This window comes from Zootoca vivipara, chromosome 16, assembly GCF_965207765.1.
Source record: "Zootoca vivipara chromosome 16, rZooViv2.hap1.1, whole genome shotgun sequence".
In the NCBI taxonomy this organism is placed as follows: domain Eukaryota; kingdom Metazoa; phylum Chordata; class Lepidosauria; order Squamata; family Lacertidae; genus Zootoca; species Zootoca vivipara.
In genome coordinates, this window is record NC_142599.1 from 17,903,683 (window position 1) to 18,046,270 (window position 142,588).

Sequence of the window (142,588 nt, forward strand, 5' to 3'; positions counted from 1 at the left end):
ACAGCACGAGAAAAGCTATTTGGAAGCCGCCGCCTCTTCCCTGACACTCTAGCTTTCCGCTTGCGGAACACTTCCCACATGTCACTCAGGCCACGCAGCCAGCCACCCACTTCTGCAGCTCCTCCCAGGGCCCCAGCACCCTTCCTTGCTTCACAGGGGGAAAGTCTGACTCACAGAGGACAGCGCCCCCTGTTGAGAGACCCTCGCGTGACCCTGCTCAGCACGGAGAGCTCAGCAGAACCCTGCAATTCCGCCTGACTCACAGGCTCCCTGGCGGCTTTTTAATTTACCCACATTTGCCCGTGACTCATCCACTCTCTGCTTGCAAAGGCAGGAGACCGTCAGGGTTTATTATTATCCCCCGTTATTATTAGAAGCTTAGCATTCTTCCTCAATGAAGGCTGAGCAATATGCTTTTCTAGGCAGAGGAAAGAAGTTGCCAGCTTCTGGGTGTCAGAGGAACTATCCCCCACTTGGGCAAGGAACTATTCCGCATGGGGTCAAAATCCCGCCTCGTGGTGGCTCTGCTTGTGCCTCTTGCCCAGTGACTCTTAAGAGTCTTCCTGGGTCACAAGGTTCGTTACTGGGATGGATGGATAGAGCCCTGGCAGACCATAGCTCAGTGGATGGAGCATCGACTTGGCATGTAGAATGCCCCGGGTTCAATTCCTGCCATCGCCAGGTAGAGCTGGCCATGTCCCCTGTTTGAAACCCTGGAGAAGTTGCTGCCAGTCAGTGATTTCTTTGTGGGTGGGTGGGTTTCCCCCCCCTGGCAGGCCTCTTTACTAGCTATCTGCCAGGCAGAAATCCAACAGGTGCAGCTTTCCTTAACATGAAGGTGCAGTGATAGGTAGGTGTGAGTGGTGAGTAAAGGATGTAGATCTTGTTCATTTTCTTTCTCTACATCATCCATGCATAATTCTTTGCGCCTCTACCATTAGGGTTGCCAGACTCAATAGAGGACAGGACTTCTGTGCCTTTAATTGCCCTGCTCTCTTTTGAGTCTGGAAACCTTAAAGAGAAACCAACAGACCCTTTGTTTAATTTCCAACAGCAAAGGGTCTGCTGGTTTCTCTTTAAGGTTTCCAGACTCATAGAATCATAGAATCGTAGAGTTGGAAGAGACCACAAGGGCCATCCAGTCCAACCCCCTGCTGAGCAGGAAACACCATCAAAGCATTCTTGACATATGCCTGTCAAGCCTCTGCTTAAAGACCTCCAAAGAAGGAGACTCCACCACACTCCTTGGTAGCAAATTCCACTGCCGAACAGCTCTTACTGTCAGGAAGTTCTTCCTAATGTTTAGGTGGAATCTTCTTTCTCAAAAGAGTGGAATCTTCTTTCTCAAAAGACTCAAAAGAGAGCAGGGCAATTAAAGGCACAGAAGTCCTGTCCTCTATTGAGTCTGGCAACCCTATCTACCAGGGGCGTAGCCAGGATCAAAACTAGGGGGGGGCAAGCCATGGTCGTTCAGGGGCGGGGCCCCGAAGTGGGAATGTGGGCGGGGCTACAGGGCCAGCTGGCCTGATGATATCGTGGCGGCGGCAGCGGCAGTGGCCACCTTGTGCTTCTGGGGCTGGCAGCATCGGCGGCTACCCTGCTTGGCTGGAGAGGACGGGAGGGTCGGGCAGGCGAGAGGGGGTGACAGGGCGGGCGAGGGCGAGGCAAGGCACGGCCGCAGACACGACGGCTCCAAGGCGTTGCTGCATATCAGCATAATATTTCAACCATGTTGTGGGTTCAAGCCCCACCTTAGGAAAAAATTCCTGCATTGCAGGGGGTTGGACTAGATGACCCTTGTGGTCCCTTCCGACTACAATTCTATGATTCTATTGATATATAGCCATAGCATATGCATCATTCTGCTTTCTTGAATTGTCCTACTCCTAGGCATAGCAGCCAACTCCTAGAGGCCTAGGTGCATCTCCCCCCCCCCCAATTACTGGTAAATACAGTGGTACCTCGGGTTACGAACGTGATCCGTTCCGGGTCGCAGTTCGTAACCCGAAAAGTTCGTAACCCGAAAAGGGCCTGAACCGCCGCTTTGCGCATGCGCAAAGCGCTATTTCCGCTATTTTTGCACTTTGCACATGCGCAAAGGCGTGCGGCGCTTCTGCGCACGCGCGCACGGCGAGAATACTTCCGGGTTTGCGAAGTTCGTAACCCGGGTTGTTCGTAACCCGAGGTGTTCGCAACCCGAGGTACGACTGTACTGTATTTTAAAGAGTCACCCCCCCCCATGTTGATGGGATTTCTATGTGGGGCTTTTCTGCCCCCCCCCCGTATTTTATTAAGGATGGAAGAGGGAAGGAAGGAAGAAATAGAGAGAGGGATAACTCATATTTGTGGGTGCCTCTGGGTGATGCTGTGATGCTGGAACTCTGCAGTAAGAGGACGGGAGGGTCGGGCAGGCGAGAGGGGGTGGCAGGGCGGACGAGGGCGAGGGAAGGCACGGCCGCAGTCATGACAGCTCCGAGGTGTTCTTGCATATCAGCATAATATTTCAACCATGTCGTGGGTTCAAGCTCCACCTTGGGAAAAAGATCCTGCATTGCAGGGGGTTGGACTAGATGACCCTTGTGGTCCCTTCCGACTACAATTCCATGATTCTATTGATATATTACCATAGCATATGCATCAATCTGCTTTCTTGAATTGTCCTAGGCATAGCAGCCAACTCCTAGAGGCCTAGGTGCCGCCCCCCCCCCCAATTACTGGTAAATACTGTATTTTAAAGAGTCACCCCCCCATGTTGATGGGCTTTCTATGTGGGGCTTATCTGCCCCCCCCCCCGTATTTTATTAAGGACGGAAGAGGGAGGGAAGGAAGGAAGAAATAGAGAGAGGGATAACTCACATTTGTGGGTGCCTCTGGGTGACGCTGTGATGCTGGAACTCTGCAGCAAGAGGAAGATACTGGTATGCCTGTACAGGAGCCTTGCAAGCAGCTTTCTCTCTGCTTGATTTACAGCAGGCACGTCCAACAGGTAGATTGTGATCTACCAGTAGATCACTGGATGTCTGTGGTAGATCACTGCTAGATCACTGGCACCCCTAAAAAAAGCTCACCCAAAATTTTCCTCCTCCCTAAAAAAAGCTGAACTATGACCTGAAGCCCTAAACAAAAATGGGCCTCCCTTCCTCCTAAAAGAAGCTCAACAAGTTTGACCTAAACTCAAAAAAACAGGGCTTCCCTTCCTTAAAAAAACTCAACAGCTTTGACCTGAACCCCCCAAAAGGGGGTAGATCACTCCCGGTTTTTAACTCTGTGAGTAGATCAGAGTCTCTTGGGAGGTGGCCACCCCTGATTTACAGTATACAGATGCAGGAGGAGGGGCAGACTGGAACACCTCTGCTTTTTATAAACATCACTGTGTCTATCAAAAGCTACAGCCCCCCCTTTTCTTACTCATTTCCTTTTAGCCTTGCAGAGCCACCTTAGTCAATGCACCCTCATTAAATCGCCAATAGAACTCTTAATGCGATCCCTGAATGCTCATTAACAACTACCACTGAAGAACAATAGGGTGAATTGGTCAGCTATCAAACCTTGCCTGAAGGGATTTTCTGCTCCATTGTCTTAACTGCTTAAGTACCGGTAGCCACTTTGCTTTATTTATTTGATGTGTTTTTGTTACAGCTGTGTTCCCGCCCGCCCCCAGCAAGTGGAGAGCTGCTCTCGCTAAAGCAAAGCCCTTTCCACTTCAGTTTTTGGAGGGGAAAAGTGCTGGTTATGGTCTGTAAAATACAATAATTTTTTGCTTCTAGGGGGGGGCAGCTGCCCCCTCCTGCCCCCCCTGCCTACGCCCATGCTATCTACCATGTCCCCTCTTAGTCACCTTTTCTCTGAACTGCAAATGTCATAACCGTTCCTCTTCAGCTGGGAAGAGGGAACCTGCATTTTGCACGTGAAACTCAAGTCTGTAGCAGCTCTGTTTCTGAAGTCAATATTGTTGGGAAATCAACCCCTGGGAGGGGATCCGCTGGTCTACCTCAGGCCAGCCAGAGCAACAGCTGCCTGTGGCTATTTACTCTTCAGCAGTGCCTCCCTGATAATGGCAAGCAGGAGCCAAGCTGGAATCAACAGAGGCACGGGTGGGTCTTGTTAGCGCAACCAGCTGCGGCTGGCAGGCTCCCCTGAGCAATCCTGGAGGAGAGCAGCATCAGAAGGAGAGCCTGAGCAAATGATCAGGAGCTAGAGGTGAGCACTCGATTATTCAGGGTGGTTAAAACCAAAGTGGGGACCCAGGTGGCGCTGTGGGTTAAACCACAGAGTCTAGGGCTTGCTGATCAGAAGGTCGGCGGTTCGAATCCCTGCAACGGGGAGAGCTCCCGTTGCTCAGTCCCAGCTCCTGCCAACCTAGCAGTTCGAAAGCACATCAAAGTGCAAGTAGATAAATAGGTACCGCTCCAGCGGGAAGGTAAACGGTGTTTCTGTGCGCTGCTCTGGTTCGCCAGAAGCAGCTTTGTCATGCTGGCCACATGACCTGGAAGCTGTCTGCGGACAAATGCCAGCTCCCTCGGCCTATAGAGCGAGATGAGCGCCGCAACCCCAGAGTCAGACACGACTGGACCTGATGGTCAGGGGCCCCTTTACTTTTTTAAAAAAACCAAAGTGGGACCACAAGGAACTCCAAAAAGGGTCTCTCCAAAAACTGGGTGAATCGGCATTAAAACAGCACACGCAGTTCCATGTGAGCAAGTGTGAAATGATGCACATTGATGCAAAAAGGGAAATATTAAGAACGTAAGGCAGGTATGCTAATGGATCAGGCCAATAGCTTATCTCGTCCAGAATCCAGTTTCCAAAGCGGCCAGCCAATGCTCCAAGGGGAAGCCTGTATGCGCAAGGGCATTCTCCCCGTCCTGTGGTTTCCGGCAACTGGTATTCAGAAGCATAACTGCCTTTGTATACATACCCTCCAAATTTTGCATGAAAATAGGGACATTCTATTGCTTTAGAATAGAAGGTCCCTATTCTGTAACCCTACCTGCACTTAGGAGCAATCTGCACTGTGCTTAAAGCACGATACAGTGGTACCTTGGTTCCTGAATGGCTTAGTTGAGGAACAAATCGGCTCCCGGACGCCACAAAACCAGAAGTAAGTGTTTGAGAACATTTTTCAGAAGCCGAACGTCCGCTTCGACTGTCAGCATTGTTTCTGGGCCAATCGGCCAATCAGAAGCCACGCCTTGGTTTGTGAACGTTTTGGAAGTCGAACGGACTTCTGGAACAGATTAAGTTTGAGAATCAAGGTACCACTGTACCTCTTTAAAACAGTTATAGCATCCCTAGTATCTTGGGAGGTGTAGTTTGTTAAGGGTGTTGAGAATTGTCCGGAGCATTGCTTTCTTCTGAGGGGATGCGGGGGTTTGCATACCCCTAAACATTTTTTGAATCTAAGTTTGGCCTCATTGAGGGGCAGTATGTCAATATGAGTAGGAAAATGAGAGTACCCTTTAAACATATTTTTTAGAAAAAAAGCCCTGGTCAGGATGGACCCCTATTCCCTTCCCAGAATTACAATACCAAGAGTGGCTTAACAGTCGATCCCACTTCTCAGGGAACTCTGGGAATTGTAGATTTGTGAGGGGAAGAGGGGTTACTCCTAACAACCCTTAGTAAAGGTAAAGGTAAAGGGACCCCTGACCATTAGATCCAGTCGTGACCGACTCTGGGGTTGCGGCGCTCATCTCACATTACTCCAGGTCATGTGGCCAGCATGACAAAGCCGCTTCTGGCGAACCAGAGCAGCGCACGGAAACACTGTTTACCTTCCCGCTGTAGCGGTACATATTTATCTACTTGCACTTTGACGTGCTTTCGCACTGCTAGGTTGGCAGGAGCTGGGACCGAGCAACGGGAGCTCACCCCGTCATGGGGATTCGAACCACTGACCTTCTGATCAGCAAGCCCTAGGCTCTGTGGTTTAACCCACAGCACCACCCGCATCCCTTAGTACCTTTCACAAACTACACTTCCCAGGATCCTTTGGGGGCAAGCCATGACTGTCAAAGTGTTATCATCGTGTTTGAAATGAACAGTACAAATGTGAACTTATAGGTTTGGGTCTGAAATAGTGGTGACCCAACTGGGAAAGAGATCTTGGGGTTGTGACACACAGCACAACCCAATGTGAGTCCACATCCTGAATTGAGCTATTCTTAAGTCGCATAGAAATGGAGGTCGGAAGAAGGAAAAATAAAGGGTCCAGGTTTTTTTCTGGGGGAAATCGCTTGAAATGGAATTTTGAAATCTACCAGCTGTGATTGTGCTTTCCCAGTAGAAATTTCTGCAGGGGCAGATTCTTGTAGAATCTCAGAGATTTGTCAGAATTGTTTTTCTCACATCCTTGCAAAACTTACACCAAGTGTCACAAGACAGCTGCAACCTTCGCAAAGCCGCTGTTCTCCAGAGCCAGACTGGGTTCATGGGAGTTGTAGTCCAGAACGTCTGGAGGGCACCAGGTTGGTGAAGTCTGCTCTGTTTTCCCTTGATCTGTGAACCTTCCTCTTTGGCCTAAAAAAAACAATTCCTGCTTTGTTCCTCTTCAAGTGCTTTGATTATCATCCACGGAAAGATTCCTAGCAGGGTTCTTATTCTGAGAAATGGTGAATAATTTAGGGCATGCCTTGTCTTCATCGCTCCCTGATCAAAAGCTATGTGTGCTTGGCTGTTGTCAGCATTTGTTAGGGGGGAGTTGGTAGTACGTACTGTTTTTGTCTGTTTCATTCTGTCTGTTTTAAAATGATTCAAGTTTCCACACACAGAAAGAAAAAAGGATATAGATCTTCACGTGTAGACTTATAAATCATTAAATGTGCTAATACGAATAGAATTTATAAATATTGCAGCTGTTGTATAAGAGATTGCTATTATGAATGGAATGGAACTGAAATCAATAAGATTTTGGAATGCAGAAATAAAGTAAATGATCAAACCATCATTTCTAGCATGCGGGTGGGGGGGGCACCTAAATTATGTAATTGGATATTTGAATGATTGATATTGGGAATTGTTTTGTAATTTGGCATTGATATAACGATATATCAATCGTTATACATCAATTGAAGAATTGATGCTTTTGAATTATGGTGCTGGAGGAGACTCTTGAGAGTCCCATGGACTGCAAGAAGATCAAACCTATCCATTCTGAAGGAAATCAGCCCTGAGTGCTCACCGGAAGGACAGATCCTGAAGCTGAGGCTCCAATACTTTGGCCAACTCATGAGAAGACTCCCTGGAAAAGACCCTGAAGTTGGGAAAGATGGAGGGCACTAGGAGAAGGGGACGACAGAGGAAGAGATGGTTGGACAGTGTTCTCGAAGCTACGAACATGAGTTTGACCAAACTGCAGGAGGCAGTGGAAGACAGGAGTGCCTGGCGTGCTATGGTCCATGGGGTCACGAAGAGTCGGACACGACTAAACGACTAAGCAACAACAACAATAACGATATAATGATATATTTGATATATGATATAATATTTGGATTATTATAATAGAAAACTAAAAGAATTATTATCAAAAATAAAATGATGCAGATTTCAGAAGACTCCTGGTGTGGCAAAGGTGAAGCACGGCACTTCCCCCTTTTCTTTTCTTTTTTGAACTTGGGCCCTGCTCCTAAAATAAGGAAGAGCCTGATGGTTCAGGTCATTGACCCACCTAGTCCAGCCTCCTGTTCTCACAATGGCCAACCAGATGCTTGTGGGAAACTTGCAAGCAGCATCTGACTGTAGCAGCACTTTCCCCTCCTGTGGTTTTCAGCCACTGGTATTCAGAAAAATTACTACCTCTGACCATGGAAGAAGAGCAAAGCCATCATGGCTAGCAGACACCATTAGGTTATCTCCTCCATCAGTCTGTCCAGTCCTCTTTTAAAGCCATCAGAATGTTACCTGCTCAAAGACGTATAGCAGAAGGTGGAGATTCTAGCCCCAAAGAAGAAGGCCTTTTGATGTACTAGTTGCTTTTAAGCATGGAAACGGAGCACGTTCTGCCCTTATGCAATTTGTGTACATGCTGTTCTTGACATTGCCAGTCATTAAGCACTTAATAAACACATTTGCATACCACACCCACCACCAAACCCTTGTTCAAGCTGCACATTATCAGCTTTCCAACTGAACAGCTCCCCCCCCCAGTTCTCCGTTTTCTGCCCAACTGCAGCACACGCTATTTATTTGTTTATTGTGTTGATATCCCAGCTTTGTTTCTCCAGGGAGCTCAAGGTGGCCCCTTCCTCATTTACAACAACCACAACAACCCGGCGAGGTAGGTTAGGCTGAGAAGCAGAGACTGGTCCAAGGTCACAGCCAGCGAGCTTCATGATGGCCAAGTGGGGATTTGAACCCAGGTTAAACCACAGAGCCTAGGGCTTGCCGATCAGAAGGTTGGCGGTTCAAATCCCCGCGACGGTGAGCTACAGTGGGAAGGTAAATGGCGTTTCCGTGCGCTGCTCTGGTTCGCCAGAAGCAGCTTTGTCATGCTGGCTACATGACCTGGAAGCTGTACGCTGGCTCCTTCGGCCAATAACACGAGATGAGCGCCGCAACCCCAGAGTCGGTCACGACTCGACCTAATGGTCAGGGGTCCTTTTACCTTTACATTTACCTCCCAGTCTGAGCATGATATTCTAACTACTGCACCACACTCTCTCTCTTGTGGTGGGGAGGCAGGGAAACACCATTTCTCTACCACCAAGTTGCAGCCCCTTTTGGGGTGGGATGAAGAGTTTGCAGTGTGGAGGTGAAAGGACATTAAATAACGTTTTAGCAAAAGTGCTAACCCCAATATTACTGAGCAATGGGGTCTAACCCGGTGCTCCCAGCATTAGCTGGGAAGAGCAGGTATCGTGCAGCTCTGTGGTGAATGCCAGAGATGTACAAAACTGTCATAAAGAAGGAAGAAGACATCTGAGCATATACAAAGTATATTTCCTCCCACCCACCGAAAGCCCAAGGGTTATAAAGAACTTCAGCTCTGGATTATTATTTTTAAGTTGGAGTAATAAAGGAACATAGCTCAGTGTTATCTGCTTTGCATGTAGAAGATTCCTGGTTCAATTTGCAATCCCAGAGAGCCGCTGCCAGTCAGTGCAGACAATACTGAGCTAGATGGCTGAAGGCCTGATTCAGTAAAAGGCAGCTACATACCCTCCAACTTTTCTCCAATGAAAATAGGGATGTCCATTCCATAATAATAATTTTACTATTTATACCCCACACATCTTACTGGGTTGTCCCAGCCACTCTGGACAGCTTCCAACATACAGAAAAACATAATAAAACATTAAACAGTTATGTGGTAAACAAAATCTGCCCTATAATGGGGTACACAAGAGCCCTTATAGAGTCCTTTGTAGGTTCTCCATTGGTAGGTGGCGCTGTGGTTAAACCACTGAGCCTAGGGCTTGCTGATCAGAAGGTCGGCGGTTCGAATCCCTGTGACGGGGTGAGCTCCCGTTGCTTGGTCCCAGCTCCTGCCAACCTAGCAGTTCGAAAGCATGTCAAAATGCAAGTAGATAAATAGGAACCGCTACAGCGGGAAGGTAAACGGTGTTTCCGTGTGCTGCTCTGGTTCGCCAGAAGTGGCTTTGTCATGCTGGCCACATGACCTGGAAGCTATACGTCGGCTCCTTCGGCCACTAACGCGAGATGAGCGCCACAACCCCAGAGTCGGTCACAACTGGACCTAATGGTCAGGGGTCCCTTTACCTTTACCTAACCAGAGAATATTGAGAAGCAAAGCAGCTAGTAAGCCTGATCTTTATGAACTGTTGCAACAGGGTGCTCCCTCTCACGGAGGAGAAAGGAAGACCCAGAACAAAGGTGTGCCTGCCCTTAAGTAGAATTTTCAAATTGCCCACCCTCAAACTCCAGACCACCCCCAGAAACCTCATACATACATCACAGAAGGGGTGTAGCCCAGGACCACCTCCCCCAATACACCATACATACATACATCACAGAAAAGGCAGTCTGCAACAGAATCCTGAGCATGTTGTTTATTTCCTGTCTGGCAGGTTACCTGCTTGCATTATCTGGGGCCTGGCCACTCTTTTGATATTATAACTACTCAATTCCGGAATCCAGATCCCAGGTTCACCCCATTCACACCTTAAATGCACCCTTAAGGCAGGATCTGTGAGCACAGAGACAAACTGGATGTTTTTTCATTTCCTCCCTCCTTTCAGAGAAACATTTGGTCAGTCTGGGAGAGTCAAAATGGTTTCAGGACTTGTTGTACTTGTTTGCTTGGTACATTTATTATATGTATAAGACCTTAAATTTTATTATTACAGTTAACAAAAAAAATCCCCATACAGAATTGCATTCAGACAGCTCAGGAGTCAGATAACTCTACCCTCCAGGATAACTCCATACCCTCCAATGAAAATGTCCCCATTTTCACACCCTCCAACATTTCTCCAATGAAAACAGGGGCAGCCGAAGGAAAAGTGGGATCAAATCAGAAACCGGGAAGGCTTCTCTAAATCAGGGACGTCCCTGGAAAATAGGGACACTTGGAGGGTCTGCAACTGCCTGCGTTCCTAAGGGAGAGATGCAAAGTGGCGTAGTGGTTAAACTTTAAAGACTCGAATTGAGGCCAAATCCACACCACACCATTCAGAGCGCGTCCAGCATACATTTAAAGCACACTGCTCTCTCGCAATGTATATTGGGATCTGTAGTTTGTTAAGGGTCCTAGGAATTGTCATCTGCGAAGGGGCAACTACAGCTCCCAGGAAACCTCGGGGTAAGGCGTGTGGTTTCGTTGTGCGCGGAAGGCGCCTTCAATGTGCAGGATGGTCCATCATGAGACCAAAGGTATATAAAGAAAGCATCGGGCCTCTGAGCATGTGCAGAGAGTAAGCAGCGCTGGTAGCACTGTGCAAGCACCCGGGTAGGGGCCACGTCCGTCGCCAATCCGCCTTTCCCTTTGGAGAGCCACTAATCCCGAGCTCCGCCTTGCCCTGCCCAGATGATGCTCCTCCCTGGAGAGCCGGGCGGCGGGGCGAGGCTTGCCGGCCGAGGCTCCTCCGCCTTCCCTTCGCGGGGGCTCCTCCCGATCTGACGTGGCAGCAGCGGCTCCAGCAAGCGGGAGGCCGCCGCGTCCGGAGCGCAGAGCCAAGAGCGCAGCGCGCGTCGCTGGAGTGAAGGTGCCCGATGGCACGTCCGCGCTTCGTGCTGCTGGTGGCGCTGGTGGTGCTCTCGGGATCAGGGCTGCTCCGCGGCTACGAGCCGGACTGGCGCCGCCTGGAGGGCCTGGCGAGAGGGAAAGTGGAGGTGAGATCGAGCCTGGAGGGCGGAGGGAGCTGGGTGCCTTAGAGCATGTGCAGAGGGCCTGGTGCGCCGGGGCCCGCCAGCTCCCTGGATTGAAGTCCCCACCCCACCCCACCCCAAGCAAATGTGGTCTCCCCACCACTTGACAGATGAAGCATGAAATGCGCTGGGCAGCCTTGAGCGAAGCGCTGGCCCTCAGCGGAGCCTGGCCTCCCTCGCAGGGCTGTTGTGAGGCTCCGTGAACAGGTGGCAGTCACCGCCGCAAGCCTTTGAAATGCGGGCGGGACATTAGAAAGAATTAAGAATGTAGGGGTGTGTTGTTGTTGTTTTTAATGTTGCTGCTGTTGTTGAAAGGCAGTCTATGGGGGGAGGGTCGTAAACAAAAAGAGAAAAGTGAGATTTGCTTCACAACAGATCACGCCAAACAACTACCAAGCCTAGCATCAGACAGAGATTGCGCAGAGCTTAGCCGTTCTTTTGCTATTCAGAGGTATACTGCCCTGGCATATGATTTTTCTATTTTACCATCATTCAGAGGGATATATGGGGTTACCCTAGTTGAGGCTTAGACCAGGGCTTCCCACGTTATAGTCTGCAGGCCATTGGTGGGCCACTGAAGTTTCAGGCAAGTCTGTGGACCATAATTTACCATGTCTGCGAAGAACGCTTGCAGCTGGAATTCAGATTGCTGTACTGTGGTTGAACTCTGGGACTCCCTGCCACAAGAGGCAGTGATGACCACCAAGTTGGGTGGCTTACTAGGAAGACTAGACAAATTCATGGGGGGGGGGAGAGGGCTATTGATGGCTACTAGCCACGCTGGCTCTGCTCTGCTTCCACGGTCAGAGGCAGCGGTGCTACTGAATCCCAGTTGCTGGAAATCACAGGAGGGGAGAATTGCTCTTGTGCTCAGGTCCAGCTTGCAGGTTTTCTATTGAGGCATCTGGTTGGCCTCTTTAAGAAGCTGGACTAGATAGGCCCCTGGCCTGGTGCAGCAGGCTCTTCTTAGCGTTCCTAATGCTTCTGAATACCAGTTTGCATCTAGCACAGTGCAATAGAATTGTGGAAGCAGGCGGGGAAAGTCATCTTCTAAACCCCTCTGCAATTTTCAGGTGGTCTGGGGGCACGGAGTGGAGGGGGCAGTTTGAGAACCACGGACTTAGAGGACCAAGGAGAAATCTGGTGCTATTCCCACGTATTCCCAAGTCTGTCCTTGTAGCCATTTTATTTTAGAGGCGAGAGGGGATCTAACAAAGGCCAGTTATCCCATGGGGCTGCATTGGTGGGGGGGTTGTTTTTCAGTCTGCTAACAGGTGGCCTTGGGCACACCTGCCGCAGCAGGTTCTGACAAGCCCTCGGAAAGGATTGTCAAGGGAACAGGGGGCGGGGGAACAGCTGTTTTTTCATGGTGGAAGGGAAAAGCTGCAGAGGGCGAATGTATTTGTGGGGTTGTCAACAAGCGTCCTGGGTTGGCAGAGGTTTCTCCGTCATAGAAACATGGAATTGTAGGGTTGGAAGGGACCCTGAGGCGCATCTAGTCCCCTTGGTGTCCCATATGGGGATCAAACCTGCAAACTTGGCGTTACCAGCACCACGCTCTGACCTGAGCTGGACCCCCAACTCCCCATCAGACCCAGAAACCATCACAGTCAGTGGCCAAGGACAGTGGGAGTTGACTTGCCCATCCTTCAGTTTCCAGCCATTGCTGTCTCCAACTATGGAGGCAGAGCACAGTCATTATGCCTAGTAGCCGTTGTTGCAGAGATTTAATTATGTGTTCCATCAATAAGTGCTTTCTTTTATCTGTCCTGACTCTTCCAACTTTCACTTCATTCGATGCCCACCAGTTTCTCTAGCCACTTCCTCCCCACCAGGCATAGGCAAACTTGCCCCTCCAAATGTTTTGGGACTACAACTCCCATCAACCCTAGCTAACAGGACCAGTGGTCAGGGATGATGGGACTTGTTGTCCCAAAACATCTGGAGGGCCGAGTTTGCCTATGCCTGCTCCACACCATGAATTTTTTTAAATAAACTTTAATTGTGTCTTTCCATTTCTCTGAGCTAAAGAGCCCTAAAGCTGCAGGCTTTCCTCAAAGGGCAATCGCTCCATCCCCTTTATCGTTTTGAACTACTGCAATGCGCTCTACGTGGGGCTACCTTTGAAGGTGACCCGGAAACTACAACTAATCCAGAATGTGGCAGCTAGACTGGTGACTGGGAGTGGCCGCCAAGACCACATAACACCGGTCTTGAAAGATCTACATTGGCTCCCAGTACGTTTCTGAGCACAATTCAAAGTGTTGGTGCTGACCTTTAAAGCCCTAAATGGCCTCGGTCCAGTATACCTGAAGGAGCGTCTCCACCCCCATCGTTCTGCCCGGATACTGAGGTTCAGTACCAAGGGCCTTCTGGCGGTTCCCTCGTTGCGAGAAGCCAAGTTGCAGGGAACCAGGCAGAGGGCCTTCTCGGTGGTGGCCCCCGCCCCGTGGAACGCCCTCCCATCAGATGTCAAAGAGAAAAACAGCTACCAGATTTTTAGACATCTGAAGGCAGCCCTGTTTAGGGAGGCTTTTGATGTTTAATAGATTATTTTATTTTTCTGTTGGAAGCCGCCCAGAGTGGCTGGGGAAACCCAGCCAGATGGGCAGGTATAAATAATATATTATTATTATTATTATTATTATTATTATTATTATTATTATTATTATTTTATTATGGTTGCCCCCTGACCTGGGGTAGCTCAGTCGGTAGAGCAGGAGACTCTTAAATATCAGGGTCATGGGTTCGAGCCCCACATTGGGTAAAAGATTCTTGCACTGCAGGGGGTTGGACTAGATGACTCTTGCGGTCCCTTCCAACTCTACAATTCTATAAAGGAGGTGCTGGCTGGCTGATGAGCTGTTGGGAGTTGGGTATCGGACAACATCTGGAGGTCTGCAGGCTGGATTTCTTGGGAAGTGTGTTTGTGTTTGATGGCATATTCATGCTCTGTTTTCTCCCTTTCAAAGAGCTGTGGAGGATGACGGCTGAACCGCCTGCCAGAGGTAAGTGTCGCTTCGTTCCTGCTCGCCAACAGCTACCGTATCACTCACTTCCCCTGGGTGAAGAAGTGCTGCAACGGCTCATAAGACAGAAGGCAGGGAGCCCAACAGTAGGTGGCGCCAGAGAGCCAATGACAGGCGGAACCCAACACATTCTAGATTTCCCCCATCCTCCTCCCTGCCAGAACTGAGATGGAAGAGAAAGAAGCTGACGGGCACGGCCACCTCCTAGACTGACTGAAAGTAGGGAGGCGGGCAGGTGGGGACTGGCTGAAAGCAGTCTGGGGTTGGTGGGGCATGATAGGGAGGGCATTCCACAACCGGGGCGCCACCACCGGAAAGACCCTGTCATCGTTCTGCACCTCCAACAAAGCCTCACCTGCTGATTGTAGGTTCCGAGAATAAACTGGGCTGGTGGGGCAGGAGGAGCCGTCTTATTCCATGTGTAATATTTGCATCTCATTCATTTTTTTCCTCCCTAGGCGAAGGCCTTTATCAATGAGGACTTGCCTCTGTAGTATCCTTTTTGTATGTTCCTGCAGGGCCTAAGCATTGGAGGTGGGGGAGGTGAAGGGGGGACATTACCAGGGTCCCCAGGTAGCCAGCTTCAGCTGCAAGCCCATCGCCCCCAAATTATTTATTTATCCTCTCTGGCCCAGGAGCCCAAACTTGAGAAATTCTGAACTGTCGAACCTGATGCCCTTTAGGATGCTGGCTGGGGCTGATGAGTGTCATAATCCGAAACCTTAGGACAGGGCTGTCTTAAGCATATGTGGCGCCGGGGTGCAAAGATCCGCCCGGCCGCCCACCCCCCAGGTTGCCCACCCCCAGGCGTGCAGGAGGGCGAAGCTGGCCAGCCGCCTCAGCGTCTCACTGGCTCGGTCGCCCCCAAAGATGCAGCACAGAGCCGCCCACAGCAGAAGAGCACACCGCGGTGCTCCGAGCGATGGGCGGGCTCTTCCCCAGAGTCAACTCTCGGGCCCTGGACTCTCAGCCTGGCACCCCTGAGAGCCCAGCGCCCCACACCCCTAGCGCCTATGGGTAAGACGGCCCTGCCTCTGGAGGGCACCAGGTTGGCAGTCTAACCAGGGAGCTGATTTGCTAAACCGGCTGGCCAACGCAACAGAACTTGGGGGTCCTCACTCACCCTTGCCCCAAACGCCTGGAGAGATGCTGCCAGTCAGTGTAGACAATATTGAGCTAGATGAGCCAGTGGTCTGGCTCTTTTACGCAGCTTCCTTCGTCCATACCCTACCTCCTTAACTGCCTTTTCCAGCCACAACCTTGACATGAAGCACCTTGCTGGAGCAGACCCCGAACTCATCCTGTTGAACTCACAGTACAAAGAGCTGGAGGTGAGAGGGAGTTATGATCTCCCCACACTGGTGTGACCCACCAGAGGATTTTTAGCTTCAGGCAGAACTGGTAGAGGTGATGCTCTTCACACGGAATATGCAGTTGCAGGAATAGTTTTGCTTTTGCTTCTGAATCGAACCATCAGGGCCCGCAACAAACTGTTGCAGCGCAGCGGCAAGAATTCATCTCTCTTAAGAATCATGGGGGTTTCTTTTTAAATCTTATTTTTCAAGGAGGTTTCAATGGCATTGAAGGGATGCTTGAAAGTATATAGGGAGCAGGTTGGTAGATCACAGCCAGATTGGTTATTGTTGTCCAGCAAGCCAGCTAGTGGGACTTTTAATTCCTCCTCTGCTGGACTAGCAAGAGTTGTATAGCACTTTAAAAGCTCCAGAAATATTCAAAAGAAGAGGGATTGGGTGCAGCAGGCTTTGCCCGGGGCGGGGGGGGGGCTTCTCTTCTGGAATCCAACTGCCAGATTTCAGCCATCGGCAGGTAAGATGCAAATCTTGCTCTGTGATGCTTAACAGGCTAATTAATGTGCTGCTCACACAGCAGAGGAGCAAAGGACGGTCAAATATGGGTGTAGCCAGAATTTATGTTGAGGGGGGAGGCAGGACACCCACCTGTCATCATCCACTGCCTGGCTGTGTCTTAGCAGATTCTGAATGAAACGTCTCAACCACAAGTGTTCAAAAAAATCTGTCAAAATCTCCAGCCATTTGAAAACTAGGAAGTTAAATAAAACAATTAACTTCAGGGAGTACCTTTCATGCGGTTGAAGGTAAAGGGACCCCTGACCATTAGGTCCAGTCGTGACCGACTCTGGGGTTGCAGCGCTCATCTCGCGTTATTGGCCGAGGGAGCCGGCGTACAGCTTCCAGGTCATGTGGCCAGCATGACAAAGCCGCTTCTGGCGAACCAGAGCAGCACATGGAAACGCCGTTTACCTTCCCGCTGTAGCGGTTCCTATTTATCTACTTGCACTTTGACGTGCTTTTGAACTGCTAGGTTGGCAGGAGCTGGGACCGAGCAACGGGAGCTCACCCCGTCGCGGGGATTCGAACCGCCGACCTTCTGATCGGCAAGCCCTAGGCTCAGTGGTTTAACCCACAGCGCCACCCGCGTCCCACTTTCATGCGGTTAACAAGTATATTTTGCAAAATTACAAAGAGCATGCCTTTTAAATCTTTTTTTAAAATCGGCTATTCCTTCTCCAATTTCTTTTTCCCCAATGTAGTTTTTCTGCGCGCACTCAGTGAGCATAGGCAATTTCTACTTTTAAGTATTTTTATTTACTTACTTGATGGGGGGGGGCAGCCCTGGCTATGCCCATGGATCCAATACCATCTGCATTTGGAGATGCTGGCGCCTATCCAGGTGGGTCTCAGCATGTTGTTGCCACCTGGCGAAGGAGGACTGTGGCTCTGTGCCAGGGCATGTGCTTTGCTTGCAGAAGGTCCCTGTTTCAATTCTCACTAGTATCTCCAGGTAGGGCAGGGCAGGTCTTTGGTCTGAAGCCCTGGAGTGCTGCTGCCCATCAGTGTAGCTCAGGGGGTAGAGCATCTGCCAGCCCCACTGCCAGCCTGTGTAAGCAGCACTGAGCTAGGTAGACCAATGCTCTTGACTTGGCCTAAGTCAACGCCCTTTGCATTTACTTTGCAGAGAATTCCACTGAGTGATATGTCCCGCAAAGAAATCAACGAGCTGGTGCAGAAGCTGGGCTTCTACCGGAAGGAGAAACCCGATTCGCCGGTCCCCAAAGAGTTCCAGCTTGCTCCTGCCCGGCCGCTCCCTGGTTCAGAAGGTGCCAAGGGAGAGCATGTGGCAGAGAGCAAAGGGGCTGCGGGTGGAGAACTCTAGATCTGTTGTGCTCTTAAAAACCTCAGGGGTGTCTTGTGTGTGAGTGTGTGCAAGGGTTGAGAACGTGGCTCGTGTTTTAATACATGCACAAGCATAGCTGTACCGGTGGGTGTGCACGGCAGGCTATGTTGTTAGTATATGCAGGGTTGTGTGTGCACGCCCGCCAGGTGGAGAGCCGAGGAATGTGGTCCCTTTCAAATCTACAAATCTGCTCTTCAACCCCCACCAGCAAAAAACAGCAAGATACGTACATGCAAAAAAAACCCTGAATATGCCACATTGGCAGGATATGCAACCAAACGCAACGTTCCCTCGTTGCAGAAATTTGGCTTTCATGCTTTAATTTGTTCTAGAGTAAAGAGCATACACTGCCCTGTCTGTGGAACGTGAGTAAAAAGTGGTGTGGAAAAAGCTGTGATCTCGGCGGTGTGGATTCGGAGGAAAGTGTGCTCTCCCCGCTGCCTGGGGAAACAGAGACAGACCTGGACTAGATCGCCTCGATTCCCACCTTGGTCTGCACACCATTTCTGTCTAGATTCATTTGATCATGCATAGCCCAGTCGGAAATGTTGGCTCTTTGTATAGCTCAGACCGAGCACCTGTGGCCTTCCAGATGTTGCTGGATTCCTTGCCCCCCCCCAAAAAGTTTTAGTTATGCTGGCTGAGGGGAGCTGGAGACCACCAACATCCAGAGGGGGCCACAGGTTCTTCCCTCCTGCTTTCGGTTCCCTAGCTGCTGTTCCTTGCAAGCCTTCGTGTTCTTCTGCAGCTGTGCCCCGCCTGCATGAGACAGGATGATACCCTCGGCTGAAAGCTCTTGGTGCCCAGGGTGGATAGTCAGTGTCCCATCAGGCTTCGGAGCACAGTGCGCTAAGGAACACGAGCTCAGTCACCCACCCTGCAAAAACAAAACAAAACCCTCTTGCAGTTGTGCCTAGGAACAGTAAAGTCTTTTACATCCACTGTGCTGGTATCTGTGTGTCTGTTGCTGGATAATTAAAAGTCCCAGGCTGAACTCTTCAAGGTGTTCCCCTGGGTCCTTGCCCCACCCCACCCTCTGAAACTCTCTGTGTTGAAGTGGTGAGGTGACCTTTTTCTTCCTTGAAGAGCACGAGCTGAAGGAAGAAGTTGGAAATTGGACGCTCTTTCCTTGTTCTTCCTTCAACTCTATCCGCTCTGTCTGCAGAGTCGAAGGAGGAAGTTGGAAGAGTGATGCCGTGGCCCTCCAGGGACTGCAGTTGCCCTAGTAGCAAATATTTTTAGGGGCACGTCTCAGCAGCTGCCACGCTGGCTAGAGACTCTGCCCTGCCTCACCTGAGCGGCGTGCCGAGTTGCTGGGAGAGGATGTGTCGACCCATCCCTCTACTGTGCGGTGTCCCCTGCTAGTGGGGGAGGCAAGCAGATGGTGACTCAAGGTGGCGGCGGCGCCCAGGCTCGAGGCATGCACCCACCCGTGCCCTGCTGCTGTTCTGCAGTTCTGCGCCCCCGCAGCACCACATGGAGGTGCCGGTTAGGAAGCACAGTCCTTCCCTTAGGGGGCACAATGCTTTCCATGCCCGGGGTGTTGGCAACCCATGCTACGCCACTGCTACTAACCCACCTCACAGGGTTGTGAGGATAAAATGGTTTGTGTGCCGCCTCAAGCTCCTTGGAGGAAAATGGGGGGTGTAAATGCAATGACAGGAATACAAAATCCCTTAATCCCTGGCCACTGGGCCAAGTGTGACGGAAGCCGGGAATCCAGCAACATCTCAGTAGCTCGAGTTACCCAGATCCTGCTGCATACCAGCCTGTTGCTGGCATTATCAAACAGCTGGAAGGCACCAAGTTGGGGTAGGGGTATGCTAACCTTAAAAGGAGTGAGCCCCAGAGGTTGGAGAACAGTACAAAGCAGAAACGGCCGCCAAAACAGTCTATCCAAACTTTTATTGTCTTGCTGGTGTCTACATAAACATCCTTGTGCTAGTGCAAGAACCGTTACAATCGGGCGCGTGGCTGAGTGCTGAGAGCGGTGTCAGAGGAGCACATCCTGCTGTCCGTCCCTCGCTCCAGGCTCCAGTCGTTCTCAGCTGGCTCATCTGCCCAACCTTCCCGTATTAATTGGCCCTCAAAAGGGAAGGAGACTTGTGCAAAGGGGCTGGGGACACCCAGGAGCGGCGTGGACATTGCTAAATGATGCACGGGCAGGAAAGCTGTTCCATGCAGAGAGGTCACACCAGAATGAAACCCACGTAGGTTCCCCTCTCTCCTGCCATGTTTAAGCACCCAGAGTTGACCACAATCGCTCCTGGGCTGGCAGAGCCAAGGGTGAATGCACACACAGGGCACATGGATGGGCAAGACTTGATTTCAACAAACTGGTGGCCAAGAGATGGGAACTGGCATGCCCTGTGCTTGCAAGGGAGCCTCTGAGCTGGTGCAGAGTGTGCCCTTCACCACCACCATTCAGACAGGGGACATGGTTTGTTTCTCTTAAAAATAATAATCTGTCTTCTCTACCCCAAGCAGCAAAGAAAATCCACTTCTCTGTCCAGTTACCCCACAACTTCAAAGGCTGCACTTTCTAAATGAGCTGATTTCAGGAGCCCTTTCGGTCAGGATTCAGGGGTGGCCCTGAGGTCTCCTCCTATCCCTCGTCCAGCTTTCACCCCTTCTTGCCCAGGAAGGAAGCTGTTTCCCATCTGAAAACTTGGCTTTTCCTACCCACTGGTACCAGCAGGGTTCAATCCAGAAGAGGCACAGTCCCAGCCCAGTGGGGCTTGTACACTACATTTGTAATTGGGTTCCTCTTCTGGAAGTGTGGGGAGGGGGTCACGAGGAAAATGCAAGACCTCTGCCTCTAAGGGGGTGAAGGTAGAGGCCCTCTGCCATAGCTCAGCGGTAGAGAATCTGCTTTGCATGCAGAAAGTCCCAGGTTCAACTCCCCGAGGGGGAAGAGTCTCCCTATCAAAAATCCTAGAGAGCCACTGCCAGTCAGTGTAGACAATACTGAGCTAGATGGACCAACAGTCAGAAGCAATATAGTAAAAGGCTTCATTCAGCTTCATGGCAGAACATCTGCTTGGCATGCAGAAGGTCCCAGGTTCAAGTCCCGGCAGCATCTCCAGCTAGGGCTGGGAATGTCCCCTGAAAGCCTAGAAAGCCACTTGCGAGTCATGGTTGCCAATACGAAGATAGAATGGGCCAGCGGTTTGGCTTGACAGAAGGTAGCTACCTACGTTCCTAACGTCTGGTTTTTTTTGGGGGGGGGCACCACACCTGTCTATAACCTGCTGAGCAGGCTCTGCACTTGCAAGGATCATCGCAGTTCAAGGATTTGGGGGAGGTGGGAAGCAGGGACGAATTAAGATCTGCACACACAGACGGCAACACCCCCTGTCTTTTTAACATGCTCCAGCATTTAGCCGTTCAAAGGTACAGACAAGACGCATGGCCAGTCAATCACACCTGCACAGGTCTCTGCCCTTAATGCTGCTCGGCCGTGCACGATGCAAAAAAAGGGGAGTTTTGAAAAAGGAGGAAACGGGAATAACTTACAGTAAATAACGACAATGACGACAATAATATAAAAAGCACGTGCGGATGAGAAGGGTAGTCCCGGTTCTCTCCGTAGAGCAGTCTAAGCTCGGCCGGTCCCCTCCAAACCGGCCTGGATTGCCAAATGCCCAGCCTGCTGTAGCGGGGTGTGTGTGTGGGGGGGGGTGTTGGTTCCTCTTGCCTTTTTGCTGCTGCGGGTGGCTCCTGCCCATAGTAAGAGTTCTCTGGAAGCAGGGGGGAGGAGGTGGGGCTGCAGGAGCACGGATCAGGACCAGAGGAGCAAGTGAAGACATCTTCCTTTCCCCTGCTGCCGCACGCGGGGTGGGTGGGTGGGTTGGTGGGGGGCAGACAGGCTAGACGGGATGTTTCAGAGGGAAGGGGGAGTGAGGGGGGCGGGAGAGGAAGGCTAGAAGCGCTGCTGCTGTCTCATCCGGAGCTCGTGGCGCCGCAGGTGGTTGTAGAGGGACTGTACGTAGGTGAAGACGCACTTAGCGTCCGGACGTTTCCCCATGATCATCATGTCTTCCACGTCCACCAAGGGCACGCAGTCCACAAGCACCCTGCAAGGGGGAGAGAGAAAGGGGGGAAATAGGTGGTCAAGGAAAAGGTAAAAAGGTCAAGGACCCCTGGACGGTCAAGGACCCTATTCATGTACGGCATATATTTTTATCACAAATAGCTGACAGCATCTGCTTATTGCACATCATCCGTTTGAAGCACATGGCTTACTGCAAAGAATTCTGGGAAGAGCAGTTTATGGCTCACAGAACTACAAAATCTTAAGCAAGTGTGGGTGAGGGGGAGAACCACCGGCTTAGTATGGGAGTTATAAGGTCTGCATTGGTCAAAAGTTTCATTTTTGTTTCATAGGTCACATCCACACCATATATTTATAGCACTATGATACCACTTTAAACAGTCATGGCTTCCCCGGAAAGAATTGTGTGAACTTTAGTTTCTTATAAGTGGTTAGGAGGCACCCATTCCCCTTCACGGAGCTACAATTCCCAGATTGTTAAGCCACTCTTGAGCTCTGGTGTCTGGACATTGAGTAGGGATGGCTACCAGCTTAAATTCATGGGGGTAAAAACTATCAATGGCCATTAGCCACAATGGCAAGGCTCTGCCTCCACAATGGTTCCTGAATAGGTAAAGGTAAAGGCCCCCCTGGACTATTAGGTCCAGTCAAAGGCGACTCTGGGGTTGCGGCGCTCATCTCGCTTTCAGGCCGAGGGAGCCGGCGTTTGTCCACAGACAGCTTTCCGGGTCCTGTGGCCCGCAGGACCAGGGGCGGAGGGGGGGGCGGTAGTTGCGGTCTGCTCCGTGTGTCACCACTGACACTCTCCTCAGGGCCTGCAGCACACCCGAGCCACACGTCTGTCTTGGGAGCGATGTGGGGGCTTGGGCGCCCGCAGGCTCCGCACTGCCCAAATGGTCCGCCCGCTGCCTCTTCCCCCCCCCAGCTGTAGGGCGGCTGAGTGGGAGGAGGCAGGAAGACTCCAGAGGCCCTGCGGTGTGCCGCATGCCGGTCCAGGCGCGCAAGTGGATTCCTCCACCGCTGAGCATGACCAAACCGCTTCCGGTGCAACGGAACACCGTGACGGAAATCAGAGCGCACAGAAACACCGGTTACCTTCCCGTCGCGACAATACCTACCGTATATGCCGGCGTATAAGGCAACTGGGCATATAAGGCGACCCCCTACTTTTCCAGTCAAAGTAGAGAGTTTGGGATATACTCGCCATAACGAGTATATCCCAAACTTCCAATGCACACCAAATAAAAAATTTTCTGTATCTCTTCCAGGCACCGAGGCAAGTTAGGGGGGGGGGATAGAGAGAGAGTAAGTGGCTGCCGCTTTCTTTCCATGCAGGGAGGAGGGAGGAAAGCCCCACGTGTCCCCTCGTCCTGCACGGAAAGAAAGCGGAAGCCGCTTACACGGTCACCGCATACGGTGGGGATGCGGCCGCGGCCGTTTTTGTGCTCCCCCCACCGTATGTAGCGGCTGCAGATATTATACCTGGCGTATAAGACGACCCCCAACTTTGGAAAAGATTTTCCTGGGTTCAAAAGTCGTCTTATACGCCGGAATATACAGTATTTATCTACTTGCACTGGCGTGCTTTTGAACTGCTAGGTTGGCAGGAGCTGGGACAGAGCAACGGGAGCTCACTCCATCAAGGGGATTTGAACCGCCGACCTTCTGATCGGCAAGCCCAAGAGGCTCAGTGGTTTAGACTGATTCATCCCTCCGCCCCACAGACCCATTAACTAACCCCACGTTGTAATGCAGGCTGGCAACAACAACTACCAGCACTTATCCCCGCCCCCCGAGGCTTGGGTGCAAAATCCTAGGAAGTAACTACCCAGGTTTTCCACCGTTGTTCATTTCTGCAAGAACAGCCTTTGCACGGGTGGGGAGAATGCAGAGCCCCCAGCCCCAGCCCCGAGATAACCTGGGGAAGTCAAAGGAGCCATCGGTTATTGCAAACGGCAAGGAAACCTTTGATCCGGAAAAGAGAAAAGTTACCCCTTTGGGAGTCTAGCCAGAACAGCACTCGAGAGGGTTGCCAGTGTCTCGTTTTGAAAGTGCGAGCAGCCGCCCGGTGTTTATAACTTTGCCACTACTTTGCAAAACATCTTTCTTTTAGTGCAAGGGAGCATAAGGCTGCGCACCCCTATATTGGTGCTCCAAGAACAGTTCGCGTCTGTGAAGAAGCTGGTTTGGCCAGTGTGACGACAGGATGCTGGACTAGTTGGGCCCTGGCCCTGATCCAACACGTTTCCACTTATGCTCTTAATGGCCACCTTCAATGCCAAGACCCAGGATCCCTTTCGGCTAGTGGTCTTTGCATCAGCTTTGCACTGGTTTCCCGGCCTGCCTCCCCAGTCCTCAGCCTCGGGGTCAAGCATGTGCAGAGGGGGTGGGAGTGAGGGTGTGCAGGGAGGTAATCGCAAGGTTTAACGGGCTCCCTCCTCTCCGGCAGCCTCGGCGATGGAAAATCTCCTGAGCGAGCCAGTGTGCCCTTATAAAGCCTTTGTTTAGCCTCTGTGATGGGCTGTTGTACCCAGTGTCCCAGGAGAACGAGGCTCTGGGGAGGCAAAGATATTAACAAGGAGTGCCTGAGTCACTTTTTCCAAGGCTTTCAAGCTCCTCCGAGACATATATGGCCGGGGCAAAATAAATAAAAATAAAAACCCACCCCATCCCCTCCAAAAGAAGGAGAAAATAATAAGGAACCATCTCCATCACCTGTCTGTCTCTCTCTCTCTCTCTCTCTCTGCAGCTCGGCCCTGTGGAAGCAAAGGATTCTGGGAAAGGCAGGCACTGTCGCCACCGTTACCTGGTAGTTGTCAAAAATTATCCGCCCCTCCCGCAAAAGCGAGAGTTTAAAAATGTATTTTTACGACTGGTAATTAGATTTCTTCCCCAGCCTTGACCGTGAGCTCCCATTGTGGGTTAAAGCAATCTAAAAACACAACATGGAAGAGCTAGTAACACTGGGAACAAGTAATATCAGGAGCCAGTGTGGTGTAGTGGTTAGAGCGTTAGGCTGGAACCCGCAAGACCAAGATTCAAATCCCCCCACAGCCACAAAGTTCGTCGGGTGTGACGCTAGGCCAGTCGTTGCCTCTTGGCCTGACCTCCCTCGCAGGGTTGTTGTGGGGGTTAAACAAGGAGGGTGTCTGCCCCCTTGAGCTCCTTTTAGAAAAATGTGGAATACTGTTGAGGACTCTCCTTCCTTGGAGGTTTTGAAGCTGAGGTCAGGTGAACCTCTGTCATGGATACTTTAGCTGAGATTCCTGCATTGCAGGGGGGTTGGACTAGATGGCCCTTGGGGGTCCCTTCCAACTCCACAATTCTATGATTCTATGAGATGCGGTAAGGAAAGGAAACATTAATAAATATGGCAGCTTCAACTCCTTGTGAGGGAGCAGGGAAGGTGGCGTTTAAATGCAACCAGTCCATCAATAATAAACTATGCCAGGGTTGCAAGTTGAAATATCTCTAGTTTAGCACTATCGTACAATGGCAGATCCTCTCAGCACTAACTACAAAGAGCAGACTGGGTATTTTTTTTCTTATTGAAAAATGTATTGATAATAACCCGTCCTTCGCCAGCAGGTCTCCCAGAATTAAAAACAGCCGGGTTACACAGGCCCTAGGGTGGGTCTCGAAAACAGACACCTTAAGGGTAAAGGGGGAAGTCTTCCGCATTCACAGGAAAGGTGCCAGACGCATCGCGGTGGGGAGGGAATTCCACAACTTTGGGGCCACCACAGAGAAGGCCCTCTGCTGGGCTGTCACCACCAACACCGAGGGCTGAGGAACTATCAAGAGGTGCCCCGCCTGCCGATCCCAGCACCCACGGAGGTAGCCTTTCAGGTATTCGCCCCGCGCGCATGCGCAAAAGCATTCTGCGCGCTTCACGCAGAAGCACTCTATCACGTTTTTGGGCATGCGCAAAAGCGCCGCTCAGATTGCGGACTTTTTGGGGTGTGAAAGGCACCCCGGAACAGATCGGGTCCACAACCCGAGGTACCACTGTATATAAAACACAAAAATACATTTTAAAACTTCCCTTCAGGGCTGCCTTCAAATGCCCTTTAAAGGTTGCATAGCTGTTTATCTCCTTGACATCTGACAGGAGGGTGTTCCACAGGGCGGGTGCCACTACCGAGAAGGCCCTCTGCCTAGTTCCCTTTAACCTCGCTTCTCGCAGGGAGGGAACCGCCAGAAGGCCCTCGGAGCTGGACCTCAGTGTCCGGGCTGAACGACGGGGGTGGAGACACCCCTTCAGGTATACTGGACATTTAGGGCTTTAAAGGTCAGCACCAACACTTTGAATTGTGCCCGGAAACACACTGGGAGCCAATGTAGATCCTTTAGGACTGGTGTTATGTGGCCTCGGCAGCCACTCCCAGTCACCAATCTAGCTGGCACATTATAGATTAGTTGTAGTTTCAGAGTCACCTTTAAAAGGGGCTATTGGGGTTGGGGGGGGCTATTGGGTTCTTGTTTTTATTTTTACTATGTATTTTGTGGTTTTGTATCTTGATTTTATGATGTGAACCGCACTGAGACCCCTGGGTATAGGGCAGTATATAAATTTAAATAATAATAATAATAATCCTATATAATAAAGTCCCTGTGTCTCTGCGCCCAGTCCCTGTGTCCGCGCTAATGCACATGTGCCCCACAGACACAGTGACTGGACGAAGAGGCGGGACGTACACACACTCTCTCTCTCTCCCCCCCTCAACCCTCTGCCTCCCGTCCCCCTGCGGCGGCGGACCAAGATGCCGCCATCTTGGTCCGCCTCCTCCTCCTCCTGACAACCCTACCTGGCCCGTGGGAGGAGCGGCAGGGCCGCGGCCTTCCCTCCCTCTCTGCGCTAGGCCGCGGGACACGACGGGAGAGCGCTTTGTTTAATTGCGTTCCCGGCGCGCCCCGCGGCCGAGCGCAGAAAGGGAGGGAAGGCCGCGGCTCCATCACACCTCTGGCGCCCGTTTTCTTAATGGGCTGAATGAGACTAGTAATAATAATAATAGCCCCACGCACCGAAGGTTCCCAAGCAAGGTAGTTTCTGAGGGAACTACCAAGAGGGCTCCGTCTGCCTCTCTTACCCTCCGAATTTCCTTGTCCCCCAACGTGGAAATGTTTTGCAACTACAATGCACACATGCAGAGACACGTACCCCCCCTCACCCCTCTGCCCCCCCAAAAGGGATAAAGAAGGAGGAGGATATTTCTCACCATTGCTCCGCAGGTAGGGAGGTTAGGACTTTTTGGTTTTAACCAGCCCCTTCTGAACCAGGCACCGGTAGAACTCCTGGATGTACGTGTAAACGCACTTCCAATCGGGCTCCCTCATCCGGACCATGTCCTCCACATCCAGTAACTGGGGGCACTCCGCGTGCGTCCTGGGTGGGGGGGCAGGGTGGTGGGGTGCCAGGAAAGGGGAGGGAGAAGCCAGTGATCACAGCCCGGACAGATTTGGAAAGGGGGCAGGGAGGGGACGGAGAGAAAAAGAAGAGAGACAGAAGGAAAAAAACAGAAGAAATACATAAATCCATTTCACATTCCTCTGTGTGTGTGTCAAACTTACATACATGCTCTTGGGGGGTGTCTCTCTGGCGTGCAATGCAAACGGGGGTGGAAGGAGGGGGGTTCCATTGCACACGTGCACCTGGGAGTCATTCCTCATACGGGGGGGGGGGGAGAATAGGAAGGGAAGGGTGAGCGTGGCCAGAAGTGCTGTTGCTGGGGGCGGGTGCCACGAGCAGGTGTGGGGAACTCGAACCCGGATCTCGACAGCAAGGACAGTCCAACAGACCGAAAGGGGTTGGAGGGGCGAGAAAAGGAGACGGACGGGGCGGGTTGGGAGGAAAGGCGGTGCTGTGCTCCGGTGCCTATTCCAAGGTGGGGCCTTCCTTCTATATGGACGCATATAGAGAGGGCAGATGAGGGGGGCCGGAACACAGCCCGCTGCCTCATCCCATCCTACCCCAGCCTTGCAACAGCGCTGCGGCACAGCTGGGGTGCCTGAAGCCGGTAGAGGGGGGCGGGCGCAGGATGACAGCGACACAGGAGGGTAAGCCAAAGCAGCCCAGAAAAGCACCTCGAGTCCAGATGGTGGAAGGAGGGGGTCGGTCGGTCGCTCTCGTGGTCCACGGAGAGGAGAGGGGAGCGAGGAAGAGGCAAGTCTCTGGCAGGCGAAACCCTTTGCAGGCAAATGCCCCTTGCCCTCCTCTTGGGCCAGGACACTGCATTTGGCCCGCAGGGGAGGGACCTGGCTCAGAGAAGAGGAAATTCATCGTCCCGCCAGCCTGGGACATCAACAGAACAGCGGCGAGCAACTAGGAGTTCATTGCGCAGACCACCGGGCGGTTGCAGAAGGGCTTTGGCACTCATGAGGACGTCCTTTAAAAAGGGATTACCCTCAGGTCCACTAGTAAGGGAGGCAGCAACGAAGCAAATCAGGAGCAGGGGAAATGGAGGCCCTCAGTTTCACTCTCGGAAATCTCTGCAGGCCGCACTCTTGAGTGGTTTTGCCTGGCCGGGGCTTGGCCTTGAATGCAAATCATGCCTCTTGCTTTCACACAGGAAGCTAGTGTAGAAACCAGTCTACAGTGGTAACTTGGTTCTCAAACGCCTGATACTCAAACAACTTGGAACCCAAACACTGCAAATCCAGAAATAAATGTTCCGGTTTGCAAACTTTTTCCGGAAGTCGAACGTACTCCGCTTTGAGTGTTACACTTCCATTTTGAGTAGTGCACTTCCATTTTGAATGTTACGCTGAGGTCTGTCTGGTTTTGTTATTTATTTTGCATTTTTTATTTTGCGGCTCTTTTTTTTGTGATTGTGTGGAACCCAGTTCAGCAACCGATTGATTGATTGATTGTGTGACTGCAGTACACTGATTATTGCTTTCATTTTATGGTCTCGTTAGATAGTAAAATTCATGTTAAACTGCTGTTTTAGGGGTTGTTTTTAAAAGTCTGGAACGGATTAATCCATTTTGCATCACTTTCTATGGGAAAGCGTGCCTTGGTTTTGGAACGCTTCGGTTTTGGAAGGGACTTCCGGAACAGATTAAGTTTGAGAACCGAGGTACCACTGTACTGTAAAAAGCAAAAAATTGCACTGATTGCTCTGCACACTTTAGATCAGCCTCGCCCACTAGGGAATGCACCCCCTTGGGCGGAAAAAGCTTCTTGGGTTCAAAAAGGTACTAAAATGCCGGATTATTTTGTTGTGGTGGTTCCGTATATTTAGGGCAAGGCATGTTCAAAAACACTTATCCTGGGACCTGCAAATGTGGGTGAGCAGTCCTGACTTTCCTGGGTGCTGTGGTCTGCAGGATTAGCCCAAATCTCTCCAGAGTGCCAAATCTTGCAAGTGGCCTGCCTCCCTAAATTTGCATGTGGAGAGGTGGGAGGAGGAGTGGCTCAATGCTGCTCGGGGGGGGGGGGCTGCTGTCCACCTCTGGTGGGGAAGGGGACAAGCAGCCCACAGCTGTAAGGAGGAAGCATCAGGGGGAGAAAAAAGAGGAGAAAGCGAGATAGAGAGAGAACTCCCTTCCTTGTCTTTCTGCTCAGACCCGTTCCAGGCACAGCACCCAGAGGCGTCCAGGGTCAAGAAGCAGCAGCGGCGTGCCCAGCCAGGTCCCGAGGGCGTCCCCTGCCCCAAAGTCGCTCTCTCACCCTGCAACAGCGCACCCCACAACCCTACAAGAAAGACCTCGCAAAGAGGTCCAGGCACTCTCTCGCTCCTCCGCACCAGCTCACAGTGTCCCAAGTGCGCCACCGCCAAATCCAATTTTTCCAGAGGAACCAGAACGTCTTCCGGCGTGGAGGAGATCCTGCGCTCTGCGTAAACAGCTGAGACCCATTCCCTCCCTCCCTTGTGTGCGAGAAAGCAGCATGGATCGAGCCAGAGCCGGGAAAGGTCTGTCTGCAGGTTACGCGGCAAAATCCCAGCAACGCTTGTGGGGCCCCGGCATGAACGGTTAAGCTGGCTTGGGTGGTGCAAGAGCACAGTGAGGTGTAGTGGTTACAGCAGTGCTCCCAAAGTGGGCAATACTGCCGCCCTGGTGGGGGGCAGAAGGATTAACCGGGAGGGGCGCGATAAGAAGCAAGGGGGGGGCAGCAGGGGCACACTTGAGATGTAAATCAGACGTTGAAAAGTTGGAATTTCTGGTCCAAGCCCACCAGTTTTGCTGGATTAATTAAACCAAATAGTTTTAATTGGATTTTGAGGAAGTGTGTGATTAACCGTTACTGTTTTGAAACTCTTATTCTGCTCCTTAGCGGGTCATGCAAGCTGTTGTTCTGAATAATGCTTTTTCTAGGGTAGGTGGATTTATGGAACCAAGTCTGAAAAAGTTTGGGAACCACTGAGTTAGAGTGTCGGACTAAGACCTAGGAGACCAGGGTTCGAATCTCTGCTTGGCCATGTGAAGCTCACTGGATGTGACCTTGGCTGCCAGTCACCTCTCTCAGAACTAAACCTACCTTCAAGGGTTGTTGTGGGGATTAAAAGGAGGACAGAGGGAAGACCACATGTGCCGTCTCTGAGCTCCTCGGAGGAAGAAAGGTGGGTGACGAGTGCAATAAGATTAATAAATATTAAACAAACAGCCACCTGTGCCCTTACACGCCTCAAGAGGTGCCTTTCGCCAGAGCTGCGTGTTTGTTGCGATTCTGCAGCAGAGCCAGGTACAAAGGTTGTACAAATGGTCCAAAGGTACAATTGGGGCTTCAAGCTTCCTAAGAACCCCAAGCTTGCATTAAAAAAAGAGAAAGAAACCGAACAAGCATGTTTCTAGACCTCATGGTTGCAAAAGTACTCTGATTTTCACAGTAGACAGCCGAGACACGATAGAAGTCAGAGAGGGATGGCTGGGCAGAATTTGTGTCCTCTCCCTCCCCCAGGACTAGCAAAAATGAAATAAACTGTAAGCATTCCAGAACCCTGCAAAAAATAAATAAATCAGATTTTGCTTTTTCCAGGCCCAGGTATTTTTTTCCCTTCAGCCTTCTTCAACCTGGTGCCCTCCGGATAGCGTTGGGCAGACAACGTGGGCCAATGGTCAGAGGTTTGTGGGCTAGCAACGTCTGGAGGTTGCGAAAGGCTGTGGGTCTCTGCACACAGGGAGCGCTGCTTTCTGTCTAGACGACACAGCTTAGGAAGAAGAAGAACAGGGGACGAGAGGCAGGCCTTATTCCCCACCTTGGGGCTTTACTGGGAGGTCTCTCCTCCCCCTCCCCAGCCGCCTGCCTAGTGAGACATTTTCTAGTTGAGAACCTTCCAGCTAGAAGCAGCACAGGCTTGTGAGCAGCTGAGCAGGAAACAGCCAGAGCCCTGCAGAGAGGTGTCTGGTTAACTCATTGCCACAGGATAGTTAGGCCAACCTTCCTCACAAAGTGATTGCTTTAGATGCTAAAACTCCCATCATCCCCTGCCAATACAGCCATTTTGGACTACAACTCCCACTGGCCTTAGTCAGCACAGACGGTTTGGACTACAACTCCCATCGTCCGCTGCTATAACAGTCCTTTTGGACTCCTAGCTCCCCTCACAGCTGTAGCACAAAGCCCATAGAGAACACCAGATTGGCCAAGGCTGCGTTAGGCAGAGAGGGAGGGAGAGGGAGAGAGCAGGTATGCCAATAACCCGGGAAAGGCGCTAGTCCTCTTGAAGGAAAAACAGACCCTGCGCCCGCGCTTCTCTCCCACGCCTGGCGGGGGCAGGAGCAGCCAAGGGGTACGTACTCAGCAGACGAGAACGCCATCTCGAAGTTGCGCCGCCGGTCCTGAGGCGAAAGCTGGGCATAATCGAAGGCCTCTGGGAAGAAGTTGTGGACAAGGGCGCAGAAGGCCATGCCGTCGCTCCAGCTGGAGGAAAAGTTCTGGATGTCGACGTGCTGCCAAGTAAAATAAAGACAAAATTTGGAAATTTTTGTTTTATTTTCTAAAATTTGATTTAAAAACAAAAAACCCTCAAAGCGGGGGTTTGCCAAAAAAGAGAGACATAACATTACCAGTGAGAAGAACGAGCAACACTAACTTAAAAATTTCAAAAAGAGAACAAGAAGAATGCACATTTAAAGAAGACTGGGAAATGTTTGCTGAATATATGGGTGAAAATTGTGTTCATTTAAAAAGGCTGGTAGTCATTAAGATAAATCCAACAGCGTAAATAGGTTTTGAGGGATGTAACAATGGATTACTGTTTAGCTCATGTAAAATATGCAGGGATTGTAAAATGAACCACGGAAAGAGAAGAAGGGAAGTGATTTAAGGTTATTTAAATGAATATTTTGAAATGTAGTTTAGAAAATTATACACACGCAGAAAATTAAAGACAACCATAATTTTTTTAAAAAAAGAGATGAAAACACACATATACTTCTGCTTTAGGCTTGTCTAAACGAGAATATTTCTGGAAAAAGTACAGCGAAGGCACCTGCCTGATATCAAGAGGCAGGGAGTTCCAAAGTGTAGGCGGTGCAACACGGAAAGATCTTACAATTGTGGAGCAGGCAGCCTCTGAAAAAGGGCCAGTTCCGCCAATCAAAGCTGTCAACTGGGGCATGTCAGGTAAGGCGATCTCTCAATCTGGGGAAGCCCAGGCAAAAAGAGGCAGGAAAGCGGGCACAGGCAAATGGCAAACTAAGTCGTTGGAGTATGCCAAAATGGCAAAACTGACCGGAAAGCTCAGAAACCAGGAAGACCAAAACTTTAATAAGGAATGGGGGCGGGGAACTATAATTTACCTACTGTGTTTCTCCGAAAATAAGACACCGTCTTATATTTATTTTTCCTAAAAAAAACAACACTATGGCTTATTTTCAGGGGGTGTATTATTTTTCTCCTCCTCCTGCCGCGGCCGGCATTGCTGCTGCGCCTATCACTATGTCTTATTTTCGGGGTATGGCTTATATTCCTTGAATGCTTAAAAATCCTGCTACGTCTTATTTTATGGCTATGTCTTATTTTCGGAGAAAGAGGGTAGAAGACCACTGTTAGCAGTTGAAAAGACTACTGGGATTGCAATAACACTTGTAAAGTAAGGAGAACTATGGACATAATGGCAAAAAAAATGGACTATTGCATAAACATGCAGTAGAAAAGGGTTAACAACACAACCCACAGAGGGGAAGGTGGGAAGTCCAGAGATTCGGAGGAATCTTTTAACTGTGGGTCTGCCATGGTACAATTATAACTTTAAATTGGTAAAACCAAATAAAAAATATTATTTTTAAAAGAGGAAAGTGGGCACAGGCCTGCCGGGGGCACACTCACCTCGTAGCCCCGTGTCTTAGCGCGGCACCAATCCAGCAGCATTTGCTTGATGCTGCTGGCATTGGGGACCCCAAAGCTGCCCGAGCGCTGGACGGCCACCCGGGACACGGCTGGGTTGGCTGGGCTGCGGAGGGAAGAGGAGAGCGTAAGAAGTTGCCGTATCCCAAATCATAGCGTTGCTCCCATAGGAAGAAGGAAACAGCCTCCGATCGTGGGGGGCTTGCTTGGAATACATCCTTGAAGGAACACAGGCGACTCCCTGCTGCCTTCCCTAAAGCCGAGCACCGCCACCCACCCCAGGACTTCTGCGCCAGCCACCCACACCTCATCCGAACACGGCAGCGCTCCTCACCTGCCGCTCTCCTTCTCCATCTTCTCGATCATGGCCTTCCGGGCTTGCGAAGCCGACGTCTTGGGCAGGCTCTGGGCCTTCATGAGCTCCTTCTTCTTCTCAGCCTGGCGACGCTCAAGGACGGCCAGGCTGCCGGCACGTCCAGAGGTTTCGTCCTCTCGCTCGAAGATGCTGCCGGAAACGGACAAAGGTGAGAAAGGGCTGCAGGGTCTTGCAAGCAGTCTAGGAGCTCAGCATTGGCTTCTCGCTGGTTTCCCGCTTCCCTCTGCAAGTCTTACGGGCTCACTGCGGCAGCTAGACTGGTGACTGGGAGTGGCCGCCGAGACCATAGAACGCTGGTCCTGAAAGATCTACAATGGCTCCCAATACATTTCCGAGCACAATTCAAAGTGTTGGTGCTGACCTTTAAAGCCCTAAATGGTCTCAGCCCAGTATACCTGAAAGACCATCTCCACCCCCATCATTCAGCCCGGACACTGAGGTCCAGCTCCGAGGGCCTTCTTGCGGTTCCCTCCCTGAAAGAAGTGAGGTTACAGGAAACCAGGCAAAGGGCCTTCTCAGTAGTGGCGCCCGCCCTGTGGAACGCCCTCCCATCAGATGTCCAGAAATTAAACAACTATCTGACTTTTAGAAGACATCAGAAGCCAGCCCTGTATAGGTATGCTTTTAATGTTTGATCGCTTTTAAAAATTATTATTAATGTTCTGTTGCGAGCTGCCCAGAATGGCTGGGAAAACCCAACCAGTTGGGCGGGGTATCAATATTATTATTATTATTATTATTATTATTATTATTATTATTATTACAGCAGACCCAGGGGGATTTTGTCAGTGGGTCTTTTGCTATGGTGACGCCCACCAGCGGCTGCCCAACAAAGGGTGTTGAGGATGTAAGGGGGAAGGCTTATAGGGAACAACCCCCCTCATCAGGTCGAGTTCCTCCCCAAGCAGTAAGTCAAGCACAGGATCAGATTACAAGAGCCAGGAAACAGAAGGGGAGAGCCAAGGCTCTGGCAGCATCAGACAGCCCTTGCTCCAAGGGGAGGGAGAAAGGGAAGGGGAAGAAGGGGGCGACAGACAGTCGGTCGGAAGGCCATTCCCCGTCACGCCGGAATTGAGGCGAACGGCTCTCCGTCGGAGAAAGGGGAGGCGCTTCACAGTTCCCAGGCTGTTATGTTGGGCGCGAAACAGAAAGCCAGCATTGCGAGATTCTGACTCAGACTGAGGCAGACATGTTTTTGGACGCTTTACACTGTAAATAATATGCACCAATAAAAACATCTGAAAGACAAGCAGGTGTGGAGGGTCGTTACTCAAGAGTAGCCACAACAACCCCTGACAGATGAGAACTCCCATCAGGGCTGTTTTGAATAACAATTCCCATCAGCCCTCAGCCGGCATGGCCACATTGGACTACGATTCCCACCAGCCCCCAGCCAGCATGCCCATATTAGACTACAATTCCCATCAGTCTCAGCCAGTGGGGCTGTATTGGACTAGAACTCCCAGGATCGCCTTTCGCTTGCCTGGATGAAGACAGCAAGGGATGCACAAGCACACGTAGAACCTAACAAACCACACAAAAGGTAGCATCTAAAAATCGATTGCTCCTCCCACTTTCGCCGCTGTGCCCCCTGCCAGGCGCTGGCATGTGGGCCCCAGAAGCAAATCCGCCTGAAAAAGGTTTCCCCATCCCTGGGCATAACAGCTAAACCTCAGCTGCGGAAAGAAAACATACAACCACCTGGAAGACGGCTGTCATTAAGTCGGGCCACGTGGCAAGCAACAGGCAAGAGTCATCCTGTGATCCCTGTGTGGTAGGGGGTTGGACTAGATGACCCTGGGGGCCCCCCTGCCAACTCCGCAATTCTGTCGTTCTGTGAACGCGACAGGAGCTGTGCAACGGGGAGAGGGGCTCCAGCAAGGACTCACCTGCCCACTTTCTTGGAAGACGATGTGCTGTAGGACGATTTGGTCTGGACAAAGGTGTTTCCGTCTGCTGAAAGGTTGAAGCATGGAGAGAGGTGGGAGAGAAACATAAGGACCTCGAGTGCCAGAGAGGCAACAGGGTGACATGCCACGTACTGTGCCAAACGAGCCAAAACATTACCCTTTAGCGGGTTTTGAATTGTATTGGGGTTTTTTTGTTTGTTTCCTCGACGGGTCGTGCAAACCGCTCTTCCGAAAAACGCTTTTTTATAGCAGAGGAGGCACTGGGGGTGACTTCATGGAACCAAAGGGACAGCGGTCGAAAAAGGTTTGAAAACCACTGAATGGATGTGTTGGACTAGGACCTATGAGACCCGGGTTCAAATCCCCACTCAGCAATCTAAAGCTCACTGGGCCAAGTGGCTGCCTCTCAGCTTAAACCTACTTCACAGGGTTGTTGTGGGGATTAAATGAGATGGGGGGGGGGAGAGAGAGAATCATGTGAGAAGGGGGCAGTGGCCCCAAAAGTGTGGGAACCGCTTCTCTAACCACTATGCAACACTACAGTAACTTATTATGCTTTACTCTTCCAATGCCCAGACATCTCAGGAAGCAGAGAAACACTCAACACCACAATAAACCTGCTCTCAGTCCCATTTAGCTTGGTAAGGGTACCCCTCCCTCTTCCTGGGAGCCCCTCACTGCAAGGAAGGGGAAAATGGTGCATGGAGAGCCTTACTTTCCGATCTCTTCACGTAGCTGGACTCCATCGTCATCGTGCGGGAAGTCTTGCTGCCGTCATCTGGGAGGGGGGAAAGCATAAGAGGGTAAGCAGAGTGCTTATGGATCAGGCCAGAGGCCTACCTTGTCTGGCACCCTGTTCCCCACAGTGGGAAGCCCGCAAGCAAGACATGTAAGCTTTAGGCTTCTCTCCCTTTGTTATTCAGGCCTCTGATCCTGGTGCCATCAGAATCAGCCTCACAGAATCAGAGCTGGAAGGTGTACTAATGGATGATCTAGGCGAGATTCCTGCATCGCAAGGGGGTTGGACTAGATGACCCTCGGGAGGTCCCTTCCAGCTCTACAATTCTGGGATCTAGTCTGACCTCTCCTCCCCAATGCAGGAAATCCAGCCGCAGCAGATGGCTGCCAGCCTCTGCCTCAAGACCTCCAGCAAGAAAGATCTCTCCAAACTTCTAGGTACCTAGCCCCATAGCCAAGCAGCTATTAGGGTCAAGAAGGAACATTTCCCTAAAATATTCTCCCCAAATCTACCCTCCTGTAACTCAATCCCCAGTTAGACCCAATCTTGTTCTCAGGGGAAGCAGAGAAGAAGACTTTGCCTCCCTTCTGTCTGATGATAGCCCTTCAGATATTACATTCCTCCTCTGTCTGCTTTTCTCCCGGGTAAAAATAAAGAAGTTTCCTTATTTTATTTACACCTGACCATCTTGTCTTCCTCTAGACCTGCTCCAATCCAACTAAATCCTTCTTAAAGCACAGCAACCAGAACTGGACAACGGACTCCAAGCAGAGAAAAAAACCAGAAGCATTATTTCTCACGACTTGGAAACTCTGGTGCGAGCAACGCCGTCTAAAATGGCATTAGCCCTTTTCGCAGCCGCACCACGGGGCTGGCTTGTTACCAGTAGCCGTTGCTAGCCTTGTTCTCCACACATTTGTCTAATCCCCTTTAGCGCCGTCCCAAGTTGGGGGCCGTCACCATTTGCAAATTCCAGAGTCCAGCTAGGTACGGCATAATTCCTTCTTTTTGCCTGTCCTGAATCCTTCAACATTCAGATTCATTGGATGATGCAGAGCTCCAGTACAGTGGTACCTCGGTTTATGAACACAATTGGTTCAAGAAGTCTGTTCATAAACTGAAGCGTTCATAAACTGAAGCAAACTTTCCCGTTGAAAGTAATGGAAAGTGGATTAATCTGTTCCAGATGGTTAGCGGAGTACTTAAACTGAAGCGTTCATAAACTGAAGCGAACTTTCCCATTGAAAGTAATGGAAAGTGAATTAATCCGTTCCAGATGGGTCCGCGGCGTTCGTAAACCGAAAATTCATAAACCGAGGTGTTCATAAACTGAGGTTCCACTGTATTTGGGAAAATGCATCTCCCTATCTTTACCGGGCAGGATTTTATACCCCTTTATCATGTTCCCTCATGCTCACCGTTTTCCCTAAACTAAAAGAACCAAGCATTGCAAAAACACTTTCCTTGTAAGGAAGTTGCCCAAAACCTCTTAAACCAGGCTTCCTCAACCTCAGCTCTCCAGATGTTTTGAGACTACAATTCCCAGCATCCCTGACCACTGGTCCTGCTAGCTAGGGATCATGGGAGTTGTAGGCCAAAAACATCTGGAGGGCCGAGGTTTGCGGAAGCCTGTCTTAAACATTGAGGTTGTGCTTTTCCAAACCTCTCTCAGCCATACAAATATCCTTTCTGAGGAGAGGCTGTGATGGTCTTGAACCCAAGTAGCTGCCTTAAAACAGGCCATCAGGGACATAGAAGCTGCCTGACACAAGAAAAGAACACTGTCCATCTAGCTCAGTACTGTCTACACTGACCGGCAGCAGCTCTCTGGAGATTCAAATAGGGGACACCACCAGGAATTGAACCTGGGACCTTCTGCACCAAAAGCAGGTGCTTTGCCACTGAGCTCTTCCCTTATGGCGAGTCTGGCGATTGGTCCACCTAGCTCAGTACTGTCCACACTGACTGGCAGCAGTTCTGCAGGATTTCAGACAGGAAGTCCCTCCCAGGCGTCCTTGGAGGTGCTTTTGGGGACTGAACCTGGGACCTTCTGCACGCAAAGCAGATGCTCTGATGGCCCTTCCTCACATGTCCATCCCTCTATCCATCCCAGTGCTGCCTACTCTGACTTGCAGCAACAGCTCTCCAGGGTGCCAGCCAAAGAGAGGCCTTTCTGAGTTTTGCTGGGCCCCCTTTGGACTGGAGATGCCTTGGATTCGAGGGTGCCAAAAGTGCTCTCCCGCGAGGCTCCAGCCCATCATTCTCCCTACAGCGGGGGAGGTCTAGGGAAGTGAACAGCATGAGTCATGGCCGAGCGAGAAGCGCTCACGTCCCAAAAGAAAAGATTGCAATGCAGATGCTCTAAAGCGTGGCTGAACAAGAGAGCAGAGGACAGAGAGAGAGACGAGCCATTCCACGCTCCAGTTGCCAGGATGAGGCCGCGGAGACGGCCGGAGAAGGCACCAACCACCCCGGTGCAAAAAGAGAAGAAAAAATGGCAGCGGCGACCCTCGATGCAGAGGAGAAAGCAGGACAGTTTGCAGAGCAGAAAGAAGAAGGCGTCTCTCCACGGAGAGAGCAAGGACCCCAAAGAGGCCTGGAGTTGACGTTGGGGATGCGTGCCGCGCGTCTCTCCCCGGAAGCCATGCGCTCGGAAGGAAAGGCGGAGCGTCCCCAAATCCCCCTCCGGCCCAGCTGCTCCTTACTGGACTGGACAAGGCGCTGGGTCTTGGTGACAGTGCTGATGGCTGAGCCATCGGCGGACATGGCGCTCTGCCGGGCGGTGGTCTCTGTGGTGTGGGTGGCCCCTCTCGATTTGGCTTCCTGGATCCGCAAGCCGCGCTCCTTCTCTCGTTGCTCTGCAAAACGCCACGTCCCAGAGGGGTCAGGAATGGCGGCAAGAATGGTGGGAGGAGGGCAAGGCTACAGGAGCCTTGGGGGGGGGCACGACCCACTGTGCCTTTTTAACAAACCAATCTTTTAGTGATGCCTATTGACAACCGAGCAGGCCCCTTCCTTGCACAGTGCCGGCTGAAGACATTTTTGTTTAGGCAAAGCTTATCTCCAGACATGTAGGAAGCCGCTCTGAGTTTTGTGTTGTTTTCAGCTCACCGTTCCTTTTCGTTTCCCTGAAGATGTCTTACAACTGTTGCTTTCAACAGCTTTTACTGATACAGTCGTACCGTGGAAGTCGAACGGAATCCATTCCGGAAGTCCGTTCGACTTCCAAAACGTTCGGAAACCAAAGCGCGGCTTCCGATTGGCTGCAGGAAGCTCCTGCAGCCAATCGGAAGCCACGGAAGCCCCATCGGACATTCGGCTTCCAAAAGAATGTTTTAAAAGCGGAACACTCACTTCCGGGAGCCGGGATGTTCGACTCCCAAGGCGTTCTGGAGCCAAGCTACGACTGTAGTTTCATAGTTCTATACTTTTTGGAAACCGCTTTAAGGATTTTATTTTATGAGAACAAAGCAGCACATAAACCTTAGGGAATAAAATATACTGTGGCCGGGAACCCTTTCTTTATTTCACAGATTCGTTAAATTTTTATTTCTCGCCCTTCCTCCAAGGAGCTCAACAGTAGCAGCTGTGAGTCTCCTAAAACACCACTGGTTTGATCCTCACAGCAGCCCTTGGGGGGGGGAGTGTGAGTTAGGTCAAGGGACAGTAACTGGCTCAAGGTCACCCAGTGAGGGGGCAGTTCTTCACTCAACTGCAGATACGTACAGATTGCTGCATATCATAGGAACACAGGAAGCTGCCTTACTCAGGGTCCATCCAGCTCAATATTTCCCACACTGACTGGCAGCAGCTCTCCAGGCTGTGGCACCAGCACGGCCATAAAATGGACAATGCAGCCATGCTGGCTGGGGGCTGGCAGGACTCGTGATCCAATTGTAGTCCAAAAGGCGGCAGGTTGGCCAATACTTCTGTGAATCCGGTGGCTTTTGCACAGCAACTCTTGGTGCCCACTTGCCTCCCACTCCTCTATAGTTTAAGTCTTCTCATTTGAGGACTAGATTTCTTGAAGTGTGCAATTATAAAGTATTGCGCGCGCCCTGCCCCCCAAAATCCCCAGACGGGTACCTCGCTTCCGCTGGCGTAATTCCCGCATGGCAGCCCGTATCAGCCGCCTCTCCTCAAAGTCTGTGGTCTGATCCAGCTGCAGGGAGAGGGAAAGAGGGGTTATTACTGCCACTACTACTTCTCTCTCTCGCACACACACACATGCACACACACATGCACAAACATACACGCGCAGCTTTTCTCTCTTCATTTAAAAAAAGGCATGAAAAGTCCTTCTCCCAACGAGGAAAAGCCACTCAGAGAAATTTAATTCACACAGATGTAATTCTGCAAGCATGCAGGTGAAGGACATTCAAGTTTAATTTTATTTTTAAAAACCTGGAGAAATGGGGGAAGAATCGGTGGAAGAAGATTGGAAGAAATTTAAAGTTTATTTAGAAAAGAATTATAAGAATAGCAGTTTTTAGCTAAAGATTTGGAAGTAAAAGGAGGTTGTAGAAGAGTGCTAGTTAAGTTTATATTGTATTAAGATTTGGCTGTCCAACGAGGCCTTACAAATAGCGGAGGAGAGGAGGCAAGCAAAATGCAAGGGAGATAGGGAAAGATATAGGAAACTGAATGCAGATTTCCAAAAAACAGCAAGGAGAGACAAGAGGGTCTTCTTAAATGAGCAATGCAAAGAAATAGAGGAAAACAATAGAATGGGGAAAACCAGAGATCTGTTCAAGAAAATTGGAGATATGAAAGGAACATTTCGTACAAAGATTACCATAATCAAGGACAAAAGTGGTAAGGACCTAACAGAAGCAGAAGACATCAAGAAGAGGTGGCAAGAATACACAGAGGAATTATACCAGAAAGATATGGAGGTCTCGTACACCTCAGGTAGTGTGGTTGCTGGCCTTGAGCCAGACATCTTGGAGAGTGAAGTCAAATGGGCCTTAGAAAGCATTGCTAATAACAAGGCCAGTGGAAGTGATGATATTCCAGCTGAACTGTTTAAAATTTTAAAAGATGATGCTGTTAAGGTGCTACACCCAGTATGCCAGCAAGTTTGGAAAACTCAGCAATGGCCAGAGGATTGGAGAAGATCAGTCTACATCCCGATTCCAAAGAAGGGCAGTGCCAAAGAATGCTCCAACTACCGCACAATTGCGCTCATTTCACACGCTAGCAAGGTTATGCTTAAAATTCTACAAGGCAGGCTTAGGCAGTATGTGGACCGAGAACTCCCAGAAGTGCAAGCTGGATTTCGAAGGGGCAGAGGAACCAGAGACCAAATAGCAAACATGCGCTGGATTATGGAGAAAGCTAGAGAGTTCCAGAAAAACGTCTACTTCTGCTTCATTGACTATGCAAAAGCCTTTGACTGTGTCGACCACAGCAAACTATGGCAAGTTCTTAAAGAAATGGGAGTGCCTGATCACCTCATCTGTCTCCTGAGAAATCTCTATGTGGGACAAGAAGCTACAGTTAGAACTGGATATGGAACAACTGATTGGTTCAAAATTGGGAAAGGAGTACGACAAGGTTGTATATTGTCTCCCTGCTTATTTAACTTATATGCAGAATTCATCATGCGAAAGGCTGGACTAGATGAATCCCAAGCCGGAATTAAGATTGCTGGAAGAAATATCAACAACCTCAGATATGCAGATGACACAACCTTGATGGCAGAAAGCGAGGAGGAATTAAAGAACCTTTTAATGAGGGTGAAAGAGGAGAGCGCAAAATATGGTCTGAAGCTCAACATCAAAAAAACCAAGATCATGGCCACTGGTCCCATCACCTCCTGGCAAATAGAAGGGGAAGAAATGGAGGCAGTGAGAGATTTTACTTTCTTGGGCTCCTTGATCACTGCAGATGGTGACAACAGTCACGAAATTAAAAGACGCCTGCTTCTTGGGAGAAAAGCAATGACAAACCTAGACAGCATCTTAAAAAGCAGAGACATCACCTTGCCGACAAAGGTCCGTATAGTTAAAGCTATGGTTTTCCCAGTAGTGATGTATGGAAGTGAGAGTTGGACCATAAAGAAGGCTGATCGTCGAAGAATTGATGCTTTTGAATTATGGTGCTGGAGGAGACTCTTGAGAGTCCCATGGACTGCAAGAAGATCAAACCTATCCATTCTTAAGGAAATCAGCCCTGAGTGCTCCCTGGAAGGACAGATCGTGAAGCTGAGGCTCCAATACTTTGGCCACTTCATGAGAAGAGAAGAATCCTTGGAAAAGACCCTGATGTTGGGAAAGATTGAGGGCACTAGGAGAAGGGGACGACAGAGGACAAGATGGTTGGACAGTGTTCTCGAAGCTACGAACATGAGTTTGACCAAACTGCGGGAGGCAGTGCGAGACAGGAGTGCCTGGCGTGCTATGGTCCATGGGGTCACGAAGAGTCGGACACGACTAAACGACTAAACAACAACAACAAAGATTTGTTGTTGTTTAGTCGCGTCCGACTCTTCGTTTAGTTAAGTGTTATTATTGTACAGTATTGAATTTTTAGATTTAATTAGAATAGAATTGTATATTGAGATACGGTAAGTATAAGAGATTTACAGTATTGATAAGTTATCAAGAGTATTAATAAGTTTAGATAATTATTTAAAAAGATTGGAATCAAGATTTGGAAAGTACTAAGGAAGTAATATAATGAAACGCAGTTGGGAGGGAATGGAGGAAGTCGATAAAGATTAGTGATATAAGATTGATTGGATATTTCTTTTTTATTGTATTGTTGGTATGCTGTTCTGTTCTGTATATTTTGTGTGTTTTCTGTTTTGTTTTTCTTGTTCTGTTTTTATAAAATCAATAAATATATATTATAAAAATAAAAACCTGGAGAAATGCTGCCAGTCAGTGTTGACGATATGGAGTTAGATTCTAGATCCTTGGTTTTATTATTTATGTTCAGAAGGACCAGCAGTATAACTCAGTATAAGGCAGCTTCTAAATTTGATCATCCCTTTATTTTGGAACCACGAGGACTAGGAACTTATCTTATTTTGAAGTAAAGCCCTTGGGCTCAGTGGTAAAACATCACCTTTGCATTATGTTTCCATGGTCATTCTGGCTGCACCTGACCTGAAGGGGCAGAAGGCAGAGTGACTCCACCTGCTGCTGATCAGCCTTCTTGCTCCTGGTGTGAACCAGCTGGCTCCAGCTTTCCCAAGCACTGCTTCCAGCCTCAGTGAGTAGCTGGACCAACAACATTGGTCGTTCCTGGACAGACCTTGCCGCTTCTTGCTTCCCGGGACCTTGGACTCTCGGCTTTCTTGACCCCCCCCCTATAGTTTGACTATGCTACTCCTGACCTTAGGACTGGACTGAACCTTGCATACGGACTCTGCCTCCAGGCAAGTACCCCCCTGAGACTTGGCTGGTTGGCCGGCCTCTCCCGCCACTGCCATGGCTGAGCAGCACAAGAATAGGACAGCACCTTTCCCCTCATCTAACAATTAGCTTCCAGGTCCAAAATCAGAGTGCTGGTTTTGACAATAATGCCTTCAACGGCTCAGGACCATAATACCTCAAGGACCGCCTCTCTCCATATGAACCTACCCAGGCCCTGAGATCATCTTCAGAGATCCGGAGCGTGGCAACACGAGAACAGGGCCTTTTCTGCAATGGCTCCCCGTTTGGGGAATGCTCTCCCCAGGGAGGTCCTCCTGGTGCCTTCATTATACACCTTTTGGCACCAGGCAAAAAGGTTCCTCTTTAATCAGGCCTTGGTCCGGTTAACATTATTATGTCCTTTAAAATGTGTTGGGGTGGTGCTGGTTATGGGTTTGGGGTTTGTTCTTGTTTTTATTCTGCATTTTGTGGTTTTTATTTTGCATTTGCAGCGTGTGCAGAGGAGGGCAACCAAGATGATCAAGCGTCTCGTCTTATGAGGAGTTTTTGAAGGGGCTGGATATGTTTAGCATGGGAAAGAGGAGGCTGAGAGGAGATATGATAGCTATCTTAAGAGCTGTCACATGGAAGAATGGAGCAAGCTTGCTTTCTCCTGCTCCGGAGGGTAGCACTCAAAACCAATGGCTTCAAGTTACAAGAAAGGAGATTCCAACTAACTTTCTGACATTCAGAGCTGTTCAACAGTGGACTCCCCTCCTTTGGGGGTTTTTAAGCAGAGGTTAGATGGCCATCTGTCACGGATGCTTTAGCTGAGGTTCCTGCACTGTAGGGGGTTGGACTAGAGGACCCTTGGGGGTCCCTTCCAACTTTGATTTTCTGCCACCCTGAAATCTTCAAATGAAGGGTGGCATACAAAATATAATAAACAAACAAATAAGCAACACCCTTTCGGATGCTCCCTAGCGAGCAAAATGACACCCGCTTGTGACAGGAGGCGACCCACCCCAGATCCAAACCCTCTCCCAAACATTTATTGAATTTATTTATATACTGCCCTATACCCGGAGGTCTCAGGGCAGTTCACAGAACAAAAACATTTGCTCCAGACACACAGACAAACATGCACACACCCTTAAAGGGAAAGGGGCCCCTCACAGTTAAGTCCAGTTGCGAACCACGATGGGGTTGCGGCGCTCATCTCGCTTTACAAGCTGAGGGAGCCAGCATTTGTTCGCTTCTGCAGACAGTTTTTCCGGGTCATGTGGCCAGCATGACTAAGCCGCTTCTGGCGCAAGCAACCAGAGCAGCGCACGGAAACGCTGTTTACCTTCCCACCATAGCGGTACCTATTTATCTACTTGCGCTGGTGTGCTTTCGAACTGCTAGGTTGGCAGGAGCTGGGATGGAGCAACGGGAGCTCACCCCGTCACGGGGCCTCAAACCGCTGACCTTCCAGTCGGCAAGCCCAAGCAGCACAGTGGTTTACACCACAGCCGCCACACACCCTTACCTGACCTGAGATATGTGAAATATATCATCACTGAAGCAGTCAAATACAACATTTCCTGTTGCCCAGAGTGGACACACAGGGGAATGTTGCTCCAGACAGGGAGGACTTCCTGTCATACCTGCTCTGGAGCATCCCGTTCCCCCCCCCCTGCATGTAACCAGCTCGATGGGCGTGACCCTGGCAGACCCTAAAAAGGGGCTAGTCACACAACCATCTACTTTTACTCTTTTGCCTTTTTTTTGCTCTCTGCTGGCTCCTAGCCAGCAGCACAAGGCTCATCCTTACAGAGGATGGAAGCCACAAGGTAGAAAGTCCGAGGCCTAGCTCAGACTTCTTTTCTCTACAAATGTAACTGTAACCACAAGATAAAGCCTGCCTCCAGAATTCTACTGTGGACTGAATGTAAGTAAACTTTACTCTTACTTTCAATCAAGACTGTTGTGTTATTATTATTATTTTAAGAGGGAAATAAAAGGGGAAACTGACCAGGAACAATCCAGACTGGACTGCTCAACTTAAATGATTCTAACGAATCCATCAACTTGCTTCCAGCAATCTGCAAGGGAATGTGCTCTGCTGCTCGCTCACTAGCCTGAGTGAGGAGGGATAATATTTAATCAATATATCCTCTCCTACTTTCCTCAACATTCCCCACAAGATACCCAACCCAGAAAATCAGCTGTGACTGTTACCACCCTGCTGTGTGCCGCGGAGTCCCAAAAGCATGCCGCTGTCGCCACACGTACCATCTTATCCAACACATGTTCTTCCTCGATCTTGCTCAGCTCTTCAGCGCTCAGACGGCTTTGCTGGTGGAGCTCCTGGGCCTGTGGCTTCTCTTTCTCGGTGCCGTTTGACAACGCCGAGTCCTCTGCCTTGCAGTGCCCCGGCACCTCGGCTTCCATCTGAAGCAACAACAACCAAAAGATTACACCAATGTAGGTCAAGAGCAACTTGGAAGGTCATAATGAGCATACACGGGATCCCCCTCGCTGATTTTTCTTTTTTACTCATTCCATTTATATAGTCTTACCTTCTTTCCTCCAAGGAGTTCAAGGTGGGTCAGTTAGTTTCCACCCCAGCCCACCCCCCAATTTCATTTTTCTTTCATGCAATTTTTATTGATTTTTTTAAAAAATTGTAAGGAAAAGTTTGCAAAAGGAAAATAAAGAAGGGAGAGAGAATACCAGAAGTAAAGTAGATTCAGTGCAAACACGGAAGACGAATGCAGCCGAAATACAGTGGTGCCTCAGAAGTCGAACAGAATTCGTTCCGGAAGTCCATTTGACTTCCAAAACGTTTGGAAACCAAAGCGCGGCTTCCGATTGGCCGCAGGAAGCTCCTGCGGCCAATCGGAAGCCACAGAAGTCGTGTCGCACGTTCAGTTTCCAAAGAATGTTCGCAAACCGGAACACTCACTTCTGGGTTTGCGGCATTTGGGAGCCAAAACATTCAACCTGCAGGGTGTTCAGGATCCAAGGTCTAACTGTATTGGTTAGGGGTCCCCAAACTAAGGCCCAGGGGCCGGATGCGGTCTAATCGCCTTCTCAATCCGGCCCACGGAAAGTCCGGGAATGAGCATGTTTTTACATGAGTAGAATGTGTGCTTTTATTTAAAATGCATCTCTGGGTTATTTGTGGGGCATAGGAATTCGTTCATATTTTTTTCCAAAATATAGTCCGGCCCCCCACAAGGTCTGAGGGTCAGTGGACCGGCCCCCCGCTGGAAAAGTTTGCTGACCCCTGCTGTATGACAAATACTTCTGCATACTTGGAAAAGGAAATGCCACAGTCATTACCTGTATCGTTGAACAAATAGCGGGTCAAACAAACAATTTAATCTTAATTCCCTTACTTTCTTATCACGTGTACACCACACTAAGAGATATGGTAAGAATTTTATCCTCACAACAGCCCTGCAAGGTGGATTAGGGGGTGAGTGAGTGACTGGCCCAAGGAGACACCCAGTGAGCTTCATGGCCGAGTGGGAATTCGAACCCTGGTCTCCCTGATCCTAGTCCAACATTCTAACCACTATAACACACTTTTTCAACTGCTAAGCCAAAGCTAGTGTTCGTTAGGAAGGGAGGGGGTGGCAGATAGGAGATAATCATAGTTCCGTCAGCAGAGCATGAGACTCTGAAGCTCAGGTTGTGAGTTCGAGCCCCACAATGGGCAAAAGGTTCCTGCATTGCAGGGAATTGGACGAGGCAACCTTTGTGGTCCTGTGATTAAAATTAATTGACTGTGTGATTTTATGTACACTGTGCTATGTTTACTACTTGTTAGCTGCTCTGAGCCTGGCTTTGGCCGGGGAGGGCAGGATATAAATATAAATTTGTTGTTGTTGTTGTTGTTTTGTTGTTGTTGATTTCCTCTGGAAATCTCATGCAGCAACATCTAGGGCTCCTGAAATTCCAAGCACACCTTTGCAAATGAGAAGGACTAGAAACTTGATTGTATTCTTTAAAAAGAGAGCAGAGATTCTCCAAGAGGCGAGTTCCATACTTTAAAAAAACACTTGTTTTCAAATACACACAGGCATGCATCTACCGAGGGGACAGCGGCTCTTTGGTTAACGGGCCGGCTCCAACACGAAGCTCCCTGATAAACTGTGTCAGGGGATTTCTAGGGGGAGATTAGAAGGGCTTACTCAGAAGCGGTTTGCTGATCAGGGATCAGGGTGGAGCTGGCACCTCACTGCAGGGACTCGGGAGCACAATGCCAGCTCCCTGTCAACACGACCCACACACAATGCCACTTGGGATGCTCGCCAGGTTTAAAAGACACCACAAGGGCACCAACACTTGCCTATATCAGACAAGAGGGTGCGGGGCAGCAATTGTCATTGCCATTATTTATTAAATCTCTACCCTGCCTTTCAGCAGAGGGTCACAGGCCAGTTTACAATACGGAAGCACAAAAATGCATGCCGTAATGACAAACAAAAACGATTACGCTTCCCCCCCAGTTTAGAAGGCCATAGATTGTTTAACCCTTGGTGCCTAAAGATACATAATGAAAGCACCAGGCAAGCCCCACTGGGGAGAGCATCCCACAAGCAGGAGGCCACCACAGAAAAGACCCCGTTTTCACGGTGCCACCTTCCATACCTTCCATGCCAGTGCCAAACTAATCCCCCTAGAGCAGGCATGGCCAAACTTGGACGTCCAGGTGTTTTGGGACTACAATTCCCATCATCCCTGACCACTGGTCCTGTTAGCTAGGGGTGATGGGAGTTGTAGTCCCAAAACAGCTGGAGGGCCAAGTTTGGCCATGTCTGCCCTAGAGTAAAGGATACATCAAGGGGCTTAAGCTTGGTCAGGATTGAGTAGACACTTCCAATGTTAAGGCTAAAATAATTGCCTTCTGGTAAATGAGCTGCTAGAGAGCCGCGAATTTTTTTTGTGCCCTGGTTGTTTTAGATTCATCGACCCATGTACCATCTGAAACCAAAGGGGTGCATTGGATACCAGATGTGAAATATGTTGGCATTACAGCTATACCTCGGAAGTCGAATGGAATCCGTTCCGGAAGTCCGTTCGGCTTCCAATTGGCTGCAGGAAGCTCCTGCAGCCAATCGGAGGCCCTGCCGGACATTTGGCTTCCAAAAATAGTTCGCAAACCAGAACAGTCACTTCCGGGTTTGTGGCGTTCGGGAGCCAAAACGTTCAGGAAATAAGCTGTTCGAAAACCAAGGTACGACTGTATTTTCAGCTCTCCTACGCCACTAGAGGAATCTGCCAATGTGTCTCTGTGTGGGATGATGGGAGATGTAGTTCATTTGAACAGCCGCCGGCTTGTCATCCCAAGAAAAGCCCATCCGCTGTTGCATGTAGGGGGTTACGGGTGCTCCAAACAAGGAACGGAGATCGCTTTTCTAGTTAACCACAGAATCATAGCATTGTGAAGTTGGAAGGGACCCCCTGCAATGCAAGAATCACAGCTAAGCAGTCTCCACACTGCAGTCCCCCACTCTGTCTGCAAAAGCTCCAATTTACAACTTGACAGGTCCTTGTTGACGGTGGGACGCTGTCCCACAGGCTTCTGGCAAATCCCAGCACAAAACCGCCAGCACCACGAGATCAACAACAGGAGAGGGGCCCAGCTGCTAGCGGGGCTCGCCGATTCTTGGCTAGGGGCCCCAGAGCTCAGCTGCTTCTAAAGAGAAGGAGCCTTTCTAACAAGCCGTGGCTGGGGAGGCTGCCACTCACGCGCCTCCCTGGCTCTCGGCCAGTGAAAGGTGACTCCAGGCAGCTGTTTCGCATCGCCCCCCCCCCAGCTGGCATGAAGAGGAGGAGGAGTAAGGGCCTGGCTGGAGCAGGTAAAGTGCCAAGCCACAACCACTGGGCTCTGCACACCTGTCACTCGAGCAGGCGGCTGTAATCCCAAACAGAGAGGCAGCTAATCCACCCTGGGTGGGTTGAGCGGGGGGCACAAACAGCCTGCTCCGTGCCAGCTCCAATCCAAGGCCGAGAGGGGTGCGCTTGCCAGCCTGGCGCTGCGACGAGCAGGAGAGGGCTGGCGTGACATTTGCCCACGATAAAGGGTGACCATGAACTTCAAAACTTCCTCCCACAAACCCACCGATTGGTGCCAGGGGAGAAAGTTGCTTAAACGATATACAGTACAGTACATATATGCTTATTTCTAAGTGTGTGTGTGTGTGTGTGTGTGTGTGTGTGTGTGTGTGTGTAGCCCGGGCTTCTGGGAGAAGCCTGACGTTCACCCGTAACCCTATAGGCATCAGCAGCACCTGCTCAGCTCGGCCCTCTGCACATGCCCAGAGGCACCCTTCTTTATTACATAACATTACTTCAAATTGCTGTTTCTTTAATGAAGCAGAGTGGCTGGGGTTGGGGAGGCAGGAGCAGGGAACATGCTAGGGCTGGGAAACCATGATAGGTACATACATACATACACATAGGTACATAGGTACATACACTACAAAAGTCAGCGCGGGGGGGGGGGTGGAAGAGCTCTAGCTAAAGGACAGGGCATTTGCTTCGCGAACCGAAAGTCCTAGGTTTGATCCCTGCTCTGACAGCAGGGCTGGGAGGAAGAAGGCAGTGGCCGGCCACGCAGACAACCGGCGCCACCCTGTGCAGCTTCTGCCCCAGGTGCATCAGCCAGGGAACCGCATGACATGGCACCGCTGGATCCCTGGAGCTGCCAGCTGCGGCTTAACCCGATGATAGCCTCCCACCGGCGCCATGCAAGCGGCAGCTACCGGGAGCCACCCTCCGGAGCACCAGAGGTGGCTCTGTGATCGGTGCAAAGGAAAAAAGGCACAGCCAGGGGAAAAAATGAAGGCAGGGCTGGCAGGCAGGTAAGCCCCACTCTATCTATCTATCTATCTATCTATCTATCTATCTATCTATCTATCTATCTATCTATCATTTTTATTTTCAGTTTTTACAAATAACTCTTGCATTCCAATACGGTATAACAGAGTTTCTACATCAACAGGATTCTCTGAATCCTTGGACTTCCCTCCGCTCCCCCGTGATTTCCAACATACTTCCTTTTATACTGCATCTTATAGTATCATCCAAACTTACATTCAAATTTCCATTTGTAACCACAGAATTATTACCTTACAAAGTGTTATACTGGCCCTGCTAACATTTTTAACTGTGTACAGTATCTTAAAGAACACTGTACACAGTTAAAAACGTTAGCAGGACCAATATAACACTTTGTAAAGTAATAATTCTGTGGTTACAAATGGAAATTTGAATTTGAAATCTATATTTTTTTTCCTTTCCATCCTCTATCATCCTGATTCTCCCTGTCAATTTTGCCATTTCGGCATAGTCCATCATCTTGAATATGCAACCTTCTCTGTTTGGGACCTTGTTCTCCTTCCCCACTCTTGTCTTGGGCTCCAGGGGGTGGCAGCTGGGCTGCGGGGGGGTGGGGTGGCAGGAGCGGGTGAGTATCAGGTGGCCTGGCCAGGCTCTCCATATTCAAGCGCGCAAGGCCACTGCGGCCGGGGGTGGGGTGGAGGGTGGAATTCATGATACATCGCCTACTCCGAAATCCTGAAATCACTCTTGCGACTGTAACTTTCAACTGGTTTCATGCAATGCATTGCTACGTTGCCCAAGCCTAACTACAACGCCTGCCGGATAGGAACGAGATGGGCAGCCAGGGCACAGGGAGGGGGGGCACACATCCCTGCACGCCCCTAACCTGCCCCTACCCATGTTTGGCGTAAGAGCCACGACTCACAAAACTCCCGCTGCGAGAGAGGTGGACCTCCGAGTGCCTCCGGGTGCTGGCGAAGGTGGGCGGGTGGGCCGTTGGCTGCCCAGCCTCCTCGGTGCCCGCAAAGTGGGCGCAGGGATCTTCCGCCTCCAGCAGCAGGGTGCTGGGGTCCTTCTCCTCCTCGCCCAGGTAGAGGGTGAGCAGCGCCACGTCCCGGCTGAGCCGCCGCTGCTCGGCCCGCAGGGCGGCATTCTCCTCCCGCAGCTGGGCGAGGGCGGCAGCCAGCGGGCGCACCGAGCCCAGGGCCACCTCCACACGGTGCTCGACGGCATGACGCCATGCCTGCAACTCCTGGCGGACCTCCTGCAGAGCTTGTCGCAAGGGCGCCTCCTCGAAGAGGGGCAGCTCCGGGCTGGGGGTGGGCACCCCGGGCATGGCGCAGAGGGGCAGCGCCGGGAAAGAGAGTGCAGAGGAGCCCCGAGAAGTCCCGAATGGCAGGACCACGGCTCTCTGGTGACCGGCGGGGCTGAGCGGGGTCTTTTGTGTGGCCGGGGCAGCTATTCTCGTCGTCCAGAGGGACGCTTCCCGGTGACAGACAAAGACAGGATGATGGAGCTGGGCCAGGTGGCCGGGCTGTGGGGGGGGGGGGTAGGCTGGACCCAGTGCAGGGAGAGGCAGGGGCTCCCTTGTGATGTCAGGGGAAGGGTGCCCCCTGTAGAGGAAACGCAGAAGACCATTGTTATTTCGAGGAGTTAGGTGACATGTCTCTTTCCCTTTTACATCCCCAGTTGAAGGTTTGCTGACTTATGATAGCATAATTTGCTTCATGGTGCTGGAGGAGACTCTTGAGAGTCCCATAGACTGCTAGAAGATCAAACCTATCCATTCTGAAGGAAATCAGCCCTGGGCGCTCACTGGAAGGACAGATCGTGAAGCTGAGGCTCCAATACTTTGGCCACCTCATGAGAAGAGAAGACTCCCTGGAAAAGACCCTGATGTTGGGAAAGATTGAGGGCACTAGGAGAAGGGGACGACAGAGGACGAGATGGTTGGACAGTGTTCTTGAAGCCACCAATGAGTCTGACCAAACTGCGGGAGGCAGTGGAAGACAGGAGTGCCTGGCGTGCTATGGTCCATGGGGTCACGAAGAGTCAGACATGACTAAATGACTAAACAACAACAACAGCAAATGCCTGCTGTTATTTGTTTGGCCTTACACAAATAAAGCATTGCTTTTTCTTCACCCACCGGCGTGCTTATTGGCTCCAGATCCAGAAAGAACACTGCCCTAGGCAGAACACCCCTGGGGGCTGCAGGCGCTGGTCAATTCAGGGCAGGGGGATGCGAAGGAGGGAAGATGCGACTGCTGCAAACAGGGACCAGCAGCTTGCTTTGAAAGAAAAAGATGGAAGAGGAAACACCAACCGAGGAAGAGTGGGTAGTGAAAATGACAGACTGTGCTGAAATTCGTCTTCCCAGGCGAAAACGACTGGGAAGATCAGACACCAAGATGATAGTAAATTTAAAGAAGAACGGTATAAATTCGTGGAGTGCATTAAGAAACAATGTAAAGATTTGAAGACGTTAGCAGGATTGATATAGCACTTGTGATTTTTAACAGGCAAGGATTTAATTAAAGTTGGATAAGTGTAATTTGATGCAGTTAAAAAAATCTTTTAAAAAAATGTATCTGTGGAAAACCAGAAGGGGGAGGAGGGAAGTCTGGGGGTTCAGGGAATCCCGCAATTGTATAAATATTGCTGAATTTAAGTTTGAAGGATGTTAATGATGAAAAACTGAAAATAAAATAGTAGTAATAAAAAAAATGAAAGAAAAAGAGGAAGAATCTCGGGACATCCGATTTAGCACCCAAAAGCCAAAATCCTGGCCCAAACAGTAGAAATGGGATTGTTGTTGCCCTATACCCAGAGGTCACAGAATAAAATCAAGATATAAAACCACAAAATACACAAGCCTATAGCTCCCCCCCAAAAAAAACCACACACAAACGGGCATTGGATATAAACTGAGTCAACCAAAGGCCTGGATGAAAAGGAACATTTTTGCCTGGCACCTAAAGGTGTATAATGAAGGGGCCAGGCAAACTTCCCTGGGGAGTACATAATGGTCCTGTATGGAGCTGCAGGGCAGCCCTGGGTTCACAGGGTGTGGTGTGGGTACGAAAACTACTGAAAAAAACCATTCCGGGATAAAGGAGACCATCCCTCCTATTACGGAGGCAGGAAACAAGTCATGCCAACAGCAGATGAGGCAATCAACTTGTGTCTGAACTGAAATGCATCACTACAAATCGCAGGCGAGGGATCATATCGCCAAATGGTTTTACATGGGGGGATCCCTGCAGTGAGAAAGCTAGTACACGGAAAAGAGGAACCTTTCTTCCTGTGGAGCTAGCTTTCCCTGTGCATGAATTTTAAAAAAATTGCTACGGGGGAGCATTTAAGCACTCGATCCCATACCTGCTGTCTGAAGCAGCACAGACTGGCACGGCCTCCCTCTGCTGTGGCTGTGAAGCAAGGACAAAGTCCCAACCCACCACCCGCTCCTGTCTGCCAACGCTGCTAGACCACCCCGTTGCTTGTCTCAGTCGTCAGACTCGCTGCAAGGCAGCAGAGGCGAGGAGTGGGGGAACACACACACGGCAAAGAGTCCCAACGCAGCTCAGCCTGGCAGAGGTGCAGGGATATTGCTCCAACCTGAAGTTGGGGGCTGGAGCAGAGGAATGCGGGGAGAGGGAAGAAAGGAGGCCAGCTCCGCTCACCTGAGCGGCTATTTCCAGGCCGAGCTCCAGCCTCCTGAGCAGCTTGCTGAATAATGCACATGGCTGATGAAAAGAGCGAGTGATCGGATTCCCGACCTGGCAGAACAGCCCTCTGTTGCTGTTCTGTCCCGCTCAGAGCATCCCCTGCCCTACAAACTGCCTCAGCTCCTCCTCGTTCGTCCCGCAATCTCGCCCTTCACTTCCACCCTCCTGGCCATCTGCCACACACACACACACACACATCCCGTCCTGGGACCAGGAACCTTCCCACGCCCTCACCTGCAGGGGACGGCAACCCAGAGGCCCACCCGGCAAGAGTTGGCACAACCCTGTCGCCTGTCAGCGCAGCTCCTCGAGGCAGCCCACCCGGATTCCGGAGCCGCAGGTCGCATAATGCCTTAACGAGAGGCGACAGGCCGGCAGGGACAAGCGGGACGAGGCATTAGGCTAATTAGCCTGGGCAGGAGAGCTGCCGGCATGCTCCACAACCAGGCTGTGAGAGGCAGCCAGGGCATGGCTGGGAGCGCTGGCAGAGTGGGGTGGGGGGAGAGATGTTGCAGAGCTGGTTCAGAAAAGGGCACCCCAAATGGTTCACGTCCCCCATGAGGGGGACCTTGCGTTGTTTTTTTTAGTTTAGAGCAGGGTCTTTAAGCTGTCTTCAGACTAAAACTCCCACGATCCCTACCTAGCAGGACCAGTGGTCAGGGATGATGGGAGTTGTAGTCCCAAAACAGCTGGAGGCCCCCCAAGCCTGGGAAACCCTGGTTTAGGACTACAACTCCCATCATCCCTATCTAGCGGGACCAGTGGTCAGGGATGATAGGAATTGTAGTCCTGAAACAGCTGGAGGCCCAACTTTGGGAAACCCTGGTTTAGAGGGAAGGCGAGTAAGATTGAGGTGTTAAAAAAAAATGCCTGGCAAAGAGAATGTGGATGGAGAAAAGTTTGGGTCTCTCTCTCTCGCTCGTAACACTAGAACTCAGGGACATCCAATGAATTTTGAAAGATTTGGAACGGGGGGGGGGGGAGACCCTCTTAATGAAGCGCATAGTTAAACTGTGGAACTCCCTCCCACAGGAGTTGGTGGTGGCTTTAAAAGAAGATTGGGCAAATTCATGGAGGAGAGGGGTATCAATGGCTACTAGCCATAGGAACTACGCTCTGCTTCCGCCATTGGAGGCAGCGAGGCTTCCGAATCCCAAATCTTCTGCTGGGGTCCTGCTTGCTGGCTACCCACTGAGGCATCTGGCGGAACCTTGTGAGAACAGGATGCCGGACATTAGACAGTCACCGCCTCTCCTGCGCAGAGCCCAGGCTGTGCCCTTCGCTCTGCCTCTTGCAACTGCAGAACTGACACAGCCCTCTGCCTTCCCTGAGGCTCCACGGCTTCGTGGACTGCCAAGGTGACTTTTTAAGTTTCCCCCACCTGCAGAAATAGGCATGATCAAAGGAAGGAAGGAAGGAAGGAAGGAAGGAAGGAAGGAAGGAAGGAAGGAAGGAAGGAAGGAAGGAAGGAAGGAAGGAAGGAAGGAAGGAAGGAAGGAAGGAGAGAGGGAGAGAGGGAGAGAGAGAGAGAGAGAGAGAGAGAGAGAGAGAGAGAGAGAGAGAGAGAGAGAGAGAAAGAAAGAAAGAAAGAAAGAAAGAAAGAAAGAAAGAAAGAAAGAAAGAAAGAAAAGCAGAAGAAGGGCAGGGAGAGGGAAGACTCACCTTATTAAGGCTGGAGCTGCTGCCACCATGGCTGGAACTGTCGATGCTGCTGGTGGTGATTCGAAGGGGAGTGCTTCTCAACCCCAGGGTGAGTTCTGTGGCATGGGGAGAAGGCACAGGTGTCAGAACCAGCGGCCAGGAGTCAGGGCAAGAGGAGGGCTCCAAACTGGGGCTTCAAGATTTTGCCAGCTTTTAAGCCCACAAGTTGCCAGTCCACATGAAATGCACAAGTTACTAGTCCACATTAAGTTCTGAACTTATTCGTTCCCTTTGTAGAAACAAGCTGGCCCGTGTGTTCCAAGGCATACCTGAGCTAAAGAGCACCAAGTCCCTTCTCCCCAAAGCTTGCGCCTACCTGCTCGGCTGGAGTAGGTAAGGAACCACAAAGGGCACAAGGCGGGGAGGGCCTGTTTTTTCGCCAGCGTAGACTTGGCGCATTGCCACCAGCCCTTCTCCCCAAACCCTGGAGACTTGGTGGGCTACAAACCAGACACTTTTGAAAAAGCGGCTGGTGCTCTCCTAATAGAAAACAGAAAGCGGCAAGCTGCAGTCCAGGTAACGTAGCTGAGATCGTGAAATATATCCAAGTTTCTGCCGCCGTGCACCAGCCTCCGGGAATGAGCCTGTTCTAGATGGGGAAGGGAGTGGATAGCATGGCAAATCTACTTCCAAGCTCCGAACCCACCAAGTGCCCAGAATTGCTTTCTCTAACCTGCCGCCTTTCCAGGTGTTTTGAACGACAGTTCCCATCAGCCTCCGTCAGCACAGCCATAAGGCTGACCGAAGGTGCCTTCCCAAACCTCTGGAGGGCGCCAGGTTGGCAGAAGTTCTTGTAGAGAATTGGGCTGAATCAAAAACCAGGGTGATTAAAGGAAACATCCTCTCCAGCTGAGGATGCGGTGTTACGAACATTCATGTGGTTTTCGCGTATCTCCGTTGCATTCCTCGCTTTAAAATGAAATTGCAGCATAAATGGGTACATGTGTGTGTGCTTATATCCTGCCTTTTACACCCCAATCCTCATCTAATCCCCTCAACAACCCTGTGAGGTAGGCCAGGCTGAGAAGCTGCAACGGGCCAAAGGGGGCAACCCGGTGAGCTTCATGGCCAAGAGGGGGATTCGAACCCTGTTCTCCCATGTCCTAAGTCTGACACTCTGACCACACCACCACCACCACCACTGGCTCAAAATAAAAAGTCAAGACTTCAAAGGCTTCGTGGGCGGGGGGGATGATCTGAATTTGCACCCAATCCCTGAGAAGATCAATCCAACGCGCTCCGGCCACAGCGACAGAAGTTTATCCCACCAGGATAAGTTTCCAAGCGCCGAGACCACACACACACACACACACACACACACACACACACACACACACGCTGCTGCTGCTGCTGCTTCACCCAGGGCAACCTTTCACCAGCCTCTCTGTCTCTATCTCACTGGAAACATCGTGCAATTACGGCGAAGTGTTCTGGCTCAGTGGTAGAGCAAGCGCCTTGCATGCAGAAGTTCCCGAGTTCAATCCCCGCCAGCATCTCCCGAGACGGCTGGAAATGATTCCCACTTGAAACCCTGAATAGCTGCTGCTGGACAGACCAGCGTCCTGATTCAATATTAGGCAGCTTCCTATTTAATTCAGCTCTTTAAAAAAAAAAACCAAACCGAAACCCTGAGGAGTAAAATCTTAATTTATCCTTCAAGAGAAGGGCTGTAAACTCAGCGGCAGATTATCTGCTTGCTTTGCATGCAGAAGGTCCCAGGTTCAATCTCCAGCAGCCCCTTCCAGGTGGGGCTAGGAATGTCCCCTGCCTGAAAACCCCCAGACAGCTGCTGCCAGTCAGTGCAGACAATGCTGAACTGGGTGGGCCAACAGTGTAAGGCAGTTTGCTACATTACCTATGCAACCTGCAGCTGCAAATTCCCACTGGCCAGAGGAGAAGCCCCCGTCACCCAAATCTCTAGCCTTTTAAACCTTATGGATAACAGATATATTCCTTTATAAAGGGGCAGCAGCAACAAAATGCAATTTTGCAGAATCTGTGGGTCATAGCTTCATGCAGAAAGCATTGGTGGAAGGTCCTCGGTTCAGCCTCTCCAAGTTGGGCTGCGAAGGATCCCCTGCAAAGTCATTGCTGCCAGTCAGTGAAGGCAAAACTGACCTAGATGGACCAACATTCTGACTTGTGCTGCATGAAGTTCCTGGGGCAAAGCGGCACTCGCAACTCCGCAGCAGGAGACAAACTTCTGCTGGCAGAGGCTGCCATTTCCATGCAGGCTGGTGGCATTTTGTCTGAAGATTTTCGACTCTCCGTGCAGAAGGTTTGCCAGACCAAACTACACCCACTCACATCCAAGTCTGTCCTGCAATTTCATATTTTTGGGGGGAAACAGCTGGCATTTTGTGGGCAAAGGCTCAGAGCTTTAATGGGTGCAGAAGAGGCAGAAATTTAACAAGCAGGTAGTGCCACAGACAGGGAAAGAGGCTTCTCTGGGCAGAACTTTAGTCGGGGGGAGAAATCCACAAGGTGCAAAACACGCCTTGTCTGCCCTGCCTGCTGTCCCGGAAATTCCACTCCTTTCGGCAAAATGCTCCTCACTTGCCTTGAAGGTTCCTACAAGACCAGATCCACTTCAAAAGTCACTTTATGGGATGCCTGGTCCCAATTGTGCCATCATGGAACAGTTAGTGTCCGACTAGAACCCGGGAGGGATTGAGGTTTGAATCCACGCTCAGCCAGGTGAAACTCACTGGGCAACTCTGGGTCAGTCACTATCTCTCAGCCTGACCTACCTCACAGGGTTGTTGTGAGAACGGAGCGAGAACAGAGCGCGCTGCCTTGAGCTCTCTGCAGGAAAGGCAGGCTAGGAACGCAATAAATAAACGATTCTGTCCAAAAGGAGCCAAACCGAGAAGAAGCCGAATCCCAAGAGTGGGCAGGGACCTTGTGGGTCATCTAGTCTGACCCGCCGCAATGCAGGAATCACAGCGAACGAATTGCTGGGTGCTCTGCCTATGGAACTTCCGCAGAGCGGGCAAGAAGTGCCTATAAGACCATTTTGCCCCCGCGCCAACGCCCGAGGGCCCCGGACGATAACGCAAATGCACAACCCGAGGCGCCACTCACCTGCCCGCTGGTTCCCTGGCGCCCCCACGATGTGGCTCCTGATGGGCTGGGTGCGGCCATCCTTGATCTCGATGGTGAAGAGGGTCTTCATCTCGTCGCTGGGCTCGGTGCCGCCGAGGTTGCGCGCCCGGGCTGGCAGAGGGCTGCAGGAGGAGGAAGTGCTCAGCGGGGGGGCATGGGGCTCCTTTGAGCCGGAGGAGCTCCCTGGAGTGTTTTCAGCAGAGGGGCGGGCAGGTGCCCACTTGCTCCCCTGCCATTGGCCGGCCTGGCTCCGCCCCCGGGGGCCGCCCGCCTCTTTAGGGCCGGCCGGACTCTCGGCAGGAGGCCTCACTGTCCCGGTCTTTGCCTGGATGGCGGAGGGCTTGGCCGTCTGCTGCTCCTCTTCACCCCGCTGCCTGCTGGCATCCTGGAGGGCACGACCGGCAGTGCCACTCCTGCCACCCCGTGCCCCGACAGGTAAGTCTCCTGCACGCGGGGGGTTCAGGAGCTGTTGCTGCTGTTGCAGGATCCGGGCGCCTTTGCCCCCACTCTCCGCCTTCCGGGGCGTGGCCGCAGAGCCCGCCGGCTTGGGGGGCTCCGAGCTGAACTTTCGTGCGCGGTCCAGCACAGAGCCGGATCGCTGGAAGGGCTGGTCCCGGCGGGAATCTGCAAGGCAGAGAGAGGGAAAGGAGCGTGCTTGTCGGCTTGGGAACAGAGGAGAGTTTATGCATCACACAGCTGGGAATCTGGCCAAGAACACTTCGGAGCTCCTCCCAGAGTTTATACGCACTTAAAACAATAACAGAAGGAGCATTGCCAGCACAGGCAGCGTGAGCAACTCCCAGAGTCCCAGGAAGGAAGATCAATGTTAGGAAGGGGCAGCCCTCAGCCCCAAATCCCCAGCTTGTCAAAGAAACATAGAATCATAGAGTTGGAAGGGACCCAGGGGGTCGTTTAGTCCACTGTTTCCAGACCTTGGTTCCCCAGCCGTTTTCGGACTACAATTCCCATCGCCCCTGACCACTGGTCCTGCTAGCTAGGGATGATGGGAGTTGTAGTCCACAAACAGCTGGAGACCCAAGGTTGGGCAACACTGAATTCTAGGCCCTACACCCAGCAACGCAGGAATATGCAGCCGGGGATCGAATCTGCAACCTTGGCGTTATCAGCACCGTGCACCAACAACCAACTAAACAACCCTTCTCATTCCTCTTGCAAAATTAAGCATGGCTTAATTAATTCATTAATTAAGAGGCTAGGAGGGAAAACTTCTTCCTGCCAGATTAATCCCCCCCCACCCTATCCACTTGGTGAACACAAGCACGTCATTTCTCACTAGAACTCAGCTGAACATTTGGACGATTCGGGACGAAAGGAAAGATGTCGGCAGGCGACATGCCCTTAAATCACGGAACTCGGTGCTGCAGGAGGCAGTGGACTCGATGGGCCGCTGACCGGGTCTGGCAGGTTCTTAAAATCTAAAACAGCTCCCACAGAGGAAGGCTGGTTTCAGACAGAGGAAGCTGCCTACTGCTGAATCAGACCGCCAGTTCGTCCAGCTCAAGACGACCTCTGGATGCCCATTGCTGAGAGCCACAAGCAGTGAGAGCTGCTCTTGCACTCGAGTCCTGCTTGCATGATTCCCACTGGGATGTTTGGCTGGCCTCTGAGAATCTAGTGCAGGACAGGACAGGACAGGCCATTAGCCTGATCCTGCAGGGATAGATAGATAGATAGATAGATAGATAGATAGATAGATAGATAGAGCAGTGTCTGCACCGACTGGCAGCAGCTCTCAATGGTTGCAGGTGAAGGACATTTGCAGCCCTCCTTGGAGATGCCAGGGATTTAACCCGGACACTGAGATCCAGCGCCGAGGGCCTTCTGGCGGTTCCCTCACTGCGAGAAGCAAAGCTACAGGGAACCATGGGCCTTCTCGGTAGTGGCGCCCACCCTGTGGAACGCCCTCCCATCAGAGGTCAGAGAGATAAAAAACTACCTGACATTTAGAAAATACTTAAAGGCAGCCCTGTTTAGGGGAGTTTTTAATCTGTGATATTTTAATGTGTTTTAATGTGTGTTGGAAGACGCCCAGAGAGGGGACCCGGCCAGATGGGCGGGGTATAAATAATATATTATTATTATTATTATTATTATTATTATTATTATTATTATTAATGCATGCAAGGCAGATGGATGCTCGATTCTACAAAGGTTTACTGATTCAGACCATTCGTCCATCTAGCTCAGCACTGTATACACAGACTGGCAGCATCTATCCAGGACTTCAAACCTAGACATGCTGGGGATCAAAACTGGGACTGCCTGTTGTTGTTGTTATTGTTGTTGTTATTGTTGTTGTTGGACTGCCTGTTGTTTGTTTGTTTGTTTGCTAATATTTTTATTTACTCAATAATTTTATTTGGGTTGCCAAGCCACTCTGGCTTAAATTCCTGTGCCTCCAGGGACACCCACCAGTAAACTGGGCAAAGCAGCATAAGGTCATAAGAAGAGGCCGGCTGGATGAGGCCAAAGGCTCACCTAGTCCAGCATTCTGTTCTCACAACGGCCAGCCAGATGCCTGTGAGAAAACAGCAAGGAGTGTGTTGTTTTGTTTGTTTATTTAGTTGAATTTGTATGCCACCCTACATCCAGAGGCCTCAGGGTGGTGACAACATAAAATCACAATATAAAAAAAACACAAAATACATAATAAAAAACAAAAACGAGCACATTTCCACCACACGTCTTAAAAGGGCATTGCGTGTTGATCAGTAAGGCGGTTCATAAAAAACTTCTTCTTTTTTTTTTTAAAAAAAAGAAGCCTACTCCTAAAGTCTTCTCTTACTACACTAGGGATTATATAGCTATATCTGAAATTTCATGCATATCAGTTAATATCTTGACCCTCCTTGATGAAAATAGCTGTTTACTTGGCCGTTTTCCAATGTTGTGAAGGCTGAAATTTCAATTCAGTGGAGCAGGGTCAGGATATTAACTGATATGCATGAAATTTCAGATATAGCTATATAATCCCTGGTGTAGTAAGATAAGACCTTTGGAGCAGGCATTTTCCAAAAAAAAAAGAGCTTTTTATGAACCGCCCTATTGATCAGCCAAAAGCCTGGTGAAAGAGGAACATTTTTGCCTAAGGGTTATAATGAAGTCGCCAGGCGAACTTCCCTGGGGAGAGCATTCCACAGATGGGGAGCCACTGCAGAGAAGGCCCCGTTCTTGTGTTGCCACCCTCGACACGAAGGAGGCCCTCGGAAGATGATCTCAGGGTCTGGGTAAGTTCATATGGAAAGAGGCGGTCCTTGAGGTATTGCGGTCCTGAGCCGTTTAAGGCTTTATGGGTCAAAACCAGGACTTTGAGTTGGGGCTGGAAACTAATTGGTTCAAATGCTGGTGGGTGTCAGTTGCCAAAATAAAACTTACTCTTTGAGCTCCTCTGGGAGCCAAGCATCATCTCTCTCACACCACTAAATGCAGCCCCCCCCTCCTCACACCATGCCCAGCAAAGAAATGCTGCCCCTCCCCCATTTAGCCACATGACCAAGCTGAGAAAATCAATAATTAATAATAATAATAATAATAATAATAATAATAATAATAATATATTTATACCCCGCCCATCTGGCTGGGTTTCCCCAGCCACACTGGGCGGTTTCCAACAGAAAAATAAAATAAAATAATCAATTAAACATTAAAAGCCTCCCTGTCTTCAGATGTCTTCTAAAAATCTGGTAGTTGTTGTTCTCTTTGACATCTGATGGGATGTCACTCATACAGCCTGATGCCCTCCAGATGTTTCAAACTACAACTTGGCTGTGCTGGCTAAGGCTGAGAGATGTCGTAATCTATTCCCACTCTTTGGAACTCCCTGCTGACTGATATTAGACAGTGTCTTCATGCACTCTTTGTGGTGTCTGCTACAAAAAAAAATTGTTCAGGCAAACCCTATTCAGACATATAAAATGCTGACAGGTGTTTTGATTGGAGGGGGGAGTTTATCAGTGATGTTAATTATTTTTCTGAAGGTTTTAAATAGTTGTTTCTATCTCTCTCTTTTTTGCTGATGATTCCATTGTTTAATTTTTTAATAAGCTGCTTTGAGGTTTTTCTTTTCTTTTCTACAATCCAGCAGTATACACAATTTATTAACTAAAATAAGCACTATGTACTATTAAGATTACTATGTACTATTAACGGCCTGCTGTCATTTTCTGTATTGTTGTTAACGTTTCGTAAAGCTATTTTTATTCCATTTTCCAACATTTACTTAAGCAAAAAATGTATATGCTGCTTGATTGTTGGAAAACCTCTTGGCGGTTTGCAAATATATAAAAGAAAACATTTTTTTAAAAAACAACTCAATTTAAAAACAGGTATGAAAAGGTAAAGGACCCCTGACAGTTAAGTCCAGTCGCAGACGACTCTGGGGTTGCGGCGCTCATCTCGCTTTCAGGCCGGGGGAGCTGGCATTTGTCTGCAGACAGTTTTTCTGGGTCATGTGGCCAACATGACTAAACCACTTTTGGCGCAATGGAACACGAAAACCAGAGCAGTGCATGGAAACACTGTTTACCTTCCTGCCGGAGCGGTACCTATTTATCTACTTGCACTTTTTGGCTTTTGAACTGCTAGGTTGGCAGGAGCTGACCAAGCAACGGGAGCTCACCCCGTCACAGGGATTCGAACCGCCGACCTTCTGATCGGCAAGCCCAAGAGGCTCAGTGGTTTAGACCACAGCGCCATCCTAAAGAGGGATAAAACACATCTCAATATCCTGAGTGTCTGGATAGTCTTGCTTAAACAAAAATGTTTCAAGCAGGCATCTAACTGCGTAGAGCAGGCATCCCCAAACTTCGGCCCTCCATATGTTTTGGACTACAGTTCCCACCGTCCCTGACCATTGGTCCTGTTAGCTAGGGATCATGGGAGTTGTAGGCCAAAACATCTGGAGGGCCGCAGTTTGGGGATGCCTGGCGTAGAGCAAAGGCATTTGCCTGATGTCCAGGCAGAGAGTCCCAAAATGTAGATGCTATTACAGTGGCCCCTCGACATCTGAATGACTCGACTTCCGAAGGTTTCGACTTCCAAAGTCGGCAAACCCGGAAGTCTTGTCGCCGTGCGCGTGTTCTGCGCCTGTGCAGAAGCAGCGTGCGCAGTCCGTGCATGCACAGAAGTGCAAAATCACGCTTCATGCATGCGCAGAACGAGCGCTTCGACAACCGAAGACTTCGGCTTACGAAGAGTGCCGCAGAACGGATCGTCTTCGTAAGTCGAGGTACCACTGTATACTAACTGACCGATTTCTTCCGTGCAGAATGGCCGTGGCTCAGTGGAGGCGCTTCTGCTTTGCATACAGAGCGTCCCGGATTCAAATCCCTGCAATCTCTAAGTAGGGCTGGGAGAGACCTGAAACACTGGCGAGTTCCTGCTGCCACCCAGTGTAAAACGACATGGAGCTAGATGGAGCGACGAGGGGACTCGGTATAAAGACAGCTTCCTATGTTCCTGTTTAAAAAGGGCCGCGACTTAACGGTAAGAGCACCTGCTTGGCATACAGAAGGCCGCAGGTTGGATCCCCAACAGCACCTCCAGGTAGGGCAGAAAACGTCCCCCGCTTGAAACCCTGGAGAGCTGCTGCCAGTCAGTGTCGACACTACCGAGGTAGATGGACCAACGGTCTGACTCGGTATAAAGCAGCTTCATATATTCCTATGTCTACTGTTGGGGCCTGGATAACTCAGTTGGTTAGAGCACAGTGCTGAATACGCCAAGGGTGCAGGTTCGATCCCCGTATGGTTCTGTTGCGTATCCCTGCATTGCAGGGGGTTGAACTAGATCAGGCATCCCCAAACTTCGGCCCTCCAGATGTTTTGGACTACAATTCCCATCATCCCTGACCACTGGTCCTGCTAGCTAGGGATCATGGGAGTTGTAGGCCAAAACATCTGGAGGGCCGCAGTTTGGGGATGCCTGAACTAGATCATGCCCCACCTAAACATCTCTAAAATCCTGGTGCGCCCCCCTCCCCGGTGACATATAATTCTTTTCATTCAAAAAGTGAGCTCTTAATTCACATGGAGGAAGCCTAAAAGGCCATTAACTTGGTCTAAAAAAAGCTTCCAAGTTACCCCCCCCCTTAAAATCAAATTGCCCCCCCGTGGGGTGTGTGCCCCACATTGGGAACCACGAGACTAGATGATTCTTCTCAGGGTCCCTTCCCACTCTACATTTCTACGATTCTAAGGCAGCTTCTTTTGGAAGGCATAATAAAAAAATAAAAATAATGCAAAACACCTGGGAGGGGGCTGAAACAAAACCCACACAACGGCACCTCTGGCACCAAGGTTCCCCTGTCCTGTTAGATAAGTAGCAACTATGCCACAGAGAAAGAGAGAGAAAGAATGAAAGCCCCCTTAACACAGCCAAGGGGCAATCCATCGCTAGGCCAGACGGTTGTTACCTGTGCTGGTTGCCTGGCGTGGCGTTGTTTGTGTGGTTTCACCGCAGCGGGCATCTGGGGGGGCACGGGTCTGGGGGGCGGCAATGGATGAAGCTGCTGAGCAAACTGTCAAGGGGGGTGGGAAATGAAGCTCTGTTAAACAAAAGGTTCTGAAGCTTCTCAAGAGGTTAGACTTCTTGTGGTTCCCAACCTTTTTTCGGCCATGCCCTACCTAAACATCTCTAAAATCCAGATGCGCCACCCCCCCGTGACATATAATTCTTATTATTCAAAAACTGATGTCCTATTCACGTGGAGGAAGCCTAAAAGGCCATTCACTGTTAAAAGCTCATTCTCGAATTGCCCCCCTTAAAAATCAAACTGCGCCCCACGTTGGGAACCACGGGGTTAGACAAAGGGGTTCTCCAGTGGGGAAGGAGCATAGCTTGGTTGCAGAGCACCTGCTTGGAAGGCAGAAGGCCCCAGGTGAAACCCCAATGGCCCCTTCCAGGCATCTCCCTTGGAGAGCTGCTGCCAGTCAGTGTCAAGAACACCATGCTGAATTTTCCAAGCCCTGCCCAGAGATGCTGAGGACTGAACCTGAGACTTACTTATGCACAAAGCAGACGCATCTGTCACTGAGCTTGTGGCACCTTCTGCTTAAAAACAAGCTAAGATTCTAGCCCTCACTGTTCTGGGTAAGATTGAAGTGGAATGTAGGAAGGAAGCTGCCTTATACCAAGTCAGGCCATTGGGTCCATCTAGCTCAGTACTGTCCACTCGAACTGGCAGCAGCTCTCCAGGGATTCAGGCAGGGGTCTTCTCTCATCCCCGAGGATTGAACTCAGGACCTTGCACAGGCAAGGCTGATGTCGTGTCACTTGGTTACAGCCATAATAATAGATTTGGAGGAGGGTGGTGCATGGCCTTAATAGACGATAATGATGCAAAAAGCCTTCAAAAAACATGGGATAGCAAGACAGCCTGTCCCAGTTCCCCACTTGTAAGAATTCTCGTTGCCAGGAGTTCCTATTCCACGGTGTGTGTGTTTTTGTTGTGCAAGAAGAGCCACAACTTCTGCCCTGTGGCTGAACTTTGGGGCCAGAGGAAAGGACGACTCTTCATAATTATTCCTTTCCGTCTGTTATTAAGAACTGGATTTACGAATCGCCCTCCCTCCCTAAAGATCCCAGGGTGATGAACTGCAGAAGAGCAACAAAAGACGTCAATGTGGTTTTTTTGTTATTTAAAAAAAAACACCTCCCGTCGGTTTCTGCAGCTGGCCTTGCCAAACTCCTGGAGTCTTTGCACCCTTCGGGAAAGTGAGAAGGCGAGAGGGGCATCGAGGAACGTGACCGAAGATTGGAGATTCAGTCAAAGTGGAGGGAGAAAGTGTTTGCAAAGGGGGGCCCTGGAGGCTCCTCGATCTGCCAGGGAACAAGGGAGTGGGGGTGGGGAGGAGAGAGCGACTGGGACAGAGCAAAGCCCAGAGGAGAAAGGAAGACGTGCGGGGCGGGGGGAGAAAGCAGCTGAGGATGGAGCAAGGAGCCGTTCCTGACCTTATTGGGAGAAGGAATGCAAAAGGTCCAGCTTTGCAGAGCAACAGATTCCCTTTCATGGCCCTTGGAGGAAGCCTTAGACGTTGCCTGGCAGAGGGGGGAAAGGCAGGGAGGGGGGGTGCAAGGACAACCGCAGCGAGAGGCCCAGAGCCCAAAACGAGGGGCACGTCGCCCCGGGCCAGGGCAGACCCCGGGCTCCCTTTGCAGCAGATCCGGGTTGAGGGTCCCGACCCTGTCTTTGCAGAGAGGACGGGACAAGGGTGGCCGGAGTTTTTCCAAAATTGCAGCTGGGGTGAAGAGAGGGCGGGCGAGGTCTAAGGCAGCAAGGATGTCGCAGGGATTAAAGGCTGGATGAGGCACCTCCCGGGGCTTGCGCTCAGCTCTCGTAAGCAAGCGAAGCCACGTTGTCAAGGCCGGCCTGCGGCCAGAGAGCTCTGGGATGCCCGAGAGGGCCTGCTTCACACACACACACACACACACACACACACACACACACACACACACACGAGATTCCAGGCACGGGTAGGGTCTCTAGAAAGGAAGATGTGGGCTGCCGGTTGGGCCTGGTGGGAGTACGTGCGTGACGAACACACAGCTCTCTCCTTCGGCAGAAGGAAAAGGACGCCGCTCGGGGATGGAAGACAGTTCAGCGGTAATGCGTCCATTTTGCATGCAAAAGGTTCCAGGTTCGATCCCCGATGACATCTCCGGGTACGGTTGCGAATCCCTGGAGAGCTGCTGCAGGTCGGTGGAGGCAGCACTGGCCTAGGTGGACCAATAGGTCACTGGCGGGGCAGCTGCTTTGCGTTCAAAAGGTGCGTGGCTCAATCCCCAAAGGCATCTCCAGGTAGGGCAGGAAGAAGCCCTGGTCTGAAACTCCGGGAAGCTGCTTCCAGTCAGTGTTAACAGAACTGAACTAGATGGAGCATCTGCTTTGCATGCAGAATGTCGCAGGTTGAATTCCCAAGATCTCCAGGCAGGGCTGGGAAACGCAGGCGGTCGGTGTAGATAGAAAATACTGAGCCAGATTGACCAAGTTTCTGACTCAAGTATGGCGAAGGGCCACAAGCTCAGCCGTAGGGCATCTGTTCTGCATGCAGAAGGTGGGTTCACTGCCAGGCAACACCTCCAGTTAGGACTGGGCAGGAAATATCCCTGTCCAAAATCCACTGGAGGGCTGCTGCCGGTCAGTGTAGACAACACTGAGCTAGATGGATCAAGGGCCTGGGCTCCATCAAAGGCACGTTTTGACACCCTGACGTTTCGGGGCCTACAATTCCCCAGCCACACTGGCTGGGGATAACAGCATATCTAGTGCAGGCTGACCCACAGCATTCCAAAGGCAGCCCCCACCTCTCAATAGGCTCAGCCCCCCCATGTGCAACCCAGCACCCGTCAACCAATGTCCACCAACCTATTAGGCTTGGCTCAAGACCTTACCGCTTTCTCTGCTGTCCACGACACCCGCTTCCTGCTCTGGGGCTTGAGGTGCATCCTGCTGGTTGGGGGGGAGGGGCGGTGGAGAGAAAATAGGGTAAGAATCGAACCCATTGCCCAGCCACGCAGGTTGGCAGATCTCAAAAGAGCAGCCAGAATATAGAGGGTGGATTCACCCCACCAGATCTGTGTCTGCCCCTCTCTTCCTCAAGGGCCAAATTTTGCCCGAGGCAGGTCCCACCCACCTGCTGATCACCTGATTTATTGCCTTTACAGTGGTACCTTGGTTTACGAACTCAATCCGTTCCAGAAGTCCGTTCTCAAACCGAGGCGTGCTTTCCCTAATGAGGCCTGCCAGCACCGGTGGCCTTCCCCCATTCGGATTCAGTTCTTAGACCGAGGTAAAGTTCTCAAACCGGGACACTACTTCCGGTTTTGCGGAGTTCATAAACCGAATCATTCGCAAACAGGGCTGTTCTTACACCGAGGTACCGCTGTAAATGCCATCTTCTTCTCCCAAGGAGCTCAAGGTTGGCACACGTGGTTCTCATTTAATCCCCACAACAACCCTGAGAGGTAGGTTTAGGCTGAGAGAGCACTGATAACATCAATGTTGCAGGTTCGATCCCTGACAGCTTCCTATTCGTGATTTGGAGGTGGTTGGACTAAGTGATTCTCAGGTCCCTTCCAACGCTATGATTCTATATGGCCAAGTGGGGATTTGAACCCTGGTCTCCCAAGGTCTTAGTTTGACACTCTAACTCAGTGGTTCCCAAACCTTTTCGGGCCACCGTACCCTTAGCTCCATAAACTCATCTCTGGTTCCCCCTACCATATAAAAAAGCATTGCAGTGGTACCTTGGTACTCGAACGGCTTGGCTTCTGAACAATTCAGCTCCTGAACGCCGCAAACCTGGAAGTAAGTGTTCCGGTTTGCAAAAAATTTTCAGAAGCCAAAGGTCCAATGCTGCTTCCGCTTGAGTGCAGGAAGCTCCTGCAGCCAATCGGAATCTGCGCCTTGGTTTTCGAACGGTATCGGGAGTCGAACAGACTCCCGGAACGGATTAAGTTCGAGAACCAAGGTACCACTGTATTCAGAATAGCAGTTTGCCTGGCTTGTTAAGGAAGAGAATGGCACAATGAAATTCAAAACAGTATTGATGAATTTCACATTTATTCAAACTCCAATTATTTAGCTGAATTAGTTCAACAAGTTGATGAACTTGATCTAGACCAGGGGTCCCCAGACTACGGCCCGGGGGCCGGATGCGGCCCAATTGGCCTGCCAATCCGGCCCGCGACGACCCCCGCCGCCTGATCTTATGGCGCGCAGCGCGGCAGCGCTTTTCCGGGTCGGGAAAAAAACGCCAAAAATCCTTTGTGTGCATGCGTATGGGCCTCTCCCGACCCAGAAGAGGTCATTTCTGGTGCACTTCCGGGTCGGGGGGAGGCCCATACGCATGCGCACAACGGATTTTCGGCGCTTTTTCCACCCTGGAAGCGTGCCGCCGCGCCAGTAAGCGCCCGTACTCCCCCGCCCGCCGGCCCACACAGGCGCGCGCTCCCCCGTCCTCCGGCCCGCCGCCATAGCTGCCAAGTTTTCCCTTTTCTCGCGAGGAAGCCTATTCAGCATAAGGGAAAATCCCTTTAAAAAAGGGATAACTTGGCAGCTATGCCCGCCGTGCGATCGGCGCAGTGGGAACCGGCCCAAACGCCGGTAAGTCTGGGGACCCCTGATCTAGACATAGCAGCCTTTCAAACTCTGATGCGCCTGACCCCCCCGCCCCTTCCTGCGCCTGACCCCCCCGCCCCCCGCTGCTGCCCCTTCACGCCTCTTAGTGCCTCCCTCCCCCACCAGTGGGCCCTACCACCCACTTTGGGAACCGCTGCTCTAACTACTACACCTCACGGTCTCTCTGTTGCAATGACATCGGATGACAAGCCTCTCTGACGGTGACAGGCTCCTAGCGTGCCTTCAAAGAGGCTCAAGGACCAGGGTGGGTGGGTGGGGTTGCACTGAACGCCTCTGCTAAAACAGAGGTCTTTACCCTTCATTTTGTGAAGGGGGTTCTCAGTGCAACCCCTTTCGGGATCCTGGAGCGAGGGCCACCTCTCTAGCAAAAAAAAAGAGTCGGGAGTTATGACCATGTTTCCATTCTGCTAAAGTTCTTGTTCCACCCAAAACCACATTGTTGTTTTTTCTCTTGCTTTTTGCATGCGGCAAATACTAGGCGGAATGGCAAATGATGCGACTTCCTTCCCTACCAGCCACACCCCCTTGCCCCAAGGCCACACAGCACCTCACATGCACCCTGAAAGTTTCTGCCTGCCTGGAAAGTGTCCTCAAGCCCTCAAAACAAAGGAGGGAGGAGCTGTATAGAAACTACCCTACTGTACAGAGGTAAAATGTGCATTTGTTGCCCCTCCCACTCGCATTCTCCTGCATGCGGCCCCTGGAAAGTTGCCCAGAAGGGAATGTGGCCCTTGAGTGGCAAACCTTTCCCCACACCCGCACTATTCATCCCCTTCCCGTGCGGTTAGGGGGAATGGCAGCCACATACCCATTCTCTCAGAGTCTCTTCGCTCGGCAACTTCGGGGAAGCCTCCTCTTCCTGGGAGGAATCGCTGGCCACACTCGGAGCCTCCGGCTGCCCTTGCGGGGTCTCACCGGCAGCGGACCCTCCTTCAGGAGCTCTCAACCCCTCGCTGTCTTCTGGAGCGGAAATGCGGCCGGTGCCCGTCTCCTCCTCGGAAGCAGGAGGGGATTCAGTCCTGGAGTCGCTGTCTCGGGAGCTGGCCTCGGCGCTCGACTCTGGATCCGGCCCGCTCTCTGACAGCGAGGGTGGCTCGGCGGGTGCTTGGCCAGCGACAGGGTCCAGGAGCAGGAGAGTTCCCACGGGGGTGGAGGAATCTGCCAGAAAGGATGGATCAGAAGAAGAAGAGTTTGGATTTGGTATCCAGCTTTATCACTACCCGAAGGAGTCTCAAAGTGGCTAACATTCTCCTTCGGCTAACATTCTCCTTTCCCTTCCTCCCCCACAACAAACACTCTGTGAGGTGAGTGGGGCTGAGAGACTTCAGAGAAGTGTGACTAGCCCAAGGTCACCCAGCAGCTGCATGTGGAGGAGCGGAGACGCGAACCCGGTTCCCCAGATTATGAGTCTAGTGCTCTTAACCACTACACCGCACTGGAAGGTCACGATGAGCGGAAGAGTGAAACCCCACCCCATAGTTCCCTAACCCTTGATCACAGAGGTAGACTCACCCGGCATGTCTGCTGGCTTTGCTTCCTGCTGCTGCTGGCTTCGCAGCTCCCGGATCTGGGCCCTGATCAATTCCCGCTCCTGCACCTGAGGAGAGATGGGAGAGGGAAAGCCCAGCGTCAGCCGGCATCACTCTGCATACGACACAGCAACCTCACCTGAGCACACCAGCAGAGGCGAACGTCCACCCGCATATTGCCACACCCTTTCGATCCGATGCCCGATTCGAAAAGTAGCTTCCAAAGGATGGGCTTTTCACCCTTACAAAGGGCACCTGTGCATGTGCAGAGTGGCAGCACCAACCTGCATTTGCGACGGCAAGCACAGAGGTGAGAGGGGTGCTGAATCGGCAAGGAATCAAGGATCCAGGGTTTTTTATTTCAATTTTTTAAGCAAGGTCTTTATTCACCTGTGGAGGGGGTGCCCCCAAATCACCACACAACAGGTCAGGTGTAGCACCTCAACGAGAAAGAATCTGAGAGGCAGACAAAGGTTTGGTGACTGCCAACCGAGGGCAGCATCCAGCAGACACACACACACAAAAAAATACCTTGTCACACCCATCCAAATGTTCTCCACAGGTCCTGCCCTCCAAAACAAGGCAAGTGCCCAAAACTAGAGCGCCGCTAAAATTAGGGAGCCGATCCCCCTACCACAACGAACAATTAGGCAGAGCGTGCATCTATGTGGGAGCGGTTGCTAAGCAACAAGATGCAGCCCCCTCCTCAAAATAATCCATCCATCCAGGTTAACGCCGGGTTGCTAGGCAACCACAGTCCCCGGTCCCCTGACTCTTTTTTCAAAGATGCTGAACAGAATGTGGGCATTCGGGGGGGGGCGCAGAGGGAGGAGAAATTTGAGAGGGGGCTTCGCACAGGAGGAGGCAGCAGGGGAGAGACCACCCGCGCAACGGTTTGAAGGCAGCCTTCGCCAAGCATCTATAGTGCCCTCCAGGTGTTCCCGGACTACAACTTCCATCGGCCACGGTGGTCGGTGCAGCCATTTTTGGACTGCAGCTTCCAACTCGGCTGGGGAGGAGGGTGGGCTAGAGGGAGTTGACGTCCAAAACTACCGTAGGGGGCCCCCCCCATGTCTTTCCCAAAAAGCAGCCTGGCGGAGGGAGGCAGTGATTTGAATCGGGGCTGCAGTATATGCCAGTTTAAATGTAGAACATGGCTCTCTTTTTTTAAAATTCACCATGACTGAATAAGGATGTGTTATACATACTATATATATATATATATATATATATATATATATATATATATATATATATATATATATATATATATATATATGCCTGTCTTCGTGGATTGGAGTTCAAAGTGAGCAAAACCCCACAGAGGGAAGACAAATGTTTCTGCAAGTCTATCTAGGTTGGGGGGGGGAGTGAGTTGGAGGGGGGGTGAGCATGGAGACTCCAGACATCCTTCATCAGAATCAAGGTTCTAAGCAAGGACCTGGGCTAGACCAAAATCTTCCTCTCTTTTTTTTTCCCTGGGAGAAAACTGCCACCTAGTGGACAACCCGCGCCACTGCTCGGGAAACCCAAATCTGCAATGCTGCTTTTTTTCCACAAAGTCTGCAGGGTGCAATGCTCGCGGGTGAGCCCCGAGCCGACTGCCAAACTGAACGGGGACAGAAACGGCAGCAACCAACGGCCCTTCCAAGAGGGACCCCTGCAAACCACACACCTCAGCTCACCCCAGACCTCCTAGGAGAGAGGTGGGGAACAGATGACCCTCCAAGCTAAAACTCCCACTGTCCCTGACCCCTTTAGCTGTACCAGCTGGGGCTGGGGGGGAACCTCCATTCCCACACCCACCTGGACAGCCACAGCTCAGGTGGCCGGAGGGCCTGCTTTGCAGGCAGTACCACCCAGGTTCGGTCTCCTAGAGACATCTCCAGGTAGGGCAGGCAGAAAATCCCCACCCGAAATCCGGGAGGGCCGCTGCTGCTGCCAGTCAGTGTAGGCAACACTGAGATGGATGGATCAGGGGGTTTGACTACATCTAAGGCAGCTTCCCAGCAGGGATATAGCTAGGGGGTGGTGAGGAAGGCCCCCGCCAGGGGTGCAGACGAGGGGGGGCGCAAAATCGGCTTTAAAATATGTCCATCAATATGTCTATAAATAAAAATATCGATTATTGCCTCATAAGAAAAAGTTTTAAATAGAGGGTCTTTCTATGATATGTGGGGGCCCTGTTTTCCCCTATTTTTTTCAAGGCCACATTCCTTTCTCTTTAAATTTCACAAACTCCAAATGCCAATTTCACGTTGCGTACTTAGACTCGTGACGTTTCGGCCAATCTGTGAAAGAATTCATTACAAGGTGATGTGCGTGAGGAATTAGAATCATAGAATCATAGACTTGGAAGAGACCACAAGGGCCATCCAGTCCAACCCCCTGCCAAGCAGGAAACACCATCAAAGCATTCTTGACATATGGCTGTCAAGCCTCTGCTTAAAGACCTCCAAAGAAGGAGACTCCACCACACTTCTTGGCAGCAAATTCCACTGCCGAACAGCTCTTACTGTCAGGAAGTTCTTCCTAATGTTTAGGTGGAATCTTCTTTCTTGTAGTTTGAATCCATTGCTCCGTGTCCGCTTCTCTGGAGCAGCAGAAAACAACCTTTCTCCCTCTATATGACATCCTTTTATGTATTTGAACATGGCTATCATATCACCCCTTAACCTTCTCTTCTCCAGGCTAAACATACCCAGCTCCCTAAGCCGTTCCCCATAAGGCATTGTTTCCAAGCCTTTGACCATTTTGGTTGCCCTCTTCTGGACACATTCCAGCTTGTCAGTATCCTTCTTGAACTGTGGTGCCCAGAACTGGACACAGTACTCCAGGTGAGGTCTGACCAGAGCAGAATACCATGGTACTATTACTTCCCTTGATCTAGACGCTATACTCCTATTGATGCAGCCCAGAATTGCATTGGCTTTTTTAGCTGCTGCAACACACTGTTGACTCATATCAAGTTTGTGGTCTACCAGGACTCCTAGATCTTTTCACATGTACTGCTCTCAAGCCAGGTGTCTCCCATCCTGTATTTGTGCCTTTCATTTTTTTTTTTGCCCAAGTGTAGTACTTTACATTTCTCCTTGTTAAAATTCATCATGTTTGCTTTGGCCCAGTTGTCTAATCTGTTAAGGTCATTTTGAAGTGTGATCCTGTCCTCTGGGGTATTAGCCACCCCTCCCAATTTGGTGTCATCTGCAAACTTGCTCAGGATGCCCTCAAGCCCATCATCCAAGTCATTGATAAAGATGTTGAATAAGACTGGGCCCAAGACAGAACCCTGTGGCACCCCACTAGTCACTACTCTCCAGGATGAGGAGGAGCCATTGATGAGCACCCTTTGGGTTCGTTCGGTCAGTCAGCCAGTTACAAATCCACTGAATGGTAGCATTGTCTAGCCCGCATTTTACCAGCTTCTTTACAAGAATATCATGGGGCACCTTGTCAAAGGCAATTGAATGGGTGGAGGGGGGTGTTGGAGGAGAGGTGGAAAGAAGAGCTAATTTGTCCCTGGCTAGGGGGCTAGAATCTAGGGGCTAGAATCTGTACAGTTCTGCCAGGGGCACAAGATCACCTAGCTACAGCTCTGCTTCCCGGTGCCCTTCTGTCCCATAAGCTATGCAGAAGACCCCAACAGGAAGACTCAGGTGCCGAGGAGAGGGGGCAGCTTGCGAAGGGACATTTGTGGCCATCTTTTTGCACATGACTTCCGCTCACCTCAGAGGTGCCCCCGTCCACTGTGTTTCCTTCCCTCCCTTTGACCGCCAGGGCCTCATCCGTCTCCCGCCGGTTGTAGTAAGCTTTCCCCGCCAAAGCTGCAGCTTGAGAGAGGAAGAGAATAAATAAAGCAGGTTTCGCCTCTGGGTCTGACACTTCTGTTTCTAGTGTATCTGAAGAAGTGTGCATGCACACGAAAGCTCATACCAAAATATAAACTTAGTTGGTCTTTAAGGTGCTACTGAAGGAATTTTTTATTTCGCCTCTGGAAGTTTGCTTCCCGGCACGTATTTGCAACTCATCGTATGCGGCCCTCAAGTGACTTCCGCAAGGCCCCCGGGCCGCCTCTCCTCCGGCCAGCGGATCCTCTTCCCCGCCACAGACTCTTCAGCTGTTCCCACCATCCTTCCGCCCGCTGCCACCCAACTGAATGGCGGCGGCTGAGGAATGCGCCAGTCATCATGCCACGCAGCTATGCTCATTGCCAATTGGTCGGGTGGCATGCTTTTCTGCATAGTTGACAGGCGGGTGGGGCCCAGGCCCGCCCACCACCAGCATGGATCCAGCCAATGGCCTATCCAGTCCAGCATCCTCTTCTCCCGGTGGCCAACTAGATGCCTCACCTGGGAAACCCACAAGCAGGATTCTTCCCCAAGAGCCATTCTCCTCCCCCTCTGCGGTTTCCAGCAACTGGCATTCAGAATCCTGCTTCCAATCGTGGAGGCAGAGCATAGGCGTCATGGCTAGTAGGCCCTGAAAACCTCCTCCACCTCAAATTGATCTGATCCTCCTTTAAAACTGCCTAGGTCAGGGGTCAGCAAACCTTTTCAGCAGGGGGCCGGTCCACTGTCCCTCAGACCTTGTGGGGGGCCAGACTATTATTTTGAAAAAAATGTGAACGAATTCCTATACTCCACAAATAACCCAGAGATGCATTTTAAATAAAAGGACACATTCCACTCATGTAAAAACATGCTGATTCCCGGACCGTCCGCGGGCCAGATTTAGAAGGCAGTTGGGCCGCATCCGGCCCCCGGGCCTTAGTTTGGGAACCCCTGGCCCTAGGTTGATGGCTATCACTGCCTCACGAGGAAGTGAGTTCTGTAGTTTAACAATCCACCATGCAAAGAGGTTCTGTCTTTTATCTGCCCTGAATCTTCCTCGGCTTCACCGGATGTTCCCGAGGGTGGGATGCAACAATTTAAAAAAGCCGTATTTAAAACAGTTTGTTAAGGAGCCACAAAAATACGCTAGGTCCTAATATATATATACAATAAGCAACAAATACAAATAAGCAAAATGGTCTCTCGGGTACTCTTTCCGCACTTTTGCCAGCCCCCTCCTTTCCGGCCCTCACAATTCCTGGAAGACACACACAAACACCCTTGGGAACTTCAGGTCTCTCTTCCTCCCCTTAAGTCAGAGCCCGTCATACCTTCAATTTCTTCAGCACGCAGTTTGCGAATGGCGGCACGGATCAGTTTCCGTTCCTCGTATTCGCTGGCCGCCCGCATCTGATGGGAGAAAAGGAAAGGTCAGCCACTTTTACAGGTCGGCTTCAGGCCTGCCTCGTTCTCCCCAAGTCAAGGCCAGCCCTGGGCCAATAGGGCGCAGGCAAGATTGATGCTGTGAGCCCCGACCTGCACTCAAATACCAGCTGGTTAGATAAGTGTGCCATTTTTATTCATTTTTTTTAAAATGAGGAGAAACACGGGTGATCTCCACATGGTGAAACGGAAGGGCTAACACTGAGAAGGCCCTGCTTGCTTTTCAAGGAGGGACCTGTTGGCTGCAAAGCACAGCCAGACACCCTAAAATGTAGCATTGAAGGGGTAGGGTGCAGAGACCAAACATGCCCCCCCCCAGCATCTCTATCTAGCCCTGGGTGCTTTCCCAAGGACCCACATCTTCAAAAGCCACGCCCCCTTTCATTGGGCCACGCCCCTCTCCAGCCTTGCTTCACACCTTCCCTGGATGCTTTTGAACAGCTGGGATTATTATTATTATTATTATTATTATTATTACACAAAATTTAGGTACTGCTTGATTGCAAAAAAAGTGGTTGGTTTATGTAAGGGGAAGAAAGTACAGAGAACCTCCCCCTTGCATCAGAAGTAGCTCCTCCCCAAGCAGTGATGGAAGCGAGGGCTCTGAGGAGGCCAGTCAGGAAGTGGAGAGAGGGTGCCAGGGCTCCGACAGCATGGGAGAGCCCCAGCGACACAGGATGGAGGGAAGAGAGGGAGAGAATGGGGAAAAGGAAAGCATGGAGCGTAGACCCTTTCCTCCGGTTCCGGAATTACACAGGAGAAAGAAAGGGAGGAGATTCACTTTCCCAAGACTCCTATGTTGGAGAAGATCACGTGGGGGGGGGGGCAGTGCCGGATTCTGCATCGGAATGAGCAGCCATGTTTTTACACACCTGTCTCACTGTAAATAGACTGCACTAATAAAAACTGTTTAAAGACAAGCATGCGGAGCGTCGTTACTCTGGAGTAGTCGCAAGAACCTCTGACAGTTTACCACAAAGGTAAAACAATTATCATTCGGAAAAATTCACAGATAAAATAACAATAGACTAAAAGCAGTTTAAAACTCTCATCAATGTTCTAATCTAAGCATCTGAGTGGGCTTATCTCTTTTTTTTTTAAAAAAGTTTTTTAGCAGGCTCTGAAAAAGAGTACAGTGAAGTCCTTTGCCTGATATCAATAGGCAGGGAGTTCCATAGGTGCTGCCACCCTGAAAGATCGATTTCTTACAAATGGGGAACAAGATGTGTCCTGGGACTCTAACCGTGCCTCTTACTTGTGTGGATAGAGGGCGGAAAGAGGCAATGGAGTGTCTGCAGAAACTAGCCTAGTGTCCTAAGGCAAAGTGCACATTCATTGCTCCATCTGACTTTGACTCTGGCCCTACCCGCCACCAGCATGTGGCCCTCAGAAGGTTGGCCAGGAGAGAATGCGGCCCTCTGGATGAAAATTGCCCCCCCCCCCATACTGGAAAGACAGGGGCAGTTACATGAGCTGGCCACTAAATGGCACTCTTTCTTTGCCAAGGCACTTAGCAGCGGCCAGGGAAAGAGACAAACGAGGCAGTTATCTCCCCAGAGCCTACGGAATGTCAGATCCAGAACTCCCGGCCAGCTCGTACCCAAGTAAAAAGCTGCAGAAAGGAAGCCAGCAGCCTGCCACTTTGCAATCGTGAAATTCATATTGGCATCACGCTTCTGAAAATTCAGAGCGTTTCCCAGAGAGCTCCCGCACTAAAAGAACCCATTTCTTACAAGTGGGGGTAATCTCGGAAGTAAACAAATATCGAGTATATTGCAAACCGAGATAGCTTATACTGAGAGAGGATGGGGCTTGCCCAACAGCAAGAGACAGGATTCGAACACGGGACTTTGGCTCTTTGTTCGGTCTCTTTATCCCCTCTGCTTCAAAAGCCAAGGCAGGCATGTACAAAAAAAGAGGACAAGCCACTCACCAAAGCAGTCAGTTCCTCCACATCCTGGATGGTTTCCAACTTCCCGGATAGAATGTCCAGAGTTTTCTGCTGCTGCTGCTGTTCCTCCTCCAGCCGCCGTGATCTGTAGGAAACAAGGCACAAGGAACACATCATCAGGTTGGGGGGTGATGGCCAAGATCTGTGAGACCACTGGCCAGTGAGCTGGCAGGGAGGTGTCTTGGCTGACCGACCCCCTCCAGCATATCAGGGACAGAAACCTCCCTCGAAAGTCGCTTCATACTGAATCAGATCTGTGGGGTCCATCTAGTTCAGCACTGCCTACACTGACTGGCAGAGGCTGTCTGGGATTTCAGGTGGAGATCTTTCTTTCCCGTCCCTACCTGGAGATGCCAGGAATCGAACCAGCGACCTTCTTTCTGCATGCAAAGCAGATGCTCTGCCTCTGAGCTACAGCCCTTCACTATCCGGAGTCAGACCATTGGGTCCATCTAGCGCAATACGACCTTACACTGGCTGGCAGCAGCTCTCCAGGGCTTCAGGAAGGGAGTCTTCCCCGATTTGCATGATACATGTTGTAGAGGGCAACGCACGTCAGCAAAGCCACCTGCAACCCTAGAGATTCCGCAACCCTAGAGATTCCGCAACCCTAGAGATTCCGCAACCAATTCTGCAATTATTTAGAAGTAGTGCGGGGGAGAGGCTGAGCAAGCGGATTGGAGGGGAAAGGAAAGGGGTTCCCAGGACTCACCTCAGCACGTTCTCCTTGTTCTCCTGCCGTTCTGCACAGCGCTCCGTCCGGAAGCGCTTGGATGCCAGCGCCTCCTCGTCTCGCTCCAGTTCCTGCCGCCGCAGCTCCCGGATGGCGGATCGGATCTGCCGCCGCTCGGTCAGGTCCAGCGTGGCCTCCAGCTGTGTGGGGAGGGAGGGGTGGCAGCGTAAAAGGCAAAGGGTCACTCCGGGACGGATAAAGGGCAACGTAGAGACCCACCCCACTCTGGCCCACCTCGCCTCGAAACCCTCGAGATTCCGGGCGGCGGAGCACACAATGGAGGCAGTGTCCCGGCTGGCACAGGGGACCACTGTCTCGGCAGCCACCCACTCTCCCGGCACAGAGCCCAATGAGTCACACACGCGACTGCCACTAAGCCTCGGAGGGTGCCCAGGAGACCTCTACCCAAAGAATGGCATCGCTGGACACACGCACACGGGCCTGAGCAGCAGGGGAAATCCCTAGAGGTGGTGGTCTCAAATTGGGAACCACAAACCACACACATTTGCAGAGCTCAAGAAGCAGGGATGCCCTCTCCTACCCTCCAGTTCCGAGCACGCAGCGGGCAAGGATTGTCACCGTCCCTTTAACAAACAAAAAATTGAAAGCAGATTTGTTGCACCAGAGGCCCATCTGCAGTGCACCTTTAATGCAGTACCGTGCCGGTTTGAACAGCCACGGCTTCCTGCAAAGGCTCCTGGGAAATGCAGTTTGCGAGGGGTTCTCTTAGGAAGTCCCTATTCCCTCCCTCGCAGAACTACAGTTTCCATGGTTCCCTGAGGATGGATTGTCAAGCCACTCCAGGAATTGCAGCATTAAAATTACCAATAAAAATCAGACGTTAAAAAAGAGCAAGGGATGCATTTGCGCCATACGTTTAAAGCGCTATGGTGCCACTTTTTAATTCGTTTCGTTTTTTTGCAGGAACCTTTTCTTCGCCCAAGAAGCAAGGTAACATACACGGTTCTCTCCCTCCTCATTTAGCTCACACAACAACCCTGTGAGGTAGATTTAGACTGAGAAGCAGTGATGGGCCCAAAGTCACCTGGTGAACGTCACAAGGCCAAGTGAGGATTTGAACCTGGGCCTCTCCCGGGTCCTAGTACAGTGGTACCTTGGTTCTCAAACTTAATCCGTTCTGAAAGTCCCTTCCAAAACCAAAGCGTTCCAAAACCAAGGCACGCTTTCCCATAGAAAGTATTGCAAAATGGATTAATCCGTTCCAGACTTTTAAAAACAACCCCTAAAACAGCAATTCAACATGAATTTTACTATCTAACATAACCATGCAGGGGCACGCATACCCTTAAGCATTTTGTGTATCTTTGTACTTTTGTCCATTTACTGTATTTATTTCCCCCCGATTTGAACCCTAAAATGGTGGTTTTCTTGAATCAAAATGAGAGTACCCCTAAACATTTCTTAAAGAAAAAAGCATTTGCTAGTAGCCATCGACAAGACCTCCTCCATGAATCTGTCTAGTGCTTTTTAAAAGCCATCCCATGTGGTGGCCGCCACCGTCTCCTGCAGGAGTGCGTTCATAGAATTGTAGAATTGTGAGGGACCCCATGGGTCATTTAGTCCAACCCCCTGCAAAGCGGGAATCTTTTGCCCAATGAGGGGCTCGAACCCATGACCCTGAGATGAAGAGCCTCATGCTCTACCGACTGAGCTATCCCAAGTTCTGCAGTTTAACTGTGCGCTGCGAGAGGAAGCAAAGCTTTCCTCTGTTTCCTTTCCCCGTGCCCTGCATCATTTCATAAGCTTCTGCCGTGTCCCCAATTAACTCACCTTTCCTCTGAAGTATAAGGCCCCAAACGCTGCACACCTTTTCCTCGTTGGGAAACCTCTGGACTGCAGTTCCCATCATCCCCAGCCAGCATGGTCTGTAGCCGGGGATGAAGGAAAAGTGCGGTCCGAGAACATCTGGAGGGAGAGACATCCCCTGATCAAAGCCAAGCCGCCACTGCGGGTGTCCCACTTCCTGCTGGTCCTGTCCCTCCCTCTCTCAATCTCTCTACCCCCAGCCCAGCCCTGTACAGCAGTCAGGGCCCCGTCTCATTTCCTGGATGTGGGGTGGAGTAAGGGGTCATGCTTCCCAGCATTCAGCCTCGCCACAGCTGCATTTCCTGACCCCTTTTGTCTGAGTCAGGAAGGGTGCTGCAAACGCTGCTCTCTGGAGCGACTGGATTCAGAGACGGAATATGGAGGAAAGGCAGCAATGGGAACAGCGAAGACATTTCCTGCAGCATCTGCAGAGATCGCCAACGCACATACGCAACTCACCTTCACAGCTGACAACAGCGCTCTCGCTCTCTTTCACGCACACACAAGCGCACAGATCAGAGGGGACGCGGGTGGCGCTGTGGTCTAAACCACTGAGCCTCTTGGACATGCCAACCAGAAGGTCAGTGGTTGCTCCGTCCCAGCTCCTGCCAACCTAGCAGGTTGAAAGCACACCAGTGCATGTAGATAAACAGGTACTGCAGCGGCAGGAAGGTAAACGGCGTTTCCGTGCGCTCTGGTTTCAATCACGGCGTCCCGTTGCACCAGAAGCGGTTTAGTCCTGCTGGCCACATGACCCGGAAAGCTGTCTGTGGGCAAATGCCAGCTTCCTCAGCCTGAAAGCGAGATGAGCGCCACAACCTCATAGTCGCCTTTGACGGGACTTAACCGTCCAAGGGTCCTTTGCCCCCACCTTTACAGATAAGAGGAGAGTTGACACTGCAGTCTGAATAATCTTCCCCAACCTGTTGCCCTCCAGATGTTTTGAACTACAACTCCCATCAGCCCCAGGCAGCATGTAAGGCACGGTATTTTTCACTCCATAAGGCGCACTTTTTTCCTCCTAAAAAGTAAGAGCAGCACATGGAAACGCCGTTTACCTTCCCGCTGTAGCGGTACCTATTTATCTACTTGCACTTAGATGTGCTTTTGAACTGCTAGGTTGGCAGGAGCTGGGACCGAGCAACGGGAGCTCACGCCGTTGCAGGGATTTGAACCACCAACCTTCTGATCGGCAAGCCCTAGGCTCTCTGGTTTAACCCACAGCGCCACCCGCATGGGTGAAGTGCTCTTTTTGTGGGGGACAGTGTGGGGAGGCAGAAGCCCAAGGCAACAGAGTGTTGAAAGATGTGCACTGGGGTCTTCCTGTTGGCGCAGAAAGAACCGGGGGCCCATCTTGCCCACCTAGCCTGGAAAACAGTTCCTGCTCGTGTGGCATGTGGGGCAATCAATGGCGGAAACAGCTGTTCATCACCCGCTAGGGCTGTCTCTCTCTCTCTCTCTCCACCCTATTCTCCCTTGCATGGCTGGCCACTGGCACAGCTAGAGTTAGACCAGGAAGGACAGTGCCAAGGCAAGCAACAAGGGAGGGACTCCACCGCGGCATTTCCCCTTGGATGCTGAAGGCAAGAGGCTGCAGCAACTGGAAAGAGCCAGGGCACACCAGAGCACCGAGAGGTGGCACAGACCCACTTCAGAACTCTTCGCACAGCCTTGGTGCCCCCTTAAAACACCCAAGAGATGAGCTCCCTGCTCCGAGTTTCTCCAGCCCACTCATGATTAACCCTCATGATTTGCCACCCAATCAGTCCTCTATATACACGAGCAGGGGGGGGGGGCAATCTTTGCCCAATGCATCATTAATTTACAGGATTTGCAATCACAAGATGTGCTGAGTGAAGGTCACCGGCTTTAAAAGGGTATTAGACCAAATGCATGGAGAAGGGATCGTTTAGCCACTATTAGGGCAGTAGAACCTGCAGGTCCAGCGGCAGTCTACCTCTGAATACCTACAAGAGGATTGAGAGAAGGGGCTAGTTGGCGCTACCACGGCCCCTGCCAGGTCTACTCCCCCAGCCAGCGCAAGTGTGTGTGGTTCTTTGCCTCGGTTGCCCTCCTCCTACACTCCAGGGGGGAAAGCCTTCCTAGGAAGGTAGAAAGCTGTGACCGCACTGGCTGGCAGCAGCCCTCCAGTGCTTTATGAAGCAAGGCCGACCTGGAGATCCCCTGCATTCCAAGCAGATGCTCTCCACCACTGAGCTACATCCCTTCCCCCAAGTGAGAACATTGGAAGGTGCCTTATAGCAAGCCAGGCCACTGGCCCATCTAGCTCAGTACTGTCTACACTGACTGGCAGCAGCTCTGCCGGATTTCCGGCAGGGAGTCTCTCCCGGTCCTACCTGGGACCTTTCGCAAGCGCTTCAAGGCTGCGCAACCGTCACCCCCTACCCAACAGACAAACGAAAAACAGGCAGAAACTTCGGACTTGCCTGGCTTCCAGGGGTCCGAGGCAGACGGATGTGAAATGCTTTGGAAAGGTTTTGGTTTTGACGGGTGGGGGGGAAGCAGTTCCAACATTGGGAGGGGGGTAGGAAGGGCAGTCGTCAAATGTGCACACACACAAAAAGAGAGAGAGAGAGAGAGACCCCAAGGCCACGTAAGCAGCCCAGGGAGGGCGGAGGCCAGAGGCAGCCCTCCGGGCCCTGCTAACTCCAACAGGCCAGCCCTGCCCTGCGGCCAGAGGTTGCTGGGAGCCGCAGAGCGGATTCCAAGAGGAGCGCGCAGGGAGAATTCGGCGTCCCGGGCTGCCCTGCGCGCCCTGGGAAGAACAGGACATGCTGCGGCCCCGGCTCACGCTCCCCCGCCAGGCAGGAAATTAACGGTTACGAGCGGCCGGCCTAGAAAAACAGGGCCTCAATTTAAAGCAGGGAGTTAGAGCTAGGCGGAGAGGCAGCTGGAGGCAAGCAGGACTCTGCAGGGCCAAGACGCCGCTGTTTTCCCAGACCAGGCGCGGAGAGCAACGGGGAGCAGTGCCTTGAGAAGCAAAATCCAGATGTCGGAGCAGCCGACGCAAGGAGCCTCCGATGCTTTCAGACAAGGGACCTTCCTTTCACCCAGATGTGCATTTCTTGATTTTCTGTTGTCTGTCTGTATTGTTACCAGAACTCTTAATAAAGATCAGCCTTCCTTTCACTGCCTGCGCTCATTCGCCTCTGACTGATAAACTTGGGGGAATCTTGAGTACTTTTAGATGGGGAGTTAGGCCATTAAAAAAAGGCACTGCCTATTTTCTGGTGGCAGTATAAACACCAGCGGCCTACACTTAACAGGCTAATATGGATAGGTGTAACCCAGGCTCAGGTTTTTGCAGACACATAACTTCACGGGTGGCGCTGTGGGTTAACCCACAGAGCCTAGGGCGGGGGTTCCCAAACTAAGGCCCGGGGGCCGGATGCGGCCCAATCGCCTTCTAAATCCAGCCCGTGGACGGTCCGGGAATCAGCATGTTTTTACATGAGTAGAATGTGTCCTGTTATTTAAAATGCATCTCTGGGTTATTTGTGGGGCATAGGAATTCGTTCATATTTGTTTTCAAAATATAGTCCAGCCCCCCACAAGGTCTGAGTGAGGGACAGTGGACCGGCCCCCTGCTGAAAAAGTTTGCAGACCCCTGGCCTAGGGCTTGCCGATCAGAAGGTCGGCGGTTTGAATCCCTGCAACGGGGTGAGCTCCTGTTGCTCAGTCCCAGCTCCTGCCAACCTAGCAGTTTGAAAGCACAGCAGCACAAGTAGATAAATAGGTACCGCTCCGGCGGGAAGGTAAACAGTGTTTCCGTGTGCTGCTCTGGTTTCGCCAGAAGCGGCTTAGTCATGCTGGCCACATGACCCGGAAGCTGTACGGCGGCTCCCTCGGCCAATAAAGCGAGCCGCAACCCCAGAGTCGTCCGCGACTGGACCTAACAGTCAGGGGTCCCTTTACCTTTAACTTTACTAGACCTTATAATGTATGAGTTTTCCAAAAATGAAATAGCATTCCACATCTGTATGATGTTCTTCCTCCAAGGAGCATGGGGCCGTCCCCTTTTATCCTCCTAACAGCCCTGGAAGGTAGGCCGAGCCGGAGCAAGCTTCAAACCAGACCTCTCTAGCCGTGCATCTATTAGAGAACTCCCGCCAGATATAACCCTCTTCCTACACCCCAGCTAAAACCACCGCCTGCCCTCCATTTGCCCTGCAGTGGGACTTGGGGGCTGATCCAGGCTGCATACACATCATAACTTCAAAGCAACATGAGTCCCCTGCAAAAAAAGAAAAAGGAATCCTGAGAACTTAGTTTGTGAAGGGTGCCGTGAACTAGTGTGCCATGACAGGGTAAACTACAGTTCCCAGGGTTGTTTTTCATAGGGAAAAGGCCATGTGCTTTAAACATGTGGTGTGCACAGAGTCAACATTTTTGTAAATTTCCCATCAGCCCTGAAAGGCAAACACAATCTCATACTGGAATAAGAAGTACGTAAAAAGTGAGTGGGGAAAACTTCCCCGCCCCCCAGACTTTTACCGCATTCAAGTAGTTTTATTTCACAACTGCCTTTAAGTTTCCTTTTGTTTTTAAGCATTCACAAATCATTTTTTGCCTTTGTACCAGTTCTGGAAGAACCTCGTAAAAGAAAAAGAAAGCACAATTGAGTTTCTCTCCCCACACCGCCCTCTTTTTTATAAAAAAAAAAACCACTCCATTCTCATGGGACTTTGCAAAGAATTCCCTTATATTTTTTTCCACAGCTCGCAGTTTTTGAGGGGGGTTGAAAACATGCACCCCAAAATGAAGGAGAAGGGGAGTCCAAAGATGCGCAGTTACAGCTGGAGAGTGTGTATTGGTGTGATCCAGGTACAAGACTGTGACCATTTGCCACCACTGCCCTTCGGCTAAGCAAAGCCAGGCCCCAGTGAGTGGTGCTTAATTCACCAACTCGAATTATCCAGGCTGGAATTCCAAAGCGATTCCCACCCACTTCCTTCTCCCACTGCAAGCAGGCATTCCTGGACTCAGACTCACAGAGGCTGGAGGTAGCTGAGCATCTTGGGAACAAGATTTGCATCCCACACAGGCAGGAGCTTCAAAAGGATGGGGTGCGAGGGGGGGAGCCAGCCACCCCTCCTTTTGAGAATGGTACATTCCTAGACTCTGGTACACTGCCCTCACCCTGGAGGTTCCACTTAGCTCTCCTGGACAACAGCAGGAGAGAGAGATTAGTGACCTGTGAGCGCTTTTCAACTAAGTTTTACTCTGTTTTGTTATAGGAATTCTAAGGTCTGTTCGGCTTCCGAAACGCGACTTCCAATTGGCTGCAGGAAGCCGTGGAAGCCCCGCCAGATGTTCAGCTTCCGAAAGAACGTTCAAAAACCAGAACACTCACTTCCGGGTTTTCGATCTACTCCCACGGTATTCGGGAGCCGAGGTACGACTGTATAGAATAAATGTTGATAATTGCACACGGTAAACACACATACATAAGTAAAAAGCCATGTCTAAAACAGTACAAGAGAGCAATCCAAAAGCCATCTTGGCTCTGCTAAAGACTCTCAATATTTCCTCTGCCTCTTTAATCCTCCTTGCCTGAGAACAGGTAGGCAGATAGCAAACAGGGGAAGTTCCTGAAGGGATTCCTTTCCTATGTCATTGTTTGCCCAGATGCTCTGCATTGAGGGATGTCTGGCATCCTAAATGTCTTATGATATGCTAATGTTTTGTGTAAACTGTGTCTGGAACTATGTAAAACTTGCTAAATCCTCAAGAATATCACACCTTGGCCTGCCTGAGCCACAGCAACCGCACTTTATGTGAGATGTAATTTCTGACTGTTTGTAGAGAGGATGTCCTTCTTCTCCACGCCAAAATGCAAACCCTTAAAATAGAAGTTCTGGGTCTCTTTTGCCTCCTTGCTAGGAGGGGAGGGAACTCTGTTGCAACAGAAAAATAAAGATCTGCCTTGCTTTCACTGCCTCCTGCCTCCATCCATTCATCTCTGACCGATACTTAGGGGACACAGTCCCTTGGGGAGTTGGGCAGCAAAAGCCAACCACCTCTATTTTTCTGTAACAGTTTCCAACCAGTGTCCTGTGACACCCTGGGGTGCCTTGAATGTTGGTCAGGGGTGCCGCAGGCCACACTGGCCTCGGTCCCTCTTTCCTTCCCTCCCTCCTCTGATGCCCTCTTGTGTCTCTGCCTCCCAAAGGCTTGCACACCTGTTTGTTGCAGCAGCCCTGGCTACAAGCTCCCCAGGTGAATGGTGCCTCTGGGCCTGGCCATGATGTGCATCTCAGGCCCCCATGGGGCAGTGTGAGGAGGCACCCCTCTTTGGGGCAGGGGCAGAAGCTCAGAGACCAGGGGCGGTAGCTGTAGCTGCCCAGAGGACTCCCAAGGAGAGGGGAGAGGAGGAAGAGGGAGCACTCCACAAGGGAGGGTGTTTGAAAAAGGGTGAGCGGCTGCCTGCTCTGCAGGCAAGGGGTGACACAACTGGGCTCCTGAGCCCCACAGAAAGAATGCAGTTGGTCCAGGGAGCCGTGGACCGAAAAAGGTTGAAAACCTCTGATTAGAGCAAACACCCCACTGAAATTAATGAAACTGACAGGGCCAGTGTGGACACACACACAGCACTTAAGAGCACAGGGCTAGTACTTCAAAGACATAGCTGCCGATCTCCCATTTTTCGCGGGAAACCCCCATTTTTAAAGCAGTTTCCTGCTGTAATCCCGAATGGCAAAATATCCCATAATTCCCCCGGATTTTCAAAGCAGCTCCTGCCGGCCAGGGAGGCTCCTTCTGCGCATGTCTGGACATGCGCAGAACCAGTTTCGGGCGCCGCTCTGCCCATGTCTGGGCACCGGAAATCGGGCAGAGCGGCACACGTAGAAGCGACTTCCAGTGCCGCTCTGCCCATGTCTGGGCACCAGAAATCGGGCAGCGCCGGCACCGGAAGTCGCTTCTACGCATGTCTGGACATGCGTAGAAGCGACTTCCGGTGCTGCGTCGCTGCTGATCCCTGATTTTTCAATCCGGGAGTTGACGGGTATGCTTCGAAGACCAGGGTTCGAATCCCCCACTCAGCCACAAACCCCTCTGAATGACCTTGGGCCAGTCTCGGTCTTTTATTAAAACAATATTTTTTAAAAAATAATCATTTAACATATTGATGATAAAAACCATTCACTCCCTCCTGGAATAGAAAAAGCCCAAACCCAGCTGCCTACAAAAATGCTATAATCCACCCCACTAGCAGTATGGGAAGGGGGAGGGGAAGTGTTTCAGGAACTTAACCCACCCTCATTCCCTTCTGCAGGGAGACACCTCCCGGAAGCAAAGGTGGCCTGCCACACCCCACATTTGCTCCTCCCCACCCAAAGGTGGGGCGGCTGCAACCTGGGGCCCTTGATTCAAGGTGAACGGGAGACAAAAGAGGCATTCAAACCAGCCAACCCGAGGACAGGTGGCACCCAGCCAGCACCTTGCCCTGTGCCAGCCAAAGCAGTGGCATGCGAGTTCCGGGAAGCAGCTTGTGCAGGTGTGCCAGTCGGTCTTCCCTTCGCCAACTAGCTGGGTGAACAGGTGAGCCCCAAGCAAGGTGGAGGGAGGGAGGAGAACCAAACAGGTAACAACTCAGAATTCCTTATCTTGCACCCCACCTGGCTGAAAAGGGACTTAAGCTGTTCTCTCCCCACCCCTTGGGGGTTGGCCTTGTTACCTGGCTAGGTAGGAAGCAGAAAGAAGGGCTGTGGCTCAGTGCCAGAGCATCTGCTTTGCATAATTATTAATAATAATAATAAATAAATAATAACAATAATACTGTAGACAGTCCCAGTTTTGATCCCCAGCATGTCCAGGTAGGGCCCTTGCTTGAAGTCCTGGACAGATGCTGCCAGTCTGTGTAGACCAGGGGTAGGCAATCTAAGGCCCATGGGCTACAAGCAGCCACGGGGGTCATTTAACCGGCCCACAAGCCGCCCCCAAACCAAGCCCCCGGTCAGCGAGTCCCCGCCCGCTGCGCTAAACGAGTGTGGCGCAGGGACTCGCTTCTGCAGCGCCAGAAATCGCATCTGAGCAGATGCAGACGCCGGAAATCACAGGTGTGCGTGCACGATCTGGCCCACGGAGGGATCTCCGCTGGAGTGAACTGGCCCAGGCGAGGTAAGCCTTGCCAACCCCTGGTGTAGACAGTGCTGAGCTACATGGACCAATGGTCTGAATCAGTAAATGGGGCACAGCTAGAGCATCTATCTGCCTTGCATGCATAAAGTGCTAGGTAAAATCCCTGGCAACTCCGAGGAGGGCTGCAAATGTCCTTCACCTGCAACCATGGAGAGCTGCTGCCAGTCAGTGCAGACAACACTGAGCTAGATGGGCCAACAGATAGCCAAGTATCTGCTTTGCGTGTACTGGTGTAGAAGGATTCCCTGGACCCATTCCCAACGGCATTTCTAGGTAGGGCTAGGAACACCCCCTGCCTGACACCCTGGAGAGCTGCTGCTGCTGCCAGTCAGAGTCAGCGATGCTGACTCATCCCGAATCTGCCAAGGACTGCAGCTGCGCACCAACCCTTTCCCCTTTTTCCACCCACCCTTTGCTGGAGCAGACACAATCCCCTCCATGCCCAGCCCTCAGGAATGCATTGGCAGGAAAAAAAGTTATAGGGGGAAACTTGCTGGTATTTGGAGGGGGGCATGTATGGAGGCGGCAATGGGGCAGAGGAATGCAAGCACAGGATGGGTAAAGACGGGGCAGAGAGGTGGGGAGGGGAGGAAACCTGGCTGAAGGGCAGCAGAGGAGAGAGAAGGAAGAGAAAGGGAGAAAGGGGAAAAATAGAGAAGGAAAGAGCATAGTTTTCTCCTTATATGGGCTAATCCCCTCTTAGCCTGAGTGAAGAAATAAGACCAACCTCCAGTCTCCAAAGGTTCACAGAGAGCAGGATCAAAATAACAAGGGAGAGCCCTCCAAGCCCCCCCACCACCACTTAAAGGCCAGGGGTCCCAGTGGGGCAGGGGAATTCTAACCCTCCGCAATTTCATCATGGGGCTGGATAGCAAAAAAAATAAATAAATAAACCCGCACGGATCAATAACAATGTTGTTCGGCTGTTATTTTGCAACAAATAAATCATTTCCACTGCAAAACTGTAAACTCCTTGACTTCACGTTGTCCACTACTGCAACAGTTGTACTGTGAATCTGCTTAAATGTTTGTTGCCTGCATTTTTTGAAAACCTGTGAATAAAAATATTTGCTGAAAAGTAATTTCTGACTGTGGACTTTTAACCGAGTCTTTTTTAGAACCAGGTAGACACCACCTTGAGCTCATTGGCGGAAAAGCAAGATATAAATGTAGTAAATAATGTTATACCTGTGGCTTAAGGAGGGCAGCTTTTGAACTCGCCTCCCAGGTCACTCCAAGGGAACTGCGACTGAGAACAGGTAGGGCTAATTGTCACGTACAGTATTGTAAACATATTCCATGAAGCTTCGGTGCTGCTTTGAAGGAACTGGCTTACAGCTTTAAAATTGGCTTTAAAAACTGGCTTTTTGCGTTAAGTAGACACAGCTACGTGTTGTTTCAGTTTAATTTTCCTCCTCTTCTTTCTTACTAATTTTGCAACTTCAGGCAGATGTGGGCTTTTGAGCCAAGAGGGAAAGCGTTCTCATTTATATCTTCTCTAACATTGTTTAAAAAGGTAGATTAAATTAATATACTGTCTTGCTTTTTAAACTTTGCACAAAATTGTTGGCACATTATAAATTGAGTCGTAATAATCCTAATTATAGCAGCTACATTTTTAAAAGGCAATTTCATTGTTTCCACACTAAAAGAGTTGTAACTATTTACTTTTGGAGCTAACATAAGTATCAGATTGGTTGATGATTAAAGTTTTTTGTTGAGCTGAGGTAATGCTTTAAAACTACCCGACCAAATCTTTGACCTGCTGAACACGAAGACCTACGAGAAGGTTAGAGAAAGCCTGTTTTCAGAGCACAGAGCGACTAAGAGCACCATTTCGTCCTCACAACAACCCTGAGAGGTAGGGGCTAGGCTGGGGGAAGAAATACTGAGATGCTACCCAGCACATACCTTAAAGGCCACAGAACCAAGCAAGGATTTCCCCATAGGCAACCCCAATACACTAAGCCAAAATTAAAGGGTGCTGGAGATTTAGGGGGAAAGAAGCCGAGGAACTACAAGACGATTCTTGGCAAAACTTCCATGCCATTCCAGGAAACAATTGGTTCTTGAACCCTCCTTTGCTGTAAAACGACAGCTAACCCATATGACAGTCAAGCACTGTAGAAACAGAAGCTGAACAACAGAGCTCCTTGGAATGTACCGGTACACTTCTTAATGAGGACTAGAACCAGAGTTTTCCATTTTTAAACTGAAAACTGAATCAAACATCATATTCCATTATACTATTTCGGCAACAGAGTCTGGGTTCAAGGCTGTTCTGGAACAGAAGGGAAGATCTGGGGAAGCTGGTCTGTTTGTTATGCATCCGGGCACCTCTTAAGGTGCCTGGATAACTCATTTGGTTAAAGTGTGGGTGCTGATAATGCCAAGGTTGCAGGTTCGATCCCCGTATGGGACAGCTGCATATTCCTGCCTTGCAGGGGGTTGGACTAGATGATCCTCAGGGTATCCCTTCCAACTCTGTGATTCTATGATATAAAAAATTTTTTGCACAGTAGTTCCTGAGTCTGAAGGAGCAGGTCTTAAGTCTACGCTTTACAACAAGGAGATGTAATTTTGAATCAGCCACTGGTTTCAAAGCCACACTGTTTTTTGTTTCGTCTCTTGAAATACCCAAAAGACGACCAGCTATGAGGCTGCTGATCAAGACATAAGAGCAAGCAGGTAGGTTAGCACACGCAGGCCTGCGATTCCGCAATTCTGCTTCATGTGTGACCATCCAAACAGAACGAGAGCCCTCTGGAGCAGGCTTCTAGAGATGGGAAGGCCTGGGGAAAAAACGGAAAAATGGGGGGGAGTGGGGGAAAACCTGGATTTCTCCCTCCCCCCTATTTTTCGGGGGGGGGGGGTTCCAGGCCTTCCCATCTCTAGGCTTTACATTTTCAACTGAACCCAAAAACAGGCCCTGTTGGGCCTTGTCGGGGAGAGGGAGGGTGGGATATTTAAAGTGCAGTCAAAACCAACAATTCACGATTTATTCTCTTCATCTCATCAGCGACCCAGAATATATATACAGTCGTACCTTGGAAGGAACTTTTTTTATTTTGTTTCAAATATATCCTAGCATCTATTCACATCCCTACAGGGAGTCTCCTCCACAGGGCAGCCTGCTGGCACCACAGCCCATCATCTCATTCTGCAAATAATATTGTGTGCCTGCCGGGAAGGGCACAGAGGAGCAGGTGGCCAACGCCGGATCCCAGGCACACCTCTCTGCCCGACTTCCTGAAAAAGCAGCCGCCCCAGCGCACCTGTTCTCATTCTCCAGCCAATCACACACAGCCTCAGAGTTGTCAGCCTACGGAAACATCCCTGCTGGGTCATGTCAAGGATACATCTCCTCCAGGACATTCCCACACCTACCTGGAGACGCGAAGGACTGAACCAGAGATCTTCTATGCACAAGGCAGATGCCGTACGACTTAGGCCCAGTTTAAATCTATCTCCTTAAGTTAATCCATTTATTTACAGATTCATAATATAGCAAGGTGGACTCCAACGTACAGATAAAATCGACAAAAATAGGTAAAGGTAAAGGGACCCCTGACCATTAGGTCCAGTCGCGGACGACTCTGGGGTTGTGGCGCTCATCTCGCGTTATTGGCGTACAGCTTCCAGGTCGTGTGGCTAGCATGACAAAGCCGCTTCTGGTGAACCAGAGCAGCGCACGGAAACACCATTTACCTTCCCGCTGTAGCGGTACCTATTTATCTACTTGCACTTTGACGTGCTTTCGAACTGCTTGGTTGGCAGGAGCTGGGACCGAGCAACGGGAGCTCACAAAACATAGAGCGATCGGTAAAAACCATAAACAACCATCATCAACAAAACAAAGACTGATTCGATTAAAAGAAAAAGATCATGTTGCAAAGTCCAGTCTAAACCAAGTTTTCAAAAGTCACGTGATGGTTCCTGCTGAACCTCTACTGGCAGGGAGTTCCACAGGGCAAGGCCTGCCACCGGCTCAGTTCCTGGTGAAGGGCAGCCAAACTGCAGGGGCCACGTGGGGGAGCAGTGAAAGTGTCCCATCAGAGGATCTCGGGGACAGAGGTGGAGCATAAGGAATCAGGTCTCTAAGGGACTTTGGGCTCAATGTATTTAGGGCTTTGTGAATTAGCAGAGGTACCTTGAATGTGGCCCAGCAGCAAATCAGCAACCAGGGACACTCCCTCAGCCACAGAGAAACAGGTTGCCCAGGAATAGGATCCTGTGATATTGAGGCTTGAATGTGGGGACCTTGTTTGAAAGGCTGGCGCTGTTTCACAGATCTACATCCTTTACCCTCAAAAGAAATTAGGATTCTAGTCCTTATGGTTCTAAAAAGAAAGAGCTGAGCTGAATGGGATGCTGCGTATTGTTTTCGTTTCCATACCACTTTATATTTTAAAGAACAAATCTCAAAGCGGCTGACGACACATTGAAACATCCAATATAACAATCCAGAATAAAACAAAGGAAAATATTTCAGATCCTTCTCTAAGTGACATTCTGCTTTCCCTAGTTGCCAACCTGGCACCCAGAGATCTCCACGCGGTCGCAGTTGGACCCATGCCGGTCGCAAAATGCGCCTGGCACCTGGCTAATTTCGAACTCTGCCTCCAGCCTCTTAGGAAAAAAACAGGTCTTGATCTTGCCTCCGATTGTCAGCCCTCATCGCCTCAGCTCAAAGATGATATTTTAGAGCTGGAAAACATTCAGAAAAGGGCAACCAAAATGATCAAAGAGGCGGAGCGACTCCCAGATGAAGAAAGGTTGCAGCATTTCGTGGTTTTTTTAGTTTGGAAAAAAAGGCAAATAAGAGGAGATGTTTATACACAATTATGCACGGTGTGCAGAGTGGATATAGAAAAGGTTTTCTCCTGCCCTCGTTAACACTAGAACTGGTAGAGACATCCAAGGAAGCTGGATATTCTGGATAGAAAGTCCTCCTTCACACAGCACAGAGACTGTGGAACTCCCTCCCACAGGAGACAGTGATGGCTTTAAAAGGGGTTTTGACCGTCAGTTTTGCCATCTCAGCATAGTCCCTCAGCTTGGTTTGCCATTCTTCTCTGGGTAGGGACTTTATCTTCTTTCCATCTCTGGGCTAGTAGCATCCGGGCGGCTGTTGCTCCTTACATGAAAAACTGCCTGGAAAACTCAGAAACCAAGAGGACAAAAACTTTATAAAAGAATGGGGAAAATGTATAAGTTACTTAGGAGACCACTGTAAGCAGATGGAAACAAAAGCGAGGTTTTGATTTCACCTGCAGTGTAAAAATTACCATGGTTTGATATAAAAATTGGAGTATGGGTGAATATGCAGTAAAGGTAAAGGGGTAAAGGGACCCCTGACCAAACATTTTTTGAGAATTAATCTGATTTTATCCATCAGTGGGCAGTTATAAAAAGATAAATGTATAATAAAAAGGTAAAGGGACCCCTGACCATTAGGTCCAGTCGTGTCCGACTCTGGGGTTGCGCGCTCATCTCGCATTATTGGCCAAGGGAGCCGGCGTACAGCTTCCAGGTCATATGGCCAGCATGGCAAAGCCGCTTCTGGTGAACCAGAGCAGCACACGGAAACGCCGTTTACCTTCCCGCCGGAGTGGTCCCTATTTATCTACTTGCACTTTGACGTGCTTTCGAACTGCTAGGTTGGCAGGAGCTGGGACCAAGCAACGGGAGCTCACCCCATCACAGGGATTCGAACCGCCAACCTTCTGAACAGCAAGCCCTAGGCTCAGTGGTTTAACCACAGCGCCACCTGGGTCAGTAGTAAATGTTTAAAACGAGCCCCCATGGAGAGGAGGGGGGGGGAGTCTCGAGATTCAGAGAATCTCTTTATATATATATATATTTAAAAAAATCTGTTTATTTGTGCTTTGCATTTGTAAAACCAATAAAAATGATTTCAAAAAAAATAAAAGAGGTTTTGACAAATCCACGAAGGCTGTCAAGCCACAATGGCTATGCTGTCTCCATAAGCTGGAAGCAGTAATGCTTTTGAAGACCAGTTTGCTGGAAACAGCTGGAGATTGTGCTCAGATCTTGCTTGCTGGTTTCCCATAGGTATCTTGGTGGGTCACTGCGAGCAGAAAATCCTGGACCAAAAGGGTCATTTGGCTTGATGGAGAAGGTTTGTCTTACATACGGCCAACTCTTGAGTAAACCTGTGCAGAAGAAAGGCTTGCAAAGCCTAGGGATGGAGCCTGAGAATCACACATCCTCTGGTCAATGGACTGGCAACCACAGAGCAATTTTCTTTGAAACAGCACTTTCTTTGCACCATCCCAGAAGGTAGTACGTTTACACGATGGGAGAAGACAGCTGAGAATTAGCACAGGTCCTGATCACAGTGTGTTCCCAGCTTGAGGCAAACTAATCTTGTTATGGCAGGAAGGGGGGGGGGCCAAGCGAGGGTTGTTGGTTAACCGAAACCTGGCATTATATGCACGTCACCAAGTTTTTAAGGGGCCTCTAGGCAAAAGCTTCTTTGGCACTCGGGCTGTAGGATAAATCAAGCTAGCAGGTTGTATTTTTAAGCATCTCACAGAACAGGCTTTTTTCGCCCGCGAAGTCGGTATCTGCCACGACTCTCCGTAGCAGCAAAACGGACAAACAGAACAACTCTTGTGCAAACAAATAAGAAGAATGGGAGATAGCAGAAAACACAAGGACACGGTGTGCCGGTCACCTGCCTCTGGGCAAACCGGCGGCCAGCGCATAAACAGCCCAAGGTGCTCAGAGCAGGCAATGGGACGAAGCGTACCTCAAGGTAGGAAAAGGATGGCGTGAACTATAAGGCGGCACGATTTGGCATTTGTAAATGCCCAGCTCAAGTGTCCCCAAGTGCCTTGTAAATAGTTGACATTTAGAGCATTGGACTACTAGGCCCTGGGAGAACAGTGTTCGAATCCCCACTCAGTCAGGAAGCTCATTGGGTGACCTTGGGCCAGCCACCGTCTCTCGGAATAACCTACATAGCAGGGTTGTTGTGATGATAAAATGGAGAGGTGGGGGATCATGTTCACCACCTTGAGCTCCTTGTAGGAAAAGTGGGATATAAACGTAGTAGTAGTAGTAGTAATACAATGATCCTATAAGGTAGGATGCTGTTATTCTTTCCATATTCTTCCCTGAGACCTCTGGGTATAGGGCGGTACAGTGGTACCTTGGTTCTCAAACGTAATCCATTCTGGGAGTCCGTTCGACTCCCGAAACCCTACAAAAACCAAGGTGCAGCTTCCAATTGGCTGCAGGAGCTTCCTGCACTCAAGCGGAAGTTGAGTTGGACGTTCGGCTTCTGAAAAACGTTCGCAAACCGGAACACTTACTCTGGGTTTGCGGCGTCCAGGAGCCGATTTGTTCGGGAGCCAAGCCGTTCAAGAACCAAGGTACCACTATATATAAATTCAATGAAGAATAATTAAAGAATAATAAAATTACAGATTGGACAGAGCTGCGAGGACAAAGGGCTACCTCCAGCACAGATGACGTGAGATTTGAAGCTGGGGTTCACAGCTCACGCTCAGCCCTGACACTACTTGCACTAAGTTTTGAGGTGGTACAAGACGGAGCCATAGAACCCAGATAGAGGCAAGTTTGTGGGGGCTGCGAAGGAAGAGTCTATTGCAGGGAACATCAACATGCAACTGCTTGGGGAGGTAGCCTCCAACCATACCATTAAACCCAGAATAACTGCTCTTCAGCCACATTACACTATTCATTGAGGAAACAGCTCAGTTAGTTAGAGCGTGGTGCTGATTATGCCAAGGTTTGATCCCCGTATGGGACAGCTGCATATTCCTGCAATGCAGGGGTTGGACTAGATGACCCACAGGGTCCCTTCCATTCTACAATTCTAGGATTCATTCAAAGCACTTTAGAAACAGGAATGGCTTTCCCCAAAGAATCCTGGGAGCTGTAGTTTGTTAAGGGTGCTGAGAGTGGTCAGGAGACTCCCCCTATTCTCCCTCACAGAACTACAATTCCCAGAGTCCCCTGGGAAGAGGGACTGACAGTTAAACCACTCTGGGGATTGAAGCCGGGACCTTCTGCATGCAAAGCTCCACTGAGCTCAAGATTCCACCTCAGTGTTGTTTACACTGACTAGCAGCAGCTCTCCAGGGTGTTAGAGGCGGGGGGGGGGGTCTTTTCCCAGCGCTACCTCAAGACGCTACGGATTGAACCCTGGAGCTTCTGCGTGCCGCAAGGCAAATCATTGGGACTACACCTCCCAACATCCCAACTAGCAGTGGCAGTGCTCAGGGATGGTGGGAGTTGTAATCCAACAACAGCTGAGAAACACAGCTAGGCCAACTATTTTAGAACTAGCGCAGTAGCCAACAGCCTCTGCCTCTCCCAACCCACCCAACACCTCTCCAGGTGGGATGCTCAGCCCTAAACAATCTCCAGACAGCTCTTATCCAAAGGGGATGGGTGGGGAGATGGAGAGGTACAACAGGGAGAAGTCTCTCCAGGAGAAAGTGAGAGAGAGAGGTTCCAACCTCCTTCTCCAGCTCTGAATGATGTACATCCCCTCCTGGGAAGGGAAGGGCACTAGAAACGGAATTTGGCACAGTGAAAGAAGGAGAGAGAGAGAGAGAGAGAAGATGATCTGGAAGGCACACAAAGAGCCCTTGTAAAGCTCATCGGCTCATTTCGAGGCCAACGGCTCCAGGGACCAGGTGAGTCAAAATGGGCTCAGGGACGGCTCATTTTCAAAGGGTGCCAGGCACCCGCCTGGTTTGGCAGGCGAAGGACACCTACAGAAGATGCAAAACTGGCAAACTTTTACGAGAGGAAAGAACGTCACGTGCCGGCCATAAAACCAACGGATTCCTGTTGCCTAAGAGGGTTCTACTTCCCCAGCCTGAAAGAGTCCTCCTGGATCAGGCCAGAGGCCTGTTTAGTGCAGCATCCCGTTCTCACAGCGACCCTAGCCAGATACGACGCCTAAAAGCAGGATCTGAGCACCGCAGCAGCAGCAGCAGTCTCCTCACTTGGGATTCCCAGCAACATGCATTCAGTTGGAAGCAGAACACAGCCATCGTGGAGGCAGAACATAGCCTGGCAATGTTGTTAGACTACAACTCCCATCAGCCCCAGCCATATGAAGCAGGGGCTGATGGGAACCACAGCCCAGCAATACAGCAAGCCCTCAACTTGCCCAAGGTTACATTTCGGGGATCACACCTAAAGCCAAAATCAGGTATAATTGAAACACATTGAGATGAATAGCGGTAGGGAGTACCCAAGTTTACACACACACACACACACACAGCCCAGATGCATGTCCTCTTTACACCCCCTTTTTAATTATTATTTTTTTAAGTTGCCACGCGTGTAAAGCTGAATGTGCACAAGTTAAATGTGTGTTAGTTATGGGATAACTGTATATAGAGGGCACCAGGCTGGAGCTGGGCTTACCAGAGTCCATGTTGCATTTCAAGTCTATTACAGTCATACCTCGGTTTAAGTACGCTTCGGTTTGAGTACTTTCAGTTTAAGCACTCCGCGGACCCGTCTGGAATGGATTAATCCACTTTCCATTACTTTCAATGGGAAAGTTCGCTTCAGGTTAAGTACGGACTTCCAGAACCAATTACACTCATACTTCGGGTTAAGTCATACCTGCCAAGTCTCCCGCTGAAAAATGCGGGATCAGCAGCGGTGCGGCACCGGAAGTTGCGTAGAAGCAACTTCCGGGGCCGCTCTTCCCATGTGTGGGCACCAGAAATCGGGCAGAGCGGCACCAGAAGTCGCTTCTATGCATGCCCAGCACCAAGATGGCAGCTGGGCATGCGTAGAAGCGGCTTCCGGTGCCGCTCTGCCCGATTTCCGGTGCCCACACATGGGAAGAGTGGCACCCAAAATGGAGGCTCCCTGGCAGGTAGGAAATCTGGGGGATTTCCGGGATTTTTCTCCATTCGGGAGAACAGCGGGAAACGGATTAAAATCCGGGGGTTTCCCACAAAAAACAGGATACTTGGCAGCTAAGGGTTAAGTACGCTTCAGGTTGAATACTCTGCGGACCCGTCTCGAATGGATTAATGCACTTCCCATTACTTTCAATAGGAAACTTTGTTTCAGGTTAAGTACGCTTCAGTTTAAATACAGACTTCCAGAACCAACTGTGTACTTAAACTGAGGTACCACTGTATTGGCAAGCTGAGTTCGTCTGCAAGGAGCCTGCTCCTTGCCTTTCCTTCCCAGCCCTCGTCCGGTGGCTTACAATTTCTAAACAGAGGTCAGGATTGGCCCCTTCTTCTGTGCATATTTGGAAGCATGGTGCACTCAATAAGCTCCCTTGGCAGGTGCAGAATTCTGCACCCATGACATCAGCTGAGACTGATGGGAATTGCAGTCCAAAACATCTAGAGGACACCAGGTTGAGGAAAGCGGCCGTAGAGTTGCTGCTGGTCAGTGTAGGCAGTACTGGGTTAGATGGGACTGATGGACTGACTTGGTATACGATGGTCTCAAATTTTCAAATGTGAGCTCATTTATATGGGCCACTACCAGCTCTGCAGAGAAGCCGGGCTCCTCCCTCCATCAGCTGTCACCTGGCAGCAATAGCCACTCCATCAGGATAAACCAAGGAAGAAAGAGAAGGGATGCACGACCACTCCATTGATGCAACAGGGAAACCAGCACCTTTTGGTGGTGTCTCACCTTGAGCTTTTTCACTTCAGGTGGTCATGAGAACTTGTACCAGACTCTGCTTACTATTTCCTCTGCCCCCCCCCAGTCCATTTTCCTTTTGCGCCGTGTACAGTCAAGATTCTAAGCCTGAAAGCAAGGCAAACCATCCTGCGAGCCTTCATTAAGGATTTTTAAAAGTAATAATCTTATAATAATAATATCCAAGTTTTATTGTATTCATAAAAAACCCGCTGAACTATTGCCCATTCATTTTACTGGATCTCCTATTCTGAGTATTACTTAGACTGGGGGCAATCCAGTCAAATGGGTGACATATAAATAATAAAATTATTCCTAGTAGTAGTACTATTTTTTCTCCCATTTCATGGTGGAAGAACACATTATTGCCAACATTAGACAAATCTAAGAACATTGATCCATCTAGCTCCGTATTGTCTACACTAACTGGCAGCAGCTCTCTGAGGCTTCCAGAACAGAACAGCCCCAGCCCTGCCTGGAAACTCTATAGATAATGAACCTGGAACCTTTTGCATGCAAAGCAGATGCTCTGTCACTGAGCCAGAGACCTTCAATGCAATGCATCAGACCACTGAGTCCATCTAGTTCAGTATTGTCTGCACTGACTGGCAGCACCTGTCCAGGGTTTTAGCCACAGGATGTTCCAAGCCCTACCTGGAGATGCCAAGGATTGGACCTGTGACTTTCTGCCTGCAAAGCAGGTGCTTCCAAACACTCTAGCCTGTGCATGGACAGAAGACTACCTGGAGGCCCCAAAATACACCACCTGGACTTCCATGGTGAAAGACAAACGCACACAAAAAAAAACCCTCCGTTGTTCTTGCATCAAAGATCTGCAAACCTTCCAGGCTCTGAGAAGCAAGAAGGGTGCTGGGTGGAGAAGGCACTCTTTAAAGCCCCCTGGCTTCACTCTGGACTCTAAGAGCACATGAAGAACAGTGCTGAATGAAACCAGTATCCCATCTAGTCCAGCATCCTGTTCTCACAGTGGCCACCCAGATGCCTGTGGGAAACCCGCAAGCCGGAGTCGAGCGCATTTTGCCTTATCTTTAAACTAAAAAGTCACAAACACTGCAACCTTTCCCCGCCCCTAGGGGAGTCGCTCCACTCCCTTGATAATTTCAGCTGCCCCTTTCCAAGTTTTCAATACCCATTCTGAGATGAGGCGGCCAGAACCGTACACGGTGCTCCCAATGCACTTGCACCATAGATTTGCACACCTCTGTGTTATATCGGCAGTTTCATTCACTCCTAACAATCCCTAGTGTGGAAGTGGTGCTCTTAATCCACCAGCAGCCAGCAATAGATAGGCAAAACTTTCTTACATCCTCTGCAGTAATCTGCAGGCACCTTCCACAGCGCAGGCATCCCAGGAGAAACTCACCAATTTCCGGAGCGCCCCCTCGTCCATGCTTAACAGCCTCTCCTCCGACATGTCCCCCGGTCAACGTCCAGCTTCCCACCTTCTGCCCCCCACCAAAAAAAAAGACCCTCGCAGTGGTCTCAAGGCACCGCTTCCGTCTGCAAACTCTGGGAGGGTGGCCCGCTCAGCATCCGAAGTGCCGGCTCGAAGGAGGAATTCTGGAAGAGAACAAACCACAGCTGCGTTAGGCGGGCGGGGGGGGCAGTGAAAGAGATAATAATTGGGAGGTCTTTCCCCCGGAGTCATTAAACAGGGTGTTGAAAGGCAAAAGGAGTCATGGCAGCCAGATTCACTGGCTGCTAATCCCCAAACTGGAAAAGGAGACCGTCTGAACGCCAGCCCTGGCGGAGATCACCGTAGATCTCTCTCTCTCTCATATACACACACACCGGCCAACTGGCTTCCAGGAAACTCTGATGAGTCCCTCAAGACACAGAACCCCAGACTGAGAGAGAGAGAGAGACCTCTCCCTGTCTCTCAACTCCGTTTTCCAAGAGTTTGGCCAGGCAAGGAGCCTCAAGCAGAGCGCCAGAGTTTCTCAACTCATCAGGGAGAAAAAGCTTTCCACCCAGCTCAGACGCATACCGATTCCAAACGCGCCACAAAGGCAGCGGGCCAGCTAGCATCTTGCCCACCCAGACACCCAACAGTTTATATATATATTTGGGGGGGGAGAGAGAGAGAAAAGGGCTGACTCAGGAATAATAAGCCTCGCAGAAGTCGGCGCAACTGACTACTCACAATAAATTGCTTCATTTTAATTGGGAGTGACAAACGGCCAGGCAGCATACTTACCGGGGTGGTGTAATCACTGACACACACAGAGAGATATTATATATCTCCAGACACACGAGGTAACACAGGGCTGATAAGAAATGAATGGGAACTGATTTGGACCAGGAAAAAGAGGCTTTGGGTGCCTACTCAGACATCAGACTCCCTTTGATATGTTGCATCCTCTACACAAGCCTACCTCGCAGGGTTGTTGAGAGGATCGAGCAGGCTGACCCAGAGTTATATTATCCAGAGCTGTCAAAAGACAGTAAATAATATACAGTGTATATTGATTTAAGTCATTATTTTTAAAAGTATCCGTGGGAAAGATGGGGGCATAGCCCACATGCAGATTAAGGTGCAGTTATGCAAGGTCTTTCAAGAAACCATCAAGGCTCAATAGATCGAGAGATAGAAGGTCCACATGGTTATGGCACGGTGACTATTAAAATAGTGAAAAAGCAAGTGAATGCTAACTTTTAAATCTTTCTGCAGCTCCCAGATCAGTGCCAACCGATGTCCACACACACACTCCACACACACTTCAGGGGCCCAAAACCAGGTGTCAGGAAAGGGCAGCAACACACGAAGTTAATAGCAAGTACATATAGGAGGGAGGTGTTGGGTGAGAAACCCCATTTAATCTAGATTAAGGTATTTCATTGCACACGCACATACACCACATCTCTTTAGTAGCGCTTAAATGTGTAAGCTTTTCTGAAACCGTTGTCCAAATTGCGCACCCATTTTCAGGATTATCGACGACAAATCAGACGCGCCGTCCAGATTTGGGACACACATCCTCTTCAATCCGGATCTACTAGCCTCACACATCCTCTGCAATCCGGATCTAGTCCACTGCGGTTCCCGAATCCAGTTAACCCGTTGATTTCTCTCCCTCTCAATAAAGACCCACTTTAGGTTGGCAACACACCCTTCCCAATCCGGATTAGCCATTCACTCTCCCCCCCCCCCGCTCACATTAATCCGGATTAACTATTTGCTTCCCTCCCCCCCACACACACACACAACCAAGAACAAGGCACGCACCTCGGCAGAACCGGCAGAGCCATGCAGGAGCCAAACTCTTCCCCTATGCACTTTTCAAATCCCGATACAGATCCGGTCCCTCCGGCTCTCAAAGCACTTCTGAGCCAGCAACCCGTGCCGCGCTGCCAAATCCCAGCCTCCTCCTTCAATGCCCCGCCCCGATTTTCTCGAATGGACCAATCGCAGGTCGGATCTGGCTCCGACCGCTCGCGTAACTGCTCTCCGCCTTGCGCTATTGGCTCAATTCAATTGGGTGGCCACGCCTTCCTATGCCTGTAAGCCCGCCTTCCCCGCTTGGCATGCTGGGGGTTGTAGTTCAAGGTGGCACTCCGGGAGTTCCACAGGCTTGAACGACAGGCTTGAACGACGTTTTTTAAGAGAAAGCTAATTTCTGACAAGCTGCTTAGAGTTATTGTATCTTATTGTTGAATTGCCTTAATTGTTTATTTGCTTTTTGCATATATTTCCTCTCCAAATTATAATAATGTTATACTGATGATGGGAATGTCATTTACTGTATAAGTAGAGGTTCTACGTATATGTTATTTTTTGCTATCGGTTGTTAATTTTGTTGGAAGAGCAATAAGCAAGCATCAAATCAACTAAGTATTCCCATTCATGACTAGCAGCTTTTTAAAAGCATTCAAATATCTTTTAAGGCAGCCCCCTCAACAACAGCCTGCATAGCTGGCAAGTTTTCCCTTTTCTCGCGAGGAAGCCTATTCAGCATAAGGGAAAATCCCTTAAAAAAAGGGATAACTTGGCAGCTATGACAACAGCCCTGCAAAGTAGGACAGCATTATTGTCGCTGTAGTGCAGGTTGGAGCGGTGCGAACCTGAGAGAGTGTTTCCACCACAACAACACCTCAGTCCTCAAGAATTTACGGGCGGGCAGAGGTAAAGGACTTCTTCACACAGCACATAGTCAAACCATGGAACTCACTCCCGCAGGAGCTAGTAATGGGCACCAATTTGGACAACCTGAAAAGCCTATAAATGGCTGTGTGGATATCATAGAACAGGCATGTCCAAAGTCCATTTCGGGGGCTTAATCCGGTCGGTTCAATCTGGCCCCTGTGGCACTTTATTTCCTGGGGTAAAAAAACCTCAACAGCTTCAATCCTAAAAAAAAGGTCAACAACTTTGGTCACCCCTCATGGCCCTTCACTTCATCAAATCTGGCCCTCTTTGAAAAAAGCTTGGACACCACTGTCATAGAATCATAGTTGGAAAGGACCCTGAGGTTCATCTAGTAGGAATACGTAGCTGCCCCGTACAGGGATTGAACCTGCAACCTTGGTGTTATCAGCACCATGCTCTAACCAACTGAGCTTTCCAGACACTGGAAAATAAGGGATATTATCCATATAAATGGATGTTTTTGTTTTTTAGGCTTTCATCATTCCCATTGCAGTGGTACAGTGGTTAAGAACTTAATTCGTTCTGGAGGTCCGTTTTTAACCCGAAACTGTTCTTAACCTGAGGTACCACTTTAGCTAATGGGGCCTCCCGCTGTCACCGCGCCATTCTCATCCTGAAGCAAAGTTCTTAACTATTTCTATTTCTGGGTTAGCGGCGTCTGTAACCTGAAGCGTCTGTAACCTGAAGCATCTGTAACACGAGGTACCACTTCTAGTTACAGGTAAGTAGCCATGTTGGTCTGAGTCGAAGCAAAATAAAAAAATTCCTTCAGTAGCACCTTAAAGACCAACTAAGTTTATATTTTGGTATGAGCTTTCGTGTGCATGCACACTTCGTCAGATACACTGAAACAGATTCTGTTGTGTATCTGACGAAGTGTGCATGCACACGAAAGCTCATACCAAAATAAAAACTTACCGGTAGTTGGTCTTTAAGGTGCTACGAGGTACCACTGTATATCAAAAGTATGGAACGTATCGCTGATGTCTCTTGGGGGGGGACTTTTATCTCTGGTTTGATATTTCATGCCTTTGTTCTGAGATTATTTTCTTCTAAGTTTGCAAAAAAGGGGTGGGGGGGGGGAGAAGATTGCACCAATTCATGGAGGACAAGTCTATCAATGGTTACCAGCCATACTGGCTATGCTCTGCCTCCACTGTCAGAGCAGTAAATGCTTCTAAATACCAGTTACTGGAAACGACAGGAGAGGAGAGGGCTCTTGTGCTCAGGTCCTGTTTGCGGGTTTCCTATAGGCATCTGGCTGGTTACTGTGAGAACAGGATGCTGGACTAGTTGGGACATTTGCCTGATGCAGCAGCCTCTTCTCAGGTTTTCAGAGGAATCCCAGCCAGCACTCATGTCTCCCAATCCCATGTGCAGTTTTTTGTCATGTAAGCCACACTGGGGTAGCAGGGCAAACTCCCAAAGCAAGTAAAATTAACTGCGGGCCCCAATTGGAATATGCCGAAATGGCAAAACTGACCGGAAGGCTGACCGGAACCAAGAAGACAAAAACTTCAAGAAAGAATGGGAAAGATTTATAATTTATTTAGGAGACCACTGTAAAACAAATGAAAACATTAAGATATGAAACATGGACGATGGAATATTATGCACTTGAAAATGTTGACCAGGCATCCCCAAACTTCGGCCCTCCAAATGTTTTGGACTACAATTCCCATCATCCCTGACAACCGGTCCTGTTAGCTAGGGATCATGGGAGTTGTAGGCTAAAACATATAGAGTGCCGCAGTTTGGGGATGCCTGATGTTGACAATAGGACCTAGGGAGGGGATGGTGGGAAGTCTGGAGATTCAGAGAAATCTCTAAACATGAACATGTACTTGGTATTGTTATAACTTTACACTTGTAAAATAAAATAAAAATTATTTAAAAAAACAAAAAACCTACAAACCCCCAAATTAGGGATCCCCTCCAAACCTGTGCCAAAGTTTTGAAGTTGTTTTGCCGCAAAACACCCCCACGTTTTGTAGCGCCCCACAAACCGAGAAATTGATACATCAAACATGGGGTTCCCAAATGTTGGGGTTCACAGTTAATGAGGCCCCCCAAAAAGCAGAGTGCTCAGGACTGTTTTCTACACACGCTGTGTGTTCTTTGAACTCTCACCCCAATTCGTGACCCACACCACTGGCAAGAAATCTACTGAACGAACAGACCTGGGACGGATAGGGATTTAATGTGCTTTTTCTATGTTTTCAGCTGCTCGGTTTTCACTGTTTTTACCGATCATTTTAATTTCTTGTATGCAGCTTTGAGGGCTTTTTTTGTGACAACCCAGCAATATTCAAATTTTGTTAAATAGTAAGAAATTGGCAGGGGGGTGGGCTATATGAGCTCTAAGGTGCCTCCAGTTCTTTTTCTTTTTTAAAAAAACAACAACTTAACAATTGATGACAGGGGACCCTGGAACAGCAGCAGGCATCTCAGACAGCTAGGGAGTCCGTGCTTGGTCCTAGCCATTGTACTGCTGACAATGAAGAAGGATTAAGGGCGGCTCTGCCACAAACAAGCAAATGTAATTGTCTGGGATTTAGTTACCTTAGGCTTAAGGGTCCCAGCAGCTATTTGCTATATGTCTGGCACATTTCAGCGCTGCCTGGTAGCCATGCTTAAGTACACTGGTCATAGATACTGGGTTTTGCACGTCTGTTCCCTCCCCGTGAGGCAAGATCGAGGAGCCATCCCTGCCAAAAGCTACGTATGCACAACACATTTAAAGCACATGCCTTTCGCCCAATCATCCCGGGAACTGTAGTTTCCCCACATAGAATAATAGAATTGTAGAGTTCCAGGGGAGCCCCAAAGGTCCTCTTGTCCAGTGTTTCTCAACCTTTTTTGGGCCACGGCACACTTGTTCTATGAAAAAAAATCCCGCAGCACACCAACTCTGTGCCGCCCTATATTTAGTTTAGTTTGGAGGGGAGACGTAAAGCATGCCACTGAAGAACTGCTGCGCGGTAGCCAGGCGGACCCACCAGGCGCAGAGCCTGCGGAGCGAGCGGGGACACGTTAGACGGCACACACAGACCCCAGGCGGGCAGACACGGGCGTGCAGCTGCCGGTGCCTCCCTCCCAGCCGCCCCAGGCAGCCGCCGCCGCTCTGGCCCGGCGAAGGGAAGCCCTGCGCAGCCTTTCCTGCCTGCCTCCTCCTCCCCAGGCGGCGGCGGCGCCCTCTCTGGCCTCCGGCTGGATGCCGACTCTAAATTTTGCCGCGACATGCGGCGGCGAGAATGGCCATTTGCATTGTCACGTGCCTGGCGGCCGCCAAGATATAACACTGACGCGCCGGAAAGGAAGCCAGCCGGGTCACGACGCGGGCGCTCGCCTCGCGTCATGACCTGGCCGGCTTCCTTTCTGGTGGGTCAGCGATGTGACAATGCAAATCGCCCTTCTCGTCGCGGCACACCAGCCAGCATCTCACGGCACAGTAGTGTGCCGCGGAACACCGGTTGAGAAACGCTGCTCTAGTCCAAACCCCCTGCAGTGCACGAGTCGCAGCTACAGAGCTACAGTTCCCAGCACCCATAACAAGCTACAGTTCCCATGATTCTTTTTTGGGGGGGATCCATGTGCTTTCAATGTGTGGTTTGTGGTGTTGCCTATGTGTGTGCGTATGAACGAGCGCGCTCCTTCTTCTTCTGTGATCACTTGTAGCCGAATAAAATTGTCTTCCATGAACACAGTTTTAACAGTGAGTCCATAAGTGACTGTGGAGCCCAATTCTGGATCCACACGTCCTTCCACAGTGGGGACATAGGTTTCCAGGCAGGAGTTGATCACGGTGAGGGTTTGCCAAACATGCCTTCCTCTTAGCACATTTCTCCCTTTCGTCTTGAGTTCAAGTGTCTTCATCATCACAATCACCCAGCAGAGCCATTTTCCTTAAATCTCTCTGGCTTGGTGCACAAGATGCAGACCATTGCCTGTTCTCTTCCTTCAAACATCCTCTGTCTCCACCCAGGAGCGTAGGAGGGGGGGTGGCCTGCCCCGGGTGTCATCGTTGAGGGAGGTGACAAAATGACACACCACAAGGGGAGGCACTTACCGCAGGGCCTGGCCTGCAGCGCGTCCGAGCCACGCGTCTCTCCTGGGAGTGACACGGTGGCTCAGCCCCTGCGCTGCCCGAAATGGCAGGATGGGGCTTGCGTCCACCAGAGCCAATGTCCTCACTGGATGGAGGCTGCAGGAGTTTCTTTCCTCAACGAGATGTCAGCCATGACGAGCAACAGGATCTGATGAGGACTAGGAACTCAGGCATTCAACTCGGAATGTGAGAGAGGAATGGCGGGAAGGAGGGGGCTTCCCAGTTGCTGCTTCTCACTGCAAAAAACAAACAAACCAGGAGAGGCGTCTGTTAGTATTTGTGATGTAATTTCCTTGGAAATGTATTTCACAAAGGATAAATGGTATTTGGGAAAGGAAGTGGCCATTGGTTGGTTATTCTGTTAAGTTCTACCTTGACTGTGGGCAAGAATGTTACTTGCCCAAAAATGGAAAGAAGCAAAAGAAGAATGGATACAAATAGGTATGGAATATGCAGAAATTGCAAAACTTACTGGCAAAATAAGAAAGCAAGATAACAAACTTTTTATAAAAGAATGGAAATGGTTTATGAAATATTTACAAACAAACTGTAAACAGATAAGAACATTGGCAGGATTATTGTAATAAGATGCAGTTTTGTAAGAGTATATATTTAAAGTAGATGAATAAATGAGCAAATTAAGTTAATTTGGATACGCGGAAAAGATTAAAAATAAATTTAAGGAACCACAGAAAGGGGGGAGGAAGTCAATTTTTGAAATGTTAAAATGATTGTAAAATTAGTGACATGTATAAAGCTGAAAATCATAAATAAGATGATGATTAGATAGATAGATAGATAGACAGACAGAGTTCTGCCTTGACTGTGAATGTGAGAGGCTTGGGGACTTTGTGCAGACACTGTTTGGAGGGTTTTGTAAATAATACTTGTTGTTCAACTGTTGCCAACCTGACAGGTTAAAAAGATTTATCTTCGACTATTCATGTACGGCATATATTTTTATCACAAATAGCTGACAGCATCTGCTTATTGCATGTCATCCGTTTGAAGCACATGGCTTACTGCAAAGAATTCTGGGAAGAGCAGTTTGTGCCTCACAGAACTACAAAATCTTAAGCAAGTGTGGGTGAGGGGGAGAACCACTGGCTTAGTATGGGAGTTATAAGGTCTGCATTGGTCAAAAGTTTCATTATTGTTTCATAGGTCACATCCACACCATATATTTATAGCACTATGATACCACTTTAAACAGTCATGGCTTCCCCGGAAAGAATTGTGTGAACTTTAGTTTCTTATAAGTGGTTAGGAGGCACCCATTCCCCTTCACGGAGCTACAATTCCCAGATTGTTAAGCCACTCTTGAGCTCCGCTGTCTGGACATTGAGTAGGGATGGCTACCAGCTTAAATTCATAGAGGTAAAAGCTACCAATGGCCATTAACTACAATGGCAAGGCTCTGCCTCCACAATGGTTCCTGAATAGGTAAAGGTAAAGGCCCCCCTGGACTATTAGGTCCAGTCAAAGGCGACTATGGGGCTGCGGCGCTCATCTCACTTTCAGGCTGAGGGAACTGGTGTTCGTCCACAGACGGCTTTCCGGGTCCTGTGGCCAGCAGGATTAAACCGCTTCTGGCGCAACGGAACACCGTGACGGAAACCAGAGCGCATGGAAACGGCATTTACCTTTCCGCTGCAGCGGTACCTATTTATCTACTTGCACTGGTGTGCTTTTGAATTGCTAGGTTGGCAGGAGCTGGGACAGAGCAACGGGAGCTCACGGGGATTTGAACTGCCAACCTTCTGATCGGCAAGCCCAAGATGCTCAGTGGTTTAGACCACAGTGTCACCCATGTCCTGAATACCATTTGCTAGAAACCACAGGAAGGAAGAGTGCTCTTGTGCTCGAATCCTGCTCGAATTCTGCTAGATGGGCCGTTGGCCTGGCTCATCAGGCTCTTCTGAGGTGCTTGTGTTGACCTCTGTCACCTTCTTTTAGCGGTTGTGCCTTGGCTTGTGACAACCAGATCTCTAAACCAACATGAAATGGAGAGGAACAACCATTGTGGAACAATCAGATATGGGGCAATAAATCACCGGCATGCGCGCACACACGCACACCCCTCCCCAAAGGTTGTGTTGTGATGAGATAGCACTGGGGTTAGAGAGGAAGTCTGGGGCCAGTTACCAAGGCCGGAAGCAGCCATGTGCCAAGGAAAATGACCTGATAAAGAGGACATTACGCCCTGAAATAATTTTCAAGGTTCAAAAAAGAATTATTGGAGAATAATGAGAAATTATTATCGAAAATGTATAAGCTACTGTTAGAATGGGGCACTAAAGTTAAAGCTGTAATGATACACTTTGGGCAAAACATGTGGGTTACAAAAATATCTTTTAATTTATGGGGAAAGTTGTGGAAAGAGTATTTAAAATTTACAGCTTGTTGTACGTTGAAAGAAAACTACATGGAAATGATGTACCGTTGGTATTTGACCCCAGTAAAACTAGCAAAAATGTATAAAAACATTTAAAGTATAAAAATGTATAAAAACAAAAATGTATAAAAACATTTAAACATTAAAAGTACCTTCTTTAAAGATAAAGAAGGTACTTTTACCACATGTGGTGGACATGTAAAATAGGAAAAGACTTCTGGGAAATTATTCAAAATGAATTTTAAAAATGTTTAGGATAACTTTTATTTAAAAAAACCAGAAGCCTTTTTACTAGGGCTAACAGGAGATGAAATACCAAAAGTATTTTTAAAAGACTATTTATGTATGCAACAACAGCCCATAGCTGCCAAGTTATCCCTTTTTTACAGGGATTTTCCCTTATGCTGAATAGGCTTCCTCGCGAGAAAAGCGAAAACTTGGCAGCTATGCAACAGCCGCAAGAATGCTGCTTGCCCAGAAGTGGAAGGAAGAGAAAGACTCAACTAAAGAAGAATGGATAACCAAGATGATGGACTATGCCGAAATGGCAAAGATCAGGATCAGGCACCAAAATGACAAGAAATTCAGTCAAGAGTGGGAAAAGTTTATAGAATATCTTTAAAACCACTGTGTATACCTCAGAATGTTAGCAGTGTTATTGTAACACGTATAATGTAATATTAGTTAAAGGGGGGAGAGAGAAAATGGTTTATCAAAATGTACTGTAATTAGATTCAAAAAAATACGGGGAAATTAGGAAAGGGGGGGGGGTTCCGAGGGATCCAAGTAATTCCAGGAGTGCAAAATTTGAAAATGATGTGAATGTATAAAAATTTTGTTTTTAAAAGAAGACATTATGTCCTGAGGAGTTTTGACAACTGCCTCAGCTGCAGATCCCCTGAGGCGGGGGGTGGGGGTGGGAGGCAATGGTACCAGCCTTCTGGCAGTACCGCTGTGTGGGCCACAGGGCCTGTCCTGTAGCCCCATAATGGGCCTATGGGACTTTCAGCCTAAAAACGCAACACACATTTTTAAAAAAGGGACGGGGAGGGAGTAGGAAAAAGCAAACTGAGGAGCCCATTTTCCTAAAGTTAAACAGAAGTTCTTATCATGGCCATCTAGAATGGAAATAAATACAGTCATACCTCGGGTTAAGTACGCTTCAGGTTGAGTACTCTGCAGACCCGTCTGGAACAGATTAATCCACTTTCCATTACTTTCAATGGGAAAGTTCGCTTCAGGTTAAGTACGCTTCAGGTTAAGTACAGACTTCCGGAACCAATTGTGTACTTCAACTGTACTATAACACTTGCTAATGACAATGGGAATTATAGGGACAGAACTACCGAAATTGTATAGAAATCTATTCCATGTATGCGACTACAGCAGCAATAATGTTACCTGCCCCAAAATGGAAAGAAGCAGAAGTCCCAGCAAAGGAAGAACGGATACAAAAACGTATGGAATATGCAGAAATGGCAAAACTTACCAGAAGAATAAGAAATCAAGATAACAAACCTTTTATAAAAGAATGGAAATGGTTTGTTGAATATTTACAGATAAATTGCAAACAGATAAAAACATTGGCAGGATTATTGTAATAGCTTGCAGTTTCATAAGAGTGTATATTTAAAGTACTGTAGATGAATAAATGAGCAAAGTAAACAAATTTGGATATGCAGCAGATATTAAAATAATGAATTTACAGAACCGCAGAAAGAGGGGGAAGGAAGTCACTTTGAAATGTGAAAATGATTGTAACATTAATGAAATGCATAAATTTGAAAAGTATAAATAAAAACTTAAAAAAAAACAAAAACCACACTTGATAATGACTTGTTTCCCGTGTTATAAGAATTTTGAGGTCATATATATATATATAATAATTGTTCATAAAACATGTACATGAATGTACAGAAACATGTCTGAAGCAGCACAGGAAAACAGGCCTGACTGACACCATTTTGACTCTCTCTGACCAGGTGTTCCTCTGCAAGGAAGAAGGGGGGTGGGGGGAACCTTCTCATTGTCTCAGGAATTAAAGTGATAATCCCTGGCATCCTGATACCTGACTGCCAGACAAAAGGGTGTGATTAACTTGGCTGGGAAACAGGGAAATGTAAATATCTCTCAATTTTGTTGATTAGGTTCTGGGGGCAGGGGGCAGGGTCCAGGGTGCTCAGATTACTGCCACCAGACCTCCCCTTTCATGATGTACCTATGATGAATCTAGGGAGGGGGGGTCTTGGGCTACACCCCTTCTGTGACATATGGATGATGCTTCTGGGGGGTGGGCTGAAACCAATTTCAAATCTCTTTTTAAGGGCAAGACATCTTTGTTTGGGGTTCCTTCCTTGTTCTCCTGTGTGAGAGGAAGGACCCTGTTGCAACAGCAAAAATAAAAGTGCCTTGCTTCGCACGTCCTGGTTTGGTCTCTGTTATTTGGTGGGCAGGAGACGCTTAAACTTTGTCTGCTTGCCAGGATACCTGGACTCTTCCTGGGTCAAGGATCCACTTAATTCTAGGGCCGTGTAGCTCTGCAAAATTTTTACAACAGTTTGGCGACCACTTCGGGGACCCAGTTTTGCCTTGAGCTCCGGGTTCACTGAGGAAGGGGAGCCCAGCGCGCCCTTGCCTCTTTTGCAGGGGGGTAAACCAACCTCAGGACCCGAGGCACTTGGTAGTAATTGAGAGTCCAAGCGGGACCCCCAGGACGAAGCAACGTTTAAAGGGACAAGGCTGTTTTTTTTTAGGAACCAGTTGGAAGCTGGAGACAACGGGATTCGACTGAAAGGATCGGTCGTGAGTATTAAAAGGGGACACCTTGGGTGAGCTAAGAACCACAGCAACTAAAAATCTATTTCTCCACTTGGACTATCCTTTTCTACTCTCCTCTTTGGACCTTAGTTGCAGCAAGGCTGCCAGGCACAGTTACAGAGTAGAACTGAGGTCCCGGGCAACAGTCTTTACGTTAAACGCAGAGCTTAGAAAGACTGTCCCAGCTCCCTTCTGCCAAACTGAGCAGAAGTCTGAGCAAACTGTCGCTTTTCTACCAATCTGGGAATCTGGCTATCCCAGCTCTGTTTCCTATTCCTCTGCTCTTAATCTTCGGGTGAAGACGCCCCCCTGCCACGGCGACCCTTGTTGGGTAGGACCCGTGACCAGGGAATGCAAGTGCGCCTGTTCCTTTCTACTCTGTATTCCTCAGTTCCGACCTGACATTGCGTAGGCAAGCGTTCAGTAGGACCTGAGTCTAGTGTGTAAGAGGCAGGGAAGTTGCTGTGGAACCCTCAGGCAATTGATGACCAGTGGGAGGGTTCCAATAGGGTTTTAGCTGCACCAGGCCGCCTAGTAGTTAGTGCACGCGAACGGCAGGCAGGAACACCACTAGGACGTGGGGGTGAGTCATAGACTCGGGAAGTTAAGAGTGTCCAGGAACAGGGTCGGGGACCCAGAACTGCAGTATAAAAAGACAGAAGTAAAATGGGTGCAACCCACTCTAAGGAATTCCTTTCCCAGACTCCCAACCGAGGCAAAGCACAACTGAGGCTTTGCTCCGGTAAGGACTTTGAGGATGAAAGTCCACTCCAATTCGTTCTCTTAAATTGGCATGAAATCCCCGGGGCGGACAAGCTTGAAGGGAACCAATTGCAAAAACTTTGTAAGAAAAAAACATAGGGTCCGATTTACTATGGACCACCCAGATGAGGGGAAATGGCTACCAGGAGGTTCCTTTAACATACAGTGAATCTCCGCTTTAAAATTAACCCTGGTGAACTCTGAATGGGAAAAGTTTTGTGAGGAATCCTGCAAAGTATGTTATGGTATAAAATTATATATGTTTGCATGTTACATGTTGTCTGTGTTGTCTGTTACGTGTATGTGTGTCTGTTCCTTGTGTCTGCTATAGATAGTTGTTTCCTTTAAAGTAAATGAGAGATATAATCCAGGTTTAGGAAATTAGGGGTTTGTGTTTAAAATTTGGCCATGACACCCACAGACTGCCTTTTTTAAAGCATGCATAGTTTAAAATAATATAAAAATTAAGGCAAGCTTGCTTAAATAATCTTATGTAAGGGCTTGATCAACCCAAAAACATGGCAAATATTTAAAAGAGTGGAGGTAGTGTGTAAAGGTTTGTTTTAAAGAGGCTGTAGAAGGCCATTGTTTCCTCTCCAAAAGTAAAAAGAGGGGGCAGGATGAAGGAAAATAACGAGCTGTAAGTTTAAAAATGCTTGCTCAATGCTTTGAAAATATTTTAAACTTGAAAATGTTCATAAACTCCAGCTATAAGTGGATAAGAGATGTACTCAAGGTTTAGAATGTTATGGGGTGTGTTTAAATTGGCTACAACATCCATAGACTGCCTTCTTAAGTGTGCATAGTTAAAACTGCCAACTTGTTTAAATTTCTAGTATAGAAACAATGTTGAACCGATCAATCTTAAACATTATAAATATGAGAATGAGGTGTGCAAATGTTTGTTATTGAGAGAGGCTCCAAAGGGGAGTCTTTCTCCAAGTGACTAGATGAATATTGACTAAAGGAAAATTGAACAGCTATTCCAATAAAGGTGATTTGTTTGTCAAAGGTAGAGCTTCCATAGCCAGGAATTGTCTATCTGAGTCTAGTTTTAACTTCAATTGTGTTGGACAGAAGGGTTATTGTTGGGCTCCTAATATCAGTCTCTTAAGAAAAAAACAACTCATCTGCTCAAGGGTTCTGTATAAAGTTGGTATTTTCATTCAAATCTTGTGAATCCTGTATCTTAGAGGGTTAGACTAAATGACCTCAGGGTCCCTTCTAACCCCCATTTTAGAGCTATGTGAAAGGCAATGTGTCTGATGTGGTGATGGGTTGAAATTCAGCCCAGCTCTGCTTTCTGGCAAGGAAAGATTATTGGTTTTCAGAGTTGGAACAAGAGTGTAATTGTTTTTTTTTTATGGAGTGATTATATAAGTTTTTATCACGTTGTCTATTAAGGTTTAAAGTTTAAGCACATATGAAAGTCTTGAACATTTCCCAATCTTTATCCAATCTTAAGGTTTGCTAAAGGCTTCTATATAACGTTGGTACTTTTAATCTTCCCCTTCCTTATTTTTCCCTTAGTACACACATGTGCTTCCGTGATAGGGCATAGCCTGTGTTTCCTTCCCAGTCAGGCGTCTGTACTCAAATGTATGTGTATCCTAAGGGCAGTGATAGTGTTGAGATCCCCATATTTCAGAAGGGGGGGACTAGATTACTCAAGATCCCTTCCAACCCTTCCAAACTTAGAAAAAGGAGGGAGAGAAAATGTGTTTGTAAGCACTGAAAAGTGAGTTTAAACCCTGGTGGTATAGTGAAATGGCCTGAATTCAGTCAAGCATTACTCTTTGGTGGAGAAGGATGGAAAGATAGATTTTTAAAGTTTGGCATGAAGAGTTTGAGGTGCCATTCAGAAAGAGGTAGAGATGGTATATCATGCATTGAAAATGAATGTCTGGTGTTATTTTTTCCACCATATTGTCAGCTATTTTTTTTAACTGCAAAACTCCAGCCAACAGTTCAAGTAAATAAAGGGCCAGAAAATTTTGTCTGGAATTGGTAAGGCTGAAAATCAATGAGAATGCAAAGGATTTTATGAATTCTGGCTCTATGGCCATATTACCCATAGATAAAGGGGCAGAGAATTTAGTCTGCCATGGCTGTAATAAATTAATTAAAAACAAACAAACAAACGAAAACATTTGCAATTACGAATTCACCCCGAACCCTGTAGATAAAGGGGGCAAATCAAGATTTATTTTGCCTGGGGTATGAGGTGTTTATTTGGTGACTTCATTAGGACTTTAATCTGACCCAACTTTTATTGCAGCTTCCAAGTTAGTTTAAGGTTTATAAGCCTGCTTCTTAAGCAGCAAGAAACAAGAAACAATGTATCAAATTGTATTAGGACTCCAAACAAGGAAAAAGAATTTAAACTGGCTCTGGAAAAAAAAACACTGCTATGTTTCTATCTTTTGTTTGAAATCTAACCCTACTTTAAAATCTACTCTTTCCCCTTCCCTTCCTTTATTCAGATGGTAATGTTGTCAAGAGGTACAGCACTTTAATAAAAAAAAAAGGGTATAATAGACTGCCGAATCATGAACTCTGTACATGCACAGAGGCTATGTCAGCTTGAAGAGGAAAATAGAGGAGAAAAAGGAGGTTTAAACTAAGGGGCGAAAAGGTTATAATCTGCTCATGAAATATTATTCAAATTTCTTAATGTAAAGCTTTGAACCACTGAGGGAAAACAACCTCATGTATGTTACTGGTCCATCAAAGTTAAATGGTTGCCAAGTTTCAAAATCTTAACATGCCAGATTCTTTCCACAGGTATAAATAGCAGAGTACTACTATAAGTCTGTCTCTTGAGTAGTTTATAAATTAATTAAGAGGTTCAAGGTTATGCTTTGCACATGAAACTTAAATCTAAATTTCTTTATGTAAAAATAAATAAATAGATAAAGAACCATTGAGAACCATCAACTGTTTAGAAGCTGCCAATTCCAGTTCAACATGCAAAACTCTGTACATTTTAGGAACATTTCCTGACTGATTTTCACATGAAATAATTTTCCCTTTCCAGCAGGATACTGAGATTCAGTGTGCAGAGAAATTCTTTCAGAACCTTAATGCAAAATTATCTCCCAATGGGGGGGGGGACGCCACCTAAACAAGCCCCCTCCACACTTGGAAATTCATAGAAAATTGCTGTCTACCAGTTGACAGACTATGCAAACAAAAGGCTCCATTTCTTTCCTAGCAGGTACTCAGGATGGATACTTATCTCTCATTTGCATTTCACCCCGAAGCATTACCCTATGTTAATATAACCCTCCCTTTTCTAATGTAGCAATGATTGAGTGTTTTGCCAATTTTTTTCTTCCACAGCACAAAAAAAAAAGAAAGAAAAAGTGAGGAGTGAGGAGATACAAACAGTAATTTCATTTCTCTTTGGCGCTTCTCTTTAGCTTATAAATAATCTGCTTCCATTTATTAAATCAGTTTTTCCATTATGTCTATGAAATTATTCTAACAATAACCAGGTATTGTTTTGTGACTGTATTTTGTCAGGTAGTCTTGCCTGAGTATTTCTTATTATGATGAATTTCAAAGCTTTTTCCGTTATTTTACCATTTTTCCATCTTAATTGGATATTTCACCTTCAGATCTTTAAGGTTCCTCTCCAATTTATAATGTCTTTGTATTATTTAATGATAATTCTTTTTTTAAAAAAATCTGATATCTTTGTGTCAAGTCCAATTTCATTTGAAAAATTGTTGTGTGAGTGGTAATCTAAATTTTATTGTTTTATTTTTGTATCTTTTTTTGGTATTTCTACTTTTTCTTTCTGTACATACAAATGTAGCATCTAACTCATTCTTTCCTGTAAATAATAATAATAATAATATTAATCCCTTTCAAACAAGATACGTGAACCTCAAAGAGAATTCAGAACCACATAAGGAAAATGTTAATAACTTATCGATTGTGTCCTAATTAACAAAATTTTTGTCCTTTGTTTCCTCCACAGCCAAACTAGGTGAAGTAAATTAAACTGACTGAGCAGACAATAACAGCAGTAATTAAATATGAATGATAATAATAATATTTAGATGAATAAAATGCTTAACTATGATCTTATATTCTTTGCAGCTTCCCAAGAAGAAATTTCTAGAATATTCTCCCCTTTCTTGACTTTATCATTATTATACTATTTATTATTATTATTTTTTAACTAATTATATCTTCAGACCCCAACCCCCTGCAGGCCTATTTTCAAAAGGATGTTTTACAGGAAACCAAATTGACATTTTATCTCTTTGATCACAACCTAAGAAGGAGGACCTAGAAAGCTATAACGTTTCAGCAAGGTTTAGAAGTGCTGGCATAGAAGTACTGTTAACTTCCTCCCAGTGACTCGAAGGCAGACAAGAAAACCCCCTTGTTGGAGATACATGCAAAAGCAGCAAGAATTATCTCAAGTTCACCTGATTGCCTCAAGATATACAAGTGGCGTATAATTAATAATTTGAAGGTTTTGTGCATTATATGTTATATAGGAACACTGAAATGTGTCAAATGACTTTGGGACAAAGGGGGAAAGTGAATTGCAAGGACATTCTCTCTCCTTGACCTCAAGACTCTGTGCCCTAGGATTTAAAAGCAGCCGGAATTGTCTCAAGATCATGATGGCCTCAAGACATACAACTGATATATGATTATGTTTTATGTTGTGTGATATTCGACAGAAACATTGAACTATGTCTGACAGTATGTTATTTCCACAAGGAGGGGGGGGTGAACCAATTTTGTGTTTAATTGTTTTTTTATGTTTAATGTATAGTGTCCCAATGATTTTTTTTGTATTATTGTATGCCTTTTAAAGGATCAGGATATTGCATAGTCCAGTATTTAGATTAGATCAACTTATGACCACGTTTTCTTGTCCCACCTGGCACTCTGCAGTGTGCCAGCCTTCTTACACAATTTTAGATTGTTTTAAATCATTTTACCAAGAATAAGCCCCAAGATCCATGAAACACCAGATAAATGAAGGTATTTATGTCTTGATTTAACAGGAATGATCCCTTTTAGAGTTAAATTTGACTAATTTGGACATGTTTTATGGGGCTGTATAAATTCTAATTGGGTCAGTTCTAATTGGGCAAGTGTATCCAAGGTGCAAGTAGCTTTCTTCCTTTAAGAGCAACTGGGCAACTCCCTACAGTGCAAGGCCAGAGCCTATAATAAAGGCCCATAGGAAGCCCAAGGCAAAGGCATCTCTCTCATGACATGTCCAAACCTGTGGCAGCTATGGGGGGTGCCAGGCGACATGGTCAATATGAAAGCCCTAAGGGGATTCACCAGGGATTGTTGCTGTTGTGCCACGATGGAGGTGTGCAACCAGAGGAGAGCTAGCTTTTGACACCTGAAGAACACACAAAAGGGTAAACAAACAAACTGCACTTTCCAGTCAATATTGGTGGACCATCCTGTTAAATGAAATACGTAGACCATTTTTGAGAAATGCTTCTCCCAAAGTACTAAAACAACACATCTGGTTATTCTTTTGTGGGGCAACAATTTTTAAGAAAAATTATAGCCCCAAATGGGGGATATTGTTATAAGAATTTTGAGGTCATATATATATATATAATAATTGTTCATAAAACATGTACATGAATGTACAGAAACATGTCTGAAGCAGCACAGGAAAACAGGCCTGACTGACACCATTTTGACTCTCTCTGACCAGGTGTTCCTCTGCAAGGAAGAAGGGGGGTGGGGGGAACCTTCTCATTGTCTCAGGAATTAAAGTGATAATCCCTGGCATCCTGATACCTGACTGCCAGACAAAAGGGTGTGATTAACTTGGCTGGGAAACAGGGAAATGTAAATATCTCTCAATTTTGTTGATTAGGTTCTGGGGGCAGGGGGCAGGGTCCAGGGTGCTCAGATTACTGCCACCAGACCTCCCCTTTCATGATGTACCTATGATGAATCTAGGGAGGGGGGGTCTTGGGCTACACCCCTTCTGTGACATATGGATGATGCTTCTGGGGGGTGGGCTGAAACCAATTTCAAATCTCTTTTTAAGGGCAAGACATCTTTGTTTGGGGTTCCTTCCTTGTTCTCCTGTGTGAGAGGAAGGACCCTGTTGCAACAGCAAAAATAAAAGTGCCTTGCTTCGCACGTCCTGGTTTGGTCTCTGTTATTTGGTGGGCAGGAGACGCTTAAACTTTGTCTGCTTGCCAGGATACCTGGACTCTTCCTGGGTCAAGGATCCACTTAATTCTAGGGCCGTGTAGCTCTGCAAAATTTTTACAACACCCGTGTTAATTAGTGTTTGAGGATAGGGGGATTTTCTGCTAGGCACCAGCCCTGTCCCCAAGTTGAAACCTTCTTTGTTTTTCTGTGCTGCTGTGAGTCAAAGGAACAGCTAAGGTTGTAGAAGCCTTTGGCTGAATTGAGGTCACTGACCCTCACCTTAAGGCTTCTTCTTCTTTTTGGCTTGCCTCTAAGAGGAGGGACCTCCTCAGACTCACCGAAATCTGAAGGGGCCACATCCTGCTTGACCTTTCACTGCAAGCTCCTCTAGTTTGTTCCTGGCTGCAGGGCAAGTGAGAAGGCGGGGATTGCTAGCCCCTCCTTAAACGAAAACTGCAGAGGTGATGCTTTTCAGATCTGATAAGAATTGCATTGATACAGATCTTGCACCTCCAGCCCAGGCTATTGTGTAAGAGCCCCGTATCCAGAGACTCTTGAATTACTTCTGCCTCCTGATTCATCCGTTGCTGTCCCAATTCTCATCTCACAGTTGGAACATTTTGTATGTTTGATTGCTTGCTTGCTTGCTTGCTTCACTGGCCGGCTGTTCGTTTTATCCAGACAATGGCAAAAGCGGTAGATGTTTCTTATTTGATATCCTTCGGGTTTGGACCTGGGCCCTGGATGCCAAGATTGGACGCACACCCTCCCTTTCATTCTGAATGGAGGAGAGGTGCAAAAAGCTTCTCCCTGTGAGCAAGGATATCGGTGGCTGATGAAATAGTGATTTTAAGCTTTCTGAGCTGTCTCCGCTGCTTTTTCCATCGTCTTGCCATACACCTGGGTTTTCCCTGGCGTTTTGCCAACCACCACACACACCCCACACCATTTTTACACCTGAAAACCAGGACATGTCAGGAATTTTCCTGACATATGGCAAGCCTAGATGAAGGGAAGAACATAAGAGCCTGCTGCTGGATCTGGCCCGCACCTGTTCTCACAGTTGCCACCCACCCACACGTGTGTGTACACATGCACACAGGCTAGCAGCCTAAATGGTGCCCCTCTGCAGGCTTCATCCAGGGCAAAAAACCTGGCTTGCCCTCCCTCCACAAGCAGGACCTGAAAACAAGAGCATTCTCCCACCCTGCTCTTGTGGCTTCTTGCAAGTAGGATTCAGAAGCATGACTGACGATGGATGCAGAGCATAGCCATCGTGGCCACTAGCTGGATGCAGAAAAGTCCTGGGAGGCACCAGTTGAAGAACCCTCAGGGGAAGAAAGCTCAGAGCCAGGAGATTGGTGTTGGGGAAAGGATGAGTGGTCAGAGGGAGGAGACTGGGAGGAGGAGGTGTCAGAAGCTGAAGAGCAGTCCAGAATCAGAGGCCGGAGAGGAGGGGGGGACCAGGAGACAGAGATGAGGCAGGCTGCTGAAGAACCCAGGGAGTCTTCCCCTCCTGCTCTGACCAGCTCTTCTCCACCCCACCCCAGTCTCCCAGCACACACAGAGAAATGAAAAGAGCAGAGGAAAGATTGGTTTCAGACAGAAACAGTCTCTGATTGCTTGGCAGGGCAGGAGGGGGGGACCTGGAAAAGTGGGGACTTAGGCAGCTGTGGGAAAGCGGGGACCTTCGCACAACCTCCTCGCCACTGCTTCCTTGGGGCAAGACCTACTGAGAAGGGTTGCTGTGACCTCCATGATTGAGCTGTTTCTTTAAAGAAAGTGTTAACTTCACTGATACAGTAGAACCTTGGTTCTCGAACTTAATCTGTTCCGGAAGTCCGTTTGACAACCGAAACGGTTCAAAAACCAAGGGGCTGCTTGGCTGCAGGAGCTTCCTGCACTCAACCAGAAGTCACATTGGACGTTCAGCTTCTGAAAAATGTTTGAAAACTGGAACACTTCCAGGTTTTCGACGTCCAGGAGCCAATTTGTTCGTCAACTAAGCCGTTCGGGAACCAAGGTTCCACTGTACTGCTGTTTTTTAAATGGCTGACCTACACCTGGCTCCAGATACCTCCTTAGTCTCAGTGCAACCCTTGCAGAACACAGCAAGGAGGAGGATGGAGGCAAAACTAGTTAGCTGGCTCCGCCTTTCTTCAGCTCTGGCGCCACCTACTTTCAGGCTCCCTGCCTTGTGCCCCATCAGCCGCAATGGGTACCAGCCGCAGTACTATAGATTAGTGGTCCTCAACCTTGGGCCTCCAGATGTTTTTGGCCTACAACTCCCATGATCCCTAGCTAGCAGGACCAGTGGTCAGGGATGATGGGAATTGTAGTCTCAAAACATCTGGAGGCCCAAGGTTGAGGACCACTGCTGTAGATAATTCAGCAGAAAGGATGAGTGTTACCTTTAGGGTTTTCTGCACCATACCATCTTAGGCTGGCCCTGCCTCCAGCCCATCGCAGGATCTTTGGGACCAGCCAGGGAAGGTGTCCAAAATCCCACAAGTGTAAGTCCCAGGCCTGAAAGCCTTCAGCCAAAGGCATGTCTGATACCCAAAATAAGGTCTCCAAGTTTCCACTTTTAGGACAAGTAAACACGGTCTGTGCTGGGAGAATGACGAGTTGCCAGGCTGTGACTCCCATCTGCTGCCCAGCTCTGGTCTCCGCAGAGACTCCACACAGCCTGCCAAGGGCATCGAACCAGAGGGAAGGAAGACCCAGCCATGCCATGCCCCTTCTTAAAGAGAAGTTCATGTACCCAGCAAGCCCCAGCATTGCAATCTGTGTGTTCCAGCTATCTTAATTTTAGAAGACATCTGAAGGCAGCCCTGTTTAGGGAAGCTTTTAATATTTAATGCTGTATTGTTTTAACATTCGATTGGGAGCCGCCCAGAGTGGCTGGGGAGACTCAGCCAGATGGGCAGGGTATAAATAATAAGTTGTTGTTGTTGTTGTTGTTGTTGTTGTTGTTGTTGTTGTTGTTGTTGTTCCAGATCACAGTGGGTGGGGTGGGAAGGGACCAAATAAATATGTAACAGGAGAGAGTTAAAAACTGGAGTGCTGCAGCGATGGCCACAGACTTAGAATGATAAGAATAGTACCTCTGGTGCGGGACACGTTGTGCTCCTTCTGGGGTAGTTTGTCCACTTTTGGTCCCCATCCTGCACTCAGCTCCCACCTGCGGCTCCTAGAAGCTGTCAGCACACAACAGCAGCCACACCCCAGGAACAGCTTTGACTGGCCAGCTAAAGCAAGTGAGGGGGGCAACATGAGAACGGGCCTTTTCTGTAGTGGCTCTCCATTTGCGCAATGCTCTCCCCAGGGAGGCTTATTTGGACGCCAAGCGAAAACATTTCTCTTTTACCAGTCCTCTGGCTGAATAACTTTCTATGGCCTTTTAGATCTGTGGTGTGTGTGTGTGTTTTGTTTTTTTAGGAGGTGGGATATCGGCAGGGCCGTCTTAAGCCCATCCAGCGCCCTGGCGCTAAGGTCCCTCCAGCGCCCCCCTCCAGAGCCTCTCCAAGGGAGCCTCTCCACGGCAGCAGCGGGAGGCCACCTCCGAGGACTCCGCGCTGCGCCTCCTTCTCGTTTCCCCAGCGCTGGGTTCCACTCAGTCAAGCTTCGCCACCAGCGCACGCACCACGAGACCAGCAAGAGCTGCTTGGGCGCTGTGCGCGCGCTGGTGGCGAAGTTCGACTGAGCGGAACCCAGCGCTGGGGAAACGAGAAGGAGGCGCAGCGCGGAGTCCTCGGAGAAGGAGCGCAGTCCTGGCCAGATCGCCGGAACTCTGCGCTCACTTGGCGCCCTTCCAGCGCCCTCCAGCGCCCGGCGCCGTGGTTCTCAACGCCACTAGCCTCTATGGCTAGGACGGGCTTGGATATTGGTTTGTTTTTGTTTTCATCGTGCAATTTCTTTTCTCCTTTTTGTATTTTTATGTTGTGATCCATCCTGTGATCTTCGGCTGAAGGGCAGTATACAAATTTAATTGATTGATAGATTGATTAATAATAGGGAAAAGTTGCCTCCAATTGATTTATTGATTAATAATAGAAAAAAACTGCCTCCAGCTCCCCACTTCGCACTCTGCCAGGTCAACACTGCAAGCAATCTGTCCTGTGCCCTGTGGCAGGAGGGTCTGTTCTCTTTGCTCCCTCAAGCTGGGAAACCGTTCAGGCACCTCCTCTGACCCTCGACCCAGATGACTTCCATATTTCCTTCTGATTCCCTGTTCCCCTTGCAAAAAACTCTGCTCTACAATAGTGTTTGGCAGCAGGGAAGATGGAAGGGAGGCTTGTTTGTTTTAAAGAGGAAAGTTGTTTCCAATGGAATGAAAAACAAAACCAAACACATCATGGAAATCTCTTGTGCTCTCTTGGGCTTCGATCAGCACCAGAAAAAAACCCCAAATTTGGGTGTAATCTTGATCTGGCAGGTTCCTCGCTACACAAGTTGGCCCCTTAACTATTTCAGGACTGGTCTGGGTGCTGGAAATTTTTGTGGTATTTCCTCCCTGCTCCCCTCTAGTCCAGTCACTGCCTGACAAGCACCCAGGAGAGAAGCCTTGCAGAGGGATAATGTGGAATTCTCCAGGTCAACAGAGGCACCCAGGTGAACCTTGAAAGGGGCTGAACCAGGGATGTAGAACTTTTGTTCAACTCCAGCTCCCATCATCCCTGATCATTGGCTGTGCTGGTTGCAAGGGATGGTGGGAGTTGTGGTTCAACAACATTAGGAAAGCCACAGATGTGCCTTGGGAAGCACCACTGGCCCATTCAAGACCAGGAGTAGTTAACCCGATGCTCTGCAGATGTTGCTGGACCAACTCCCATCATACCTGACCAGCGGCCATGCTGGCTGCTAGGGATGATGGGAGCTGAAGTCTAACAACGTCTGTGTCAGGGACTGGCTGGGTGAAGAGGAGTGGTGGGAGGCACCAGCCAAGGAACCTCCAAGGGAAACCCCAGAGGAGGAATGCTCAGAGCCAAGGGATTGGTGGTGGGACACTGAGGAGAGGTCAGAGGGAGACGAGTGGGAGAAGGGGCTGATGCTGAAGGGGCAACAGGGTTTCGTGAGCAGGGAGAGTCAGTGGCAGGGAGCAGTTCACACTCCAAGGCTGAAGCAAAGGTGGGGGGTCAAGAAGCTTCTGAAGACTCCAGAGAGTCTCCCCCTCCTGTTGCAAAAAGCTGCCCTCCTCCCTGGTCTCCAAAAACACACAAAATAATGAGGTGTGCAGACATGGCTTGAGAATCATCTGGGAGAGGAGGAGCCTTAGAAAGGGTGGAAGGTAGGGGCCTTCAGTCCTGGCAACTGCTCCACAGGGGCAAGCCCTACTGGGAAGTGTTGCCGAGTTGTATACTATTTCCTTGAATAAAGAGTTAACTTCACTGGCAACCGACTCTTTGTGCTGACTTGCATCTGACTCCAACCCTGATGGTCTGGAGGGCACCTTGTTAGCTAACCCCAGTGTGGACAATCCCAGACCCTCCAAGTGTCCCTATTTTCCAGGGACAGTCCCAGATTTACAGAAGATGCCCGGTTTCTGATTTGATCCTGCTTTTCCTTCGGACATCCCTATTTTCATCAGAGAAATGTTGGAGGGTATGGAGTTATGTGACCCCCGAGCCAAGGAGATACGTAACTATGCAATATTTAGAAGACATATGAAGGCAGCCCTCTACAGTTGTATCTTGGAAGTCAAGCAGCTTAGTTCCTGAACGTTTTGGCTCCCGAACGCCGCAAACCCGGAAGTGACTGTTCTGGTTTGCGAACTATTTTTGGAAGCCGAATATCCGACAGGGCTTCCGAGGCTTCCGAATAAGCTTCCTGCAGCCAACCTGAAGCTGCGCCTTGGTTTTCAAACGTTTTGGAAGTCGAACGGACTTACGGAACGAATTGCATTCGACTTCCAAGGTACGACTGTATAGGGAAGGGTTTTTTTAATGTTTAATATTTAATTGTGTTTTTATATGTGTTGGAAGCCACCCAGAGTAGGTGGGGCATCCCAGTCAGATGAGTTGTTGTTGTTAAATAGGACCTCCCTATTTTCATCGGGAAAATGTTGGAGCGTAAATGCTGAGCTGGGATGGACCCAGGTTCTGAATCATCCTAAGGCAGTTTGTTGTGCTCCTATGAAGGACACAGTGAGATGTCAAAACCCCACATTTTCCACACACGACTCATTTCCATCCATCCATCTTTCTCTCTAACATTTGCAGCCCTTATCTCTGAGGTCGGCCTGCCTCCCCCTCCAGGCAATGGGGCTGCCATCCACAACTCCGCCACCTTCTCCCCTCTTGGCTTGCAAATTCTACCAAAAAAAGAAATCTCTGCGCTCCTTTGGCAAGCAAATGTGATCTTTTCCTCTGCACATGGAGGAGTAGGCTGATGGCTCACGGCTCTGGTATCCTTCAGGCTCTCCAGCCCTGTTAATATTTCTTCAGGGGGTCAATGACACCCTCTTGCAAATCCTTGCACTGAAAAGGAGTGCTTGCTGTTCTTGTGACCGAGGGTAGATGTCACCTAAAATTAGGAAGAATTTTTAAAAATAAGAAAGAAGTGTTGTTACAGGGTGAGAAGGTCGTCAAGAGCTTGCTATTTCTGTTAAGAAGGCAGAGAAGAGGAGGAGGAAGCAGCAGCAGGAGATTTATGAGGTTTTGGGTGCAAGTTGAAACCTTGCATACTTTGGCTCATGAGAGCCAGCTAGTTGAGGCTGCAGGTACATGGGATATGCTCTCCTCCTCAGCTTGGGACAAATAAGATGACATCACTCCATAAAACAGCAGCGGCAGATCTGTCATCAGGAAATAAAATCAAACTGTCAAAGTTTGCCTGTCCAGACACAACCCATTTGCCTCCAGAGTCAAGGAAGGAGAGATGAAGGTGTCCTCATTGCATTGTGCAACAATTATTATTGTTAGTAGTAGCAGTAGTAGCAATAGTATTGTTGTTTCCATTTATATCCAATTCTTTGGTCAAAAAGGCCTACATATGATCAATTAAAGCAAGATAGTTGCTCCTTCCTGCAAGTTTACAATCTAAAGAAACACAACACACAAGGGGAAAGCGACAGGGAGGGGAAATCAAACTCGGGCACCGGTTCTTAAAGCTCAATCGGTAAGCATGAGACTGTTAATCTCAGGATTGTGGGTTCGAGTCCCGTGCTGGGCAAAAGATTCCTGTAATGGACTAGATGACCCTCGTGGTCCCTTTCAACTTCACAAGTCTATGATTCTATGATAATGGCTAGCTGGCACAAGGCCCCTATTTGCTGTCCATTAAGTCTCATGGAGGTGCATCACATCTACTGGGTGGTTGGTTACTCTTTGTGGATGGAAACATAATAATCACCATCATAATTTATTATTTATACCCTGCCCATCCGGCTGGGTTTCCCCAGCCACTCTGGGCAGCTCCCAAAAGAATATTAAAAACATGGTAAAACATCAAACATGAAAAACTTCACTAAACAGGGCTGCCTTCAGATGTCTCCTAAAAGTCAGATAGTTGTTTATTTCCTTGACATCTGATGAGAGGGCATTCCACAGGGCGACCGCCACCACCAAGAAGGCCCTCTGCCTGGTTCCCTGTAACTTCGATTCTCGCAAGGAGGGAACCGCCAGAAGGCCCTCGGAGCTGGACCTCAGTGTCCGGGCTGAACGATGGGGGTGGAGACGCTCCTTCAGGTATACTGGGCCAAGGCCGTTTAGGGCTTTAAAGGTCAGCACCAACACTTTGAATTGTGCTTGGAGACGTACTGGGAGCTAATGTAGGTCTTTCAGGACCGGTGTTATATGATCTCGGCGGCCACTCCCAGTCATCCGCTGAGCCCTGCTTGATGTCAGGCCAGAAGCCTGTCTAGACCAGCCTTCAGTTCTCACTGTGCATGGAATGATGCCTTTGGGAAGCGAACAAGCAGGGCATGAGTGTATTAGCGCACTCTTTAGACCCAAGAATTGATATTGAGAGGCTGATAACTGGAGGTAGCAGGAACATTGGAAGCTGCCTTCTGCTGAGTCAGACCATTTGTGGATAGGAATTTAAGGGAGCCCGTAATGTTGTACACTCACCATGCTTTAGAACTAAAATTAAAAGACAGTGACCCCGCCTCACCCCAAGGCATAGGGGAAGAGGCAAGAACTTTTTAAAAAAGTTTTATTAATACTTTTCATAATTCAATAAAAAGAAACGAATCTAAACCAAAAATAATAAAATGAAGGAAAGAAGGAAAAGGATTTTTTAAAAATACGAAGTCCTCTCTCAGGTGCACCTTAACTTTTGTCCTATACAGAAAAGGCTTTGCCCTATCATTTATCACCTGAGGGCATCCATTTCTCCCCCCACCCTCTCATCCTGGAATATCTCATCTATCTGCCACTCACACAGGGTTGGGGAAGAAGCAAGACTGGTGGCTTAACCCTTGATTTGCTAGTACGTAGGCACAGGGGTCAGATTTGAGTCAGTTTGCGTTTAAAGGCAAACCTACCCAGTTGGCACTTCGTGAAACAATATACAAAGCAAAACGCAGCCACCCTTGGGAATTCGTGCTTCTCCAAATTTTGCAATGCAGCTCTCGGGCCAAGTGTACAAAAAGCCTATACCAGGGTAAAAATGAGCATAAAAATGCATATATTAGTGAAAAGGACATGCAAAAAATATAAATCATTATGTTGGTGGAAATTGCTTGCAAGAATGCATTTTAGTCAAAACTACGTACAAAAATATATTTATTAAGAGAAATTTTCACTAAAAGGCTGGTGAATTTTCATCATGTTTTTTTAAAAAAACAAAACAAAACAACACACATCACAAATGGTTGCAGAGATGTGAAGACCTGAATTTAAGATTGAAAAAAATGAGAACTATGGAGAACTGAAGTTGACAGTTTGTCTATCCCTGTCTGTCATTTTAGCAGCATAAACTGTTCTACCCCAGCCCAAGGCTGAAAGACGTGGCACATCTATGTTTGTCTTCTTCTTCATCCTGGTCTACTCTATAGAGTATATGGTTGCTTGTAAAGTTGATTCAGACAAATGTGAAGTGCTTTGAACCCACAAAAGTGCAGTATATACTGGTACTAAAAGTATCATTTAATTTATTATCATCATCACCATCCCTCTTTTATATTGTTCAGAGTTCTATTTCTTGCTCAGACAGAGCTGTGGTATCCAGCACAGTGTTCCATCAAGAGTGGAGTTAGGAGATCTGTAGGAATTTCCTGATTATATAGGAAGTCTGGAGAATGACAGCTTCTTTGTGTTGCATTAAGCAGAAAACGTTTACTTTTGGAACTAAGCCCTGAGCTCTTACCAAAATCAGGATTATATGAATTGTCTTGATTTTCCAGACATGCTCTATTTCCACAATGTTGTTTTCCTTTGACAGTCAGGTTTTTTTTTGTTTTTTGTTGCAGTGCTATGAAACGTACATTATAATAGCCAATTTTAGATTTGGTTGTGAATATCATTCTCGGTCTGTTGTAATCTAGCATTTTATCTGCTATTCTTTCCTGGAATGGAGATGCAGTGACAATTAAAAAAAGGAAGCAGCTTCACCTGTTGGATTATGGCCTGTGCAGGCAGCTGTTCAAAGCATCAAGCCACAGACCACTGCAATCTTGAGACCCTTTCTGCTATGTTTAGAACAGAAGAGGAGCCTGCTGGATCAGGCCAATGGCCCATCTATTCCAGCATCCTGTTCTCACAGCGGCCAACCATATGCCCCAATGGGAAACCTGCAAGCAGGATCGAAGCCCAAGAGCCCTCTCCCCTCCTAGCAACCATTGGCAGCCTTTACCTCCAGGAATTTGTCTCATCTTCCTTTAAAGCCATCCAGGTTGATGGGTATCGCTGCCTCCTAGAAGGATCTAGAAAAACACATACGGTTCAATCATCAAAGCTGGATCGCAGGGCTTCTTGCTTCAGTGAAATGATGGTTCCATTCGACTCGAGGGTTTCGGTTTAGGAAACGGACTGTCAGGCCCCACCACAATTTGCCCAGACGTTTCAATGGCCTTGTTTGTGTTTCTTGAAAGGATCCAGCTGTCTCTGTCTTTTTTCCCCTGGCATTCAGAAGATCTGTTTCCTCCTCCTGAGAACAGAAGGTTGGCTCCCCTTTGCTGCTTGGCTGCTGCAAGAGTTTGTGGAGAGATTCTTTGCTGACTGTGCCCTGAGGGCAGTGCTGAAATGGAGACGGAAGGCTGGATTGAAGTGCTGTGTTCCTCCTGAGCCTTGTCTCTTTTCCTCTGCCCAGGGCTCGGCCTTATCACAATGGAACACGTCAAGGGAGAGAGCTCCTCAGAGCATACACAGAGTGCATTTCACTGACACTGTGGCTATTCATGCACTACTTTAGCTCATGTTCAGATGCATAGGAAGGTGCCTTATACTGTACAGAGATAAACTCTTGGCCCATCAACCTCAGTACTCTGAAGAAGTGTGCATGCACACGAAAGCTCATACCAAAATATAAACTTAGTTGGTCTTTAAGGTGCTACTGAATGATTTTTTTTATTTTGCTCAGTACAGTGGTTACCTCGGTTTTCAAACAGCTTAGTTACCTCGGTTTTCAAACAGCTTAGTTCACGAACAACTTGGAACCCAAACACTTCAACACTGGAAATAGGTGTTCCGGTTTTCGAACGCTTTTCGAACTTCTTTTCGGAAGCCGGACGTGCTCCGTTTTGAGTCCCCCTGTTGCGCTGCTCATTTGTGCCCCCCCCCATTGTAATTCAAGCCTTCCATTTCTGATTGCAGTGTTCTAAGGTGATATTTGGAGCTTATATTTGGTGCTTTTGCTATTTATTTTGGGTTTTTTTGTTTTGAGGCTTTTTCAGTTAATTTGTTTTTGTGACTACAGTATGTGGATCCCCGTTCAGCTATTGACAGATTGATTGTGTGACTGTGGAAATGGATAAAAGCCTCCCATCCAAACAATGACTACCATCAATGCAGTGTTTTAGGGGTTGTTTTTAAAAGTCTGGAACGGATTAATCCGTTTTGCATTGCTTTCCATGGGAAAGCGCGCCTCGGTTTTGGAACGCTTTGGTTTTGGAACAGACTTCCAGAATGGATTGTTTGAGAACCAAGGTACCACTGCATTTCTACACTGGCAGGCAGTGGCTCTCTAGAATTTCAAGCAGGGGTCTACCTGGAGATGCTAGGTAATCAACCTGGGACCTTCTGTATGCAAAGCAGATGCTCTAGCACTGAGCTAAGGCCCCTTCCCCAATGCACAGTCAGATAACTCGTCTTTCGAAAGGGGCAAACATTACTACATTAATATCTTGCAATTACCCGAGACACCTTGCGAGTTTCCATTCAAGCCGCTGATCACAATAATGCAATATTTCAGCTTCAGGCCCCTTCTTGGGCCAAGACCTTTGAGCACTGAAATTGGGGTGGGGTGCTCCTATCTGTCTGCTAGCATTCTTTCCTTTTTCTTGATTAGATGCACTTGGATACAGGCACAGGATTAACAGCTAGCAACCTCAGAAGGCTGGCTTTTCTCTCTCCCAGTTTCATGGGCCTGACTTACCGACCTGCTCAGGCCTCTAGCTCTATGGGAGAGAGACTCATTTCTTTACCAGAGTTGGCATGCCACCAAAACCTGCGCAGGAATGCCAGACTGCCACCACCACCAAAAATGTTGCGAGACACAGAGACGACACCAGCGAGAGAAGATTCTGGCTGGGATCCCCCTAGGGAGTCAGAGGCGCCACACCCGAGACAGAAGACGAAGGCGAAGATGGAGAAGAGAGTCAACTCAGTCGGGGCGGTTCTGTTTCCCTCTCTTCTCCCTCCAAGCAGACAGCTGCCCCACTTCTTTTCTATCTGGGGCATGGACCACTCTGTACCAAATCTCTCAGCTGCAGCTTTCCTGCTCACAGGGGCACCATCTGGGGAGTGGGGGCAAGGACCCCCCAAAATTGTCAAGAAGGGGGCTGGGCCCCTCAAAATTCTGTGGCGGCCCTGCATGCACATAGCGCAACATGCTCAACTCACCTGCACATGCCGTGCAGTGTGCTCCCATCACAATCCGTGTGGCGTGCGAACAGCATGCCAGCACATTGCATGGCATGTGCAAGTGACGTCGGCATGTTGCAAGACATGTGCACGTCACACGGCCCCCGCAATTTCGGGGGCAAGCCAGCGCACTTGCTTGCTCCCTAGAAAGGCCTCTTTGTGTGTGGCTGTATTCACACCACCCATTTAAAAAGCTATGATACCACAGCGTCCCACAAAGAACCCTGGGAGTTGTAGTCTGTTAAGGGTGCTGAGCGATGCTAGCAGACGAGACCCCCTATTCTCCTTCCAGAGCTACACTTCCCAAAGTGCTTTAACCATCACTCCTTCTCAGGAAACTCTGGGAACAGAAGCCATTCCCTTGCACCCTTGGCAAGGAGCTGTATCTGTTCTCCCCGCCCCCAAACCCTGCCCACCAAAAAGAAATCACTTTACTGCTTGCCTTTGTGATGTGTCAGGATGGGAAGATTCTCCCACATTTGATCTTATTGCAACAGTGGTAGAACATCATCACATACATAAACATCATGTAGCCTGATAGGTGATTTTTGCATACGCCCCAGACCTACGCCCCCAGCGAGGGGTCAGTTTTGCCAACCCCTAGATACACCGCTGATTGTAGCTCTAGGAGGAGGGGAGTATAGGGGTCTCCTAACAACTCTCAGCACCCTTAACAAACTACTGTACATGTCCATTATTAAAACATGCCCTGTTTATCTATTAGATTAGTTATCTGAAGTGTTTGTTCCATCTGTTTCCTGCTCCTGCTTCCCAAATAGTCCTATGTGCACCTCCCTGTTTATGGGTCCTGTTGCAGTGCAGTGCTGAGCTACGTAGTTCTGAGCACATGGCGTGCCTTTGCATGAGGACAGAAGAAGAGCCTGCTGGATCAGGCCAAAAGGGCCCTACCTAGTCCAGCATCTTGTTCTCACAGTGGTTAAGCCAGGCATAGGCAAACTTGGACCTTCAGGTGTTTGGGGACTACAGTTCCCATCATCCCCGACCACTGGACCTGTTATCTAGGGATCATGGGAGTTGTAGTCCCAAAACATCTAGAGGACCAAGTTTGCCTATGCTAAGCAGATGCCTTGTGGGAAACCCTCGAGCAGGACCTGAGCACAAGACCCTCCTGTGACTTGCAACAAATAGCATTCTGAAGCATGGCTGCCTCAAGCTGTGGAGGTAGAGCATAGCCAGCCTGGCTAGCAGCCATCAACAGTCGTCCTCCATAAATTTGTCCAATCCTCTTTTGAAGCCATCCAAGCTGGGAGGCCAAGTTGGGAGTTCCGTGGTTCAGCTATGTCCTGAGTGAAGGACTTGTGTTTATGTGTCTTGAATCTTCCAACATTCAACTTCTTTGGATGTCCACCAGTTCTCGTGCTACGAGAGGCAGAAAAACTTCTCTCTCTCTCTCTCTCTCTCTCTCCACTTTCCCCATGCTTTTGTAAACTTATACCATGTTGCCTCTTACCATGTTGTCCTCCAAACTAAAAGAAAGTCCAAAACGCTGCAAACTTTCCACTTAGTGGATTTGCCCAACCCCCTGAATAATTTTGGTTGCCCTTTCCTGAACCATCATGGCTAAGAGCCACCGATAGCTTTATAATCCATGAATTTGGACAAAGCTGAACGTTCCAGGGTTACGAGATATTATAGGAATTTGAAGGTCTCAAATATAGAATAAATATTCATAAATCCAAACATATTTAAATATATGAACCATGTGTCTGAAATAGTACGGGAGAGCAATCCTGAAGCCATTTTGACTCTCCCAATGACCTCAGATATTCCTCTGCAGTAAGGGAGGCAAATGGGGGAAGACTTCCCATTGTCTTTTCGCTTACAAATCCTGTCTTAAGGGTGTATTTGTGTATGAATAGGGTGAGCCTGTGTCCTGGATTCAGGAACTAAAGTATTAACCATCATGGAAGAATGGCCAGGCTGCCCAGGTAATACAATCAGTGACCATTACCAGGTATCCTGGCAGGCAGGTTTTCTGCTTTTCTGTAGACTGCCTCCTTCTGTGTTTTCTGTAGACTGCCTCCTTCTGTGATGTATGTATGATGTTTTGGGGGGTGGTCTTGGGCTACAGGGTGGGCAATTTCAAGTCTGTATAAGGGCTTGCACACTGTTGTTCAGGGTTCTCCTCCCTCCTGCGTATGGTTAGTGGGGACCCTGTTACAACAGTTCCTTGAATAAAGATCAGGCTTACTACCAGTAGCGGCTTTGCTTCTCAATATACTCTGGTTGGCCTCTGTTATTTTCTCTACTGATAGGGGAACCCACTTAAGGACTCTATGTGGGCTCTGGAATACCCCATAAGGGAAACGGAACAATTTTTCTTATAACAGAGAGAACACCACCAAGCTATTTCAAGCACAACTTACAAGCGGCCACCCTATCTCCCCACTTCCGTCAAAGGAAAAATGTAGGAGTTATCACCTTTCCCAAGACTCCAGGCCTTCCCCATTTCCTGTGCCTCTTGAGGACTACACTTCCTGTCTGTGTGCGAGAGCGCACTGCTGCAAAGAGTCCTGTTTTGCTGGGATTGTGATGTCACTCAACAACAACACCATGTGGCAATGGGAGCCACGCTGCCGGGACTGCCTCACATCCTGCCCAGCCTCACATGCTGAGTCACACACGCTGAGTCACACGTGCCTCACTTGCTGCCTGTTCTCGCATGCCATCAAGGCAGCCGTCCTTAAGCCTAGTTCATCTCCTCTGCAGTGGAAAGAGGTCCAGCAATTGGGCCTTATGAGGTCTCTGACCTTTTCTCACCTTCCAACATTGGCAGGGGGCAAAGCGAATGTGAGCATTTTAATAAGGCAAATTGTCCAGCATCTCTTTTTGGTCTGAAGGACAAGACGGGTTTGATGAGCCCTGGTGGCCGTTAAGAGACATACAGTTGTACCTTGGTTCTCAAAACGGAATCTGTTCCGTAAGTCCACTTACTGCAGCCAAGTGGAAGCCCCGTTGGACGTTTGGCTTCCAGAAAAAAGTTTGCAAACTGGAACACTTACTTCTGGGTTTGCGGTGTTCAGGAGCCAAAACGTTCGAGTCACAAGGTGTTCGAGAACCAAGATACAGCTGTGTTGCCAAATCTGGGTCAGGGCCGCATCCGTAACATTCGTTGAAAGCACTGTTACATAATTCTAACAACCATGGCTTCCCCCAAAGAATCCTGGGAGTTATAGTTTGTTAAGGGTGTAGAGAGTTGTTAGGAGACCCCCTATTCCCCTCACACAGCTAGCATTCCAAGAGTTCTCTGGGAAGAAGCATTGATTGTGAAACCGCTCTGGAACTATAGATCTGTGAGGGGATTAGGGGCTTTCCTAGCAACATTCACACCCATAACAAACTATAGTTCCCAGGATTCTTTTTTGGGGGGACGCCATGACTGTTATGAGTAGTATCATAGTTTTTTAAATGTATGGTGTGGAAGCAACCTAAATACTCACAACTACAGTCGGTACGCTTCGGTTTGAGTACTTTCAGTTTAAGTACTCCGCGGACCCACCTGGAACGGATTAATCCACTTTCCATTACTTTCAATGGGGAAGTTCGCTTCAGGTAAAGTACGCTTCAGGTTAAGTACAGACTTCCGGAACCAATTGTGTACTTAAACCAAGGTACCACTGTATTACAGAATATGAGCTATTCGGTGGAGTTTCCTCCTTTTTCTTCCTCCTCCCCCTCATATTATTATTTTTATAATTATTTATCTTTCCTCCCCCTACTTTGGTTTTTAAATTTCCTTAATAAATTTGCAATTAAGAAATCATTTAAAAATGCATTCTCTGCCAATGTGGCTCCCTCCAGATGTTTTGAACTGCAGCTCCCATCAACCGCAGCTGGCACAGCTGTAATGCACAGGATCTGTAGGTTCCCAAGTTGGGCAAGGCTGAGTTAATATTATATGAGTCACTGTCTTGACCCCAAATCACCTCCTCTGGCTGTTCCAATGTATCTCACTCGACTTGTTGCAAAAATAAAATAAAATACGGACATATTGTGATTCTTTTTACCATTGTTTTCCTGGTTTTTTTATTGTAATGTTCTCATTCAGTGAGATTTACATGCTGCTTAATCAAAAAGGTATCGCTAATCAGTTCACATAAAATAGTATTTAAATAATTGTTAAAAATAGCAAATAAAACAGACTTTGAAAACAGCAGACATAATAAAAATGATCAAAATATGAAGATCAATAGATTGTGAAAACAAATGTAAATAATAAAATTACATGTCTGTGTGTGCTTAAAGGCAGTGCTCCCCAATCAAAAAATCACAATATCATAGAATTGTAGAGTTGGAAGGGACCCCAAGGGTCATCTACTCCAACTCCCTGCAATGCAGGAAAATCCTTCCTTTGGCTTCTGAATATTGCCCTTTGGGATGGGAATGTTGTGTCCATTTGTAATATTTCCTTGCAGACTGGCCACTTTGTGCCTTGCAGAAGGGCATTTAGAGAGAGATGGCCAGCTGAAGTGCACACACTCCAAATATCCCTATTTTCCATGGACAGTCCTGGATTTACAGAAGCTCTCTTGCTTTCTGATTTGATCCCAGAATGTCCGACATTTCCTTAGGATGTCCTATTTTCATTGGAGAATTGGTGGGAGTTAAGCAAGGAGATAGGTCACTCTATAACCTTCAGAAAACATCCAAAGGCAACCCTGTAGGGAAGGGTTGCTTTTTTAAAAATAATAATAATGTTTTATTAAAAAGGGGGCCCTGACCATCAGGTCCAGTCGTGTCCGACTCTGGGGTTGCGGTGCTCATCTCGCTCTATAGGCCAAGGGAGCCAGTGTTTGTCCGCAAACAGCTTCCGGGTCATCTGGCCAGCATGACAAAGCTGCTTCTGGCAAACCAGAGCAGTGCACGGAAACGCCGTTTACCTTCCCGCTGTAGCGGTACCTATTTATCTACTTGCACTTTGATGTGCTTTCGAACTGCTAGGTGGGCAGGAGTTGGGATTGAGCAACGGGAGCTCACCCCATTGCAGGGATTCGAACCGCCGACCTTCTGATCAGCAAGCCCTAGACTCTGTGGTTTAACCCACAGCGCCACCTGGGTTATGTTTGTATATATCTTGGAAGCTGCCCAGAGTGGCTGGGGCAACCCAGTCAGATGGGTGGCATATCATCATCATCATCATCAGTGCTTTTTTCTGGGGGTGGGTGGGACGCAGGGGTACACATACCCCTAAACATTTTGTGAATCTTTGTACTTTTGTCCATTTACTGTATTTATTTTTCCCAATTTGAACTATAAAATGGTGGTTTTTCTTGAGTCAAAATGAGAATACCCCTAAACATTTTTTTAGGGGAAAAATAGCACTGCTGGTTGTTGTTGTTATTATTCAATAGGACGTCCCTATTTTCATGGGAGAAATGTTGGAGGATATGCAGCACCAGGATCCCCAGAAAGCAAACAGCAGGCTGGTCATTATGAAGCCAGCAGCCATCATGAGCCATTGAAAAAATATGTTCCATCCCTTAGTGCCCATTGAAGCATCAGCCGATCATTAGCAGGCAATCTATACAAGAGATAGCAACATCTTAGCTGTCAAAAGACACAGGATATGCTTAGTTGTGCAGGAAGGACACACATCCTTCAGGGTGCTGAGACATCAGGGATGCCTCCTTTTTTTTTTTATTCTTATTGGATCCTTGCCACACCCACCATTATCATTCCTTGCCCTCCCTCACAGCACGAGACATTCAGTGAGTGTCCCAGCATGCCTAAAGGGAGACTGGTGGTTTAAGAGGAGAATCTTGGGATACTGCCTTCTGGGCTGTTATGCGGCTATAACAGGAAATAGCCAATACAGAGAAGGAATCCCAGAAATGAAATGTGGGCGTGGAATTGCGTCCAAATCCAAGACTTGCACAACTGGGAAGCATAGAGAAGAATTGTACCGCACTGAACTGTATTTCTGAAACATGGGAGTGGTTTAGTGGATCAGAGTGGGAACAATGAGCCAGGAAAGTGTCTGGGATAAATGATCGCCTCTGCCATTAACTCACTAGCAGGGCCGGCCCAAAGCATTATGCTGCCCGAGGCAAAGGACCCTCAAGTGTCCCCTTCCCATGGCAAGGATAGAATATGTCTGGACCAGTGATTAAATCAGTGCTGGTGAATGGAAAGTGTCCTCCGCGGCCAGACTACAGGGTCCAGGGCAAGCTGTGAGCCAACCAAGGGCAATGCTTGAGGTGGAGCTACCCCCCCCCCAGCATCTGCCACCTGAAGCAGGTTACTCATTCTGCCTAATGGTAGGACTGACTCTGCTTATTAGGTAGCTTTAGGCAGGCTGTTGACTCTCAGCCTCCATCTGCAATATGGGGAATGAGAATAATACTGTACTGACATAAGCTGGAGGACAGTTGTGAGGATAGGGAACTAGCTAGTACGTTTCCCAGTGCCTTTCTGAGCACAATTCAAAAGGTTGGTGCTGACCTTTAAAGCCCTAAATGGCATTGGCCCAGTATACCTGAAGGAGCGTCTCCACCCCCATCGTTCAGTCCGGACACTGAGGTCCAGCTCTGAGGGCCTTCTGGGAGTTCCCTCCCTGCGAAAAGTGAGGTTAAAAGGAACCAGGCAGAGGGCCTTCTTGGTAGTGGCGCCCGCCCTGTGGAATGCCCTCTCATCAGATGTCGAGGAAATAAACAACTATCTGACTTACAGAACACATCTGAAAGCAGACCTGTTTAGGGAAGTTTTTAATGTTTGATCTTTTATCGTGTTTTTAATATTCTGTTGGGAGCCGCCCAGTCAGATGGGCAGGGTATAAGTAATAAATTATTATTATAATATAACTGCATGAATGCTATGTCAGGGCAGGAAGTCCCCATCTAGTCACCCGTGGGCTGTTCATTAGGGAGCAGCTGAAAGGACGAAAAGACTTTGATATTGTACAAAAGCCTGCAATTGTAGCTCGCTCTTCTGCAAAAAGATCTGTTGCAAGACTAAATAAAAAGATTCCTTCAGTAGCACCTTAAAGACCAACTAAGTTTTTATTTTGGTATGAGCTTTTGTGTGCATGCACACTTCATCAGATACACTGAAACAGAAGTAACCAGACCCTTATGTATATTCAGAGGGTGGGGGGTGGGGTGATGGGAATGGCTGATAGGAGTGGTAAACCTGTTGATGACCCTCTGAATATACATAAGGGTCTGGTTACTTCTGTTTCAGTGTATCTGATGAAGTGTGCATGCACACAAAAGCTCATACCAAAATAAAAACTTAGTTGGTCTTTAAGGTGCTACAGAAGGATTTTTTTTATTTTGTTTTGACTCGGACCAACACGGCTATCTACCTGTTGCAAGACTGTTGAAGCAGAGAGGGAAACTTGGTTCCTTTCAAACGTGTTACAAGCATCCACTTTGCAATTGCAAGCAAGCAATTTTGAGGCCGCAATTACATTTTGAAGTCTGAGGATTTGAAAAGCTATAAGGCTGGGCTTGCCGTTCACCTGTGCACTGACGTTATTGGCATTCTTCTTCTGCAATTACGGAGTTCTTTTTCCAGACAGATAATGTGTGTTGCAGAGATTTTTTTAAAAAAACTAAACTTTGTAAAACGTGAAACTTGAGCGGAGTGACTAAGAGCTGTTTGCTTCTCTTTCGGTGGGAAATAGTTCTGTCTTTGTGGGTCGAGAGTGTGCAACTGTGTGTGGATCTAGTTCTGTGCACTATTGGATTTTGGGCCCCTGGGAGTTTTTCAACTGGATAATATGGCTCTCAGCTAAGGGAGAAAAGATAAATCATCACCCTTAGACCTAAGTGATATGAAATTCTCTAAGAACTGCCTTGCTGAATCAAGGTCAGAAGTATGACCCAGCCCAGTCCTCTGTCTCCAACAGTGTTCAGCCAGATGCCTCTCGGAATGCTGCAAGCAGAGTTAGCCATGTTCCAGTGCTTGTCCACAGCATCTGGTAATGAGGAACATTGAAACTCTATTTTCATTTATCACTGGTGGTGGTAATGGATAGAATCATAGAATTGTAGAGTTGGAAGGGGCCCCAAGGGTCATCTAGTCCAACCCCTGCAATGCCGGAATCTCAGCTAAAGCATCCACGACAGATGGCCATCCAACTTCTGCTTTAAAACCTCCAAGGAAGGAGAGCCCACAACCTCCCAAGGGAGACCCTTCCACTGTTGAACAGCTCTTACTATCATAAAGTTCTTCCTGATGTTCAATTGGAATCTCCTTTCTTGTAATTTGAAGCCATTGGTTCGAGTCCTGTCCCCCACAGCAGGAGAAAACAAGCTTGCTCTTATCTTCCATGTGACAACCCTTGAAATATTTGAAGATGACTATCATATCTCCTCTCAGTCTCCTCTTTTCCAGGCTAAACATGCCCAGCTCCTTCAACATTTCGTCATAAGGCCTGGTTTCCAGACCCTGCCTTGATCATCTTGGCTGCCCTCCTCTGCACACGTTCCAGCTCGTCAACATCTTTCTTAAATTGTGATGCCCAGAACTGGACACAGTAATCTAGGTGAGGTCTGACCAAGGCAAAAAAGAGTGGTCCTATGACATCCCTTGGTCTGGACACTACACTTCTGTTGATGCAGCCTAAAATTGCATTACAGTGGTGCCTAACTTAACGAATGCCCTACTTAACGAAATTTCCGCTTAACGAAAGGATTTTTCGAGCGGAGGTTACCTCGTTAGACGAATGCGTTTTACGAAAAATTCGTCTAGTGAATTGCGGTTTCCCATAGGAATGCATTAAAATTCAATTAATGCGTTCCTATGGGCAAAAAAATTTTCAAAAAATTTTCAATGCATTCCTATGGGATTCGCTAGACGAATTTTTCGCTATAAGAAAAGACCCGTGGAACGAATTAATTTTGTCTAGCGAGGCACCACTGTAGCTCTTTTCACTGGCGGAGGAAGAGGAGTACAGGGGGAGCGCCCCGCCCCCAGCAGCACGATCCCAGCAGGGTGCCATTGCGGCTGGCTCCCCACCCATGCTGGGCGCCACGCCCCTGCAGACGGTGCCACGCCCCCATGACGCATGCCAGCCCCACCTCCACCTGCTCTCTCCCTCTCCCCCCCCCCCCCGTGCCGGAGCATGAAGCTCCACCACTGGCTCTTTTGTTTCCTCTTGCATCATACTGTCAATTAGGGTTGCCAGACTCAATACTGTAGTGGACAGGACTTCTGTGCCTTTAATTGCCCTGCTCTCTTTTGAGTCTGGAAACCTTAAAGAGAAACCAGCAGTCACCCTTTGCTTGGAAATTAAACAAAGGGTCTGCTGGTTTCTCTTTAAGGTTTCCAGACTCAAAAGACAGCAGGGCAATTAAAAGCACAGAAGTCCTGTCCACTATTGAGTCTGGCAACCTTACTGTCAATAACCTAGCCTAAACAGTACCATAATTTGCCTAATTCATTTGCAAGTTTCTGGAACTAACAAGGAGCAAGGATCATCCAACCTCCAGGGTAACAACTTAGTAGCTGAATAGCACTGGGGCTTGCACTTGTCTGAAACATCATCATAGCTGCCAAGTTATCCCTTTTTTAAGGGATTTTCCCTTATGCTGAATAGGCTTCCTCGCGAGAAAAGGGAAAACTTGGCAGCTATGCATCATGTGCTTTGAGCTGGAAGCGTTTGACTTCTAATTCCTGTACATGCAAGCCTGTGTATCTCAAATGCAGGGTGCACAGAGAAAGTCTGCATCCTCCAAAAGCCCCTGCAAAATATCACCCCTTCTCCTGTCACATGCATTCCATCCTGACATTTTTTTTGCTAGTCAGGCAATACTTAGGAACTTGTGCTGGGTCTCTAGCAGCCTTGCACCTGGTGTGCTGCCATTCCTTTTGCTGATCCAGAGTGAGGAGCTCCACCTACTGGCTTAACAGCCATGATGCAGGTTACAGGTAGGTAGCCGTGTTGGTCTGGGTCGAAGTAAAATTAAAAATTCCTTCAGTAGCACCTTAAAGACCAACTAAGTTTTAATTTTGGTATGAGCTTTCGTGTGCATGCACACGAAAGCTCATACCAAAATTAAAACTTAGTTGGTCTTTAAGGTGCTACTGAAGGAATTTTTTATTTTAGCCATGATGCAGTTCCCAACCAACTCATTGCCACTGAGTTTAAGGACATTTCCAGACTCCTGCTGAGTGAGATTCA

At 49.0% G+C, this 142,588-nt stretch overlaps 2 protein-coding genes and 1 long non-coding RNA gene across 13 annotated transcripts; 2 read left to right on the forward strand and 1 right to left on the reverse strand.

The window, feature by feature from the left end:
• Positions 1 to 11,126: 11,126 nt before the first annotated feature.
• Positions 11,127 to 18,512, forward strand: SELENOM (selenoprotein M). The gene is made up of 5 exons (XM_035097673.3): positions 11,127 to 11,289; positions 14,298 to 14,333; positions 14,813 to 14,847; positions 15,607 to 15,685; positions 17,352 to 18,512. The coding sequence occupies exons 4-5, from the start codon at positions 15,620 to 15,622 to the stop codon at positions 17,547 to 17,549; spliced, it is 264 nt and encodes an 87-aa protein (XP_034953564.2). The 5' UTR covers positions 11,127 to 11,289; positions 14,298 to 14,333; positions 14,813 to 14,847; positions 15,607 to 15,619; the 3' UTR covers positions 17,550 to 18,512.
• A 948-nt stretch (positions 18,513 to 19,460) lies between these two features.
• Positions 19,461 to 103,370, reverse strand: SMTN (smoothelin). 11 transcript variants are annotated; one of them, XM_060269545.2, is made up of 22 exons: positions 103,251 to 103,370; positions 101,388 to 101,584; positions 79,304 to 79,464; positions 78,574 to 78,676; positions 76,529 to 76,607; positions 75,094 to 75,197; positions 71,351 to 71,435; positions 70,647 to 70,996; positions 68,089 to 68,146; positions 65,111 to 65,215; positions 58,657 to 59,301; positions 55,534 to 55,628; positions 45,581 to 45,739; positions 40,029 to 40,104; positions 38,648 to 38,800; positions 35,919 to 35,981; positions 35,183 to 35,246; positions 33,252 to 33,422; positions 32,900 to 33,023; positions 31,367 to 31,518; positions 26,844 to 27,010; positions 19,461 to 21,646 (listed from the first exon to the last, which is right to left on the reverse strand). In XM_060269545.2, the coding sequence occupies exons 2-21, from the start codon at positions 101,436 to 101,438 to the stop codon at positions 26,866 to 26,868; spliced, it is 2,943 nt and encodes a 980-aa protein (XP_060125528.2). In that variant the 5' UTR covers positions 101,439 to 101,584; positions 103,251 to 103,370; the 3' UTR covers positions 19,461 to 21,646; positions 26,844 to 26,865. The 11 variants fall into 11 exon arrangements, with proteins under 11 accessions (XP_060125528.2, XP_060125527.2, XP_088515943.1 ...); XM_060269544.2 differs by having other exon boundaries at positions 35,183 to 35,249; XM_088659817.1 differs by lacking the exon at positions 38,648 to 38,800 and having other exon boundaries at positions 35,183 to 35,249.
• Positions 49,125 to 52,287, forward strand: LOC148683104 (uncharacterized). Its single transcript, XR_015947528.1, has 2 exons — positions 49,125 to 50,163; positions 51,833 to 52,287. It is a non-coding gene; the product is annotated as an uncharacterized LOC148683104 (long non-coding RNA).
• Positions 103,371 to 142,588: the final 39,218 nt, after the last annotated feature.

What these genes read in the sequence shown, in the direction of transcription:
- SELENOM (XM_035097673.3), top strand. Translation starts at nt 15,620, where the DNA reads ATGAAGCACCTTGCTGGAGCAGACCCCGAACTCATCCTGTTGAACTCA. An exon ending in CACAGTACAAAGAGCTGGAG is followed by an intron (nt 15,686 to 17,351) that starts GTGAGAGGGAGT and finishes TTTACTTTGCAG; the next exon opens with AGAATTCCACTGAGTGATAT.
- SMTN (XM_060269540.2), bottom strand. Translation starts at nt 101,438, where the DNA reads ATGTCGGAGGAGAGGCTGTTAAGCATGGACGAGGGGGCGCTCCGGAAA. An exon ending in GCAGCTCCAGCCTTAATAAG is followed by an intron (nt 45,740 to 55,533) that starts GTGAGTCTTCCC and finishes TTGTTGCTTCAG; the next exon opens with ATGGAAGCCGAGGTGCCGGG. An exon ending in AACATGTGTTGGATAAGATG is followed by an intron (nt 40,105 to 45,580) that starts GTACGTGTGGCG and finishes CTCTCCCTGCAG; the next exon opens with CTGGATCAGACCACAGACTT.